The sequence below is a fragment of the Salvelinus alpinus genome, chromosome 2 (assembly GCF_045679555.1).
Source record: "Salvelinus alpinus chromosome 2, SLU_Salpinus.1, whole genome shotgun sequence".
Taxonomy (NCBI): domain Eukaryota; kingdom Metazoa; phylum Chordata; class Actinopteri; order Salmoniformes; family Salmonidae; genus Salvelinus; species Salvelinus alpinus.
This window is the reverse complement of record NC_092087.1, coordinates 20,419,091-20,539,687: the sequence shown is the minus strand read 5'-3', so window position 1 is coordinate 20,539,687 and position 120,597 is coordinate 20,419,091. Positions and strand designations below refer to the sequence as shown.

The 120,597-nt window shown below is 42.5% G+C and overlaps 1 protein-coding gene, 1 long non-coding RNA gene and 1 pseudogene across 2 annotated transcripts; 1 reads left to right on the top strand and 2 right to left on the bottom strand.

Annotated features, from left to right (window-relative positions):
- Positions 1–11,714: 11,714 nt before the first annotated feature.
- Positions 11,715–39,735, bottom strand: rybpb (RING1 and YY1 binding protein b). Its single transcript, XM_071369655.1, has 5 exons — positions 39,318–39,735; positions 38,546–38,671; positions 14,071–14,694; positions 13,862–13,957; positions 11,715–13,528 (listed from the first exon to the last, which is right to left on the bottom strand). The coding sequence occupies exons 1-5, from the start codon at positions 39,458–39,460 to the stop codon at positions 13,279–13,281; spliced, it is 1,239 nt and encodes a 412-aa protein (XP_071225756.1). The 5' UTR covers positions 39,461–39,735; the 3' UTR covers positions 11,715–13,278.
- A 2,178-nt stretch (positions 39,736–41,913) lies between these two features.
- LOC139556102 (protein SHQ1 homolog) lies at positions 41,914–115,567 on the bottom strand (annotated as a pseudogene).
- Positions 115,568–116,489: 922 nt separating this feature from the next.
- On the top strand, positions 116,490–118,461 carry LOC139556098 (uncharacterized). The gene is made up of 2 exons (XR_011671065.1): positions 116,490–116,620; positions 117,133–118,461. It is a non-coding gene; the product is annotated as an uncharacterized lncRNA (long non-coding RNA).
- The last annotated feature ends 2,136 nt before the right edge of the window (positions 118,462–120,597 follow it).

Below are 120,597 nucleotides of genomic sequence, written 5' to 3'. Positions count from 1 at the left end.
TATATTATATGTATATACTGTATTTTATACCATCTATTGCACCTTGCCTATGCCCCTCGGCCATCGCTCATCCATATACTTACATGTACATATCCTCATTCACCCCTTTAGAGTTGTGTGTATTAGGTAGTTGTTGGGGAATTGTTAGATATTACTGCACTGTCGGAACTAGAAGCACGAGCATTTCTCTACACTCGCATTAACATCTGTTAACCATGTGTATGTGACAAATAAAATGTGATTTGATTTGATTTGACTAAATCAATGCACTCCTCAAATTCATCCAAGACTGACTTGAATGGATGGAGTACATGTTAAAACATTCAGAAGGTCTAAAGCCCATCTACCTCATAGGTAGTACCTAAGGTTCAATTTGTAAAGGGTTTGTAATTACCTTATTAACAGTTATTTAATCATTTGTAAATGTATTATAAATCATTAATAAATGGGTTATAACAAATTGGTCCAAATAGTGCGATAGCCAGTCAGTCCTTGCCGAATAGTGAGCCACTATTTACCTATTTCCTACATATTGCAGCTTTAAAAGTATCTTTTCAGCAGTTAAAAATGTTGATAACCCATTTATTAATGGTCAGTGTATTGCCACTTTAAAATAAGGTATCATTTTAGCAGTTATAAATGTTTATAGGTCTGTCACTTTAAAATCAGGAATACTTTTAAAAGTTATTCATGTTGGCAATCATTTCTAGGTGATTTGAGAGTTCACTCAGAGCTTATACTTACAGGTAGTATTGGGTACTCATCACTTCATACATGAGAGAAGATTCAACACTTCACTCAATGAATGGTTCACTCAATGAACACTTCACTCAAAACATTCAATGTTGTGAGAGGATACCTCCTCCTCACCAACGTGATTATGGTTACCATTTCACAACAGAGCGTTCACCATACTTAGACTATCACAGAGAAGTGGTAAGTGTGTGTTGATATAATCTGGTAAGGAGAAATGATGATTGAATAATGTTCTGGATGTAAATTTGGCCAGAGCATCAGGGTTTCAAAGACACATCATGAAAACCAACCTCTTCTGTTCCTGGGACAGAGCAACAATGCATCACACCCAAAAGTGAGAAAATAACTATTGTGTAACTGTGCAACTATTGCAAACAAGGTTGCGTTATGATACATAAGGGTTCGTCTTATAAGTGTTTGTAAGTGCATTTATAAATGGTTAATAACTGGAGGTAAATATTGTCTCACTGACCAATAATTTCACTATTTTGACCAATGCGATATAACCGTTTATGAATGGTTTATAATGCATTTTCAAATGATTAAATAACCATTAATAACGTAATTATAACTCCTTTATAAACCCTTTACAAATGGAACCTTATTGTAAAGTGCTACATAAGCAGACACTTATGTACCAAATGGCAACCAGAGTAAAAATAAAGGTAAAAGGAAACTCATCCTTATCTGTACATTACTGAGCTTTTAACATCATCACCATCATGTCAACAGCTGCAGCTGATGTAGCATTATCACTGTCATCATGATTATCATCATCCATCCTCATCTCTATAAAAATCAAACACATTATCAAATGTAAAAAGTGGATAAATAATCATACTACTCAGGGTGTCATATTGAAAGCTTTTATAAACAATCTCCCAGGCAGGAAGACAAAGAAACACTCATAAATCCCTATGGAAACAGAGGAGTCCATTATCAGTGAGTTGATAAAACAGCACTTCAGTAGCAGCGTTGCCATACGGCGGAGACGTGGAGTAGACGGCTCATCACCATCACAGAGCCCTCTCTCTGCCTCCCTCTTGCTCTCTCTCTCTTGCTCTCTCTCTCTCTCTCTCTCTTTCTGCCTCGCTCTCTCCTCCATCTTTGCCTCTCTCCTCCATCTCTGCTTCTCTCTCTGTCTCCTCTCTCTCTCTGCCTCCTCTCTCTCTCTGCCTCCTCTCTTTCTCTCTGCCTATCTCTCTCTTTTTCTTTCTCTCTGCCTCATTGTATCAGTTGGCATGCTGATGAAATAGAAACTCTCCTCTCTTGAGAGATAATGTGTACGGTCTCTTTCATAATTCAGTCTTGGTGAATGAATAAGGGGTCTACAGTAGAAATTAATCACATCAGTGACTCGTCACCAAACATTTGTCAACGTGCAGAGAATACTATTTAATCGGTGGAGGAAAACACTGAGGCTGCATTGTCGAGAGCTATTGAGAGGTGGAGAATATATGTTGTCTAGTCCTCAGTGGGGATGAGAGGATCATTTGACAACCAAATAGAACAGCAATACAGATTAGGTTGCGTGTGTGCACTAGCCATGCAACCTCTTGTGTAACTAAATACGGGCAAAATATCATTGATTGGAAAACCTAATTGATTATTTTGAATACTTTTAAAACCAGCCTTCAAAGTCTTCTACATTCTTGTAGATCTGAAGAATATGTAAATAACACAAAAGTACCCTCGCTACCCTGGCCTTTTGCCTTTCCTCTGCTGTGATGTGTTGATTCCAGAGGGAATTCTCTTAAGCCTTTGCCCCCCCCTCTCCTCTTCCCTCCTCCTCCTCCCTCTACCCTCCTCCTCCTCATCCCCCCTCCTCCCCCTCCTCCCCCTCCTCATCCCCCCTCCTTCTCCTCATACTCCCCTCCCCCTCTCCCTCCCACTTCTCCTCACCCTCCTCCTCATTCTCCCCCACCTCCTCCTCCTCCTCCCCTCCCTAGATCGCTCATTAGGATTGCTTGGCCGAGCACTCAGAGTTTTGTTTGGATGGCTCCCAAATGGAAACACACATTTGGAGTAGTGCCAGGCTTTCAGCTTCTTACATGATTTGCAGTGTGAATAATGGCTGCTTGTTGGCGAGAGAGGCCCGACATACAGTACAGGGCTGTCACTGGAACCCATCAAAATCCTCCAACAGTGTAACAGAGAAAGTTCTGAGTCAACTCAGGCAGAGTTTAAACATTTTCCTGGTGATGAATACTGTGAAGAAGAATTCCTGATTCTAAGACAAGGCTTTAAAACAGACAATTCATCGCCACCTCCCTAAATGTACACTATCATACATCCAGTAAGAGCGCATTAGCAGTAATACTGAAAAACACCCTGATCACACATGAAAGCATGACCTAGTCCATCCAGCAGTAAGGCAGCTTGGAGAACACAACACAAATCCAAGGCCTGCACAGACGCTTTCTCTCCAGAATGAACCAAGCTCTGTGTGACTACAGTGATTAAGGCTTAAGACTAAATGGATGGTGCATCCACTGCAATTAAGTCCTATTAATTACTAAGTCGGCGATGTTGAGTATTATGCAGGTCACATACATGTATAAGTGAGGTTCAGTGAGTAGGTCAACAATGATTATACACTGCATCAAACAGGCGGTGAGCAGCCATTTGTTCAGTAGTAATTAGCCCCAATGATAGAGCAATGCACTACATTAAGCGAAAGAGGATATAACATGTTCAACCACTTTAACACTGGGAAATTAAGACGATAATAGACAATAAAGGTCAGACAACCTGAATGAAGACAACACAATCTTTTACTTCCTTTGATCACGGTAAGACAGCAGCAGTTTTCAGAGAATTGCACTGGGTAATCATAAATCCAGATTTGGTTCGTAACGAATTAATTTCCACATGACATCAATCAAAAAGGATTCTGTAAAAAGAGACAGTGTGTAGTAAAGCCTTTAGGCTAGCGTTGTGTGAGACTGCTTAGACAGTGACAGAGCCAGGTATCAGGTTGTCGGGCTGTGTAAATGGTCCCAGAGAGCAGGCGAAGCCGAAGCCATGCCCTGAGGTGCAGACAGATGGAGACGTGACTACTATCAGAGGCTGGGTTTCTGACTTCCAGGTACGTCTGCTTTACAAGCCTCTCAAGGCGCCAGAGTTCATCAATAATTTACCGCACGACCGCTCGTGTTAACACTATCCTTAAACACAGTCATTATGTATAAGAAACACACAGACGCACACATGAGCATGGACGGACACGCACACACACACACAGAGATAATGTGAATGTTATGAAATTATCCTCATTATCTCATGTCATCATGAGATAAGGTAGGTATAATAGGACAATAATGGCAGGCAAAGATGATACAATATGGCCAGTGTACAAATGAGGGCAAAAGAGGATTCAAGGCAGAGTCCAGTATCCTAGAAAGTATGGATTGTCTGAAATAAACTCTATACTCCATATCAGTTCAGTTCCTGGCACAAATATGAAGAAAACACAGACATGTTCTTGAACAGAGATTTACAGTCCCAGTTTTGCTCAATAAATCCTTTATCATTGGGCTTTTAATGGGTGTTTTGATCTCAGCAGACAGATGGGAGACAGCGTTAAAATCGTTCTGACTTAACCAATCCATGTAGACGGGCACTATAAGACAATAGCAAAAACTGCAATATAGTTAGTAGTTACGCATCTATCACAAATCATGTCTGCTCTTAATGTGCTACTTGTGTTTTTGTCAACTCATGAGGAACGGGTTGCAATCCATTTTTTCTCACCAGCTCAGCTGTTGCTGCTGGCAAAATAAGGGAAAAGTGTTGAAAAGATAATTGGCAACAGTTATTAGCATCGTTCATCATCATCAACATTCATATGCCTAATGTAAGCTGCAGAGACTTTCTGTCTGGAAATAAGACCACGAAACAAACCACCATCCCTGCCAGTCATGATTAGTCTTGGTCATTAGAGGGGAATTCCTGTCCTCAGACTAGAGATCAGTGTCATATTGACTCCAACCCATCAAACTAAATGGCTATCCTTGCTGATTGCAGTAGATGAATGAGATGTGTGTGTGGTGTGTGTGGCGTGTATTCATAATAAGAAATGCAAAGCTTTTCAGCTGAATATCTCAGTAACTACATTAGGGCCAGCAGAATGTAGCATGTTTGCTGCAGTCTTCTGTTAGATTGAGAAAACCTAATAATGTTCAAGGAAGCAGTGGAGCAAAATTTACTTTGTAAGCATGCGCTCAGTTCAATTTTCTTAAGTGATTTGTCTGTGCACCAAACAACAACATGTATCAAATGGACTATAATCATCTTTTCTGTCAGCTGTTAGAGTTCGAAGGGCATGTCCCACTGGTTGAATCAACTGGTTGAATCAACATTGTTTCCATGTCATTTCAACCAAACAATTCAATGTGATGACGTTGAATCAACATGGAAAACTGATTGGATTTGAAAAAAAGTCATCAACGTCAGGGAATTGCGTCCTTTTTTCACCCAACTTTTTACCTAAATCCAAGGACATGGTGACATGTTTTGTTGATTTCACATTGAATTCACGTTAGTTGACAACTCAACCAAATGTAAATCAAAACTAGACGTTGATCAGTGCCCAGTAGGGTGGGGCTTGTAGAGCTGGGCAGAGTCAACAACCTCTAATGCACTCCAAGCCACTGCAGTTATGAAGGTGTTAACACTCTGCGGTAAAAATAATCCACCAGGAACTGAAAGAAATGCAGCAGAGATTGCACTCAAGAGATTCCGAGGCATGAAGAAACTGTTTATCTCAGCGGGGGTGCTTAACAAGAAGAGTGCTTTGATTTCAGCTCCTGGCTGGTATACGGAGAGGCTCTCAGAGGGGTCTGACTTGTGAGGAGGGAGGGAGTGTGTTGAGTGGGTTGAGAGCTGCAGCTCAGTACAGGGCCTGGCTGTCTGAGGAGATGCAGGTGGCTGTCAGTCATACCCCCGGACCCCCAGGTGGTCCCCTCTCCTGCTACATTACCTGCTTAATACACACTGGTAACCATACTTCCAACCTGCCATACATACACATAGATAACACATGCATTCTGCAAAATGTCAACATCTAGTGGATGAGAATGCTAGAATCATGGGGCAACCTGGGAAACAATGCAAACTTGAAGTAAGATCTGCATAGAGAGTGACAAAGAGGATGGCCTTGCTCAGGGGCAGACTAGGTCAGAAATTCAGCCCAGGCATTTCAGCCACACCAGCCCACATCACCGCTACTTACACACACAGGCAGTAATGCTACTGACAATGCCTTATAAATGGTTTATTACCTTTAAAATAAAGTGTTACCCTGTTTTCTTCTATTTAATTATATGTAGCCTAATATTTAAACACTTATCAAATCAAAGTTTATTTGTCACATGCGCCGAATACAACAGGTGTAGTAGACCTTACAGTGAAATGCTTACTTACAGGCTCTAACCAATAGTGCAAAAAGGTATTAGGTGAACAATAGGTAAGTAAAGACATAAAAACAACAGTAAAAAGACAGTGAAAAAAAACAGTAGCGAGGCTATATACAGTAGCGAGGCTATAAAAGTAGAGAGGCTATATACAGTAGCGAGGCTATAAAAGTAGCGAGGCTACATACAGACACCGTTTAGTCGGGCTGATTGAGGTAGTATGTACATGTAGATATGGTTAAAGTGACTATGCATATATGATGAACAGAGAGTTGCAGTAGCGTAAAAGAGGGGTTGGGTGGGTGGGACACAATGCAGATAGCCCGGTTAGCCAATGTGCAGGAGCACTGGTTGGTTGGCACAATTGAGGTAGTATGTACATGAATGTAAAGTTAAAGTGACTATGCATATATGATAAACACAGAGTAGCAGCAGCGTAAAAGAGGGGTTGGGGGGGGGGCACACAGTGCAAATAGTCTGGGTAGCCATTTGATTACCTGTTCAGGAGTCTTATGGCTTGGGGGTGAAAACAATTGAGAAGCCCTTTTGTCCTAGACTTGGCACTCTGTTACCGCTTGCCATGCGGTAGTAGAGAGAACAGTCTATGACTGGGGTGGCTGGGGTCTTTGACAATTTTTAGGGCCTTCCTCCGACACCGCCTGGTGTAGAGGTCCTGGATGGCAGGCAGCTTAGCCCCAGTGATGTACTGGGCCGTACACACTACCCTCTGTAGTGCCTTGCGGTCGGAGGCCGAGCAATTGTCGTACTAGGCAGTGATGCAATCAGTCAGGATGCTCTCGATGTTGCAGCTGTAGAACCTTCTGAGGATCTCAGGACTCATGCCAAATCTTTTTAGTTTCCTGAGGGGGAATTGGCTTTGTCGTGCCCTCTTCACGACTGTCTTGGTGTGTTTGGACCATTCTAGTTTGTTGTTGATGTGGACACCAAGGAACTTGAAGCTCTCAACCTGCTCCACTACAGCCCCGTCGATAAGAATGGGGGCGTGCTCGGTCCTCCTTTTCCTTTTCCTGTAGTCCACAATCATCTCCTTAGTCTTGGTTATGTTGAGGGATCAAAGTGGGCAGGAGGTAACACTTGAAATGCACTATTTGAAATAGGTAGTTAGGCTGTTATAAGGTATTATATACAGTAAGCCATAGGTCATCTATAAGGCATTTATTCCGTGACTTTCTTCTTTTGCGTAATATATGTGTTTATTCATTCACCACAGCTACATTAAGGAATCGGCCATTTCTCTCTTTCCCTCTCTCTCTGTTTTCTTCTATTGAATTCAATATACAACGTTCTATGTTGGTCAAAAAAACAGTGATGGGCCTTTCAGCGAATGAAATAAGCGGAAGATAGGTGGGACTTTCCAGCCTTCAGTTTAGTGGCTATGTAATGTAATCCGACACTAGACTTACTACAGCTCATAAACTCACTTGCTGGGCTGAAGAGACTGAGATACAAAAGCTAATAAATATTGATAAAACAATGAAAATACACAGTCCCAAAATTGACCTTTATTGTAATCAGTGGTGGGAAAAGTACCCAAACATCTTACTTGATTAAAAAAACTAAAGATACCTTAATAGAAAATGACTGCAAGAAAAATGAAAGTCACCCAGTAAAATACTATTTGAGTAAAAGTCTAAAAGTATTTGGTTTTAAATATACTTAAGTATCAAAAGTAAATGTAATTGCTAAAATATACTTCAGTTTTAAAAGTATAAATAATTTCACATTCCTTATATTATGGAATGATTTTCTTGTCCTACTAAGCATTTGAAATGTAATAGGTACTTTTGGGTGTCAGGGAAAATGTATGGAGTAAAAAGTACATTATTTTCTTTAGGAATACAGTGGAGTAAAATGAAAAGTTGTCAAAAATATAAATAGTAAAGTACAGATACTTAAGTAGTTCTTTAAAGTATTTTTACTTTAACTACTTTCATCACTGATTGTAATACATGATGACTTGTGTTTAGTAAAAAGCACTGTATAGATGTCTAGTAGATACTATTGTCTTACCTATGTGTAATAAATGCCAATCTAAAGACTTGTTAAGCTATATTGCAATGTTCCCCTGAATGCCACTTCCCTAATTAGCATATTCAGCCAAAATATTAGGCCTAACTGGCAGTTACATGATCTGTGTCAGTGTGTGTGAGTGTGTCTTTCTCTGTTTTCTTCCTACTTTGACTGCATCACAGCAGATGATCTATCATTTCTCACAGACACAGACACAGTACTCGGACCAGCAGAATCAGAACTTTTAGCAAATAAGTTGGTTAATTTCACACATTTAGCAGCGTCGGCCTCAAGAGAACCTTTTTGGTATCTCCAACTTTTTCGGCAACACTCAATTTTTTGGGGGGACTGAGCGACTGACAATCAGAGCGGGTTTCACTCTCTTTGATGATATGCGTTTGACTTTGAATGTGAATTTGCACCACCTTATCTCAGCCAATCAGAATACTGGGGCAGGCGATCTTGGCGGGGGGGCGGCCGTTGCCAACTGGTCAGCCATGTACTTAATATAGATTATTGTGACAATAGAGAAATAGCACAAAAGTTTTTTTTTTTTTAAACAGGCTCATGGGCCGCCAGCCGTGTCAATTATCCTTTTTTACATCTAATTTTTGGGGTACATTTTGACCAGCCCACCCTACTAAAAGATGGTCCAGCCATTCTAGCATTTGCCAGAATTGCCAGTCAGCCAATCCGCCCATGGCCTTGCTTTAAGACTAGGCTACCACTGATTATGTTTGGAAGCAGATTAGTGCTTCCACATTTTGCAGATCATGTACAATACTTTGTCTCATATCCACTTAATCAAACTGGTGTTCTACCAATGCTCTGGATTCCCCGTTTAGCTAACACGCTAAACAGACTACACTTTATGTCTTGAGAATCATTAAAATACAATATATTTTCTGCCTAATCTCTACATGATAAATTAGCCATTACTGTACCATCAAAATATTTGGGATTGGAGAACCACCCTGTCACTGGATAGCCCAAAGACTTTACAAGGACTGTACTGAACCACAATAACTACTGCACAATCTGAGACTAGAGCCACAACAGGTGGAATAGGAGAAAGGGCAGCAAGGTTTTATGATTTATGTGTAAAATTCTACTTAGTTGCTCTTTATATTTAGTTGAGAAGCCTGGTCTCAGAGTAGACATAACATAGTAAACTTAAATATGGGACACTCAAATTAGTATGATATGTTATGGTTGGTATGGTTACATAAGACAGATGGTTACTTAAGGCAAAAACTAAAGTAGGTTGGTTGGTCGGAGTGGATGGTTGGGTGTATAACATGAACGTCTAGCAACCAAAAGGTTGCACGTTTGAATCTCGTCAAGGACAACTTTAGCATTTCAGCTAATGAGCAACTTTTCAACTGCTTACTTACTTCTTTTTAGCTATTTTGCAACTACTTAGCATGTTAGCTAAACCTAATCCTAACCCTTGCCTAAACTTAACCCTTTTAGTTAACCCTTCCCCTAACCTTAACCCTTTAACCTAACTCCAAAACGTAACCCTAACCACTAGCCTAGCAAACGTTAACCAGGTAGCTAACGTTAGTCATCTAGCTAGAATTCCTAACACGTTTTGCAAATTCGTAACATATTGTCATCCAGGTTATGAGACAGCAGAGGGCTGCTGCTTCTGCTCTGAGCTCAGCCTCATCCCACTGTCTGAAAGAGCTCCACTGACCTGCTGCTCTGCGAAACAGCCTCTAGGGAGGAAGGTGCTCCCTAGCAGACTTGCCTGGGAACGTCTACGTGTAAGGATCCCCGTGTCTCGTGTCACTGCACTGTCCCTCTCAAACAGCCCCACTCTCACCTCCCTCCCTCCTCATACACTTAGACATCTCAATCAGTGACAGTGCGGGAGACGGTCGTGATGGCTGATCTGTGAATGCAGCCAGATATGACTGATAAAACATGGAAGCTACAGCTCAGGTCACCTTGCTCAATCTGAGGAAGAAACATTTTACAAAAACACCCAAGGAATAGATAACTTTAACAATTTTATTTGTGAAAAACTACACTTAAAATGCATAAATAGACATTTCTATTTGAAGCAGAGGAAATTATAAGATAGCCTATAAGCGTAAAGTCGTGCACATGCCAGGTAACATGTATTATTCAACATTGTATAAGCTAGTAGACAAGAAGCGGTGATCCTGTGAAATTCGCTCCATACATATCCACATTATGGAAGTAATGGCACCATCTCACAGGGTGACCAATGACACATCAGCTAGTAGTAAGAAAGGAAACAGAAAGCAAAAAAATGCATAAATATACTGACCCTACATACTTTTACTGAGCATTAACTTTAAAAGCATTGTACAAGACATTGTAATAGAGGAAAATGAAAAGAGCTTGTATAATACATTTAAATTGGAAATTCACGAGATTAATGTTATAGTCAGTAAACAAGCATTCTATATTTGGGTCTCTGACAAACAAAGCTAAAAAATGTAACCATCTTTACACAGTAAATTAAGGTTACTGGTCGCACACAAGAACACAACTGCTTGCGCGTAAAAGAAACAAAGAAAACTGTTCAGCTTCAATGCCATTATTCTCACGATGGCTCTTGCACAATTATAAATTATACATACAAGCAAAGTTTACAAAATGCCCATTTTTCAATAATTTAACATACAATTAATCAATTATATAATAATGTCACAGAAGTCAGTCAAGTGAATATGGTTGCGGGTAAGGCATGTGAAAGATAGCTTTTTAGGCCAATTTCTTCTAGATTGCATTACAAAGCAAAGAGTTTATATTCTCATTAAAAATTATTGATAACATAATTTTCTTTATATCTCAGCCAGACACCTCAATAATCCTGTTCACATTGCATTTTGCATATCTTCCCTCATTCAGTCGAGACTCCATATCTTTGCAAAAAATGTAGTTTAAATACACATTACATATAATCATACGGCTGAACAGCAAAATGAAACTCATGGAGGAGTCTGAAGTTACAACGTATGCTTATTGGACAAAAAACATTGCTTATTCACACTACACAAATATGATTATATTCTCTACAACTGAAAATAGACAGTAAAGCCTTTACCTCAACACTTGCCCTATAGACTCATGGTCATAGTAAATTAGAAGGGCATGCCCAACTTGCCTGACCTGCTTTAGAGGTCTGTAGGGAGAGATTAAACTGGCCTGCTCAGGCCAATTGGTTCTCTGCAGGGGCAGATACTATACAGTGGAGCGGAGCAGAGCAGAGGCTCAGATCACAGGGTTTTCCATGGCTCCAAAGCTTCTGGAAACACCGCAGAGTTCAATACAGCTCACTGCTTAATGGCTGGTTCTCATTGCCTCTAGTCTAGTGTTCACTGAGCAACTAACTTGTGTTCTCCGAGTAGACACTTGTGATTGAAATAATGGTTAGGTGTTCAATATAGCTCAGAAAACATGTCAAGTTTTGCTGATCCTCAGGTTTATGAAAAAGTTGAGTTGTTAAAAAAGTGGAAAATAATTACACCATTAAAATGGATTATATTAGTCTTTATTTAAAATGTATTTCATTTCACACATTTTATAATTGCATCTCAAATTGTTATTCATTTGTCTATGTATCATGTCATTATGAAATTCCTTTGGTCCTTCAATAAATAAAACTAAGATATCATATACACATTTATTCTTTATACAATTTATTACAGTTAAGAGGAAATTGTTTGTCTATATTTGTCTAAAGGAGAATTAGAACCATTTAATTGGTTATTTAGGTAAGCTGTAACTGCTTTGAAAATTCAAAACAAAATGCAATATTCTATTATATCATCTACTTGCAATGTTTCTGCCTTCATTTGCCTACATATTGGAGTCTTAAATATATCTTATCAGAATAAGTCACTCAAATCAATTCTCAATCTGTCCAGGCATTTGCACAAAATGGACCGGAAAATTACAACTTTGTAAACAGAATTCGAAAAGAAGATTAGTAGGCTAAACGTTAGCTAGGACTTATTACAAGCTGAAGTCCCTTAGCGTCAGCTGGATATTATAAACGGTACAGGGAATCACTATATTACAGTTCAAACTCTGGTCTTAACAGGTGGATCTAAACTTTACCTTTCCTTCAGTCATTACAGAAATAAACCTGTCTCAAAGCAGAGGGTACCAATCAATCCCTCAAATGGCTAACCAATATTGAAGCGACGGAATGCAAAAAACATCAACAACTTTAGTGTTTTTCACAATAGCCTACACTATACAGTTAAGGACAGGAGACACTGACTGTATAAAGATCAATTCTATATCAAACTAAATCATAGACAAAGAAAGCTAGAAGAAAAGGTTTGGGTGTGTTGAGTTTACATCGTAGGATTTTCAAATCAAACAGGTTACCTTTTTATGCTGCACATTGACCTCTACATATCAACCTGAAAGACCAGACAACACAGAGGTCCACACTCTCACTGTAGGAGAGTGATAGTGTGAGAAAGAGTGGACGAGAGAAAGAGCGAGAGAATTTCCGGGTTATTAGTACTTTGTTGTATTTTGTGAACGACAGTCCCAAGTTGGAAACTGTTTCACAGTCTGTCTCTATCTAGCACCATTGTGTGGGTGTATCAAGCCTTGTCCTATCCTACCAGTACAACCATCAAAACTAGTGTCAAAGGGAGCGATAGGTAGCACTACAAAGCGAAGCCTCAACAAAAGAAGTCTAAAAGTATACAGGTGAAACAAGTAATAAATAAGGGTAATAATATTTCAGAGTTGTTAAAATGGTGGTTATTGTGCAGATAATTTCTTTATACAAAAACAAAAATGTTGAATCAGCCGCACATCCACATACAGATATAAAACAATACATTATTCCTGTCAGCCCCACTCTCCCGCATGGGCCATGCACAACGTGTACCCATGGTTAGACGTTAACCATCAGGCAGACGCTGGGGCTGCTCCAATCAGCGAGCTCTCTCAGCATCCAGGGATGGTGATGGAATGGAGGTGGATGCAGGGGGTAGGGCAGCAGTAGGAAGGTGAAATATCTCCCCCTAAGCGATCCCATCCACAGAGTCCTCTCAGAGCACCTGGACTGGAGGGCTCAGAAGGACTCATCGTGCCCCACAGAAAGCTCTCCTTTGGGAGTGGAGGTGCGAGTCGAGCTCTTGTCCATGCTCTCGGAGCCGGAACTCTGATGCTGCTGCTCAGAGCCTGCGCTGGATGTCACGGTGGACGAGGATGTGGAGGAGGAGCGGGTCTTCTCCTTAAAGTCTGTTATGATGACCGTCACGTTCCCCACCGTTATCGCTAGCTGCTGGGCAGTGCTCCGGTCAATATTCTTCAGTTTGGGCCTAGTCAGCAGGGGGAAACACAGGGTTAGAATTACATTGATAAAACTGCCTTACTAAGATACAACCATAGACGTGGCCAGCCCAGTGTGAGTGATTAAACCCAACTGCTCATTCCAACAACGTGAGCAATAACAAGATCAACCAGAAGTAAGAGGGAGAAAGTGAGAGTGGGTGTAGAACATACAAATATAATTTATGAATAACTAGATTTTTTCCAAAATTGGCATTTAAGAATAGCTTGTAGGAGTGGCAATTTAAATCCCATGACAGATTTTCACAATGTCCAACGGCAAGATACTCTCAGTACTAGTAGCAGAAAGAAGTATGACCCACCTGGAGATGTGAGAGTTGTTGGTCTTGGTTGTTGACTTTCCAGATTGTACACTGTGTTTATCACTAGGTGGACTCTGGTGAATGTCTGTCTTGGGTCTGCACAGGCAAGCACAGGAGTTACATTAGTAAAGTTCATGTCTATAGAGAGATGATGCTTAAACAAACAGTGACTCTGTACAGACATGTTATTTCTTTAACTACACACTGACCTGATCTTTTTGATGTTGGGTTTCTTGGTGATGGGCCTGGCTAGGCTGATCTCTTTGATGTTGGGTTTCTTGGTGATGGGCCTGGCTAGGCTGATCTCTTTGATGTTGGGTTTCTTGGTGATGGGCCTGGTTGGGCTGATCTCCTTGAGGCTGTGTTTCTTGGTGATGGGCCTGGTTGGGCTGATCTCCTTGAGGCTGTGTTTCTTGGTGATGGGCCTGGTTGGGCTGATCTCCTTGAGGCTGGGTTTCTTGGTGATGGGCCTGGTTGGGCTGATCTCCTTGAGGCTGGGTTTCTTGGTGATGGGCCTGGTTGGGCTGATCTCTTTCTCCTCTTTCACTTTCTCCTCCTCTTTCTCCTCCTCTGCTTTCACCTCTTTCACTTTCTCTGCTTTGTCATTGTCCGGTGTCTCCTTCCTGCCCTTATCCAGGGGAGGTTCTCCTTCATCTGGCCTCACTCTCTCCGGACGCACTCCCTCATGGTGCTCCCCCTCCCCATCCACCAGATCCCCGTCTGGGTCGTGCTCCCTCTCAGGCCTCTCCTTCCTCTCCTTCTTGGGTGGGGGAGGCGTGGCGTACTGCTGAGCCACCTGCTGGGCCACCAGCTGTGAGTTGATCCTGGGTTTCCTGTAGAAAACAGGGAACAAACAGGGATTAGCAGGCAGCAGCGTCTCTAGGCTGGGCTCACTCAGGGCCAGGGCTGACATGACGACAGCCCCTGACTGACCACATAGCAACACACACACACACACACAGCATCATCTTATAAGGAGTTGGTGGATTGAGCCACAGGCTGGCTGGCTGTAAGTGACAGCTCTTGGTCGGCTGGTCTGGTTGAAGGGTAATCTCATTAGCTCAGTGCTGTAATAAAATGAATGTGGGGGATCACAAGGTGGGACATTTGCAGCCCGTCATTTACGTCCTCTAATCTGATTACTGCAGCGTTGGCCCCATTTGTCAGACTGGGATCCACAGGGACGTGCAGCCGCTCACTCAAGCTGACTAGCTGGTGCACCAACCAGAGCAAGCAGAATGAAGTCACTGTTGCTCTCTGTGGTCTCTCTCACACACACCTATCCTATTCTTTTTGAGCCAAACCATTCACATTCAGCAGGCAAATGCGTCGTAAATCAGAGGGAGACAATTAGTGTCTCCGTGGATGAATACAAAGCTCTAGGATGAAAGGCTCAGTGGAAGCTCATCACTCTTCCACCTGAGAGGTTACAACGGGTGTTTCATGAAAAACAGTTTATTCTCCTAAAACACGAGTCAACTGTAAGGACAGCATATTTTAAGTCCCTACTTAAAATCAGAGCAGGGTCTCAGGGGGCAGAGACAGAAGACCAGAGAGCGACAGACACAGGCTCAAAGACCTGACTCTCGACAGGCCAGAGAATCACAGCTCCGTGAGAAATACCAGCGTAAACCAGACACGTACGCACCGACCCACCCACCCCAGAATGGTGCATGGTTTGCCAGTTACTCGGGAGGCACATCCACCCATGGCAAAGATGGTATAGCCTCCCCCATCGCATCTACTGCATTGGCAGGAAGTCCTCTTTATTGCCTAGCTGTTCAGGGAGTCATGATTAAAGGAACTCTGCAGGTCTGAGGACAGATGGGGACTTCCATAATTTCTGATGCTCCTCTCTAAGCCTCAGACTGAACTGATAAACAAGCTCTGTCTGGCTCATAGAAAATTTAGCCTACCTGTTGACTGCAATACAGATGAGGTACTGACTGAGGCTCTCTCAGAGAGTCTTATCTTTAAAACTTCTTATGGCTGGGATCCCGTTAACGGGATCGATATAACAACAGCCAGTGAAAGTGCAGGGCGCCAAATTCAAGACAGAAATCTCATAATTAAAATTCCTCAGACATACAAGTATTTTACACCATTTTAAAGATAAACTTGTTGTTAATCCCACCACAGTGTCCGATTTCAAAAAGGCTTTACGACGAAAGCACACCATCTGATTATGTTAGGTCAGTACCTAGTCACAGAAAAACACAGCCATTTTTCCAGCCAAAGAGAGGAGTCACAAAAAGCAGAAAGAGATTAAATTAATCACTAACCTTTGATGATCTTCATCAGATGACACTCATAGGACTTCATGTTGCACAATACATGTATGTTTTGTTCGATAAAGTTCATATTTATATCCAAAAATCTTAGTTTACATTGGTGCGTTATGTTCAGTAATGTTTTGCCTCCAAAACATCCGGGGATTTTGCAGAGAGACACACCAATTTACAGAAATACTCATAAAACATTGATAAGATACAAGTATTATACATGGGACTTTAGATAATGCAACCGCTGTGTCAGATTTTTTTTTAACTTACGGAAAAAGCACACCATGCTATAACTTCTTATGGCTGCAGGGGCAGTATTGAGTAGCTTGGATGAAAAGTGCCCAAAGTAAACGGCCTGCTACTCAGTTACTAATATATGCATATTATTATTAGTATTGGATAGAAAACTCTGAAGTTTCTAAAACTGTTTGAATTATGTCTGTGAGTATAACAGAACTCATATGGCAGGCAAAAACCTGAGAAAAAAATCCAAACAGGAAGTGGAAATTCTGAGACTGGTCGAGTTTCAACCAAGATCCCATTGAAATCACAGCGAGATATGAATGAGTTTTCACTTCCTACGGCTTAAGTCGCTCTGGATAAGAGCGTCTGCTAAATGACTTAAATGTAAATGTAAAAATATCAACAACCTGTAGAACTTTGTCTGATCACTCTACTGTGAAGGGGGCCGAAGGAGACAGGAATGAGTCACCACTGCCATGAGGTGAACATTCTTTCACCATGCGCCTTCACATAAGAGGCAGCTCCGTTCCATCGCTCATCTGAAGTCAATGTAATTCTCCGGTTGGAACATTATTCAAGATTTATTTGAACAACATTCTAAAGATTGATTCAATACATCGTTTGACATGTTTCTACTGACTGTTACTGAACTTTTGGACATTTCGTCACGTTTTAGTGAACGCGCTTTGTGACTTTGGAATTGTTTACCAAACGCGCTAACTGGACATAAATAACGGACATTATCGGGGAAAAAAAAAATCAAGCATTTATTGTGGACCTGGGATTCCTGGGAGTGCATTCTGATGAAGATCATCAAAGGGAATATTTATCATGTCATTTCTGGTTTCTGTTGGCTAATTTGACTCTTGTTCTGACCTCCGTCTCAGATTATTGCATGGTTTGCCTTTTCCGTATTTTAAAAAAATTTTTTTTATCTGACACAGAGGTTGCATTAAGGAGAGGTATATCTATAATTCCATGTGTATAACTTGTATTATCATCTACATTTATGATGAGTATTTCTGTTGAAACGATGTGGCTACGCACTATCACTGGATGTTTTTGGAACTAGTGAATGTAACGCGCCAATGTAAACTCAGATTTTTTTTATATAAATATGAACTTTATCAAACAAAACATGCATGTATTGTGTAACATGAAGTCCTATGAGTGTCATCTGATGAAGATCAAAGGTTAGTGATTAATTTTCTCTATTTCGGCTTTTTGTGACTGCTATCTTTGGCTGGAAAAATGGCTGTGCTTATTGTGGTTTGGTGTGACCTAAGATAATCGTTTGTGGTGCTTTCGCTGAAAAGCATATTTGAAATCGGACACTTTGGTGGGATTAACCTCTCTGGGGTAGGTGGGACGCAATCGTCCAGGCAATCGTCCAGGGAAAATACAGAGCGCCATATTCAAATAAAATGATATAAAAATCAAACTTCCATTAAATCACACATGTAAGATACCAAATTAAAGCTACACTTGTTGTGAATCCAGCCTACATGTCAGATTTCAAAAAGGCTTTTCGTCGAAAGCATAAGATGCTATTATCTGATGATAGCACAACAGTAAACAAAGAGAGTAGCATATTTCAACACTGCAGGCACGACACAAAACGCAGAAATAAAAATATAATTCATGCCTTACCTTTGACAAAATTATTTTGTTGGCACTCCAATATGTCCCATAAACATCACAAATGGTCCTTTTGTTCGATTAATTCCGTCGATATATATCCAAAATTTCAATTTATTTGGCGCGTTTCATCCAGAAAAACAGCTTCCAACTTGCGCAACGTCACTACAAAATATATCAATTTACATGTAAACTTTACCAAAACATTTCAAACTACTTTTGTAATACAACGTTAGGTATTTTTAAACGTTAATAATCAATCAATTTGAAGACGGGATGATCTGTGTTCAATACAAAAAGAAAACAAACTGACGCAACTTTTTTGGTAATGTGCCTCTCTCAAACAATTTACTTCAAGTGACCCTCCTTTACGATGGCCGTACTTCTTCATTACACAAAGGAATAACCTCAACCAATTTCCAAAGACTGGTGACATCCAGTGGAAGCGGTAGGAACTGCAAACAAGTCCCTTAGAAATCTGGTGTCCCAATGAAACCTCATTGAAAGACAGTGACCTCAAAAAAATAAATTCAGAATGGTTTGTCCTCGGGGTTTTGCCTGCTACATAAGTTCTGTTATGCTCACAGACATGATTCAAACAGTTTTAGAAACTTCAGTGTTTTCTATCCAAATCTAATAATATGCATATCTTATATTCTTGGGATGAGTAGAAGGAAGTTGAAATTGGGCACGCTATTTATCCAAAAGTGAAAATGCTGCCCCCTACCCCGAAGAAGTTAACAAGATTACCTTTAAAATGGTATAAGAAACATGTATGTCTGAGGAATTTTAATTATGAGATTTCTGTTGTTTTGCATTTGGCGCCCTGCACTTTCACTGGCTGTTGTCATATCATCCCGTTACCGGGATTGCAGCCATAAGAAGATAATCTGAGTACAGCGCTCAGAGCCCAAACAAGCCATACAGATATCCGCCATGTTGCGGAGTCAACAGAAGTCAGAATAGCATTATAAATATTCACTTACCTTTGATGATCTTCATCAGAATGCACTCCCAGGAATCCCAGTTCCACAATAAATGTTTGATTTGTTCCATAAAGTCCATCATTTATGTCCAAATAACTCCAGGGGGTGATGAGGACCAGGGGGTGCTATTTTCACTTTGGGGGAAAATCGTATACAATTTAAACGGCCTCGTACTCAATTCTTGCTCGTACAATATGCATATTATTATTACTATTGGATAGAAAACAGTCTCTAGTTTCTAAAAACGTTTGAATTATTTCTCTAAGTGAAACAGAACTCTTTTTACAGACCATTTCCTATCCGGAAGTGAGATTTCCAAAAGCGAAGTCTCTCTTCAAGACCTTGTCTATAAAAGGGCATGTCACTTATGACTGTAGAAACACGTCATACGCCTTCCCCTGGGTGTCATGCGGAAGTGAGAGCAGAAATGACTTGATTATCTCGTCCTGGGATTGAACACAACCTCTTGGAGTGACAGGAGCGCCATTTATTTTTTTTCCTGGGCGCGAAGTTGGATCTGGGCTCGGCTCCTGGAAAGCCCTCGTTAAAGGTGAATATGTTCTCCAGCTTCGATTTTATTTGATACATGTCACAATATCATCCTAAAGTATGTTTTTTTCAATATAGTTTAATTATATTATTGAAATTTATTCTGGACTTTAGAGGTGATGCGTCGCAAGAATTGGTTCAAGAATGAGAGGTTAGCACCGCACTGCCAGTGTGCTTGCTAATTCAAGAGGGAAATCGTTCTTTCTGGATCCAAATAAAGTCGGTTCTGAACAAAGGACCCCTTGGAGAACATTCTGATGGAAGATCAACAAAGATAAGGACCCAATTTGGGATGCTTTTTCATATATCTGTCGAACTGTGCTATCGCTACCATTTGACTAGAATCAATGCTGCTGTGTGTTAGCTATTGTAGTAAGCTAATATAACGATATAGTGTTTTCGCTGTAAAACACTTCAGAAATCGGAAATATTGGCTATATTCACAAGATATTTGTCTTTCATTAGCTATCCACCATATATTTGTCTGAAATGTTTTATGATGAGTAATTAGGTAGTTGACGTTGGTGTCTGTATTTTCTCTGGCTACTCCCGTGCGATTTCTGACTGTAGCTATGATGGTGGCTATGTTGGTAGCAGTAATGTAAAACTGATTTATAGCTAAAATATGCACATTTTTCGAACAAAACATAGATTTATTGTGTAACATGTTATAGGACTGTCATCTGAGGGAGTTGTTTCTAGGTTAGTTAGGTTGGTTCTAGGTTAGTTAGGTTGGCTTTGTGCATGCTAGCTGCATGCTACCGGTGCTGTGAAAAATGTCTGTCTGTCTTTTGTATTTGGTGGTGAGCTCACATAAATATAGGTGGTGTTTTCGCTGTAAAACATTTTTTTTTTTTTTTTAATCGGGAATATTGGCTATATTCACAAGATCTTTGTCTTTAATTTGCTATACACCATGTATTTTTCAGAAATGTTTTATGATGAGTATTTCGGTATGTCACGTTGGTGTCTGTAATTATTCTGGCTGCTTTCGGTGCAATTTCTGATTGTAGCCGCAATGTAAACTATGATTTATACCTGAAATATGCACATTTTTCGAACAAAACATAGATTTATTGTATAACATGTTATAAGACTGTCATCTGATTAAGTTGTTTCTTGGTTTCTTTGGTTTGTTCTAGGTTAGTTTGGTTGATTTTGATTTTGCTACCTGTGCTGTGAAAAATGTCTGTGCTTTTTTCTATTTGTTGGTGAGCTAACATAAATATATATTGTGTTTTCCCTGTAAAACATTTTAAAAAATCGGACATGTTGGCTGGATTCACAAGATCTGTATCTTTCATTAGCTGTATTGGACTTGTTAATGTGTGAAAGTTAAATATTTCTAAAAAAATATTTTTTGAATTTTGCGCTCTGCCTTTTCAGTGGAATGTGGGAGGAGTTCCGCTAGCGGAACGGGAGAGTGAGACAGGTTAACCGACTTGCCTAGTTTAAGGTTCAATTAAAAAAAGTAAAACATGAGCAGAAACTTGATAACTGAGTGAGGCTGTTCCAGCTGGCGCTGGCCAAGACATATTTTAAACATGGCCCTCAGGTTTGAGATGGTTCATTTTCTGTCTAATTTGGTTGGGTACATTGTTAATGATGAATGGCTGAAGAGGTCTGTCTGTGGAGAGGAGAGTGGTTTTCACAAGGCTGCTGGAGTGGTTTAACTCAGAGTTCGCACGTCCCAGATATCATCTCACATCTCTCTCCACCTCTCTAATTCCCAGTGCTCCCACCATATCCCCACAAACTGTCTATCCCCGTTCTGCAACAGACAGAGAACCCACCCTCTATCCCTCATGGGGGACCAGCCAATAAAAAGGCTATCAATCGCTTATGGCGTCATGACGTAGCGCACCGACACGCTCCAATCAACATGTAGACGGTGATGAATGCTGATGAGCAGGGCCCAGTGGCACCACCCACCACAGCTGCAACGGCTCTGGAACTACAACATGTAGCTAGCCTACTCACTCCACATGCAGAGTCAATGCATGTCACACTCCAGAGAAGAGGGGGATCGACATGCCCGCACCCCCCGAGGAGCCTCGCTTGTACTGTCTGACTAGCACAGGTCACTTTGCAACACGCACTCAAACACACAAAACAATTTGTCTATCTAACTGCAGTACTAACCCCATGAAGTGTCACTGATCAATCACAGGATTTGGCAGGATGCATGCAGCCCAAACACTCGTAAACATGTTCTCAGGTTCCCGTGTCCGACGGGCTCAGAAATCATTTCCTGTGGCAGGCTAAGCTGTTAGCAGAGAGCTGGAGGTAGAAAGTGAGTGTGATTGATTGATAATCTCACGCCTCCTCAGCCCGTCACCCCAGTCCCAGAGATTTGTGTCAGAGGCAGCAGCAGAGCTCAGCTCAGAGAGAGGCAGTAGAAACAGCTCCAATAGTAAAGCTATGATTTAGTGCCAGCTGTAACTCAGCCATGGAGTTGTTGCTGGCATGATAGGAGCGCTGCTCCCAGTTGGCCTGCAACATGGTGCTGTTACTGTACAGTATATTATTTATTTACCAGCTACGTCACCGCTGCTCTGAACACCACCACTCTGTGTCCCATTAACACTGCTTGCTGGCTCCAGATCATGGGCCGGCCACACTCACCTTGCCAACAGATTTAAATACGCACTCCAGCTATATTTACTCTTCCTGTTGAAAAACAATATCCCACGTATAAATAAATCTACAGAAAAAAATGTTTTTTTTAAACAAGTTGAAACTTCATGGTGTAGGCCATTCAAGGATTTGGTCGGATGGTTCCCTCTGATGTCATCAGCCTCCCCCCTTGCTTGCAGGAACAATACAGCACAAAAGAGATAATGACACAAGTGGGGGGTTTATGAGGACACCTTGAGCACCTATTAAGATGTGCCTATGTTAAGTAAAACAGGTGATAAATGAGGTGAAAAGGAGACTGGAGTGTGACTAATACATTTAAATATGCAGGACATCATAGCCAAGGAGTCTGTACCAAGCCACTTCTCACTGAGAAACACCAGATAAGCCTAGATCGAAAACCTTCCTCCTTTTCACACCTCCATAGATAATGATTGACATCGTCTCCTCTCTGACTGACACTTAAATTCTTCTTGATACATGGGTGTGGAGTCTAACTAACACAACACTAAATCCAGGCAGACTGAGAACTATGGTTACACTGCCAGCCACACCCACTATATTGTCCCAATCATAAGAGTTCTGGACTACCCAAGAACTAGTACTGCATGTCAATATTAGCCTCCTACCTAAAGAGCACAGAGAGAGTGGAAGATAGAGACAAATAATATACGGTTGAACAGTGTGACAGATTGACAGAAACAGATGACCACAGGAAAGCCCTCATTAACACGGCTCTTTATTTCGAGTGCTGCGTGTAGGACAGGCAATAACTCCCAGCCAGCAACAGACCAGGAGCATGCAGCAGTGGCAGCTCAAAGAGGGAGGAGACAGACAAAAATGTTTCCTCTACCAAGGACAGCCAACTGCAGTCATAAGACATCAGAATCAAAAACTACAAATTTTCTTATTTAATGTCAGGCTATGTAATAGCCTTTTTCTTAGTCAAGAGTGCTCCATCTGCAAGATAAATTCTCTTGGTATAAAAAGTCGCATTTCCTTCCTTTGTCTACTGTCACAGCCACATTGTGCGCAGGCTTCAGATTCAACATGGTGTGATCCATTGGGCTTCTGTTTGATCAGAACACTTCCCTACACCATGGTAACAGAGCATCAACATCTTGTTCCGCACCAACGTTTACAAGCTGCTGCAGTCGGTGTCAAAAATGTGTAGCATGCCTTGATCACTATGAATAAATAAACCCTCAGCACAGAGATGGACTGGTGGAGCGGAGAGGCAAAGCTGGCTGTTCTGTAATACGTTAAACAAGCTGTGGGACCCAGCTCCCATAAGCCGGTCTATGAACTGCTTAGTGGGGTGGAGCCTGTTGGCTCCAGCCGGTGGTGAATACAGTACAGTACTATACTGTGTACGAGCCTGCAGAGAGCACCTGGAGTGGAGAGAAGCTCCCGGCTGCAGCACTGCCTGCCTGCTAGAGCCAAGGACATTAAACATTAATCCATCCCCTCAAGACACAGGATACTGCTCCCCCCCCAAGGGGGATGCCTCCGCGTGTCCCCCATGCCCCAGGTACTCAGTGAACAAAGTGGGCCCCAGCAGAAACCCCTCCTCCTCCACTACCACAGCCCTCCGTTATGTTCCCTCAGAGAAGAGCACAACACATCTGAGCGTGACATTTTAGTTCCCACGGTGATGTGGGGAGACAACACTATTCGGGACCGCTGACAAGAGGGGGGGGGGGGGGGAATCCATAAATATCATTTACTTTAGGAAAAAAATTATGCAATTTTTCAATGAAGAACGCATTCATGTGTCTAACCTCCTACTGATAGACATTCCCTCCCATGTCTGACCTTCAGGCTACAAACTGCCTCTCATCAGGGTGATTGACAGCCAGTCGTGAAAGCACTAAGCATGTATGAGCTCCCTTCATCAGCGGCTCCATAGCGCATTCCTGTTTATCACTCTCTCTCCCCCTCTGTGGTATCATTCGCTCTCCTTCTCTTTACCTCCATGGTATCACCCACTTCCTCTTCAATCCCATTTTTCTATATGCATCCATTTCTTCCCTGCTATACCTTTTCGGTGCGGTTTCTCTCACTGCGTTTCACTCTTCCGTCCATTGTTATTCCTCATTCGGTTGCTCTCACCCTGCAGAATCTCTCCTCTGTGTTTGTCTCTGTCTGCTGGACCCAGTAACCCTGCTGCTGCCGTCCTTGGTTGGCCTGATTCAAATTAGTTCAACAAGTTATCAAGCAACACTGCTCAGGAATATCTTAGTGTTTCATGTAGTAGACTAAACAACGGGACCAAAACAAAAACAATGCATGCAATTACAGAAACCTAACAGTGCTTAATGCTAGTCAAACACTACAAATTCGCTTTCATGGAAATAACACTGCTCTAGTCTCCTAGTGACTAATTATTCTACACACAGATTGACATGTGACCTATTCAATGTCAATCTTGCCTGAATAAACACAATCCAATATATTTCCTAGATGACACTACTCCTGAGCTGTTCCTCTCCCCTGTCTCGTGTTAAGTGACTGACACCCACAGTTGTGATCCAGAGAGATAGTTGTGGTGGTAAGAAGCATGTGTGAGGGCCTGCCCAGCGCTTCCCTTCCTGGGTAATGATGTGCTCCATTCTGTCATCCCCCAGGACTCTTGGCTGAGTGAACACATCCCCCCTACCCACCCCCACCGCTGTCCATCACACCCAGCAGAACTCACCCCCCTCCTTCCCTTCCTACAGCCTGGACACACACACACTCACTCTCTTAATGTATACAGTGCATTCGGAAAGTATTCAGACATCTTGACCTTTTCCACATTTTGTTACGTTACATCCTTATTCTACAATTGATTAAATTAATAGTTTTTTCTCATCAATCCACACACAATAGCCCATAATGACAAAGCAAAAACAGGTTTAGACATTTTTGCAAATGTATTAAAAAATAAAAATGACATTTACATAAGTATTGAGACCATTTACTTAGTACTTTGTTGAAGCAACTTTGCCAGTAATTACAGCCTCGAGTCTTCTTGGGTAGCACGCTACAAAGCTTGGCACACCTATATTTGGGGAGTTTCTCCCATTCTTCTCTGCAGATCCTCTCAAGCTCTGTCAGGTTGGATGGGGAGTGTTGCTGCATAGCTATGTTCAGGTCTCTGCAGAAATGTTTGATCGGGTTAAAGTCCGGGCTCTGTCTGGGCCACTCAAGGAAACTTCTGAGACGTGCCCCGATGCCACTCCTGCGTTGTCTTGGCTGTGTGGTTAGGGTCAGTGTCTTTCAGCTGCCTTTTGGCAACTCCAAGTGTGCTGTCATGTGCCTTTTACTGAGGAGTGGCTTCTGTCTGGCCACTACCATAAAGGTCTGATTGGTGGAGTGCTGGAAGGTTCTCCCATCTCCACAGAGGAACTCTGTCAGAGTGACCATCGGGTTCTTGGTCAAATCCCCGACCAAGACCCTTCTCCCCCCATTGAGGAGTATGGCTTGGCAGAAGAGTCTAGGAAGAGTCTTGGTGGTTCCAAACTTCTTCAATTTAAGAATGGAGGCCACTGTGTTCTTGGGTACCTTCAATGCTGCAGAAATGTTTCGATCTCATGGCTTGGTTTTTGCTCTGACATGCACTGTTAACTGTTGAACATTATATAGACAGGTGTGTGCGCCTGAGCTCAATTTCAAGTCTCATAGCAAAGGGTCTGAATACATACGTAAATAAGATATGTTTTTATTTTAGAATAAGGTTGTAACTTAACAAATTGTGGAAAAAGTCAAAGGGTCCAAATACTTTCCAAATGCACTGTATAGCCAGTGCATCCCATAGGGCGGCAGGCAATTGGCCAAGAGTCATTCGGATTTGGCCGGTGTAGGCCGTCATTATAAATAAGAATTTGTTCTTAACTGACTTGCCTAGTTAAATAAAGGTTAAATAAATAGCCAACTTATTGTCAGACATTGTGTATTAACTCACATTATCTCAAATCCCATGAAGTAATTAAGTACTTTCAAATGTGCCAATTAACACATTAAGACTAGGACCTACCCACTCATGCTTAAGGTTTAGTGCAGATGTTGATAATGCTGGATAAGCTAAAGCATTACCTCTGAGCGAGTGGGGCTGGTGGTGTGGCGGGGATTGGATATACAAATGGAGTCCGTGCCAGCATGTCCCACTCATGTAATTCCATTATCCCTGACAATGTTTTAATGTGACAGTAGTAAAATCCAGAGATTATAATGACCTTATTGCATCATTTTAACATACAGGCAGGCAGACAAGTGTGTACACACACAGTGTACAAAACATGAACCTTCCTAATATTGAGTTGCACACCTCTTTCGCCATCAGAACAGCCTCAATTTATCGAGGCATGGACTCTACAAGGTGTCGAAAGCGTTCCACAGGGATGCTGGACCATGTTGATTCCAATGCTTCCCACAGTTGTGTCAAATTGGCTGGATGTCCTCTGGTTGGTGGACCATTCTTGATACACACAGGAAACTGTTGAGTGTGAAAAACACAAACCAGTGCGCCTGGTACCTACTACCATACCCTATTCAAAAATGCACATAAATATTTTGTCTAGCCCATTTATCCTCTGAATGGCACACATACACAATCCATGTCTCAAGGCTTAAAAATCCTTCTTTAACCTGTCTTCTCCCCTTTAATTTAATAAGGGATCATAGCTGTCACCTGGATTCAACTGGTCAGTCTGTCAGGGAAAGAGCATGTGTTCTTACACTCAGTGTACAAAACAGTAGATATAGACTGTAAGCTATTATTGCTTTCAAGATGCCCCTACCAAATGGTCAAAGAGGAAAAGTATATAAATATTGAAGTAGGCCTAACAGTCTTGTAATGAAATTAACATCAATTCCTTCTCCATTGTGCGGCTACACTAGTGAGTAAAACATGCATCCCATTCCCTCCACTTAGGTGAAGCCTAATCTTGCAGCGCATTTGTGAACGTGCAAGTTCAGTCTCAGTGCTACTGCAAACCTCACATTAACACTGTCACAGTAAACTTACAAAGACTCACTTACACATATGAACATCACAACGTCGATATGACACATCAACAGGTTGCACTCTGTACATATCTAACAGCTGAGTTAATACAATACCAATCATTTGGATTGGAATAGAAGAATCACCAGCTTGATGCACAACAGCACTGAGCTAAAATTCCTACCTCCTCCTAAACATGTCTGGAATAAAGTGGCAAGCACCAAGCCACAGGGAACGTCCTATCCCCAAAACCACAGACAGCCAAACAGCACGGGTCCCTGATACCAACCATTAATCAAGTTAAAAAGGCCCTGATTGATTCTCCCTGGAGCAGCTCAACCTGCAGCATACACACAGCACAGTCATAAGGAAAACTGATCAAGCAGCAAGGTGTCAAATTCTAGCAGCAGGGTGATTGGTTTCAGGTGCTGGCTACATTTGAATATGACAGCCGGAGCATAATAAATTAGAATTTAGTCAGTGCAAATATTTTTTCTATTTCACGTGTATTAATACACACTTGTATGTGTGTGAAATAGGAAAAATAAGCACCCACAAAATTATTATTATGCTGCAGTCATATTCAAATGTAGCCAACACAAATGTTTTCCTATTTCACACATGTAAAAATGTGTACTAATACACGTGTGAATTGGAAATGTGTATTTTCGCATATCCCAACCCCCCCTGAGACACCCTCGGAGTGGGGTCACACCCAGTGCCTGCCATTATCAACAGCGACCCTGGAGCAATTAGGGTTAAGTGCCTTGCTCAAGGGCACCGACAGATGTTTCACCTTGTCGACTCGGGGATTCAAACAAGCAACTTTTCAGTTATTGGACCAACACTAACAGCTGTGCTACCTGACTCCTCACTGCAGTGTTCACCACCGTAAACCTTTCTCAAATTACTCAAGGTGTACCTCCTCTGGTATAAGAATGCTTGAAACACTTATTCTAACTTCATTAACTTCTTATGGCTGGGGGTAGTATTGAGTAGCTTGGATGAATAAGGTGCCCAGAGTAAACTGCCTGCTACTCAGGCCCAGAAGCTAAGATATGCATATTATTAGTAGATTTGGAAAGAAAACTCTGAAGTTTCTAAAACTGTTTGAATGATGTCTGTGAGTATAACAGAACTCATATGGCAGGCTAAAACCTGAGAAAAAATCCAACCAGGAAGTGGGAAATCTGAGGTTTGTAGGTTTGCCTATCCAATATACAGTGTCTATGGGGTCATATTGCACTTCCTAAGGCTTCCACTAGATGTCAACAGTCTTTAGAACCTTGTTTCAGGCTTCTACTGTGAAGGATGAGGGAATGAGAGCCGTGTCTGGCAGAGTGCCATGAGCTCACTCAGGCGCGCCCCCGTGAGAGGTAGCTGCGTTCCTTTTCGTTTCTAAAGACAAAGGAAATCTCCGGTTGAAACATTATTGAAGATTTGTTAAAAACATCCTAAAGATTGATTCTATACATCGTTTTAAATTTTTCTACGAGCCGTAATGGATTTTTTTTTTTACTTCGTCTGGCCTGCGCGTCGTGAGTTTGGATTTTTTAACTAAACGCGCGAACAAAAGGGAGGTATTTGGACATAAATGATGGACATTATCGAACAAAACAAACATTTATTGTGGAACTGGGATTCCTGGGAGTGCATTCTGATGAAGATCAACGGTAAGTGAATATTTATAATGCTATTTCTGACTTCTGTTGACTCCACAACATGCGGGTAGCTGTATGGCTTGTTTTCGTGTCTGTGCGCCGTACTCAGATTATTTCATGGTGTGCTTTTTCCGTATTTTTGGGGGGAAATTTGACAGCGGTTGCATTAAGGAGAAGTTTATCTAAAGTTCCATGCATAACAATTGTATCTTCTATCAATGTATATTATTAGTATTTCTGTAAATTGATGTCTCTCTGCAAAATCACCGGATGTTTTGGAGACAAAACATTACTGAACATAACGCACCAATGTAAACTAAGATTTTTGGATATAAATATGAACTTTATCGAACAAAACATACATGTATTGTGTAACATGAAGCCCTATGAGTGTCATCTGATTAAGATGAAAGGTTAGTGATTAATTTTATCTCTATTTCTGCTTTTTGTGACTCCTCTCTTTGGCTGGAAAAATGGCTGTGTTTTTCTGTGACTAGGTACTGACCTAACATAATCAGATGGTGTGCTTTCGTCGTAAAGCCTTTTTGAAACGGACACTGTGGTGGGATTAAGAACAAGTTTATCTTTAAAATGGTGTAAAATACTTGTATGTTTGAGGAATTTTAATTATGAGATCTGTTGTTTGAATTTGGTGCCCTGCACTTTCACTGGCTGTTGTCAAGTCGATCCCGTTAACGGGATCTCAGCCGTAAGAAGTTAAAGTCAAATCTCAGGTCAGGTCAAACACACACTGGCTTCTTGCTGGAGAATCAAAGTGAATATGGTGGCAGTGCACAGCTAGATTTAGCCTAGTCGGGCATTATGTTACATTACCATGTGGGATTGGGTCCACAAGTTCAATAGGTTGCTTCCAGCTGCTCGGCTGGTGAGAGAGTTGAGCCTCTCCGTGCATGCAGGTATTGCAAGCATTTTGTTGCTGTTAGAACACATAGCCACAGGACCCAGGGATACCTCACTGGCATCTGGACAAACCCAAGGTGACAGGGGTCCGGATTATAGGCTGCTGCATGGTCTACATACACAGCACACACACTGCAGTGTAACTTATCACTCCTGATGTGATCAAAGTCTCACTGGGCTTTAACCCACTATCAGCAGCCATTAAAATCAATACGTTGACCTACATAATAGTATAGCTGCTACAGGTTGGAGTACATTGAAATACAGACGCATGGAATGCAGATCTGTCAAAAGAGTGACAAGTAGGTGAGCAACAGTGTTGTGTTTGAGACTACCTAAAGCGAGAACGATTCAGGACCAAGACCGAAGCAAATCGAGACCAAGTCATGGCCGAGACCAGAAAAATCAAATTCAAGACCATGATTGTAATTTTCAAATCACCACCATAATGAGTTCAAAATGTCAAGTATTTCTGTGTTCATATTTTCAAACATAGATTTTTGTTGACATTCATAATAGGGGAAAAAAATGCATGCTGAGGGAAAATAGATCCACTCTACAAATTATTACTAACCCAAGCACAGCGGAGAACAATAGGCCTAGCTAGCTAATGTTAGGCTCTGTGTTTTTAACTTGCCACATAAATAGATACGCTAGCCTATTAGCAATGTTATGACTGACTTGTGATCACTGCCCTTGCTAGTTTGATTGAATTAATATTCCCAGCGTTAGTTACCTTTGTCCGTTTTTGTCCAGAAGACTGTCATTGAAACTGAAACAGTGCATCCAGAATAGAAGCAGCAAACAATGTAGCAGGCCAGCTGTGATTTACAATCTGATTGCAATATTTTTTGGACTACTAAGAAAGGTATTGGTGAATTATATTAATCATGCATTGAAGTGCATCCATCTATTCCGCCAACAATGCCCCAGTGAAAGTCATGGAACATTGAGTCAAATATAACCTATTTTTAAAACCTCTTATAAAGTTGGTTTTGTAGCATAAACTGGGATTTATTTTTTGACTGAAATGACTTTCATATCTGCAAAGTAGTTAAAAACGCTGTCAGTTCCACTTTAAAAACTTTAGGCAACTTTGCTAAACATTAAATGCTTTTTCCAATGGGAAGTAATAGTTGTACATTTCGATTGGGAAATACTTAATGGTTGTGCTCCTGCATTGCTTGCCGTTTTAGAATGAGTTTCTGTATAAGCACTAACATCTGCTGATGTAAAATGGGCTTTATAAATACATTTGATTGATTTGAGTTTTTGTATTCTTATGATTGGGACCTACTGGCTTATTATGATATCAGAGTTTATGGATTGTTATTCTTTAACATTATGCTGTATATGACTGCGGTCTTCCCATCAGGCTCTATGCAGGGGTGTAGTGGTGCATACTCTAACTTTGCCTAAAAGTTCCCAAACGTCCCACCCAGCAAAGGAAAGGCACCCTGTGTGAAAAACTCATAAGCCATAGGAAAACATGATTTATCTAACTCTTAAAAAGCACTTTTAAAAAAAAAGGCAAATTGATAGTCTAAGTCCACAACAATGCTTAAACCACATCAATCTGATTGGTTGGGCTTGTCAGGTCCTGGCTTCCTAGTGTTTGTTTACTTTAAATTTAACTAGGCAAGTCAGTTAAGAACAAATTCTTATTTACAATGACGGCCACCCAGGCCCATCCATGTCTACGCCCCTGAAGCAAACAGCGCATGATGACAATTGCGCATCACAAATAACCTACTAACAAACACTTCAGACTAAACTTTTTCAATACCTGGTTTGCATACCCATTGTTTCCTTAGCATTTACTGGTAGATATGAGATGAAACATCTTTCCTACCGGCTACTGATGCCATTCTGTGAGCTGCTCCATGCCAAAACCATTTGAGCGCTGCACACTCTTGCGGCGTGCAGATGGTATTCCGCTGAAACTAGGCTGTATGTGCTGCGCGCCTGTGAACACATTTCACTTGCTTTACAATTGTGTGGGTTACTTCGTGCATCATTTCTACTGTACTACATCAGTGGTCCCCAAACCTTATAGTCCCATACCCCTTCAAACACTCAACCTCCAGCTGCGTACACCCTCTAGCACCAGGGTCAGCGCACTCTCAAATGTTTTTTTGCCATCATTGTAAGCCTGCCACACACACACTATACAATACATTTATTAAAACATAAGAATGAGTTTAAATGAGAAGGGTGTGCTTGAAAGGATGCACATAACTCTAATGTTGGGATGTATTGGAGTCTTAGCCTTAAATCATTTTCCACACACAGTCTGTGCATGTATTTAGTTTATGCTAGTGAGGGCCGAGAATCCACTCTCACATAGGTACGTGGTTGCAAAGGGCATCAGTGTCTTAACAGCGCGATTTGCCAAGGCAAGAAACTCTGAGTGCAGCCCTACCCAGAAATCTGGTAGTAGCTTCTGATTAAATTACATTTTCACAGAACCACTTGTTGCAATTTCGATGAGTCTCTCTTGTTCAGATATCGGTAAAAGGACTGGAGGCAGGGCATGAAAGGGATAACGAATCCAGTTGCTTGTGTCATCCGTTTCGGGAAAGTACCTATGTAATTGCGCACCCAACTCACTCAGGTGCTTTGCTATATCACATTTGACATTGTCCAAAAGCTTGAGTTCATTTGCACACAAAAAAATAATCATACAATGATGGAAAGACCTGTGTTGTCCTTGTTAATGCAGACAGAGGAGAGCTCCAACTTCTTAATCATAGCCTCAATTTTGTCCTGCACATTGAATATAGTTGCTGAGAGTCCCTGTAATCCTAGATTCAGATCATTAATGTGAGAAAAAACATCAGTCGTGTGAGAAACTCGTCATCATGCAAGCGGTCAGACAAGTGAAAATTATGGTCAGTAAAAAAAACGAAGCTCATCTCTCAATTCAAAAAAACGTGTTAATACTTTGCCCCTTGATAACCAGCGCACTTCTGTATGTTGTAAAAGCGTTACATGGTCGCTGCCCATTTCATTGCATAATGCAGAAAATACACAAGAGTTCAGGGGCCTTGCTTTAACAAAGTTAACCATTTTCACTGTAGTGTCCAAAACATATTTCAATCTGTCAGACATTCCCCTTGGCAGCAAGAGCCTCTTGGTGGATGCTGCAGTGTACCCAAGTGGCGTCGGGAGCAACGGCTTGCATGCGCGTTTACCACTCCACTATGTCTCCCAGTCATGGTTTTTGTGCCATCAGTACAGATACCAACACATCTTGACAACCAAATTCCATTTGATGTCACAAAGCTGTCCAGTAAATATCCTCTCATGTTGTCCTGGTTTCCAAAAGAGGAGGTCTTCCTTAATTTACCCCCCATAAACGTAAAACGGACATATACCAGGAGCTGTGCCAGGCCCGCCACGTCTGTTGACTCATCCAGCTGTAACGCATAGAATTCACTGGCTTGTATGCGAAGCAGTAATTGTTTCTAAACATCTCCTGCCATGTCACTGATGCGTCGTGAAACAGTGTTGTTTGATAAAGGCATTGTCTGTATAGTTTTTTGGGGCCTTTTCCCCCAGCATTGTCCCAGCTATATCCGCGGTAGCCTGCCCTAGCCACTCGGTAGCACACCAATAAGACGCTTCTAGCCCCTTCTTATTAAAATGGTATCTGTTGCTTTATATATATATATGCATTTGAAAGTCATTCATTCTAGCAAAATACATTTCCCAGACTTATTTTTCAAACTGGCATGTTTTGTTTCTAAATGTCTACGCAAGAGTGAAGGTTTCATCGAGTTGTAAGATAGTACTTTTGCACATATAACACACTGGCTGAGGAAAGGCACTACTCCCAATTTAAGTGAACCCCAAATCAATGTATCAATCATATTTGCGCCTCTTCGATGGTCCAACGTCCCTGTCTGTTGTTCAGTGCTTTCCCGGGTAAGGGGGCAGTAGCTCTTCGGCTGCATCAGATTCACAACTGTCAGTGTCCATGCTAGCTGGTCTAACAAACGTAGAATTACTGATGCTAGCATTGGATGTGCTCATGGAAGCAGAACAACTTGTGTCGTCGACAGGTGCAGGCGTAGTACCGCTGGTAGTAGCAGTACTACCAGTAGAGCTGGTATCTGTCTCTGGACGCGAGCCTTACTTTTTTAAACGAGACCTCACTGTCCGAGACAAGACCCAAGTACAAATGTATCTGACACCGAGACACTCAATATGTGGTGTCGAGTACTACTACACCGGTAGGCAATGAAGATCTAAACCACATGCTGTTTGAGCAGAAGGAGCTGCCATCAGCCTATGAGTTATCATTTGATCTGGTACCAGATTCATTGTTAATAGCGATGGGGGGAAAAAATGTAATATCTATACAGTTAAGTCAAGATATTATGACAACATATGGCATAATTTTGACAATATCACAATATTATTTGTGCTAGTTGGCTGTACCTGCACCAACTCCAGTATTTTTCTTTCATAGCTTGTTCATCTTATTAAATAGGGAGACAATTTGTTTTCAGCACTTTTCCTTTCCATGACTGATCAAAACAAGTTTTTTTAATGGCTCTCTGTTGTCCCTCTGCAGCAGACATGGTGAGCAACGTGTTTGGACCATCACAATATATATAGAATTGTGAGAATTACAATACATAATGTATCGGCACATAAGTCTTGTGATATCGTATCGTGAGGTCCCTGGCAATTCCCAGCCCTAATTGTTAACACATCAATGGAGAATATATATTAGGTAAATGGGCGAGATGCAGTCAGAGGAGTTCTCATCAGAAACCCCATGTCTAGATGTTCAAGTGTTCTTAATAAACCATATTCTATTGCGGCTGAAAAAGATGGCTTATACTCCCAGTATCCAACTCTGTAAGAAATGGATGGTTGACAAACATTTGCGTCTCCATTGAAATGCATTCGTGAATATCCTTTAGAGCCTCAACTACCTAGAGGCGGCTTCACTTCAACCTCTCTGCCGAGTGTGCCAAGTCTATATAACAAGATACAAAAATCAATACACCTTAAAGCTAGAATCCTAAATTTAAAACAATAAGTTCTCCCCCGCCACATTCAATAAAAGGGCTAAGAGATGGGGCAGGAGAAACCACTCAAATTCATAGAGCTATGGATTCAAGGACTGACCATCCATGATTTCAAATGTATAGTTTTAACCATGTTGACGCTATACAGTATTTGTTTACATTTACGTTGTTAACAAACATTGGAGTAAAACAAGCTTATACAGTGCCTTCAGAAAGTATTCACACCCCTCGACTCTCCCCACATTTTGTTGCATTACAGCCTGAATTTAAAAAAATTGAAAGTTTTGTTTTTTGTTTTACTGGCCTACAACAATACCCCATGCATGTCAAAGTGGAAATATATTTTTCTAAATGTTTACAAAATAATTAAAAATGAAAAGCTGAAACGTCTTAAGTCAATAAGTATTCAACCCCTTCGTTATGGCAAGCCTAAATAAGTTCAGTAGTACAAATTTGCTTAACAGGTCACATGGCCTGACTGTGTGCAATAGAATTTATCATAATTTTTGAATGGCTACCTCATCTCTGTACCCCACACATACAGATAATTGTAAGGTCCTTCTGTCGAGCAGTGAATTTCAAACACAGATTCAACTACAAAGACCAGGGAGGTTTTTCAATCCTTCGCAGAAAATGGCAACTATTCGTAGATGTGTAAAGAAAAAAGCAGACATTCAATATCCCTTTGAGCATGGTGAAGTTATTAATTACACATTGGATGGTGTATCAATACACACAGTCACTACAAAGATAAAGGCATCCTTCCTACTTCAGTTGCCGGAGAGGAAGAAAACCGCTCAGGGATTTCACCATGAGGCCAATGGTGACTTTAAAACATTTACCGAATTCAATGGCTGTGATAGAACACTGAGGATGGATCAACAACATTGTAGTTACTCCACAATACTAACCTAATTGACAGAGTGCATAGTAGTAAAGAATAAATTATTCTAAAACATGCATACTGTTTGCAACAAGGCACTAAAGTAATACTGCAAAATAATAACACATTGTATTCAGGATAAAAAGTTGTGTTTGTGGCAAATTCAATAAAACATATGTACAACTCCATATTTTCAAGCATAGTGGTGGCTGCATAATGTTATGGGTATGCTTGTAATCGTATAGAACTGGGGAGTCTTTCAGGATAATAAATAAATAAATGGAATGGAGCTAAGCACAGACAAAATCCTAGAGGAAAACCTGCTTCAGTCTGCTTTCCACCAGACAATGGGAGATGAAGTCACCTTTCAGCAGGACAATAACCTAAAACAAGGCCAAATCTACACTGGAGTTGCTTACCAAGAAGACAGGGAATGTTCCTGAGTGGCCAAGTTACAGTTTTGACTTAAATATACTTGAACATGTATGGCAAGACCTGAAAATGGTTGTCTAGCAATGATAAAAAATCAATGACATAACAAAGAATTTTGAAAAGAATAAATGGGCAAATGTTGCACAATCCAGGTGTGGAAAGTTCTTAGCCAGAAAGACTCACAGGTGCCAAATGTGCTTCTACAAAGTATTGACTCAGGGGTGTAAATACTTATGTAAATTAGATATTTACGTATTTACAAGAATTTATAAAAACATGTATTCACTTTGTCATTATGGTGTATTGTGTGTAGATCGGAAAAAAAAAATTTGTAATCCATTTTGAATACAGGCTGTAACAAAATGTGGCATAAGTCAAGGGGTATGAATACTTTCTGAAGGCACTGTATTTTGGGTTCTTATGGAATACGACAGCTGAACTAAACGAGGCATTTATAAGTTATATTCTTCAAGAATCAATGGCTATTTATAAGTTAAAGACGAAGGATTCTAGCTTTAAAACAAACAAAATAATGACAATCTGAATGAGTGTGCGCATCCAAGCAAATAAGTCTGCATGCTTTCTTTGAACTCTCGACACCAGCAAAGAAATAGTGTAATTAGTGAGCAGATTATTACGTCATCTTCACACAAAGGCCCCTTCAGGCAAAAGAACTAGCTAGATAAAAGGAGTAAAGACAAACCACCACCACACCCACTCCTAAAGTGTGGATGACTTGGCTGAGAGCAAGCTGCTCTCCCCATGCTCCACTGGATTACATCAAACAGAGAAAAGATGCCCAATTAGTGCTCATTATAAACAAGAGACAGAGTTACAAATAGCAAACAATTGCATCAAAGGTGAACAATTGAGAACAAATGGGGATGTGACAAACCACTTCAGTGATGTCATGCGATTCCATTTAACAAATAAGAGGCAATTGGGCTGCTGCCAAAAGCTCAATAGTAAGGGTTTTTGACATGCTTCTCATCATTTCCTGGCATTAACAACAAAGCATGCTAACCCACATTGTGATATATTACCAGTATCAGCTACAGGCAACAATTTAGTTAGAATAAATAAATCAAAGGAGACAAAACATTTAAAAAATGTAAATACAGTACCCACAACTTTCGATTAGTGGTAAAACCAGTCAGCGTTTTACCAGTGGCAGACTAATGCTGTCAGCAGAGCACTCATTCTAACACAGCTGGAAAGGTGGGGGGACTCTTCTGAAGGCTCACAAATGAGTCATCAATCTCTAGATCTCATCAGGCAGCTGATTAGAAGTGACTGAACTCACACTCTGACAGACAACTTATCGGCAGTATCATTCCCCAGAACACAGGTGGGAGTGGTAAACATGAAATCATGTCAAATTCAGAATGCATATCTTGGTTACATCATCTCAGTTTCCCATAACAGAGGGCCTTCTGACAGCCATGAAATAGGTTTCTAACTTTGACTCCTCAGAGGGGCTCTTTTTGACTCAAACATTGGTTTTGTCTGGGGGGGGGGGGGGGTCGACAACAACAACCATCAGGGGTTTGTACAGCTGTGGTATGCATATGACTGATCAGAAGTATGACAACTAAAGCAAAGGAAAGGACTTCAAATAAGTAATTAACATGTTGTCAATCATATATTATTTATTGCCTTACCTCATGCCATTTGCACACACTGTATATAGACTTTATTTTTTTTCTATTGTGTTATTGACTGTACGCTTGTTTATTCCATGTGTAACTCTGTTGTTGTTTCTGTCGCACTGCTTTGCTTTATCTTGGCCAGGTCGCAGTTGTAAATGAGAACTTGTTCTCAACTAGCCTACCTGGTTAAATAAAGGTACTCATAACACCAATATCCAGCCAAGAAAATACTAATCAAGACATTTACTGCAGTGATATGGTAGATCTATGATAGGTCTCAAGTAGGCAATGTAGTAGTGAGTAACACTAATTGGTTGACAAGAGAAATGCATTAATTTCATAGATCAATCAGAGTACCAACAACGTAACAGTTTCTATGGTATGGTATTCAATTCTACTGGTAGGTGATACATTCTAACAGATATTTAAAGCAGCAGAATTCTTGTTTCAATCCGTTGATTGAAGTCAAATTCAGAGCTTTCCTTGGGAGATGCTCTATTGTAGCAGCTCTACAGCCATTATAAAGTAAGGTCCCTCATCTTCCTCCCACCCCCCTCTGTGCTACCCAGTCAACCGGCAGCACACCTAGCCGACTATATTCAGTCACTAGTATCCATACAATAATGAATTGCATGGCCACCCTGGAACATGTCTACAACAACATCAATCAAAAAGTCCAAACATTAATACAAAAATTGGTAAACGATTAAAGTCGATTTCAATAAATTGCGATGCTTTACAGCAGGAGTAAACAAAATAACCTTACAGACGTACCTTGTCGAGGTGCCCTTCCTCACATCGCAGATGCTGCATTTAAAAGCCTCTGCACTGTTCTTGAAGGTGCAGACGCTACAGTCCCAATATCCGTCGTCAGCACTTGGTTTAGCTTGTCTTTTCGGCCTTAGAAAAAGAGACATGTCAAGTGAGTTTATTACATATCATTTATATGATTAGTTATGACTGTTAGTGGTGATGACATGCAGTACCCCCACCTTTAAATTAGCAAACTTAAACTAATACATAAAAATATTGATTGGTTGTCAGATTATCCATTCGAATTCCTAATAATAGTTAACCAGCGCGAGCTTCTTGAATAAATCCATCACTGGCTAAAATCAAGCGACCTAGATGATTTAGGTTAGCTAGTTAGCTAGCTAGATACAACATTTGGTTGCATCGCTAGTCTGGCTAGCAAGCAGACTAGCTACATATTTTAGCTCGGGGCTAAGCATGTTAGCTAGCAAAACGAATGTCAAATAATGTCCATTCGACATTTAGCTTCGAACGAGTTCTGTTGACACTGAATATCATTTCCTGGAATACCAGGCGTATCCACAGAAATTTTCCCTTTGTCTGAGAGTGTCTGGTAGAGTAGGGAGCGAGAAGCCGCCATAGTGCCTGTGCACTATTCTAGCTCTGGCATACAAACTGAAAAAGGAGAAACACTCCTTGAGAAAGCATCCGAATATCAAACCCAAACGGCACGGAATTCTCGCAAAACAAGTCTAAATCAACACAAAACGGACTGGAGTACACGGTTAAATACCTGGTAGGGCTCTTCTTGTCGCCCATGGTGAGAACGGTCTTCCAAAAGAAGAAAAGGTCTTCAGTAATTATCAGTAATTGTCGTAGGTTGTGAACGGAGGATCCAGATAGAACCGCTGCTAAAGCTGGCAGACAAGATCGCATTCAGCGACTGCTCGAGGTAGGGCAGAGCGACTGAACACCGCGTGACTCCATGACGCCCAATCACCGCATGCCTCGGTTTAAAAGTCTGTTTGGAAATAAGAAAAATGGGTAGCTTGCTAGAATATCCCCATAATATCCTATTTTGCAATTAGATTATGTGGTTTACATAGTCGAAATGTAGAATAATGTCAGCCCAGTGCATTCTCAAGATTCATGAGTGTCATACATTCCTGTGCTACAGCATGAGCTGGGTCGTATGTCATTGTATTTTATGCAGACTCGTACTGAAGATGGTTGTATTTTATGCAGACTCGTACTGAAGATGGTGGTGGAGTTTATATTGGGACACTGCTGCATAGGAAGTTATTCATAACCATCCCCTTTCAATCTAACTGCTGTCTGTGTACTAACCAAATGCAAAAGTAATTGTTGAGTGAAACCGAGCTACTAGGTATTCTTTACCATTCGGCCATCAGATTTGCCACCAATTCTCCTTATAGGACACATCACATCACTGCACTCTATACTCTTCTGTAAACTGGTCATCTCTGTATACCCGTCGCAAAACACACTGGTTGTTGCTTATTTATAAAACCCTCTTAGGCCTTGTGCTGTTGTCTGTGCCCAACAATGTCTGTCCCATGTTTTGTGCTTCTACCATGTTGTGTCGCTACAAAGTTTTTGTCATGTTGTGTTACTACCATGCTGTGTTGTCATGTGCAGCTGCCATGCTATGTTGTTGTCTTAGGTCTCCCTTTATGTATTGTTGTGTTGTCTCTCTTGTCATGATGTATGTTTAGTCTTATATTTTTATTTAAAAATAAATACATTTTAATCCCAGCCCCCATCCCCGCAGGCCTTTTACCTTTTGGTAGGCCATCATTGTAAATAAGAATTTGTTCTTAACTGACTTTGACTAGTTAAATAAAATATCAGATGTAACACACTGTGTAGTGCAGTCCAGTCAATGTAGGTGTGTAGGGCTGCATGGGACAAACACCTGTTCCAATGATTTGCCTACTGTCATTGCATTTAGACGGAAATGTTTCAGTTGTTTCATTCTCTGTGATTGTAGTGTGTCCACTTGACAACATTTGAAAGGACTCAAGATACTAGTGATTGCCTAATGTTTCAGAGATGGAAGGGAGGAATGCTAAGGAATCTCAGATACTCAGTGCTTGACTTGGGCAGGAGCTCACCGGAGCTGAGCACCGGCACCTCACATTTTCTACTGCTTGAGCTCCTGTTTCTCTTATACAATATTAGCTCAAAAGTATTGTGGAGCTCCTGCACCTAAATATAAACAGTACCGGCACCCAAAATGAATACCGGAAACTATTTCAGTCCGAGTCAAGCACTGCAGATACTAAACATTGACCTTGAATTAACATTTGTATTCAGTTACAAGTGTTTGTCTTGCTCTTAATTTCCATCAAAATTCCAGACATCTTGGAGGACCCACTATATAATCTGCCCCTGCTCCTGGATTTAGTGGGCTACTTCATCACGGAATGTGTTGGGGCAAACGTTGCACTCTTTGGAGGCCTCCCTCCCTCCTACCCAGGACAAGGTTCTCTCTGTGGGGGAGATGAAGCGTGAATCATGTAGCCTCATTAGCCTCTCGCTACGGCTCCAGGACCTATTGTGAACCCCTCCCTTCTTCTGTTCACCAAGAGGAGAGAAGAGGAGAGTATATGTACTGCTGCTGCTTCACTCCTGTCACACTGTCACACTGGCTTTGCCGTCTACCCAGTGATTGTGTCCGCTTAGCTCATAGCATGCCGCTGTAATACAGGGTCATCATGGTACTGATAACCTGAATTCAATCAAAACAGCATTAAGTGTTGCCTGGTTGATTCTGTCATTAATTCAAGTGAAAATGTGGCTTTTTGACCATATGGTAACAATAATAATGTGGGTGCTTATATTTGTACTATTTCAAATGTGTTTTTTACATATCCCAACTCCCCCTGAGAGTGGAGTCATGGCCTTCCATTATCAACGGAGACCCTGAAGCAATTAGGGCTAAGTGCCTTCCTCAAGGGCAGGCACATCGACAGATCTTTCACCTTGTGAACTAGCAACCTGTTGGTTACCAACCCAACGTGCTAACCGCTAGGCTACCTGCCACCCCAATAAGGGAGACATTATAAAGAAACAGTGAAAAGAGAATTGAGGGGAGGGGAGGATGAGGAATCATACCAAACAGAGACGAGAAATAGTACCGTGTATTAGGCAATAGTGTGACTCAAAAGTGTGACTGAAACAGCTCTACCCACATCAGTGTTTCAATTCCCTTCACTGAATCTTATTGTTCAGAAAAATCATCTGTTATTTGGCATGTTACTAAACTGTCAACAAACAAAAATGCACCATAGCTCTGACATACATTTCCTTTGACTGAATCTCACATGGTGGCAAATAGACACGGTGGTGAAGTTTTTAAACATTTATTTTTGTATTTCACCTTTATTTAACCAGGTAGGCCAGTTGAGAACAAGTTCTCATTTACAACTGCGACCTGGCCAAGATAAAGCAAAGCAGCGCGACAGAAACAACAACAGAGTTACACATGAAATAAACAAACGTACAGTCAATAACACAATAGGGGGAAAAATCTATATACAGTGTGTGCAAATTAGGGAGGTAAGGCAATAAATAGGCCGTAGTGGCGAAGTAATTACAATTTAGCAATTAAACACTGGAGTTCGGGTTTGATCAGTAAAATGTGTTTAACTCTGAGTGTACTGTAGTGTGATGAGAGACTATTTAGTTTATTCATTTGACCGTTTTAAAAAACAAGCACACATAACTTTAAAAAGCCAAACATGCACATGAGTAAAATCATGGACGATAACACACAAAGTCTGGGACATATTTCCATTGTGGTCCTCTTGAAACAAGATGGCTAGGCAAGATCGAATACGGTATGACAGTATAAAAACAAAGAAGAACATCTGTCTCATCATTGCAGTTACATCACAGGGGTCATTCATATGGGCACAGAAGACATCAAACAGTTTTTTTACTTCATTTACTATATGGATATGTAGGGATTACAGAGGGCTCAATTACATAAAAAGCAGGTGTTCTGCCATGACCACTCACTCATATATTAAACTATACTCACTGAGATTATAGCACCTCAGTAAAACTTTTTATTTTGTTTCTTACATGGTAATTAAGAAAATTATTGGCCTATTGAAAATAAACCACCCTTCTATGAAATCAGGCTTCACCACGTGAACTGGTCGGTTGTTCCAGAGAAATGGTTATCTTAATGAAAAAGCCCTGCCACCAGTTTATTTTTGTCTATTCTTGAAAAAGATGGAAAAAGACAACATCTTGAAGTGGAAACGTATTGCACTTCACACAGCTTCTCTGTTAACAAGTTCCTTCCCTGTGTACTTGTTTTTGGAAAACATTCATAGGACTGAAAATCTGTGGAAAAGAAAAGGGGATGGTTAACTATAGTCACAACTGAATGCATCTTCCGCATTTAACCCAACCCCTCTGAATCAGAGAGGTGCAGGGGGCTGCCTTAATCAATGTCATTGGTACCTGGGGAGCAGTTGTTGTTAAACTACCTTGCTCAACAGCTGATTTTTCCACCTTGCCAGCTCAGGGATTCAAACCAGCAATCTTTCAGTTACTAACCCAATGCTCTTATCCACTAGGCTACCTGTGGATGTAATAGAGAGTGAGGAGGGCAGGTTAAGGTTGAGCCAGGGTGAAAAGACGCACTGGAGCAGACAGAGGACAATAGGCCGTTAAGAGGCAGGTAAGATGGCAGACGAGGACACATCCTCCAGGAACTGGAATAACACAGGAGAGGAAAAAAGCTCATGATTAATCAAGGTTTCTCACAAAGTTCCCTGATGACATTCCAGGAAAAATAAAAGTCTCACATCAGGGAAGAAACTAAACTAAAACAATTCTTTAAAGCTTCCTCTTTGCCACTGCTGCTTGCTTTGAAATACACCCGAGATGCTCTTTAAATGACTCTTCCCTCCAATTAGTCCATCATGTCATTTGTTCCTCATGCTACTGCCTAATTAATTACACAATTATTCATCCTCATCAAAACATCCTCCTCATCATTATCATCTCATTATGAAGTACAAGTCAGGATGCATTATGTCATAAAATGTAGGTTTCCCATGCAGGAGACCAGACCCTCTTGGGTTTGACTGTTCTGCAACTGGTAATGACTGAAAGTAGTTTACTCTACTTGACCTTTCATCCTGTGATTACACCCAATGGTGTTTACCTCCAGTGTTGTTTACTGTGGCTTGTCTCACCATGTGTTTGCTTGAGACATACACTACCGTTCAAAAGTTTGGGGTCACTTAGAAATGTCCTTGTTTTTGAAAGAAAAGCAAATTTTCTGTCCATTAAAATAACATCAAATTTATCAGAAATACAGTGTAGACATTGTTAATGTTGTAAATGACTATTGTAGCTGGAAACGGCAGATTTTTTATGGAATATCTACATAGGCTTACAGAGGCCCATTATCAGCAAGCATCACTCCTGTGTTCCAATGGCACGTTGTGTTAGCTAATCCAAGTTTATCATTTTAAAAGGCTAATTGATCATTAGAAAACCCTTTTGCAATTATGTTAGCACAGCTGAAAACTGTTGTGCTAATTAAAGGGGCGGCAGGTAGCCTAGTGGTTAGTGTGTTGGATACATTCATGTACATACTACCTCAATTGGGCCGACCAACCAGTGCTCCCGCACATTGGCTAACCGGGCTATCTGCATTGCGTCCCACCCACCACCCGCCAACCCCTCTTTTACGCTACTGCAACTCTCTGTTCATCATATATGCATAGTCACTTTAACCATATCTACATGTACATACTACCTCAATCAGCCTGACTAACCGGTGTCTGTATGTAGCCTCGCTACTTTTATAGCCTCGCTACTGTATATAGCCTGTCTTTTTACTGTTGTTTAATTTATTTACCTACCTGTTGTTCACCTAATACTTTTTTTGCACTATTGGTTAGAGCCTGTAAGTAAGCATTTCACTGTAAGGTCTACACCTGTTGTGTTCGGCGCACGTGACAAATAAACGTTGATTTGATTTGATTTGACTAGTAACCGGAAGGTTGCAAGATCAAATCCCCGAGCTGACAAGGTAAAAATCTGTCGTTCTGCCCCTGAACATGGCAGTTAACCCACTGTTCCTAGGCCGTCATTGAAAATAAGAATTTGTTCTTAACTGACTTGTCTAGGTAAATATCTATTTTTTTTTATTAAAAAAAAGCAATAAAACTGGCCTTCTTTAGACTAGTTGTGTATCTGGAGAATCAGCATTTGTGGGTTTAATAACAGGCTCCAAATGGCCAGAAACAAAGAACTTTCTTCTGAAACTCATCAGTCTATTCTTGTTCTGAGAAATTAAGGCTTTTCCATGAGAGAAATTGACAAACTGAAGATCTCATACAATGCTGTGTACTACTCCCTTCACAGAACAGCGCAAACTGTCTCTAACCAGAATAGAAAGAGTGTGAGACCCCGGTGCGCAACTGAGTAACAGGACAAGTACATTAGAGTGTCTAGTTTGAGAAACAGACACCTCACAAGTCCTCAACTGGCAGCTTCATTAAATAGTACCTGCAAAACACCAGTCTAAAGGTCAACAGTGAAGAGGCAACTCTGGGTTGCTGGTCTACTAGGCAGAGTTCCTCTGTCCAGTGTCTGTGTTCTTTTTCCCATCTTAATATTTTATTTTTATTGGCCAGTCTGAGATATGGCTATTCTTTGCAACTCTGCATAGAATCTGCCAGTTGAGGACTTGTGAGGTGTCTGTTTCTCAAACTAGACACTCTAATGTACTTGCCCTGCTCAGTTTTGCACCGGGGCCTCCCACTCCTCTTTCTATTCTGGTTAGAGACCGTTTGTGTTGTTCTGTGATGGGAGTTGTTGTCACGATCGTTGGAAGCATACTCGGACCAACGTGCAGCGTGATCTGGGTTCCACATCTTTTTTATTTAAAGTAAGTGAACCACATAACAAAACAATAAAGAATAAACAAAACGTGATGACAATGGAGTGCTAACATGCAACTACACATAAACAATATCCCATAAAACACAGGTGGAAAAAATGCTACCTAAATATAAATCCCCAATTAAAGACAACGATAGCCAGATGCCTCTAATTGGGAATCATACCAAACACCAACATAGAAAAACTAAACTAGAACCCCACATAGAAAATAATAACTAGAAAACCCCCCAGTCACGCCCTGACCTACTATACCATAGAAAAACAAAGGCTCTCTATGGTCAGGGCGTGACAGTAGTACACAGTGTTGTACGAGATCTTCAGTTTCTTGGCAATTTTTCGCATGGAATAGCGTTCATTTCTCAGAACAAGAATAGACTGATGAGTTTCAATAGAAAGTTCTTTGTTTCTGGCCATTTTGAGCCTGTAATCGAACCCACAAATGCTGATGCTCCAGATACACAACTAGTCTAAAGAAGGCCAGTTTTATTGCTTCTGTAATCAGAACAAAAATTTTCAGCTGCGCTAACATAATTGCAAAAGGGTTTTCTAATGATCAATTAGCCATTTCAAATGATAAACTTGGATTAGCTAACATAACATGCCATTGGAATACAGGAGTGATGTTTGCTGATAATGGGCCTCTGTACGCCTATGTAAATATTCCAGTTACAATAGTAATTTACAACATTAACGTAACAATGTCTACACTGTATTTCTGATCAATTTGATGTTATTTTAAAGGACAAATCATTTTGCTTTTCTATCAAAAACAAGGACATTTCTAAGTGACCCCAAACAGGACTTATTTATGGCTGTCACACAAAATGGAGACCAGACCCACCGACCGACCGACCGACAGACAGACAAATTCCTTCTCCATTTACATCTCCATGCTCGGACAGTGTGGGTGTGGGGAGATTGTAGTGTGGTCAGGACCCTGAGGAGTTGAGGATTGTGTTGAGAGTTGTGTGCGATGTGTTCAAGTGTCATGGGAGGGGGTTAGGGGGTGGTGGCTGAGAACAGTTTCCTCCTCCAACAGAGGAATGTCTCCATGCATGTTCCTGTTTGGAGAGGCAGCTTACAGACCAATATGTTGGCAGGAAACCACATGCTGCTCACACTACACCGATAAGGAGCAGGGGGAGGCTTTGCCAAACCTTCAGGAAGGTAGATTATCCCATGAAATGCTGGCAGCGCTTCAGTCTTTGTGTGTGTGTGTGTGTGTGTGTGTGTGTGTGTGTGTGTGTGTGTGTGTGTGTGTGTGTGTGTGTGTGTGTGTGTGTGTGTGTGTGAGTGAGAGAGAGAGAGAGAATGTGAAAAAAGGATTCTTCAGCTCACTCAGCAGTAGAGAGTTTCAGTGAATTTTGGGAAGACTCCACAAAAGGCAGCAGTACAAAAGGCCTGCAAGCTGAGAATGTGCAACGCAGAGGCACGGCCCAATCTCACGGTTTGTTAACCCAGAAATGGTGAATAAAGAATAAAACAATCATGCATCACTTGTCAATTACCTCCCTGATGATAAAGAATAAGATGGTGATTTCATTTGTGGGTGGTTTGCGTTTCCCAAATTCCCTTATATCAAAGAGATCAAATATTACATCTACTCCATTATCTCAAATTCACTATATCATACAATTAGCATTTTCACAAATAGGTGAGAAATGAGCCAAGAGGGACACATATTTTAGATAGAATAGTCAACCATAGTCAAATGTCAAAACATGAAAATATGTCCAATGCATCTCCGGAGTACAGTATGTGCATCAGGTCGTCGCTGGCTAAGCAGTGGGAGAGAGATTGCAAGGGTTTTCTGCAATGTTCTTATATAGTAATTCCCAGAAGTACACACAATCCACTGGACTATAAATCACCGGCCCTAGGGCGAGGATTCAGCCAAGTATGGATAGTGTTTATAGTGTTTAGACTGGATCCAGCTGTTTGGTCATACACAATGCTGCAGAGATGCAATCAATTTGGCAGATTAGTGCATTGACAGACAGAGCAACATCCAACCAGCAATCAATACATACTTGTTAAGTGTTTACTTAAAGCACTGATACAGTAACCCAGGAACAATTCCCTCCATGGGCTCTCATGTGTTGTATCTTTCACCCCCCTGGGAATGGCTATCTGGCTGTCCTCTGAAACTAAACACTCTCCCCTTCTCACCAACTGCTAAGGGATGTGCCTACCCCAAGTAGGACAGCCAAATCAAGCAATCAGACAAGACATCCATCACTATCTACCAGGGTGGAGTAAATGACCTTGATGCAGTCTTCACACTCAATTTCAGATACCCTTGGGCTCCATTATGGAGAGATTTAAGCAGGGGGAGAGTGGTCAGCCTTCACATTAGATTCCTATGATACTGGACAGAGAGGCTTGAGAGTAAGAGGAGGCGAGGGAAAGAGAAAGGGTAAGGAAGGAAGGGTGCTAGGAAAGGAAGATGGAGATGGAAAGTGGTTATGGGGAGAGATAGAGTTAGAGCTTGGCAGTAATAGGAGGTAGGAATAGGAGAAGGAATGGGGAGATGAGGATGAGGTTCAGAGGATGGACCTCTACCTCTCCTTTAATAGGCTCTATGGATAGAGTGTGAGGAGATCTTTATTCAGCAGAAAAATATTTGATGTGTATGGTTGACTTTGCATGTAGCTTTAACGGGTTGTGAGCTCTAATTGAAAATAATCTCAGGGGTGATTCATCACAAAAGCAGCACAGAAGATTTTGTGTTCTCCAGTAAGTGGGATGCAGTAATTGAAAAAGCATTGTGTCTCCTCTTAACTTCAAAAACTCTTCGCACAAATGACTGTTCACAAACAATAAGACAACAGCATGCTACAGGGTTAAGAATAATTAGGTCATTTCGGTACTTGTGTATGAATAAAAATGTTGGAAATCTTAATAATTGAGCACCTCACAAGCAACCTGCTAGAAATAGTTTTAATTCAGATATAGCCCGTCTTGGAAAATATTTTCATTTTGATCTCCTAAAGATTGAATCCATGTTCCTGCGTGTTACTCTGTTTTACACAATGAAAGGTGTGAGCCGCTGTAGCGTTGCAGTGTGTTGAAGTGCATTGTGGTCTCCTGGGACTTAATTTAGCAGTCAGTGAAACACCACCTACAGCTTTGAGTGGCATCATTGACAAAGGTCACATGTGCTCACTGTGAAATTATCCACACATGAATTTCTCATTGACTTCTTAATACACCTGCATTTACTTGCCTGAGGTGATAGTTTGCCCTTTCCTGTGTGAGAGGAAATTATTCTTGCCACTGTGTGTGTGTGGCTGATACATGATACAATTCACCAGTTGTTGTTCTTACCACTGACTCCTGAGTTTGGAGTCTAGAATTAGACAATGAATACACACTGAAAAAAGTAATTGTCAAATACACCAAACTATGGAGAAGGATAGTGGATATTCAACAGTATATGGATACTGGACCTACTTATGCAATGTCAACCTTTCTTCTAAGGAAAATAAAGCAAGGGCCCAAATCATTCTCCACCCATTTTCATTCCATATATGCACACAATAGCATTACAATGTGAACAGTAAATCTCATTTTGAACAGCGTACCATCACCATTTGGACAGGAGTCAGAAAATGTTTTTTTACACAGCCCAGTGGTCAGAGGAGTCAGGGAGGGTTGTGGCATGTCCAATGGAGTGGGTGTTTTCACAGTAAAACATGTGCCTAGGGCAGGTCATGTGTAATGCATTGATCCATGTGCTGTAAGTGCAGTTGGAAAATCTCATAAACTGATACAATGGCTGCTGCCAAGTGCCTAACCAGATTCATCCAATGAAATCTATGAGCATCAATCAGCTACATTGACAGAGCTCGCCCTTGACTTGATTCATGTCTAATAGATGTTTAATAGATATTCCCACCGCTTGGCAGATGACAATATGACTCGTCTTCTCTCAATATAGTGATTTAAAATCAGTTCTGTTTATGATTAGAGGCTGTCACGATGTGCTCAGTGTTTCACATACTTGTTCAGGCTGACCCTAACGCTGCCAAGCTGAGCATCTCCAAGAATGGGACAGTCAGAGAGCCAGGCCTACAGCAACTTCTGGCACTAAACCCTCTGACAGAGTATCTATCACAGACAAAGACAATCATCCTCTCATGGATTGACTCACTGCAGCCTGCCAAGAGCTGCAATTGTAGCTGTCAGTTGTATTTTAAAATCTTGAACCATTGACAAAAGTAAACCTACATAATGTTAATGCTCTTAACTAAGATCATCTGTTCAGCAGACACACAACTCAGATACATTGTTGTCTGTGTAACAATCTAACAACAGCATGTGACATTTGAGTACCAGTCAAAATTCTTTATACCTGTTTTGTATGCTGCACATTTCCACAAGCTCCATAATGTCTGTACTACGTACAGTAGAAAGTGTCCCTGCGTTACCCCATGCAGCTTGCCTGGGGGGAAGGGAAGGTGTGTCCGTGTTCGGTTGTGGTTCTAATAAATCTGGGAGCGCTGCTAACACTGCACAGATGTGAGGAGGCTGGAGTTTTCCCTGACTTTAAACTGGGAGCCCACAGTCTACCACCACAGGAGATGAATGGTGTGTGGGTGGGCACCTAATTGATTAGTGCATATTAAGGTTACACACTCAGGGATGGGATATATTAGTGTGGAACATACCCCTCAGCCACAGTGCAAATTCCTCCCATTCCCAGCTCAGAGGTTGGACAGGTCTGGTCCCATACAACAAGGACTTGTAGGACTTGTGTCTGTGGTTAAGCTGCAAGGATACAGAGAAGATTCCTCTGCAGAGATCGCAGAGCTGTGGGCTGTGATGCCTGCCACCATCACAGCTCTACCTAGTGCTTACTGCTTAGTCACCACCTCTACCTCTGCCATTGGATCTCAAGCACTGCATACTCTTCTAACAACACAATCACTTCTAACAACACAATCACACCACAATCAGCTGTGCTCAGCTAGACAATGCTGACTGGTGAAAACAGAACAGCTTTTGACCCATATTTCACCCTGATAAAAACAGCTTAAAACATTCAATAGTCCAAGTGAGGAATGCAATCCTCAGACTACCCCCATAAACAAAAAAGAGAATCACCCACAGGCCCATTTAATTATCAACAAGCACTATTGAGTGGCCCATCTAAAGGTCAGTCCCAGCTGGCAATTAGGTTATTGTTGGATTATGTAAGAGCCTGTTCCCCCAGTGGAGCTCTTCCAGCAAACAGAGCAGTTTTATTACCCATTAGTACTCTTTATCTCATCTGACACACTTTCCAGGGCGTGACACAATGTAGGCTCAAACACCATTAGCATACTACATGGGTATTCCATTGCTGTGATGTAAGGAACATTTCATGAACTGCCAATCACACCACAGTAGACAGTACTGTACTCAGATGAACAGAGGTCTGTGCTCTACCACCCAGACTACTTAAAGAGTTGATGTCCCAATCTTTTTTGTCGTTCCTGTCTTTCTTCTAACATGATTATTTGAGAGTTTTATTTTGCCTCAGGTCTAATCCTTTGATGAGCATCAGCAGGCCCCAGACAGTCATGTGACATGCTGTAATGACATGCCACGCTGATGGGAATATGCTGCTCCCTCACACATTTCCTCCCCCCGTCTAAACCTATTTCCCCTCTCTCTCTCTCCGTCTGAACCTTTTCCCACTCTCCCCCTCTCCACGGCTACTGTGTGTCAGCTGGGAGGCTCTCTCTGCATGCCATGCAGATGTAATCTACACCTCTTAGTGCTGTGAGCAGCAATGAATCGCAGAGGGTGGCCTCCTCGGTGACAGGCAGGCTTGGCGTAGCGACACGTAAGGAGATCTGCTTTCATACATGGTGTCCCAGGGGACTGCGGTGATGGCGACTCTTGTGATGCGTACAGGGGTGAAACTGAGAGGCAGCGGAACACTGCAGGCATGTGACCGCCAGACTCATGGCATGGTGCAGAGACAGAGAGGGAGTGAGAGACAGAGGTAGAGACAGTGTGAGATGTCGAGAATTACAGTGAGAGAGGCCAGCAGACAGGGAATGAAAGAGAGAGAGAATGAGCACTCTGAGCACCCCCCCTGTCAGCCACCCTGATTGCCGTCCTGACAGCCCCCCCACACCCACTGAGGACAAACACAAGACACAGATTGTTCTCCTTATGGACTCAAATGGGAAAAACTTTTTCCCAAACACAGTGTGTCTAAACTCTGGTGTCCAAACACCCAGCGCGCCCTAGACCTTCTGTCTGAGGACAAACTAGGCTCACCTAGCCACATAATAATACACACAGGCACAAACGACCTGAGAGCACAGCAGGAAAGGGTGGCCACAGCACTGAAGGGAGTGATTGAAAAAGCTTCTTCTACTTTCCCCAACGCACAAGTGGTTATCTCCACCCTGCTACCACGAAAAGACTTCCACCCTGCTACAATACAGCGGGTAAACGCAAGCATTTCCCGTGACTGTGCCTCAAAACCAAATGTTTTCCTGGCCCACCACTCCACCCTGGACTTGAACAGCCTCTATGACCAGGTCCACCTCTACAAGGCAGCAGTGCCCACCTTTGCCCGGACTCTAAAGGACATCGCTCTCAAACGCAGCCCCAACACTTCACACAGGAGCAACAGATCAATAGACACCCCACCCAGACCAGCGAGACACCCTCCAAGACCTGCAGGACCCCCCCCTGGACCTACACATAGAGGACCCACGCCAAGAGGACTTACATCCAGACCACAGCACCCCCAGACACATCCACACCCCCACCCCAACCAATCAACACCCCCCCACATCAACCATGCCCACACCCCATTTAGGCCCCCTCAGATCAGACCTATGCCACTCCTGCCCACCCCATGCACCCCACCCCCGCAAAGAGGGCATCAACATGGAAGTCACACATACACCCAGGTAGTGAGCGGGCAAACAGGCCCAACCCCCACTCTTACACTCGCCCAAGCCAACGGCATGTACCAGATGCTCAGCAGGCTCTGCTCACACTTACTGGCCTGAGGCCAAACCACGACCAACAACATTGGACACTTTATGGAACAAAAAGCCTTCACTATATCATCCTGGAATATCCAAGGCCTGAGGTCATCTGCCTTCGGCCTAAAGAGCAGGAACCCGGACTTCACCAAAGAAATCGGTAATACAGACATTGTCATCCTGCAAGAAACATGGTATAGAGGAGACGGACTCACTGGTTGCCCTCTAGGTTACAGAGAGCTGGTAGTCCCATCCATCCAGTGTAAACTTGGCAGTAGAAAATCTTAACAGTATATTTGACCTCTCAGCTTCCCTATCAAATCTAAAAATCTCAAATAGAAAACCGAAGAAAATAAACAATGACAAATGGTTTGATGAAGAATGCAAAAATCTAAGAAAGAAATTGAGAAACCTGTCCAACCAAAAACATAGAGACCCGGAAAACCTGAGTCTACGCCTTCACTATGGTGAATCACTAAAACAATACAGAAATACACTACGGAAAAAGAAGGAACAGCATGTCAGAAATCAGCTCAATGTAATTGAAGAATCCATAGACTCTAACCAATTCTGGGAAAATTGGAAAACACTAAACAAACAACAACACGAAGAATTATCTATCCAAAATGGAGATGTATGGGTAAACCACTTCTCCAATCTTTTTGGCTCTATAACAAAGAATAAAGAGCAAAAACATATACATGATCAAATACAAATCCTAGAATCAACTATTAAAGACTACCAGAACCCACTGGATTCTCCAATTACCTTGAATGAGTTACAGGACAAAATAAAAACCCTCCAACCCAAAAAGGCCTGTGGTGTTGATGGTATCCTTAATGAAATGATCAAATATACAGACAACAAATTCCAATTGGCTATACTAAAACTCTTTAACATCGTCCTTAGCTCTGGCATCTTCCCCAATATTTGGAACCAAGGACTGATCACCCCAATCCACAAAAGTGGAGACAAATTTGACCCCAATAACTAACGTGGAATATGCGTCAACAGCAACCTTGGGAAAATACTCTGCATTATCATTAACAGCAGACTCGTACATTTCCTCAATGAAAACAATGTACTGAGCAAATGTCAAATTGGCTTTTTACCAAATTACCGTACAACAGACCACGTATTCACCCTACACACCCTAATTGACAACCAAACAAACCAAAACAAAGGCAAAGTCTTCTCATGCTTTGTTGATTTCAAAAAAGCCTTTGACTCAATTTGGCATGAGGGTCTGCTTTTCAAATTGATGGAAAGTGGTGTTGGGGGTAAAACATACGACATTTTAAAATCCATGTACACAAACAACAAGTGTGCGGTTAAAATTGGCAAAAAACACACACATTTCTTCACACAGGGTCGTGGGGTGAGACAGGGATGCAGCTTAAGCCCCACCCTCTTCAACATATATATCAACGAATTGGCGCGGGCACTAGAACAGTCTGCAGCACCCGGCCTCACCCTACTAGAATCCGAAGTCAAATGTCTACTGTTTGCTGATGATCTGGTGCTTCTGTCCACAACCAAGGAGGGCCTACAGCAGCACCTAGATCTTCTGCACAGATTCTGTCAGACCTGGGCCCTGACAGTAAATCTCAGTAAGACCAAAATAATGGTGTTCCAAAAAAGGTCCAGTCGCCAGGACCACAAATTCCATCTAGACACTGTTGCGCTAGAGCACACAAAAAACTATACATACCTCGGCCTAAACATCAGCGCCACAGGTAACTTCCACAAAGCTGTGAACGATCTGAGAGACAAGGCAAGAAGGGCGTTCTATGCCATCAAAAGGAACATAAATTTCAACATACCAATTAGGATCTGGCTAAAAATACTTGAATCAGTCATAGAGCCCATTGCCCTTTATGGTTGTGAGGTCTGGGGTCCGCTCACCAACCAAGACTTCACAAAATGGGACAAACACCAAATTGAGACTCTGCATGCAGAATTCTGCAAAAATATCCTCTGTGTACAACGTAGAACACCAAATAATACATGCACAGCAGAATTAGGCCGATACCCACTAATTATCAAAATCCAGAAAAGAGCCGTTAAATTCTACAACCACCTAAAAGGAAGCGATTCCCAAACCTTCCATAACAAAGCCATCACCTACAGAGAGATGAACCTGGAGAAGAGTCCCCTAAGCAAGCTGGTCCTAGGGCTCTGTTCACAAACACAAACACACCCCACAGAGCCCCAGGACAACAGCACAATTAGACCCAACCAAATCATGAGAAAACAAAAAGATAATTACTTGACACATTGGAAATAATTAACAAAAAAACAGAGCAAACTAGAATGCTATTTGTCCCTAAACAGAGAGTACACAGTGGCAGAATACCTGACCAATGTGACTGACCCAAACTTAAGGAAAGCTTTGACTATGTACAGACTCAGTGAGCATAGCCTTGCTATTGAGAAAGGCCGCCGTAGGCAGACATGGCTCTCAAGAGAAGACAGGCTATGTGCTCACTGCCCACAAAATGAGGTGGAAACTGAGCTGCACTTCCTAACCTCCTGCCCAATGTATGACCATATTAGAGAGACATATTTCCCTCAGATCACACAGATCCACAAAGAATTCGAAAACAAATCCAATTTTGATAAACTCCCATATCTACTGGGTGAAATTCCACAGTGTGCCATCACAGCAGCAAGATTTGTGACCTGTTGCCACAAGAAAAGGGCAACCAGTGAAGAACAAACACCATTGTAAATACAACCCATATTTATGCTTATTTATTTTCCCTTGTGTACTTTAACCATTTGTACATTGTTACAACACTGTATATATATATAATATGACATTTGTAATGTCTTTATCGTTTTGAAACTTCTGTATGTGTAATGTTTACTGTTAATTTTTATTGTTTATTTCACTTTTGTATATTATCTACCTCACTTGCTTTGGCAATGTTAACACATGTTTCCCATGCCAATAAAGCCCCTTGAATTGAATTGAGAGAGAGAGAGGGAGGGGTGAGAGAAAGTGAGAGACATTGAGAAAGAGCGAGCATAAGAGAAAGAGAGAGAGAGAGCTCATGGGCTCCTGAGTTCTTCTGCAAAAAAAGATTGAATTAGAGTTGGATAAATGTAGATAAACTAGATTTTTTTCGTAAGGACTTGTACAGGATACTAACCTCAACATTAAAACCTTCAATCGAAATCAAAATTCCATACCTGAAACTTTGGTTTTGGACTAAATTACTTGAATGGACTATTACTACTAAGAACTATCAAGAGAAAACTTCTAACAAACCAACACTTTTGCAGAAGAAACACAGCGGAACCTGGAAATACCATCCAACACAAAACTGAGTGAGTAATATTCAGTCTGATGCTACTTCTGAAGCCAAAAAGTAAAAGACAATATCTAGGTAATTTTGTTATATAAAGCTAAGTAAATAAGCATACTAAGCTACCCAGCTGCTATTACAGAACCGACCTGGAGGCACCTTCAATTAGCACCGAAGTGTGAAGTCAGATGTGTGAAAACTCTTGAGCCCAACAATGGCAGGAGAGTTTCACAGGGTAGAAACTCAGAATACTAGACATTGAGGAAATTGAAACAAGTCTGGGACAGAAATGTGCAGGGCATCCTCACGCAGTTTCAGAAGGACCTTTACCAGATCAAAGAGCAAGCACAGCAGGAAAAGAGCTCTCTCTGTGACAACTCCCCCATCCTGAGTCAGTCAGATCACACCTCTTCAAACTGTTCCGCAGACGAGGATAGTCACCCCCAGCACTGAACACACACAGACACCACAACTGCACTGCTCCTCCATAACTGAGGGATACATTCACAGAGCTGGAGAGAGACATTGTGGAGCTCAGAGAGCTAGTCCACACAATCCAGACAGAACATACCCACAAAACAGACCAGCACAACAACACCCCCCCAACAAGACCCGGGGGGCAGAAGGTGGCAATGGACGACAGTCTGAGAGAGCTGGCTGCTCTATGGACTGAGGTGAGAGAACCTAAAGAGGCACACATGGCACTGAAGGACGAGGTCAGGAAGCTGAGGTGTGACAGAGATCAGGACACCCCCAGACAAGCCAGAAGAACAGCCCACCTCAGACCCGGACCACAACGGGACAGACAACAAAGGACCCACCAACCCAACAGACCCCACCCCCTCCTACCAGCTCTCCTGACAACCCCCCCCCTGAGGACACACAAAAGCCAGAGATTGTGCTCCTCATTGACTCAAATGGCCAATACCACGCCAGAACCCACGCCAAGAGGACCTACACCCAGAGCACAGCATCACCAGCCACACCCCAAGCAAACCCTGGCCACACCTTATATAGACCCCCCCATATCAGACTTATGTCCCTTCTGCCCACACCATGCCCCCCGCCCCTGCGACAAGGACCTCAACACGACAGCAGGATATATGCCCAGGGTGTGAGCAGAACAGGCCCAACCCCCGCTATTACACCCACCCAAGCCCCATCCTGCAACCTAAGAGGTATGTATCAGATGCTCAACATGCTCTGCTCACACCTACTGTGATTGTCCTATACCACAAAAAAACACTAGACACTATGGAACACAAAGATTTTACTATCTCATCCTGCAATTTACAAGATCTGAGGTCATCTGCCTTTGGCCTAAAGAGCAGAAACCCAGACTTTATAAAAGAAATTGGAAATACAGACATTGTAATCTTACAAGAAACATGGTATAAAGGAGACGGACCCACTGGTTGCCCTCTAGGTTACAGAGAGCTGGTAGTCCCATCCACCAAACTACCAGGTGTGAAACAGGGAAGAGACTCAAGGGGTATGCTAATTTGGTATAGAGCAGACCTAACCCACTCTATTAAATTAGTCAAAACAGGTACATTTTACATCTGTGTATCCCCCCCAATAGAATCCCAATACTTTAACGATGACTTCAACCCAGAGTCTCTTAGGGGTGTCAGTGGACTGACTGTGAACGCTCTATCAGATCACTGCAAAATCACACTCTACTTGAACAGAGTTATGCTCAATCTTTAGGCAGCAAAGCCAAAATAACTGAATAATATTAAGAAATCCTATAGATGGAAGGAACATAGTGTGGAAATCTACCAAAAAACAATTAGGCAACAACAAACTCAATCCCTTCTAAACAATTTCCTGGACAACAGGTTTCACTGTAATAAGGAAAGTGTAAACCTGGCAGTAGAAAACCTAAACAGTTTATTTAACCTCTCAGCTCAAAAAATTTCAAGTTGACAACCTAAGAAAATGAACAACAATGACAAATGGTTTAATGAAGAATGCAAAAACCCTAGAAAGAAATTTAGAAACCTATCCAACCAAAAACTACAGGACAAAATACAAACCCTCCAACCCAAAAAGGCCTGTGGGGTTGATGGTATCCTAAATTAAATGATTAAATATACAGACCACAAATTCCAATTGGCTATACTTAAACTCTTTAACATCATCCTCAGCTCTGGCATCTTTCCCAATATTTGGAACCAATGACTGATCACCCCAATCCACAAAAGTGGAGACAAATTTGACCCCAGTAACTACAGCAATCTTGGGGAAATCATATGCATTATCATTAACAGCAGACTTGTACATTTCCTCAGCGAAAACAATGTACTGAGCAAATGTCAAATTGGCTTTTTACCAAATTACCGTACGACAGACCACGTATTCACCCTGCACACCCTAATTGACAAACAAACAAACCAAAATAAAGGCAAAGTCTTCTCATGCTTTGTTGATTTCAAAAAAGCTTTTGACTCAATTTGGCATGAGGGTCTGCTATACAAATTGATGGAAAGTGGTTGGGGGAAAAACATGACATCTTCCCCGCGGGCGCTCGAGGGCCGGGCTCCCCAGCATTACGCACTCCTGCCACCATCACTACGCACAACTGCCTTCCCTCGTCACGTGCATCAGCGATTTATTGGACTCAATCACCTGTTTATTACCTCCCCTATATTTGTCAGTTCTCCAGCTCTGTTCCCTGCTGCTGCATTGATTGTCATGTGTCATTGTGTACCCGTGTACCGACGCTGTTCCTGTCTTGTTACATGTCTGTTCCTAACTAAATGTTGACTCCCCGTACCTGCTTCTCGACTCCAGCGTCGGTCCTTACATGACATTATAAAATCCATGTACAAAAACAAGTGTGCGGTTAAAATTGGCAAAAACCACACACATTTCTTTCTACAGGGCCGGGGGTGAGACAGGTATGCAGCTTAAACTCCACCCTCTTCAACATATATATCAACGAATTTGCGAGGGCACTAGAACAGTCTACAGAACCCTACTAGAATCTGAAGTCAAATGTATACTGTTTGCTGATGATCTGGTGCTTCTGTCCCCAACCAAGGAGGCCCTACAGCAGCACCTAGATCTTCTGCACAGATTCTGTCAGACCTGGGCCCTGACAGTAAATCTCAGTAAGACAAAAAGAATGGTGTTCCAAAAAAGGTCTAGTTGCCAGGACCACGAATACAAATTCCACACTATTGCCCTAGACCACACAGAAAAACGATACATACCTCGGCCTAAACATCAGCGCCACAGGTAACTTCCACAAAGCTGTGAACGATCTGAGAGACAAGGCAAGGGCCTTTCTATGCCATCAAAAGGAACATACATTTCAACATACCAATTAGGATCTGGCTAAAAATACTTGAATCAGTTATAGAACCCATTGCCCTTTATGGTTGTGAGGTCTGGGGTCCGCTCACCAACCAAGAATTCACAAAATGGGACAAACACCAAATTGGGACTCTGCATGCAGAATTCTGCAAAAATATCTTCTGTGTACTGTACAATGTAAAATACCAAATAATGCATGCAGAATTAGGCCGATACCCGCTGATTATCAAAATCCAGAAAATAGCCGTTAAATTCTACAACCACCTAAAAGGAAGCGATTCCCAAACCTTCTATAACAAAGCTATCACCTACAGAGAAATTAACCATGAGAAGAGCACCCTAAGCCAGCTGGTCCTGGGGCTCTGTTCACAAACACCCACAGAGCCCCAGGACAGCAACACAATTACACCCAACCAAATCATGAGAAAACAAAAAGATAACTACTTGAATTTACAAAAAAAGAGGAAACTACAATGCTATTTGGCCTAAACAGAGAGTACACATTAGCAGAATACCTGACCACTATGACTGACCCAAAATGAAGGAAATCTTTGATTATGTACAGACTCAGTGAGCATAGCCGTACTATTGAGAAAGGCTGCCGAAGGCAGACCTGGCTCTCAAGAGAAGACAGGCTATGTGCACACTGCCCACAAAATTAAGTGGAAACTGTGCTGTACTTCCTATCCTCCTGCCAAATATTAGAGACACATATTTCCCTCAGATTATACAGACCCACAAAGAATTCAAAAACAAATCCAATTTTGATAAAGTCCCATATTGTAAAGGCAGTCATTGTTGTTCTCCTCCTCAGACGAGGAGGAGCATGGATCGGACCAAGATGCGGATTGGTGATTAATCATACTTTTAATGAAAACAGCAAACAAGACACTACAAAACTGCAAAACAACAAACGTGACTAACCTTCAACCGTCCTGTGTGGCCCAAACACTGACACAGGAACAAACACCCACAAAACCCCAGTGAAACCCTGGCTGCCTTAGTATGACTCTCAATCAGAGACAAACGATACACACCTGTCTCTAATTGAGAATCATACCAGGCCGAACACAAAACCCAACATAGAAATACAAAACATAGACTACCCACCCAACACTCACGCCCTGACCAATAAAGACATACAAAACAAGAGAAAACAGGTCAGGAACGTGACAGAACCCCCCCCTTAAGGTGCGAACTCCGGGCGCACCAGCACAAAGTCTAGGGGAGGGTCTGGGTGGGCGTCTGTCCACGGTGGCGGCTCTGGCGGTGGACGAGGTCCCCACCCCACCATAGTCACTCCCCGCTTCCGTATCCCCCTCCCAATGACCACCCTCCAACTCAACCCACCTAAATAAAGGGGCAGCATCGGGATAAGGGGCAGCAGCTCCGGGATAAGGGGCAGCATCTCCGGGATAAGGGGCAGCAGCTCCGGGATAAGGGGCAGCAGCTCCGGGATAAGGGGCAGCAGCTCCTGACTGTAGGGCAGCTCCTGACTGTAGGGCAGCTCCTGACTGTAGGGCAGCTCCTGACTGTCTGACGGCTCCGGCAGATCCTGTCTGGTTGGCGTCTCTGGCAGATCCTGTCTGGTTGGCGTCTCTGGCAGATCCTGTCTGGTTGGCGTCTCTGGCAGATCCTGTCTGGTTGGCGTCTCTGGCAGATCCTGTCTGGTTGGCGGCCCTGGCAGATCCTGACTGACGACTGGCTCTAGCGGCTCTAGCGGCCTCTGAATGACTATCGGCTCTGACGGCTCGGGACAGATGGGCGGCTCTAATGGCTCGGGACAGACGGATGGCTCAGACGGCACTGGGCAGACGGATGGCTCAGACGGCGCTGGGGAGACGGATGGCTCAGACGGCGCTGGGGAGACGGATGGCTCAGACGGCGCTGGGGAGACGGATGGCTCAGACGGCGCTGGGGAGACGGATGGCTCAGACGGCGCTGGGGAGACGGATGGCTCAGACGGCGCTGGGGAGACGGATGGCTCAGACGGCGCTGGGGAGACGGATGGCTCAGACGGCGCTGGGGAGACGGATGGCTCAGACGGCGCTGGGGAGACGGATGGCTCAGACGGCGCTGGGGAGACGGATGGCTCAGACGGCGCTGGGGAGACGGATGGCTCAGACGGCGCTGGGGAGACGGATGGCTCAGACGGCGCTGGGGAGACGGATGGCTCAGATGGCGCTGGGGAGACGGATGGCTCAGATGGCGCTGGGGAGACGGATGGCTCAGATGGCGCTGGGGAGACGGATGGCTCAGATGGCGCTATGGAGACAGATGGCTCAGATGGCGCTTGGCAGACGGGCAGTTCAGGCGCCGCTGGGCAGACGGGCAGTTCAGGCACTGCTGGGCAGACGGGCCGTTCAGGCACCGCTGGGCAGACGGCAGACTCTGGCCGGCTGAGACGCACTATAGGCCTGGTGCGTGGTACCGGAACTGGAGGTACCGGGCTGAGGGCACGCACCTCAGGGCGAGTGCGGGGAACAGGAACAGGGCACACTGGACTCTCGTGGCGCACTCTAGGCCTGGTGCGTGGTACCGGAACTGGAGGTACCGGGCTGAGGGCACGCACCTCAGGGCGAGTGCGGGGAGAAGGAACAGTGCGTCCAGGGCTCTGGAGACGCACAGGAGGCTTGGTGCGTGGTGCCGGAACTGGAGGCACTGGGCTGGAGACACGCACCATAGGGAGAGTGCGTGGAAGAGGAACAGGGCTCTGGAGATGCACTGGAAGCCTGGTGCGTGGTGTAGGCACTGGTGGTACTGAGCTGGGGTGGGAAGGTGGCGCCGGATATACCGGACCGTGAAGGAGGACACGTGCTCTTGAGCACCGAGCCTCCCCAACCTTACCAGGTTGAATGGTCCCCGTAGCCCTGCCAGTGCGGCGAGGTGGAATAGCCCGCACTGGGCTATGCAGGCGAACCGGGGACACCACCTGTAAGGCTGGTGCCATGTACCAGCCTTACAGCTTCATGGCACTCGGCTCGATGCCCAACCTAGCCCTCCCAGTGCGGCAAGGTGGAATAGCCCGCACTGGGCTAAGCACGCGTACTGGGGACACCGTGCGCTTTACCGCATAACACGGTGTCTGACCAGTACGACGCCCTCTTACTCCACGGCAAGCCCGGGGAGTTGGCTCAGGTATCCAACCCGGCTTCGCCACACTCCCCTTTAGCCCCCCCCCCCCAATAAATTTTTGGGTGAGCCTCTCGGGCTTCCAGCCTCTCATACGTGCTGCCTCCTCAATCCACCGCTCCTGGGCTGTGGCTGCCTTCTTCTCCTCCCGCGAGCGGCGATTCACACCAACCTTAGCCCAGGGTCCTTCTCCGTTGAATATTTGTTCCCAACTCCATTCCTCTTCTCTCCATTGCTTTAGTTCCTTTCCTCCGGCTCCAATCCGCTTGGTCCTGTTGTGGTGGGTGTTTCTGTAAAGGCAGTCATTGTTGTTCTCCTCCTCAGACGAGGAGGAGCATGGATCGGACCAAGATGCAGATTGGTGATTAATCATACTTTTAATGAAAACAGCAAACAAGACACTACAAAACTACAAAACTACAAACGTGACTAACCTTCAACCGTCCTGTGTGGCCCAAACACTGACACAGGAACAAACACCCACATAAACCCCAGTGAAACCTTGGCTGCCTTAGTATGACTCTCAATCAGAGACAAACGATACACACCTGTCTCTAATTGAGAATCATACCAGGCCGAACACAAAACCCAACATAGAAATACAAAACATAGACTACCCACCCAACACTCACGCCCTGACCAATAAAGACATACAAAACAAGAGAAAACAGGTCAGGAACGTGACACATATCTATTGTGTGAAATACCACAGTGTGCAATCACAGCAGCAACATGTGTGATCTGTTGCCCCAAGAAAAGGGCAACCAGTGAAGAACAAACACCTTTGTAAATACAACCTATATTTATGTTTATTTATCTTCCCTTTTGTACTTTAAGTATTTGCACATCATTACAACACTGTATATAGACATAATGACATTTGACATTTCTTTATTCTTTTGGAACTTTTGTGAGTGTAATGTTTACTGTTACTTTTTTATTGTTTATTTCACGTTTGTTTATCTATTACACTTGCTTTGGCAATGTAAACATATGTTTCCCATGCCAAAAAAGCCCCTTAAATTGAAATTGAGAGAGGCTAATAAAAGGGAGAGAGACTGGGAGAGCGAGAGACAGCCTGAGTTTAGAGTGAGGTACTAGAGACACAGCACTCATGTTATACTGAATGTGGATTATTATCAGAGTGAGATAAGCTCTTAGAGACTTACACAGAAAAACTCACAGCTGTAATCGCTGCCAAAGGTGATTCTAACATGTATTGACTCAGGGGTGTGAATAATTATGCAAATTAGATATTTCTGTATTTAATTTTCAGTAAATTAGCAAAAATGTCTAAAAACATGTTTTCACTTTGTCATTATGGGGTATTGTATGTATGTGGGTGTTAATCCATTTTTAATTCAGGCTGTAACACTTTCTGAAGGCACCATATATTTTTTGATACATATTTCACCACTTTTATAGGTACTAAACTACTTCCATATATACAAAACGTTGTGTTCGAGAGAGTCTCATCTGTCCATAGAGGGGTCATATTAGTTTGTTCGGACACTACAGGCGTTCGGACGCTAGACATTTTTGTGAGAAGACTGATTTTCGGAATTTTTTAGACATGGACTCTACTGTAGAGCTGATTTACAGAGTGTGCATGTGTGTAGAATCCGCTATCAACGCCAAAAGCCTGTGTTTAGAGTGTCAAGGGATCTCGTTTGCAGAACGCGTAGGGATACGTGTGTGTGTGGAGAGCCTTTGTTCCTGGTCTGTTAGCTACATGCTCACGTTCGTGAGGCATCATTAGAGTGCAGGCTGGTCTGTGCTGAGCGCAGAGTGTAGGGGAGAACAGACACGGGCACTTCAGAGTGGTCAGAGGTCACACCAGCCACAGAACAAACACAGCTCCTGCTATGCTGGCTGCCTCTGAAGCTGACATGTGACATGACCGCCCGCTCTTGCTCAGTGCTACAGCACAGAGTTTTTGCTTTGAGGGAGAAATATGTGTTGAAACATGTAAGCACCTTTATGATGATTGTAAATCTGGCGCTCGGCTTAAAATTAAGTGATACATCAAGAGCTCTTTAAAAAAAATATATATATATATATATACGGCGCTAGTTCATTTCAGGACTCATAAAAGAAGCACTCTGTTCAATGAAAAATCAGAGAGGAGAAGAGAGAGAACATCGGAACAGCTTTGGTTTGTTGTTTCCACCTCAACACTTACTGGCTCCCCCCAGCAGTATCTCATGCTAAAATATGACAGCTGTTTAAAACTATAAAAACAAATAAAGGATTGTAGTATTTCAGATAAAACACAGTGTCATCACCATTTATAGACTGGCTAAGATAAGGACTGGGAATATCAAAAATAGAAACAAGAGGGATATTATATTCAGTGGGGCAATATTTAAAACACTCCAGGTAGAATGTTAATGACCTATGACCTATCCTGGAGAAAAATAACTTAGCTTGCACCTCCATCTCATGTCTGTTTCTCTGGAACAGCCAGACAAAACATGGTGTTAAAGGAGACTGACAGTGTTGAAGGGGTATAATGATGAGAGAGGAGTGAGATGCTGTGCAAGTGCAAACCCGACGCAAGGCAGAGGTAATTTGCTGCATTAAGCGGCCTGATGAATCACTCCCCACTCTCAATGGAAGAGTGCTAACAGACATTGCTCACACAAATTAGGGTGAATCAGTGAGGCAATGCTGCGGAAGACGAGTGTATGCAGGCCCTGTCAAAACACACACACACACAGGATAGGGGTATCCTGTTTCCAACATTCCATATTAATCAAAATAAGTGCAATAAACATTACTTGTAGAAAGCCAACAGTTCAGTGCTATATCATGGCCTATACTGTATATCAACATTGAAGTATAGCATATTGGTATCACAGTGAAAACCTTGTGAAAGGCTACAGAATGGCTGAGGGACAGACACCTCACTTTCCTGAGGTCACATATGCTCATGTCAGTCATGTCTTGTGGGAATACAAAGCATGACAGAACGAGGTAGTTGACTGGACACCTGACTCCTTTCCTGTGCTCTGAAGCTGGAGCTGCACTTAGTTTCAGCGCCATGCAGCCTGGGGAAACATAATACAGTAGGCCAGGGTCACAAAGGGAGAACGGAGCCGCATGCCTGCCTGCCCACGCCACATAGCACCAAGTGAGCACAAAATAAATTATATTTGCACACCCATTGGAGGAGTCAAGCCCTGGAGACCACCTGATTCATTTCTTCTTGAGGGCTATTCATCTTTTCAAGCACCAGAATCACTTTGCCTCTCAGGAAGGGGAGACAAGATTGAGTTTTATATTAGTATGAACCAAGAGCCGCTGCTCTGTGTGTGGGAGAGAAGGACTGTGACTATACTGTCCTTGCCCCCCTGCCCTCCCATTGAAAAAAAGTGCTTTCTGTCAGGATAATACTTATAAGGTCGATTTCATGTAGGAATATCCACCTTTGCAGTGTGCTTAGTACTGAGGAGCAACAAGGTCTCAGCAAATAAGCTTTAGTAGTGACAGTAAGATGCTTCATCTGTAAGTATCCACCATTGGCAAAACATGTCTTCAGAGACATTTGACCCAAGACATCCATGATACTGTAGATCCTCTGTTCAAGCCCTGTTGACCACATACTCACACAAAGCCAACTCAGTGGCCTTGTGGTTAGAGTGTCTGCCCTGAGGTTGGAGTTCAAATCCTCGGCCGTGTCATACCAAAGACAAAAAATTGGACCCAATATGTCTCTGCTTGGCACTTAGCATTAAGTAGATAGATTGGGGGTAAGGCCCTGCGATAGACTAGCGTCCTGTCCTGGGGATGTAGGCTACTTGTACATTAAGCTGCCTCACACTACAGAAACAGGAGATAGACTCCTGCTCTGATGTGCCATTCTGGTTCGCCCAAGGCTTGTGTAAGGCTACTTACTCGCCAACTACATTCGGGTCTAATCCTATCTATCTTCAGCAGTGATGGATAAGTGGCAGGCAGCTACAGAGGGAAATCTCTGTCATTAGCCCAGAGAAGAGAGTAATTACTGGGGTGTGTTGACCTCTGGGGTCAAAGGGCAAGCACACTGCCACAGAAGGGGAAAGGGGACACCTAGTCAGTCGCACAACTGAATGCATTCAACAAAAATGTATCTTCTGCATTTAACCCCACGGCTGGCTGCCTTAATCGATGTCCAGGTCATCGGCACCTGGGGAGAAGTTGTTGTTGGTTGTTAACTGCCTTGCTCAAGGGCAGAACAGCAGATCTTAACAGCTCAGGGATTCAAACCAGAGATCTTTTGATTACCGAGAAGTAGGCCTAGTAATTAAATCTCTGTCAAAACACAGCATACACATTCAATTAATTAATGCCTTGTATAATTTATAAGACACATGACTTATACTGCCGGGGTAGTCCTTTGAAAAACTCCTGGGTGAACAGTATGAATTTCAGAATAACAATTCATCGAGCTCTGAGAAGGCTGCGGTTATGGGGGACACGCAAGCCACTTTAAGATGAAAAACAGCTATTGTCACTTAATCAATGTGTCACTTAATCAATGTGAAGCCCCAGTGGGGAGAAGCAGCCCGCAGGGCCCCACAGTCCCCAGAATGGAGGTGTCTTTAAAAATGGGCCGTAGTCTCATCCCAGTCACTGTGCATCGGTATGTATGGAGTGGTGGTTTGTCTCTGCCTGCTCTCTGCTCTCCGGCCCTCTGCTTCTCCATCTGTGCGCTGGCTCGGGGAGCTCTTTTCTCTCAAACTAACAGCTACCGTGCTCCGCTCCACACAGAGCCCTCATCCATCTGCCTGACATGTGCTTCCTTGTTTGTTTTCGCTCCACGCCCCCGAGACGCAGGCAGCTGATGGTATTGAGCTGTGTTGACGGCACTCCTCCATTCATGCCAGATGAATCAATCACTCCTCCTGCACGCTGCGGTGAGTCCCTCGTTTAGCCACCAATCTCCTCTTCTCCAATCAATATGGAGTTTCTGCAGGGGCTTACTGTACTGCTGCCTCTACGAGCAAAAATATAAAATCTCTTCCCTGCAAGTCACCCCAGCAGCTAAACGGTACACATGAATGAACAATGACAAGTACTCAATAAGTGCCTTAAAAAGCAAATAAGATCTAACTTTGGACATTTGATTTCAGACAGTAACAATGTGTGAACATATCTGAGTTGAACCCAAAGGTTTCTTAGTGATGACAGGGTACTAACTTTTTTGGGCGGGAAAGACACTGCATACATGAAAACTCAATGTCTCAAGATACATTTTAAAGCAGCAGCTGATATTTCCTGTTGGCGTCTGTTCAGTTTTGTTATCTCCCAACAACCACCACTATCTCTTTCCTTGAGAGGAAATGGCTGTGTGAATTGCATGTGCTAATCTAACAGCCTGCAAACAAAGTGCAACGCAATGACCGCGTCACCTTGAAGACACTTGAGTGATCTGCATAATTAAACACATACGTTGTATTATCAAAATGCTTAGCTTGGTATGAAAAGCCTTCATCAAAGAAACACCTGCACAGAGGCACAAAGTACAGAAGCTTTTTGAAACTCCTCAAGTAAGCTATGACACAACTAAAATGCCATGTATTCAATACAAAAAATGCAACATTTCCATGTTTGATGAAATGTCTGCATGAAGATAGAAAATACAAAATTAAGAATCAAATCAAATCATCAAATCTAATGTTAATGGTCACATACACATGGTTAGCAGATGTTAATGGTCACATACACATGGTTAGCAGATGTTAATGGTCACATACACATGGTTAGCAGATGTTAATGGTCACATACACATGGTTAGCAGATGTTATTGGTCACATACACATGGTTAGCAGATGTTATTGGTCACATACACATGGTTAGCAGATGTTATTGGTCACATACACATGGTTAGCAGATGTTATTGGTCACATACACATGGTTAGCAGATGTTAATGGTCACATACACATGGTTAGCAGATGTTATTGGTCGCATACACATGGTTAGCAGATGTTATTGGTCACATACACATGGTTAGCAGATGTTAATGGTCACATACACATGGTTAGCAGATGTTAATGGTCACATACACATGGTTAGCAGATGTTAATGGTCGCATACACATGGTTAGCAGATGTTATTGGTCGCATACACATGGTTAACAGATGTTAATGGTCACATACACATGGTTAGCAGATGTTAATGGTCACATACACATGGTTAGCAGATGTTAATGGTCACATACACATGGTTAGCAGATGTTATTGGTCACATACACATGGTTAGCAGATGTTATTGGTCACATACACATGGTTAGCAGATGTTATTGGTCACATACACATGGTTAGCAGATGTTATTGGTCACATACACATGGTTAGCAGATGTTAATGGTCACATACACATGGTTAGCAGATGTTATTGGTCGCATACACATGGTTAGCAGATGTTATTGGTCACATACACATGGTTAGCAGATGTTAATGGTCACATACACATGGTTAGCAGATGTTAATGGTCACATACACATGGTTAGCAGATGTTAATGGTCGCATACACATGGTTAGCAGATGTTATTGGTCGCATACACATGGTTAACAGATGTTAATGGTCACATACACATGGTTAGCAGATGTTAATGGTCACATACACATGGTTAGCAGATGTTAATGGTCACATACACATGGTTAGCAGATGTTAATGGTCACATACACATGGTTAGCAGATGTTAATGGTCGCATACACATGGTTAGCAGATGTTATTGGTCGCATACACATGGTTAACAGATGTTAATGGTCACATACACATGGTTAGCAGATGTTAATGGTCACATACACATGGTTAGCAGATGTTTTTGCTCACATACACATGGTTAGCAGATGTTAATGGTCGCATACACATGGTTAGCAGATGTTATTGGTCGCATACACATGGTTAACAGATGTTAATGGTCACATACACATGGTTAGCAGATGTTAATGGTCACATACACATGGTTAGCAGATGTTAATGGTCACATACACATGGTTAGCAGATGTTAATGGTCACATACACATGGTTAGCAGATGTTAATGGTCACATACACATGGTTAGCAGATGTTAATGGTCGCATACACATGGTTAGCAGATGTTATTGGTCGCATACACATGGTTAACAGATGTTAATGGTCACATACACATGGTTAGCAGATGTTAATGGTCACATACACATGGTTAGCAGATGTTTTTGCTCACATACACATGGTTAGCAGATGTTAATGCGAGTGTAGTGAAATGCTTGTGCTTCTGGTTCAGACAGTGCAGTAATATCTAACAAGTAATCGAACAATTCCCCTACAACTGCCTAATACACACAAATCTAAAAAGGTGAATGAGGATATGTACATATAAATATATGGAGGAGCGATGGCCGAGCAGCATAGGCAAGGTGTAATAGATGGTATAATATACAGTATATACATATGATGTAAGTAATGTAAGATATGTAAACATTATTACAGTGTCATTGTTTAAAGTGACTAGTGATCCATTTGTTAAAGTTACCAGTGATTGGGTCTCCATGTAGGCAGCAGCCTCTCTGAGTTAATGATTGCTGTTTAGCAGTTTGATGGCCTTGCGATAGAAGCTGTTCTTCAGTCTCTCGGTCCCAGCTTTAGAGAAGTCATCATCATTGATTGAATGCAAACAAGCTGTCATTCATGTACAGTACATAGAGGTAATTATGGCATATTCTCCGGGACGCCCATCTAATGATCATCATCGATATCATCCTCATCAAGATCATCACCAGTATCTGGTTTGACGATCAGCAGCGGGTTTCTGCAAGGACACTGCTCTAGGAATGTCTCTGTGCGGTTAGTAGCTGTGGCAGTAGCAGTATTGACTGTGACTGTAGCAGGCTGTGAACAGTCTCTCTCCGCCTCTCCCTGTGTTCTGCTCCTGGAATGCCTGCTGCCCATAGGCTGTGCAGAGATCCACAGCCCCTCCTTTGCCCTCTCTCCCAGCTCCTGGATCAGCTTGCTGGGGCTGTCAGCAGCAGAGGGGAGGGCACTGGTTTTCCTCTCGGCTGACATGAGAGCAGCACAGAACTCCTGGGAGAGTAGGGGGGAGGCAAGCTGGAGGAGGCTGGCCTCGGCACACTCTCCTCCTCTTCCCCCCTCTGTCAGCACAGTCACGCTCTTGGGTTCTGTAAGACTCCTCTCTGCTGTGTGACTGGGGAGTTCTACTGGAGCCTTTCTCCTCTTCCTCTACCAGCACCACAGTTTCCAGAACCTCCAGCTCCAGGTCAATTTTCCTTTGGGACATTTTCTGTAGGGGATCAGCCAGAGGGGTCACCTTCCTGGACATGACAAAGAGAGAGAGGACGGGATGAGACAGTCAGGCAAGTACATCAAAGATGGATCAGTTTGTCTTATTCAAATATTTAGAAATCCCAAAACCCCAACTGAAACCATTTGAAGAGCTGCTTTTCCAACACTGAGTTGTGTGTATTATGACTAATGCTGTATGTCTGACTGCATTTCCTACAAAAAACACAGCAACGAGATCTCAATCTACAAATCTAATATCCATTACCCAAATCCCAGCCTCATCTGAATGCTAAGTAGACAGCAATTCACTGAGGCCTGAGCTCAATGAAATATGGAAATAATGTTTAATAATCATGTAGGAAGATGAGTGTGTCTGATATGCAGGTTCTGCCCCCTGAGTCTCCGCCTGAAGGTCTCCCTGCGGGAGGTGATAAGAGAGCGAGGAGGATTACAGAGTTTACAGGACTCCATCCAGCACTGCCATCTCCTTCCCCCCACCCCCACACAGACAGACTGACACAATACAAAAAGCTGCTGCTGCTGGTACTGCATGGAGCTACTGCACTCTGACTTCTGGAGGGATAAGAGTAAGGCATTCTGAAGAATCTGTCAAGACCCATTCTGTATTCCGACAGTGGATTTTTCATCTAGATAGGAGCAGAATGTTTATTTTTCCAGACACCAGAAAAACTGATGAAGACATCTTGTTCTTGTGTTTCAGTAATTCCCATTCTGGTACATCAAAGAGACATTTTTAATATCTCAATGGCCAGCAGGGATTGCTTTTAGTGATGATGTTGGTATTCTGTAAAGAATGCTGCTTGTCATGAGGAGAGACTCCCATTAGCATCTATATTATATACAGGTAACTGCCAAAATAAAGGAAACACCAACAAAGTGTCTTAATAGGGTGTTGGACCACCACAAGCCATAACACCTTCAATGCACCATGGCATAGATATTTCAATTGCCTGGAACTCTAATGGAGGGATGCAGCACCATTCTTCCACAAGAAATGACGTAATTTGGTGTTTTGTTGATGGTGGTGGAAAACACTCAGGCGCCACTCCAGAATCTCCCATAAGTGTTCAATTGGGTTGCGATCTGGTGACAGACGGCCATTGCATATGGTTTACATCATTTTCATGCTCATCAAACCACTTAAGCCCTGTGGATGGGGGAATTGTCATCCTATGGGGTCATAGCCATGGTAGCCAAAATAATGCCCTGCCCTAAGCATTATGGGATGTTAATTGCTTAATTAAATCAGGAACCACACCTGTGTGGAAGCACCTGCTTTCAATATACTTTGTATCCCTGTGTTAGAATTATTTTGGCAGTTATATTGTATATTAAGAGGTACTTCTAATAATAATACAATAAATAATTTATATTCCAAATGTTTTTTGCCATCTATATTCACATTCTATACCAAAGTCAACTTTCCGACTGCAGAATAAAAAGGAGACCAACAAGCTATAGAACACGGCAATAATAAATTCAAGGGTTGGATAGAGTAAACGTGTCAAGTAACCTTGAGAATGGTCAAATAGACACCTGGCACACAACCAGCATTTACTGTGTCAATAAATGTTGGGTCAAAAAAGTCAAATTCAGACTCCTTTGAATAGATAGATGCAAATGTAGAGAGAATGGACTCATCAACTAGCACATTGAAGCATGTTGATATCATGCATCTTCTATCCCAAGGAGAGCATCCACATAACATTGGATTTCTATAAAAGAGTAGTTTTATCCCTAATAAAAGGTCTACTCCAACACCCATAATGTAAAGCCACTGGGGAATTGGGAGTCCCGGGCCTTATACATTATTCTTGAAGCTAAACCAGCGCAGGATGTTGCCAAAACTCAAGTGGCAGCTATTTTTCCACAGTGCAGCCGTGGTGATTAATAGCTGACCTTCTGCGGGTCGGCCTTCTGCAGGTCGATGTCCAGCGGGCCAGCCTCCCGCGGGTCAGCCTCCCGCTCCATTCAGGGCGAGATAAAGGACGAGCCTGCAGTTCTCCACAGCCATTGAGCTCCTTACACCTCAGCCACACTGAGGCCCCTGCTGCCCTCCTCAGCCCAATTAACCCACCGCTGAGAGCCAAGACAGCTCCTTATAACCGCAAAAGCTTAATGATCTTCCACTCCGGGGAGGAAACCATTTACACAGCAAACATTTTTTTTTATTTTTTATTTCACCTTTATTTAACCAGGTAGGCTAGTTGAGAACTAGTTCTCATTTGCAACTGCGACCTGGCCAAGATAAAGCATAGCAGTGTGAACAGACAACACAGAGTTACACATGGAGTAAACAATAAACAAGTCAATAACATGGTAGAAAGAAAGAGAATCTATATACAATGTGTGCAAAAGGCATGAGGTAGGCAATAAATCGAATAATTACAATTTAGCAGATTAACACTGGAGTGATAAATCATCAGATGATCATGTGCAAGAAGAGATACTGGTGTGCAAAAGAGCAGAAAAGTAAATAAATAAAAGCAGTATGGGGGGTGAGGTAGGTAAATTGGGTGGGTAGTTTACAGATGGACTATGTACAGCTGCAGCGATCGGTTAGCTGCTCGGATAGCAGATTTTTAAAGTTGTTGAGGGAGATAAAAGTCTCCAACTTCAGAGATTTTTGCAATTCGTTCCAGTCGCAGGCAGCAGAGAACTGGAAGGAAAGGCGTCCAAATGAGGTTTTAGCTTTAGGGATGATCAGTGAGATACACCTGCTGGAGCGCGTGCTGCGGGTGGGTGTAGCCATCGTGACCAGTGAACTGAGATAAGGCGGCACTTTACCTAGCATAGCCTTGTAGATGACCTGGAGCCAGTGGGTCTGACGACGAACATGTAGCGAGGGCCAGCCGACTAGGGCATACAGGTCGCAGTGGTGGGTCGTATAAGGTGCTTTAGTAGCAAAACGAATGGCACTGTGATAAACTGCATCCAGTTTGCTGAGTAGAGTGTTGGAAGCTATTTTGTAGATGACATCGCCGAAGTCGAGGATCGGTAGGATAGTCAGTTTTACTAGGGTAAGTTTGGCGGCGTGAGTGAAGGAGGCTTTGTTGCGGAATAGAAAGCCGATTCTTGATTTGATTTTGGATTGGAGATGTTTGATATGAGTCTGGAAGGAGAGTTTGCAGTCTAGCCAGACACCTAGGTACTTATAGATGTCCACATATTCTAGGTCGGAACCGTCCTAGAATATGGAGGGATGTGTACTCATTTAGGACCTCGGAAGAGACTGTGTTAACAGATCTTATAGCTAGTGGTGGTGCTATATCAAATTAAACAAAATGTCCATTCAGGAAATGAGTGTAAGAGTATGGAGAAAGAAAGGACAAAGAAAACATGACTGACCCATGACTCAAGTCCTACAAAAAAGACAAGGAATTGATGGAGAACAATTACTCTGACAGTGAGTAACGGATGGTTATGCATGCATATGACCCATAATAACACCCCCACCAGTGTGTGCAGAGAGTCAGACCCCACATGGAGACTGTAGACGATGGGTCTATAAAAGCCCTTCCTGGAGTGGAGCAGGCTGGCTGACTGGTTCTGGCTGGAGAGCCTCCTATAGCACTGCCACTTCAAAGCAGCACCCCCCTCTTTTACCCCCCCTCCTCCTGTGATCTTTTCCCCCTGTGGGAAGTCATTATTGAGTTAACATTGTAGGCTCTGTGCTTGTTTTCTCGCCTCCCTCCCTCACTCTGTGCTGCGGTGGGAAAAGCCCGGCTTGCGGTGAATACAAAGGCTGCTTTTGGAGAGAGGGAATAATGTTGTACACAGTTCAGTCATTACTAAACCACTGTTGTGGGTTGCCCTTATTAACTGAGGAAGGGCGGCTTTTTAAGGTTGGAAAACTTCTGTAGAGAAAAACATTCTTCCATCTATCAGACACAAAAGTTCTTGGATGAGGACGGGAACAGGGTGGTAGGGAGAAGGACAGCTAGACTGAGGCAATTACAGACATGCATTTCTTTCATCGGCCTCATGTTCAATGACGTCATAAAACATTCAACACATGTCCCTACTCAGTCTCCTTAGGCTTGGATTTCCTGACTTCCTGAGTTTGATGGAGTGTGTGAAGGAGAGTGTGAGTAACACTGAAGACCTGTGTCAGAGGCATTATGCTGTATAACGAGGTGTTTGGAGTCCTATCAGTTGGGTTACACAGTCAGTCACTTCCCTCCAGCCATGTGTTGGTACCCTGCTATGCTGCCCACCTTTACCTCCACACTGATCTCATAACATCCCTCTCACAGGACTGTTGACAGTCACTGATCTCACAACACCCCTCTCACAGGACAGTCATCACATTCATAGTAGGGATTGTAATCTTAGAGTGCTGTATAGTAAGGAACTGTATAGAGAGTCAATTAGTTGATGTGCAACATGAAGAGAGTTGGTAGAAGCTAGTTGTAGAGTTTGTTGTTTACCTAACTCCTATTCAAAACGAGGACTCAAGGAGAGGAAGTTCCTTCATACATTATTAGTATACCATTGATGCAACAGCACCGTCAGTGTTTCTCTCTCCCTCTGTGTGTCGGGCTTCCTGTGTAAGTACACAAAAGCTGGACGTCATGCAGAGAGGAAATCTGAAGTACTTATCCCTGTTAGCTGTGAGACAGTCTTGGCTTTGTTTATCCCAGCGGGACACAGAGAGGATCTGCTGTCTCTGTGGTGGGGAGGGCTCAAATCAGACAGACTAGATACAATATCTATCTACTACCTCACAGACAAGGCCCAGGACAGGACAAGCTCCTGACAGAGACATGTCTGTAGTGTAGTTACAGTACATACCCAGAGAGTGACTGTCACACTAGCTGCATCATGGAAAGTAGTACAACCAAAAATCTGCAAAGAGAAAATAAAGCTCACCTGTATTCCATTTCCAACATTTCTACCATTTCATGAAAATAATTGTCAATGCAGCCAAAGCCCTCCAATTAGCTAGCTTCCGAATTTAACAAGAGACACATTTCTAGGAATTTCTCAAGAGCAATTTAACATTTCTAAACTAACCTCCCACTGGGCACCACAGTGTAAATTCTTGCCACTGCTGCAAATTTTAAAACTGACCCAATTATGTACAGTACCAGTCAAAAGTTTGGACACACCTACTCATTCAAGGGTTTTTCTTTATTTTTTAAACTATTTTCTACATTGTAGAATAACGGTGAAGACATAAAAACTATGAAATAACACATATGGAATCATGTAGTAACCAAAAAAGTGTTAAACAAATCAAAATATATTTTACCCTTTGCATTGATGACAGCTTTGCACTCTTGGCATTCTCTCAACCAGCTTCACGAGGTAGTAACCTGGCATGCATTTGAATTAACAGGTGTGCCTTGCCTTAATTTGTGGAATTTCTTTCCTTCTTAATGCATTTGAGCCAATCAGTTGTGTTGTGACAAGGTAAGGGTGGTATACAGAAGATAGCCCTATTTGGTAAAAGACCAAGTCCATATTATGGCGAGAACAGCTCAAATAAGCAAAGAGAAATGACAGTCCATCATTACTTTAAGACATGAAAGTCAGTCAATACGGAAAATTTCAAGAACTTTGAACGTTTCTTCAAGTGCAGTCTCAAAAACCATCAAATGCTATGATGAAACTGGCTCTCATGACCGCCACAGGAAAGGAAGACCCAGAGTTACCTCTGCTGCAAAGGATAAGTTCATTAGAGTTACCAGCCTCAGAAATTGCAGCCCAAATAAACGCTTCACATAGTTCAAGTAACAGATACATCTCAACATCAAATCAAACATTGTCACATGCGCCGAATACAACTAGTTTTTACCGTGAAATGCTTACTTACAAGCCCTTAACCAACAGTGCAGTTCAAGAAGAGTTAACTAAATATTTTCCAAATAGACTTAAGTAAAAAATTATAATAAAAAGTAACACAATAAGAATAACGAGGCCATATACAGGGGGTACCGGTACCGAGTCAGTGTGCGGGGGTACAGGTTAGTTGAGGTAATTTGTACATGTAGGTAGGGGTGAAGCGACTATGCATAGATAATAAACGAGTAGCAGCAGTCTACAAAAGGGAGGGGGCAATGTAAATAGTCCAGTGGCGATTTTATTAATTGTTTAGCAGTCTAATTAATGGCTTCGGGGTAGAAGCTGTTGAGGGGCCTTTTGGTCCTAGACTTGGAGCTCCGCTACCGCTCCCCGTGCGGTAGCAGAGAGAACAGTCTATGACTTGGGTGACTGGAGTCTGACAATTTTATGGGCTTTCCTCTGACATGGCCTATTATATAGGTCCTGGATGGCAGGAAGCTTCGCCCCACGCACTACCCTCTGTAGCGCCTTATGGTCAGATGCCGAGCAGTTGCCATACCAGGCGTTGATGGTGCAGTTGTAGAACCTTTTGAGGATCTGGGGACCCATGCCAAATCTTTTCAGTCTCCTGATGGGGAAAGGGGTTTGTCATGCTTTCTTCACGACTGTCTTGGTGTGTTTGGACCATGATAGTTCATTGGTGATGTGGACACCAAGGAACTTGAAACTCTCAACCCGCTCCACTACAGCCCCGTCGATGTTAATGGGGGCCTGTTCGGCCCGCCTTTTCCTGTAGTCCACGATCAGGTCCTTTGTCTTGCTCACATCCTTTGTCTTGCTCACCACACTGCCAGGAAGTCCAGGATCCAGTTGCAGAGGGAGGTGTTAGTTCCAGAGTCCTTAGCTTAGTGATGAGCTTTGCGGGGCACTATGGTGTTGAACGCTGATCTGTTGTCAATGAACAGCATTCTCATAGAGGTGTTCCTTTTGTCCACATGGGAAAGGGCAGTGTGGAGCGAGATTGAGATTGCGTCATCTGTGGATCTGTTGGGGCGGTATGTGAATTGGAGTGGATCTAGGGTGTCAGGGAGGATGCTGTTGATGTGACCCATGACCAGCCTTTCAAAGCACTTCATGGCTACCGACGTGAGTGCTACGGGACAGTAATCATTTAGGCAGGTTATCTTCTCTTCCTTGGGCACAGGGACTATGGTGGTCTGCTTGAAACATGTAGGTATTACAGACTCGGTTGGGGAGGGGTTGAACATGTCAGTGAAGACACTTGACAGTTGGTCCGCACATGCTTTGAGTACAAGTCCTGGTAATCCGTCTGGCCCAAAAGCTTTGTGAAAGTTGACCTGTTTAAAGGTTTTGTTCACATCGGCTACCGAGAGTGTGATCACAGAGTTATCCAGAACAGCTGGTGCTCTCGTGCATGCTTCAGTGTTGCTTGCCTCGATGCGAGCATAAAAAGGCATTTAGCTCGTCTGGTAGGCTTGAGTCACTGGGCAGCTTGAGTCTGGGTTTCCCTTTGTAGTTCGTAATAGTTTTCAAGCCCTACCACATCAGAGCCGGTGTAGCAGGATTCAATCTTAATCCTGTATTGACGCTTTGCTTGTTTGATGGTTTGTCTGAGGGCATAGCGGGATTTCTTATAAGCGTCTAGATTAGTCTCGCACTCCTTGAAAGAGGCAGCTCTAGCCTTTAGCTCAATATGGATGTTGCCTGTAATCCATGGCTTCTGGTTGGGATATGTACGTAAGGTCACTGTGGGGACAACGTTGTCGATGCACTTATTGATGAACCCGAAGTCTGAGGTGGTGTACTCCTCAATGCCATTGGATGAATCCCGGAACATATTCCAGTCTGTGCTAGCAAAACAGTCCTGTAGTGTAGCATCCGCGTCATCTGACCACTTCCGTATTGAGCGAGTCACTGGTACTTCCTGCTTTAGTTTTTGCTTGTAAGCAGGAATCAGGGGGATATAATTATGGTCAGATTTGCCAAATGGAGGGCGGAGGAGAGCTTTGTATGCATCTCTGTGTGTGGAGAAAAGGTGGTCTTGGATTTTTTCCCCTCTGGTTGCACGTGACATGCTGGTAAAAATTTGGTCAAACGGATTTAAGTTTGCCTGCATTAAAATCTCCGGCCACTGCTTCTGGGTGAGCATTTTCTTCTTTGCTTATGGCCTTATAGAGTTGGTTGAGAGCGTTCTTGGTGCCAGCTTCGTTCTGTGGTGGTAAATAGATGGCTACAAATAATATGGTCTACAGCTCATCATAAGGTACTCTACCTCAGGCGAGCAATACCTTGAGACTTCTTTAATATTAGACATCGTGCACCAGCTGTTATTGACAAATAGACACACACCCACACCCCTCGTCTTACCAGACGTAGCTTCTCTGTCCTGCCGGTGCATGGAAAATCCTGCCAGCTCTATATTATCCATATCGTTGTTCAGCCACGTCTCGGTGAAGCATAAGATATTACAGTTTTTAATGTCCCGTTGGTAGGATAATCTTAATCGTAGGTCATCAATTAAATTTTCCAATGATTGCACATTAGCAAGAACAATGGATGACAGCGGGAGTTTACTCGCTCGCCTACGGATTCTCAGAAGGCAGCCCGATCTGCGGCCCCTTTTCCTGCGTCGTCAAGTAATTTACAGAGATCTGGGCCTGTTCCAGTGAAGGCATGATATATCCTTTTCGTCTGACTCGTTTAAGGAAAAAGTTTCTTCCAGTCCGCGGTGAGTAATCGCTGTTCTGAAGTCATTTTTGGTCAAAAGAGACGATAGCAGCAACATTATGTACAAAATAAGTGTTAAAAAAGAAGTTACACAAAACGCCAAAAAACAAAATAGCACCATTCGTTGGGAGACTGTAAAACGTCAGCCATGTTCCTAGGCACCATCTTGTACAGAGGAGACTACGTGAATCAGGCCTTCATGGTCGAATTGCTGCAAAGAAACCACTACTAAAGGACACCAATAATAAGAAGAGACTTGCTTGGGCCAAGAAACACGAGTAATGGACATTAGACCGGTGGAAATCTGTCCTTTGGTCTGATGAGATCATATTTGAGATTTTTGGTTCCAACAGCCATTTCTTTGTGAGACGCAGAGTAGGTGAACGGATGATCTCCGCATGTGTGGTTCCCACCGTGAATCATGGAGGAGGAAGTGTGATGGTGTGGGGATGCTTTGCTGGTGACACTGTCGTTGATTTACTTAGAATTCAAAGCATACTTAACCAGCATGGCTACCACGGCATTCTGCAGCGAAACGCCATCCCATCTGGTCTGGACTATCATTTGTTTTTCAACAGGACAATGACCCAACAGTGTAAGGCTGTGTAAGGTCTATTTGACCAAGAAGGAGAGTGATGGAGTGATGCATCAGATGACCTGGCCTCCACAATCACCCGACCTCAACCCAATTGAGATGGTTTGGGACGAGTTGGACCGCAGAGTGAAGGAAAAGCAGCCATCAAGTGCTCAACATATGTGGGAACTCTTTCAAGACTGTTGGAAAAGCATTCCTCATGAAGCTGTTTGAGAGAATGCCAAGAGTGTGCAAAGCTGTCAAGGAAAAGGGTGGCTACTTTGAAGAATCTCAAATCTCAAATATATTTTGATTTGTTTAACACTTTTTTGGTTACTACATGATTCCATATGTGTTATTTCATAGTTTTGATGTCTTCACTATTATCCTACAATGTAGAAAATAGTAAAAATAAAGAAAAACCCTTGAATAAGTAGGTGTCCAAACTTTTGACTGGTACTGTATATATATATTTCTGTAGAGACTCGCTGAAAAAAAATCATAGGGAAACCACTGCTGACAACATACAATTACATTCCCCAGGCGTCTGGCCGTGGCTTGACTGGCCCACTGAACCCCCCTTAACCCAGTGGCCTGGGGTGGTCAGTCTGGTTCTTGCAGCAGCTGGTTGTCCCCCAAGGGCCTCCTGGGGCTGTGGAGAAGAGAGCTCTCCTCTGGGCATTGTCATACACACAATGTGTGTAGAGGCTGAATGGACGGCAGCGAGAGAGAGACAAAGACAGAGAGAGAGAGAGAGAGACTAAAGGGAGAGAAAGATCCTCACTTTCTCCTCCTAGACTAGCGAGCCCTTGAGCTAGACACCCACAGGTTGCCATGGTTTTTGCTCTAGGATTTAATTTACCCAATTAATTGATTGTGCGGCAGACAGTGGGTAAAGAGGGGGAGGAATGTGCGAATGCTGAAAGAGCAAGGGGAAGTTAGAGCCCTGCTGATTTAACTGAGGTACAGTAGCACAACACTGATCCTATGGGCTTTGGTAGACTGGCCTCAGTCAATCTACATTGGAATCCTTCCAAGCCTTTTGATGAGAGAACAGATACATAAAATAAGGACTAGGTTTTCATTTCAGTCTAACAACACTGCAGGAGTTGGGCATCAGAGGATCATCAAAACAAACCAGTGAAACAAATGGTAAAGAGGTGCTTTAATTTGTTAGTGGCAGATCATTGGAGGAAATGTTCAATGTATCTGACAATTCAAAGATATGTGAATGAAAGAATGTCCCTCTGTAATATAGAATATGTTGTAAGCAACATTAATTATCCACTTTAAACACCTTTTATCAGGACAAATACGAAATGGTGTTAGAATGATTTTCTCCACCCTGATAGTACTGATCTGAGAGTGGACTGCCCACTTGTTTGTCTGTGTGTGAGTTTGTGGAACGAGAGAGTTTCACTGGTCTAAATCACTGAAGTTTTTATGATACTGTAAATTTGAGGCCGATGTCTCTGCTGTCGGAGGGACTTTAAGAGCATGAACGCATGTGGGACAGCCCAGAGAGACAGACAGTATGAATCAACCCACGGAGCAACGCATTCATTAATCACTATGTCCATCATGAACGGCTGATCGTGTCTGGGAGTCGACTGTGGGGAGGACTGACAAGATACAGGGGATTACAGCTCATCTCATCTTACCACCGGAATCACAGAGAAAGAAAGACAACTCACTTAGCAGGAATGACAAATCCTTCACGGGGGAATATCTAACCGTGAGGAGTAGAACAATGCTTATACAATCTGTCATCAAACCTGTCACTGGGACAAAGGGCTGTCATAACTAACCATATGTGATAACAGAGCGCTGTCTATGGCATGCAAACCACAGCTGGTTGCTGCTCGAGGCCTGCCTGCCTGCCTAAAGAACAGACAGCTCTCCTCTCGCTGCTGCTTTGCATGGCAAGTGGACTGCGCTATTTAATTCCACATTCAGAAAGGAATGAAATGCAGTCTGAGGCACAACAATGTAGAACAGTTATGAAATGTCTACCTGGGAATAGATTGGCAGCAAGACAATGGAATGGAATGCCTGGGCTATGGAGATTTTCGAGCCAGGTGCCCTGAGGCAACCGCTACAACAGGAGGGTTAATACCTCAGTCTGGACTCAGCCACTCTCTGGCTGTCTCTACTCTCACTGTGTCGGTCTCTGCTGACACCACAGCTGAAATGAGCCAGGTCTCAGGGCAGAAAGACAAAAAAGCTTTGCTTTGTTAATTACCTGAAAAATTTTACCGGAAAAGGGAAATGTAACAATTCAATCACAGGTCAATGCGGCAAGCACGAGGACTAATCCATTTAATGATCGATGCAGGGTTGCAACGTGTTGTTAGGTCAAGCTGACATTTAGCGCCGATGCACAGCGGGGGAGAGGAGGAGAGGGAGGCGGATGGGAAAGCACTCAAACGCCTTTCTGTCGTTTCATCTCCTTGACTCTGACTGAGGTGAGACTGATTGAGTTTTCCAGTGACTTGACAGAGCAGCTCCGAGCATACGCTCTGAGAGCTAGCGAGAGAGAGAGAGAGAGCGAGTGCGAGAGAGAGAGAGTGCGAGAGAGCTCAGGACAAAAACTCTCTCTGTACTCTCTTTTCCCCTGTCTGCTGCAGTGTAACAGACAGATCGAAACGGACTCCAACTCTAATCTCCACCATTGATTTATTATTAATTGGCCGTCGAGGTATTTTCTTTTCCAGAGAGAATGGGACTTCGTTGGCAAAATTTGAACCAGAGAAAGCTCCAGTAAACTCCCGGCTGTCTGCATCTGGACGAGGGGCCTACAACGTCAGGAGCACATTTCCCTGTTATTTTACAGACGAGCACACCACTTGGCTAAACCCTCACCAAGAGTAAAACAGAGCTCATTATGGAATGATGTGCTTGTAAAATATGTACAAGGGTGAGGAGAGAGCCGTGCATTCTACATCAATTAAGGAAGAAACTACAAAGATCTTTCTTGAGTTAACATACAAGCACAGATCTTGTACTACACAGTGCACTGTCAATCTGCTTCTTCTCATCCTAGTACTGTCACTGAGAGAGGCCTCAGTCTCAGTATGATCTACTGAGACTCCACTGCAGCACGGAGGGAGACTGTACAGACCACACACTCGCCAACAGCACCTTTGACACAGGAACACGGATACAGGTAGATTGCATCTCACAATAGCTCTGTCCGTCAAGTGGCCGTTCTGTGACAAATGACTAATCCGCATCATGGGAGCTGGGAGCCACTTTCCTTGGCCCTGGGAGGTAATTTTCTTGCTGAGGGAGGGAGGGTGGACTTACTTGACCCTCTGAATAAAGACACAGTAGTCTGTGATGTAGAGGTCATTCAGTAGGTAGGCCGGCTCATTCTCCTGGAAGACTTTGTGAATATCCAACAGGCACTTCAGGACGCATGCTTTCCCTGAACAAGGACAACAGAAAGACTAGAAAAACAGTGTTAATCGATGGCCGTGTGAGGAATGGTAATATATATATATATATATCCTCCTCCCAGAGTGCTAAGAACCTTGGCGTGATCCTGGACAACACCCTGTCGTTCTCAACTAACATCAAGGCGGTGACCCGTTCCTGTAGGTTCATGCTCTACAACATTCGCAGAGTACGACCCTGCCTCACGCAGGAAGCGGCGCAGGTCCTAATCCAGGCACTTGTCATCTCCCGTCTGGATTACTGCAACTCGCTGTTGGCTGGGCTCCCTGCCTGTGCCATTAAACCCCTACAACTCATCCAGAACGCCGCAGCCCGTCTGGTGTTCAACTTTCCCAAGTTCTCTCACGTCACCCCGCTCCTCCGCTCTCTCCACTGGCTTCCAGTTGAAGCTCGCATCCGCTACAAGACCATGGTGCTTGCCTACGGAGCTGTGAGGGGAACGGCACCCCCGTACCTTCAGGCTCTGATCAGGCCCTACACCCAAACAAGGGCACTGCGTTCATCCACCTCTGGCCTGCTCGCCTCCCTACCTCTGAGGAAGTACAGTTCCCGCTCAGCCCAGTCAAAACTGTTCGCTGCTCTGGCACCCCAATGGTGGAACAAACTCCCTCACGACGCCAGGTCAGCGGAGTCAATCACCACCTTCCGGAGACACCTGAAACCCCACCTCTTTAAGGAATACCTAGGATAGGATAAAGTAATCCTTCTAACCCCCCCCCCCCCTTAAAAGAGTTAGATGCACTATTGTAAAGTGGTTGTTCCACTGGATATCATAAGGTGAATGCACCAATTTGTAAGTCGCTCTGGATAAGAGCGTCTGCTAAATGACTTAAATGTAAATGTAAATGTAAAATATATATGTGTGCTTGGACACACCTACTCAAAGGTTTTTGTTTGTTTTTACTATTTTCTACATTGAAGGATAATAGAAGACATCAAAACTAAGAAAGAACACATGGAATCATGTAGTAAGCAAAAAATTAAAACAAATCAAAATATATTTTATATTTGAGATTCTTCAAAGTAGCCACCCTTTGCCTTGATGACAGCTTTGCACACTCTTGGCATTCTCTCAACCTGCTTCATGCGGTAGTCACATGGAATTCATTTCAATTAACAGGTGTGCCTTGTTAAAAGTACATTTTTGGAATTTATTTTTCTTAATGCGTTTAAGCCAATCAGTTGTGTTGTGACAAGGTAAGGGTGGTATACAGAAGATAGCCCTATTTGGTAAAAGACCAAGTCCATATTATGGCAAGAACAGCTCAAATAAGCAAAGAGAAACAACAGTCCATCATTACATTAAGGTCAGTCAATCCAGAAAATTTCAAGAACATTGAAAGTTTCTTTAAGTGCAGTCGCAAAAACCATCAAGCGCTATGATGAAACTGGCTCTCATTAGGACCACCACAGGAAAGGAAGACCCAGAGTTGTCTCTGCTGCAGAGGATAAATTAATTAGAGTTAACTGCACCTCAGATTGCAGCCCAAATAAAATGCTTCAGAGTTCAAGTAACAGACACATCTTAACATCAACTGTTCAGAGGAGACTGTGTGAATCAGGCCTTCATGGTCAAATTGCTGCAAAGAAACCACTACTAAAGGACACCAATAAGAACAAGAGACTTGCTTGGGCCAAGAAACATGAGCAACGGACATCAGACTGGTGGAAATCTGTCCTTTGGTCTGATGAGTGTGGTGGAAATTCTACCCTTAATCAATAATGAGGAAAGGCTAAATGAATAATCAATCAAGGTATTACTTTTATTAAAAGACTTGTTACAACAAGGAGGCTCGTCGCCCCACCCCGCAGGTGGTGGAGTGAGAGCCCACTGAGTGGAATTAACTTCTGGGTTACATACTATGTCAGGATAGGTGCAACTTCAGATATGACGTACAATGGTTCCAAACACTAACCCCACACATCCTGTGCCAGACCTTGGGCCCCAAATACAAATAACTTGTTGTTTTGTTCAGTACTAAGAACTTAGGACATTTGTTGTTACTTTGTTCTCTCCCCTAGTTCAAGGTGGAAACCGTCTCCCCCTAGGAGGTGACTGACACACAGACACTGAGGAGACAAGTGATTGGTTCCCCATTACTCACATCCCTTCACATGGTTTGCAATAAAGACACACAGTTCACATATGGAAACAATGTTTCCTTCTGACCTCCTTTTCCATACTCCTTGCTGATATTCTGCATAGCAACAGGGACATGTGAAAGATAAGACTGACTTCTCCCCTCTCTGGACCCAAGGTTACTGAGGCCCATTTGAGGGAGGAAGGGCAGCTGCCAACACCAGAGTCCGAAAGGAGACATTCTAATAACAGAGTTTCAACAGTTCAATCATATAAGCATATTCTGTAGATAAGACATCTTAATTATATTTGTTACTTAGCTTATATGAGTTAGTTTCTTTAACTATCTCAAGCCCAATGCCTAGGCTTAAAGAAGGATATTTTAGTACACAAACATTAGTAGGGTTAATCTCAGATAATCTCTGCATGTGTGGTTGCCACAGTGAAGCATAGAGAAGGTGTGATGGTGCTTTGCTGGTGACACTGTCGGTAATTTATTTAGAATTCAAGGCACACTTAACCAGCATGGCTACCACAGCATTCTGCAGTGATACAACATCCCATCTGGTTTGCACTTAATGGAACTATAATTTGTTTTTCAACAGGACAATGAGCCAACACACCTCCAGGCTGTGTAAGGGCTATTTGACCAAGAAGGAGATTGATGGAGTGCTGCATCAGATGACCTGGCCTCCACAATCACCCGACCTCAACCCAATTGAGATGGTTTGGGATGAGTTGGACCAAAGAAAAGAAGCCAACAAGTGCTCAGCATATGTGGGAACTCCTTCAAAACTGTTGGAAAAGCATTCCAGGTGAAGCTGGTTGAGAGAATGCCAAGAGTGTGCAAAGCTGTCATCAAGGCAAAGGGTAGCTACTTTGAAGACTAACAAATATATTCATATTTATATTCTTCACTATTATGCTACAAAATAGAAAATAGTAAAAATAAGGAAAAACCCTTGAATGAGTAGGTGTGTCCCAAACTTTTGACTGCTACTGTATATTATTACACAATAGGGGAGTTGCTGGCAGAGACTGTGGTTCCTAAAGGCTTAAAGTCTCATTGTCATTGTTCCACACATCCTTTCTTCAAATTATAGGCTAAACAGGCTACGGGAGATCATGGGACCATTGCAAGTTCATACTATTGCAGACAACTCATGACAGAGTGAGCAATTAATCAACTTTCAGGTCCACTATATCTAGTCCAGAAAGACAACTCAAGTGGGTCTAGATAATCAAAACGGTTCATTTCATAACAGTTTAGGAACTCATTTATTTGGCCTGATTTCCCGCAAAGTGTACCATTACAAAAAGACACACACCTGGAGGGAGCCAAGTTAGATCCTTTACATTCGCTGCCACAAAACTCCTTTCTCAACCCAGGCATATAAATAGCCCCTTGGTGGGACGCAATTGGCTTGTTGCAGAGCACTGAAGTCTAGATACAATCCTCCTGTCCAGCATCCACCTCCAGGATTGGCTCACAGTAACCAGAGACATTCTGTTCTTTTCAAAACAAACAGAACACTCACTCTGAGGAAAACCTTACACAAACATTTTAGTTTTCATTTAGATTATGAGCTGTCTTACAGAGGGAGCAGACAGAGAGAGCTCAGCTTCCAACTCCAGGGCCAGGACACAGAGTACAGAGACACAGCTCTACTCTCCCTGCTCCAAAACTCACGGTTTTACTTTTCTCTCCAGCCTGAAGAGCTAGCCTGGGAGGGAGAGCGCCTGGGAGGGAGAGAGCCGTGTGACACAATAAATCCTGCACTCGTCTGTTTTACACTCTGATGACAAGTTCAGCCAGTTGATCATGTTGGTGGCGAGCCCAGTGGTTGAGCCCTGGAGCGGGTCAGACAGACAGGCAGGCAGGCCCGGGAGGGAGGTGCATGGGCACAGCAACACAGCTGCCACAGGGGCACCCCCCCCTGCCCCCTAACATCCATCATGGCAAAGTGACAAGAGAGCATAGGCAACACACAGCTGCACATACTGTATAAGATAACTGCAGACTTATGGTTTCAACTACTAGTAGGGTCGTGTGCACTTCTACAACAGCATACATAGCCTACTATATGAGCTCATCCTCCAGTGGAGACTCCAACCTTTTCTAGTGCTATATTGAAATAGAGTGACTGCTAAATTTCAGCTAAATGTTAAAAAGCCAAGGGAAAAGGCTCAATTAAAAACATGACAGAGAAATGTGAGTTTAGCTACACTGAGGAACAGCAATTACGGAACATTTCCAGCTCAGTATAGGCTAGCGCGACAGTCAACTCCAGTGGGTCCTTCTGTCAGCTACACGACAGCAGTCGTGCTAAACCCTCGCTACCCAGCTCTCCCTGCCTGGCGGCCCATTGGTTGCAGCCACTTAGCAGGCAGCTGGATGAGTTCCTTGAGAATAAGCGTCCGTGCTGCCAGAAGGACCATCTTTTATTTGTTATTTGGGTTGGGTGGTCGAAATTGACCAAAACCATATATAAATACAAAAATAATGTACACAGCCGGCAGCCCATGGCCATGTTTTTTCTATGACCTTTGCACCTTTTCTCTGTCATAATCATCTACACTGAGTGTACAAAACATTAAGAACATCTGCTCTTTCCATTACTTAGACTGACCAGGTAAATCCAGGTGAAACTTATGATCCCTTATTGATGTCACTTGTTAAATCTGCTTCAATCAGTGTAGATGAAGGGGAGTATAGGGTAGGGGAGGAGGATTTTTAAGCCTCGAGACAATTGAGACCTGGATTGTGTATGTGTGCCATTCAGAGGGTGAATGGGCAAGACTACAGATTTAAGTGCCTTTGAACGGGGTATGGTAGTAGGTGCCAGGCGCACCGGTTGTGTCAAGAACTGCAACGCTACTGGGTTTTTCATGCTCAACAGTTTACCGTGTGTATCAAGAATAGTCCACCACCCAAAGGACATCCAGCCAATTTGACACAACTGTGGGAAGCATTGGAGTCAACATGGTCCAGCATCCCTGTGGGACGCTTTCTACACCTTGTAGAGTCCATAGCCTGACGAATTGAGGCTTTTCTGAGGGCAAAAGGGGGGTGTGGGGGTCCTTAATGTTTTGTACACTCAGTGTATATTGAGGATTTGGCTGGCTAGTGGGCAACGGCCGCCCCACTCCCAAGATGGGTCGGTCCAGTTTCCTGATTGGCTGAGCTGAGGTGGCGCAAATTCACATTACAATTTAAACGCGCATCATCAAAGAGTGTGAGAACCGCTCTGACTCTCTGCCAGTCACTCAGTCAAAACAGAAACAAGGAATGGAGACCAGAAAAGGCTTGATGTGTGAAATGAACCTACTTATTTGCAAAATGTTCTGGCTCTGCTGGTCCATGTACTTTGTCTGTGAGACATGACAGATCAGCTGCTGTGGTGCAGTCGAGGTAGGAAGAAAACAGACGGACACACTCACTAACGCACACTGACACAGATAGGCCTAATATTTTGGTTGTATATTGTATGAAATATAGGCTAATTAGGGAAGGGGGATTTGGGGGAACATTTACACACTAGGCTACTTGCAATATAGCCTAACAAGTAGTGAGATTGGCTTTTATAACACATACAGTAGGTACATACAGTAGGCCATCTACTAGACATTTATACAGTGCTTTTTACTAAACACAAATATTTTTTACTTAACACATGTATTACAATGATGGTCAATTCGGGGACTGTCTGTGTATTTTCATTGTTTGATCAATGTTTAATCGCTTCTGAATCTCAGTCTCTTCAGGGTTTATGAGCTGAAGTAACAAGTGACTTTGGTGTCGGATTACATTACATAGCCACCGCCACTGAAGGCTGGAAAGTCCCGCCTATCTCCAGCTTATTTAATTTGCTGAAAGGTCCATCACTTCTTGGCAGAAAGATATGCATACACGTGCAGAACTGCCAAACTAAGCACAAAGCTGTAAATCCATTCACATAAACTAGTCCTGGCTTCATTCTTTGGCAAACACAGAAGGTTGTATACTAAATTCAATAGAAGAAAACAGAGAGTGAAGGAGAGAGAGACTGACTGTTCCTTAATGTAGCCAATTACTATATTATATAGCCAAACCATTAAGGAACTGTCAGTCTCTCTTTCTCCTTCTCTCTCTATTGAATTATATGTAGCCTAATATTTAAACACTAAGTGGGCAGGAGGGAACACTTGACATGCACTAATTTGAAATATGTAGTTAGGCTGTTATAAGGTATTATATACAGTAAGCCAATGGTCATCTATAAGGCATTTATTCCGTGATTTTGTTCTTTGTCAAATATATGTGTTTATTCTTTTACAACTAGGATGGGTAACACTTTAAGAATCCGTAATAAACCATAAGGCATTTATAAATTGTATGTTCACCATTTATTAATCATTACTCTCACATTAATAAACCATTTACTAATAATTTGTAAGGTCTTTTTGCAGTCCCTAAAGTGAGTCTATTTATATTTTATAAATACTTTATAAATGCTTTGAGTGACCAGTGTAATTTCTCACAGAAGCAAACAACACAGGATATTTAAGGAAATATATATATACAAGTGTGAATAACTAGCTTACTAACATTTACAAATGTGGGAGTAATGATTAATAAATGGTGAGCAAACGGTGTGTAATATATAATACTGAGCCAAAATATCAATCAACTCGCAGGTAGGGGGTTGCTGGGCCCAGCACAGGCAGTGTGGTTCCCTGGTCTTCTGGTCCCAGTGATGATAGGCACAGCAGCACAGACAGCTGCTGCAGTCGTCAAGTATAGTGGACGTAGGGAAAAAACAGAGACCGAGTGAGAGACACACACACATGTTTGTAATAATAATTAACCGTTAGGATAGGGGGGACATGTATGATAGCCAGGCACTTATATTTGCAATATAAGTAGTTAGGCTTTCATAAGGTACTATGAGCCAATGATCATCTTTTAGGCATTTATCGAGTCATCTTTCTTCATTCACAACTAGGATGTTGCTGGGCCCAGCAGAGGTAATGTGATCCCCTGGTCTGTGGGAATGGATGCTAGGCTTAGCAGAGACAGCTCAGAGGTGAGTGTAGTGGAGTTGATGTACTGCCAGTTCCTCAATATGTTGGCTCTATATATAATAGCAATTAACACTTAGGAGTGACAGACAGAGTGACTGACACAGACAGAGTACCAACAGAGGAGAACAAGGAAAAGTAGACAGACAACAGTGACAGACAGACACCGCGCGCAGTGTGGCTGAAATGCCAGGGCTGAATTTTTATCCCAGTCTGCCCTGGCAGAGGGCAGTTCAAATATTTACCCCCAGGATAACAGTTCTTTCAAGGTCTTAACCTGCCGCTCCCCCAAGACATTAATGAGTTTGTTTTCCTAATATCTACCAAAGTTTGCTTTCAAGGCCGTTTAAATTAAGTGCATCACATTAGAGCATACATTTTCATTTGCCTTATCCTGACAAATGAATTAGCTGTGCGCAGTAATGCTGGGAGGAAACGTGTGGCGCCCTCTCAGACGTACACCAGCCAGGCTGCATTACTGGAGTTTTACAGTTCATTAACGTGGGCCCTATTACCCACACTCACTCTCTCGCCTGATGCTGCTGCACGGAAATAAAGACAATTACAAGCCTGAACAAAATGTTGTTGAACTTGCAGAGGGAAACTCATTCAAATGAAGAGACGCATTTGCTGTTGTTGGCCTGCTTAGACTAATATCATCAGTTAGGCTTGGTTGCATTTTCCAGCACAGAAACAACTGGGTATGTGACTGTTTATTAACTAATGTCCAGCGTCAGGAGAGAGAGTGAAACGGTCCATTATAACAGGTGAAGTTGTGTGTTTGTTTCTAGAGAATTAAGGTAGATAGTGTAGTCTAGTACAAGGAGGCTTCCTTCACGGTGACTAAGTGGGATTCTCCCAGTCATCTGATCAACTCATCTCCTTACCTAATGAGGCACGGAAAAATTCTAATCTGGAGCTTAAAATAACCTTTCATTTGCAGACATTGACGAGCGTTCAAATCATCACAAACTGGATCATCTCACCCCACAGACATCCTAAATGTGTTGACACGGCAGAGCCTTCATCTACCTACCTGCGGGGCTTTGATTTAAAGATTACTTTGTGCTGGGCAATATCAAAGTCAACAGTTTGAGTCCATATGGAACAAAAACACACTTTCTGCTTGGAGAGGTTAAATCAGACAGACAACTCTGATGGAGAGGTTTCTTTTACACATATGCTATACTGCAGCACGAATGAGAGGCCTTTCTCTAGATACTTTATTCAGTGCATTGTTTTGAGCAGGAAATATTCTGCTTGTATGCGGGCTGCTCTGCTCTGCTTGTGGTGCTGTGGTGATGTATGAATTTTGGTGCATGTTGGCTGTAAAGCAGTCTTTCTGTCAGTCGCCAAAGCATTGAACAGAGAAGCTGCAGCCCACAGCTACCAGGCAGGCTTTGCCTTCCAACAGAAATGCATTAAACCACAATTTCCCATCAAAACATTGGTCAGAGTAAAGAGAGTGGTACTAAATCAATGCTTTCAAATTAAGCATAACTATGCTGTCACATTAATTGGGGATAGACGAGGCCATATTGAGGGCTTTATTATTTGGGCACGACACTGAGGCCGCCAATACTGCTCTAACCAGCATGCACAAACAGGCCACTAAGGTGTGGAGGTGCCCGGCAGCCTCAGGGCAGGGTTGAGTGGTCACAGAGGGCATCATCTAGTCTAGACTCACCTGACTGGAAGAACCGAGCTGCATCCTGCATGTCTGCAGAGACTAAGGCAAAGTGCCTGTAAAGCAGGTAACAACACCCTCCTCCCGAAGGCCACCAGGACCTTCTGCAATGAGCTGTACGTCTGAAAGAAAACAAACAAAAAAAGACATGCTGCATTTTCATCATGGCCAGACACTAGACATTCAAAAAGGGAAACCTTACAAAAGAAGAGTAAGGGACTTCATCTTAAAAAGTTTGGCTCAGCAGCCACTTTCTTTCCTCCTTCCCTCCAGCACTAAGCAGGCTTGCCCACTCCTAATTGCAGTCTTTGGTAAACTAACGACTTCCCTTTTATAGAGGGGGAAATAGGCAAGGAACTCTTAAACACCTTCTGCAGCCGCAGCCTTTAATTGTTGGTGGTCCTTAATCACTTTTTCAGCTCAAGGCTTTTCTCTGCATCGGTGGACAAAAGAGCTGAGAGAGAACCCTCTGCTTTCCTTTTTCATTCATCCTCTCTGGCTTGTTAAGACTGCGCTCAGAGAGAGAGACTGTCTCCTTGCATGTCATCAGGGCTCATCCCCTCTCCCTCGGGGCTGTTTAGCAGCCTGGCTGTAAATAAGACTCAGCTGCACACCAACCACCAGGAGGCTGTTAACAGCTACGCCAACCCTGTCTGAATGGTTAGGAGGCTGGTTAACAGCTACGCCAACCCTGTCTGAATGGTTAGGAGGCTGGTTAACAGCTACGCCAACCCTGTCTGAATGGTTAGGAGGCTGGTTAACAGCTACGCCAACCCTGTCTGAATGGTTAGGAGGCTGGTTAACAGCTACGCCAACCCTGTCTGAATGGTTAGGAGGCTGGTTAACAGCTACGCCAACCCTGTCTGAATGGTTAGGAGGCTGGTTAACAGCTACGCCAACCCTGTCTGAATGGTTAGGAGGCTGGTTAACAGCTACGCCAACCCTGTCTGAATGGTTAGGAGGCTGGTTAACAGCTACGCCAACCCTGTCTGAATGGTTAGGAGGCTGGTTAACAGCTACGCCACCCTGTCTGAATGGTTAGGGGGCTGGTTAACCCTTTACGCTCGTAGGAATTGTCCTATATGGACAGGGATAAACTGAAATGTTTATTACGGAAGAAATATGAAATGCATAACCATGGTAGCAATTGAAAGAGAACAGTTTGGAGATAATGGGGAAATTGTGAGGACACAACAGTTCACCTGCCGCAGACTGAATCGAAAAGATAACACTTGATTTTATGTGCACTTTACATTTATTGTAATTTGTTGATAACAAAATCTGAAAATACTCTGGATACATTCAGTAACATGATAAGACTATTCCTGAAGAATGTGGATAGGTGCAACATAAGACATAAAAAATTACAACGTTTAAGTGAGAGGTCTAACTGGTGTCTACAAGTGGCCACACACCTCTTCAAAGTGTGCACAGTTCCTAAGAAATTTCAATGTACTTTAATGACTCAAAGAAGTCTTCAACTATAAAGTACTTTTTTGAGCTCTCCTAGCTGTGTCGTTGAGGAACTAGAACAAGCACACTTTTAGTTGCTTAGTTTGGAACAAAACCCTGCATCCCCGTCATCACACAATTACTGTTGTTGTTTACACAATCCAAAAACAGTCCATTATAAATCGCAATCTGGGTCAAGTGGGCATGATTTTAAAGCTTGTTCTATTGCCAGCATGACTAGCTAAGTAATAAAATATGATCTTACAGTGTTAAGCTTTCACAAGGTATTTCAGAGAAACCGATAGTAATTTTGTTGCGGATAGAAAGGAGTCATGAAGTTGACGGAAATAGGCTACAACAATGGTCTGCAATCTTTTCCATTTGGAGTGTCAAGTTATCGTACAAATTTTACTGATCTGCGTGCCAGTTATTATTTTCATATGCACATTTGTGCTACAGATTAATTTCATGTATAATAAAGTCTTCATATCTACAAAATCAATGTCATGTGGTTCATCAAAATTCTATCTAAATGAAAATGTTACAAATCTAAAAGTAACTTCTATTGCCATTGGCAACATGTAAAAATAGCCTACATAGCGGCAACAAATAAAAACCTTGCAGCCCGCCAGTAGAAAATGTATTGATTAAAATAAATATCCTATAAATCACATAGGCTACGCATGGCCTGTCTGCAAAGAACTTGAAATATTGTATCAACTATTAACTTAGTCTGACTGAAGCTTGTGCTAGCAAACTTGCAACATTGTCCAAGATATTCTGGGCCCTCAGAGTTTCCTGTGCCAGTGAGCTCCTGACAGACAGACACAGGTGTAAGCTATTTGCGTAAGGGATAAGAAGTAATCATATAGGCCTTTTTTATGAAGTTTCCACCGGATCAGAGCATGACCTTTTTTTCCAAATTCCCTGCTGAGTGGACTATTGTCATTCTCAATGGATGTAAAAACAGATTTCGTTTACTTGCCGTTTGAGGCGAACACAAAACTACTTTCAGAAGTTACACAGTGATGGAGAGTTAAGACAATCAGAAAAAGTATCCGATCCACAGATGGCCACATTTATAAGCCTACATTTGCGCAAGATTGACAGGAGCGCTCTAAACAAACGGTAATGAATAAATTGACAACTCCTAAATGGAACGAAATTAACCAAAACTTCTCACAAGTACAGGCTAGGTTGTGCGCTCTGCAAAACGTGTCCACTGCTGGATCAAAAAAATCTTGGTCGACCAACAGCCTAACAACCAACCAAACAAACAATCAACCAGTCGACTAAATGGGGTCAGGCCTAAAACAGTTACTAGAGGGTACAAGATACACTGAGTATACAAAACATTAAGAACATCTAATCTTTTCAGGTGATAGACTGACCAGGTGAAAGCTATGATTCCTTATTGATGTAACTTGTTAAATTCACTTCAAATCAGTGTAATTGAAGGGGAGGAAACAGGTTAAATAATTATAAATATTTTTAAGCCTTGAGACATTGTGATTGTGTGTCATTCAGAGGGTGAATGGGCAAGACAAAAGTTTTAAGTGTCTTTGAACAAGGTATGGTAGTAGGTGCCAGGCGCACCGGTTTGTGTCAAGAACAGCAACGCTGTTGGGTTTTACATGCTCAACAGTTTCCCATGTGTATCAAGAATGGTCCACCACCCAAAGGACATCCAGCCAACTTGACACAACTGTGGGAAGCATTGGTGTCAACATGAACCAGTACCCTCTTGAACACTTTTGACACCTTGTAGAGACATTCCCCAATGAATTCAGGCTGTTCTGAGGGCAAAAGGGAGTTCAACTCAATATTAGGGAAGGTGTTCCTAATGTTTGCTATACTCAGTTTATGTTTTGAACTGGCTACCTAGTTAGTCTGTTCTCGATCATATTTTATAGGCTAAGCATACCTGCTGCTGCAATGTCTGTCTCTTCTTGAGCAACAGCTGTCTCGCACACATGCAGGTGATGCGCGCAAACACAGACGTGCTAAAGTGTCATTCCAATCCTGGCTGATATGAAGATTTGTATTTGATTGAACAAATACTTAACTGTGCCTAAAGAAATTACATTAACAGAAATTATTAAATTAATTTCCATTACTTTTCAGACTATATCATTTTCCAAAACTTTTCCAGGCCTGGAAAACACACATTTTTAAATTCCATTACTTTTCCAGGACTTTCATAATCGTAAAAACCCTACAGGAGGGATTGTTGCAACTTCTTGTCGTGCGGTACTAAATTTCAGAACGGCTGTCAGTCAAAACCCATACAGCGCTGTGAAGCACAGAGCCAGAGCTACGAGTGTTAAGGGTTAACGGCTCCACCAACCCTGTCTGTCCGGTTATGAGGCTGGTTAACAGCTAGCAGATGGAGGGAGTGGGGAAAGAGAGAAGGGTGAGAGTTAGACAGGGGGAGGACGAGAATAAAAGGGAAAGACAAAAAAGGGGAAACAGTGAAAAGATTGAGAGAAATGGAGAAAAGAGAGATATAGAAAGGGAGGGGATAGTTAAATACATAGAGAAACGGTAAAAGAGAGAGAGCGATACTAAGGGAGGGGATAGTTAAATAGAGAAATGGGAAAAGAGAGAGATATCTAGAAAGGGAGGGGATAGTTAAATAGAGAGACGGGAAAAGAGACTTGGTAAAGTAGAGGGTTAGAGCGACAGAGCATGAGGATGAGAGTGAGTGACAGAGCGGCTGAGAGACAGACTGGATGAGCGACAGAGCGGATGAGAGATGGGGTCCCGTCAGTCTCTCCCAGGCAGACAGCTCTACTGACGAGGGCTTTCAGGCAGCTGCAGGATGTCATTAGATTACCACTTCCTCCATTATCACCATTATGGCCAAACTGCTATCTCTCAGGCGTCCGATTACCAGCCCTCACTGTCAGGTTCACAGAGAAAGGTTTAAGATGCGCCGCACACACTCGTCCTTCTTCGTCCTCTGGTGCCTTCACACACACGCCATCGATCAGGGAGCAGACAGCCACCTCGCACCCCACTCGTCTGTTTGCCAGTTGGGAAAAAACACCTGGGCTTGTTCACAGCCCCGGGGCACACCCTAATACTCCTACTGTACCTACACTCTGATGCACGCAAGCCACACATGCACACACACAGGTCTAAGAGGAACCAATCTGTCGTCATAGCTTTAACCTGGCCGCCTCTTCTTCTCCTAAAACAATGCGCTACCAGTGTACCAGTAGGAGATGACAATCAGTGGATATATACAGTGCCTTCGGAAAGTACTCAGACCCCTTAACTTTTTTCAAATTTTGTTACGTTATAGCCTTATTCTAAAATGTATAAAAAAAAAATTAAACTCAGCAATCCACACACAATGCCCCATAATGACAAACCGAAAAGTTTTTTTTGAAATTTTAGCAAATGTATTAAAAATAAAAACACTGATATACCTTATTTACATAATTCTTCAGGCTAGGGTCTATTTTTCTCCACTCCCTGTCTGACTGATGTGCCCAAAGTAAACTGACTAAACTGTTACTCAGGCCCAGAAGCCAGGATATGCATATAATTGGTACCATTGGATAGAAAACACTTTGAAGTTTGTATGAATGTTAAAATAATGTATGAGACTATAACACAATTGATATGGCAGGAGAAAATCCTAAGATTTTTTTTTTTTTTGAGAGCCCATGCTCTTTATATGGAAAGCTATGGGGCATTTGCAATTCCATCTCCCAGATTGCAATTCCTATGGCTTCCACTAGATGTCAACAGTCTTTGTTTGTTTCAGGCTTGTTTCTTCCCAAACGAGGAAGAATTTTGAGTTTTAGTACTGGAAGTCAGAGTTGGAAATCAGTCTGTGCACGTGCCACGAAGAGGACACACACCTGCTAATTTTACTTTCCTATTGAACATACTTATTTCCGTATTAAATATTATAGTTTAATTACATTTTAGGGTACCTGAGGATTAAATAGAAACGTATTTTGACTTGTTTTAACCTCTCTTGGGTATGTGAGACGTTAGCGTCCCACCTCTTCAACAGCCAGTGAAACTGCTGGGCGCCAAATTCAAATACAGAAATACTCATTATAAAAATTCAGAAAACAAAACATATTTTACATAGGTTTAAAGATGAACTTCTTGTGAATCCAACCACGGTGTCAGATTTAAAAAAATGCTTTACGGCGAAAGCATACCGTACGATTATTTGAGAACATAGCCCACTAGACAAATCATTACAAACAGTAACCAGCCAAGTAGAAGAGTTACACAAGTCAGAAATAGAGATAAAATTAATCCCTTACCTTTGATGATCTTCATATGGTTGCACTCAGCAGACATTAATTTACTCAATCAATGTCCCTTTTGTTCGATAAAGTCTCTTTATATCCAAAAACCTCAGTTTTGTTCGCGCGTTTTCTTCAGTAATCCACAGGCTCATACGCAGTCAAAACAGGCAAACAAAAAAATCAAAATTGTATCCGTAAAGTTGATATAAACATGTCAAACGATGTTTATATTCAATCCTCAGGTTGTTTTTAGCCTAAATAATCGATAATATTTAAACCGGACAATAACGTCGTCAATTTAAAAGGTAAACAAGAAAGGCACTCTCTCGGTCTCGCGCATGAAAAAGCTCTGTGACACTTTAGGGTCCACTCATTCAGACTGCTCTTACTTCCTCATTTTTCAGAATAAAGCCTGAAACAATTTCTAAAGACTGTTGACATCTAGTGGAAGGCATAGAAACTGCAATTTGAGTCCTAAGTCAATGGATACTGTAATGGCATTGAATAGAAAACTACAAAACCAACAAAAACACTACTTCCTGAATGGATTTTTCTCAGGTTTTCGCCTGCCAAATCAGTTCTGTTATACTCACTGACACTATTTTAACAGTTTTGGAAACTTTAGAGTGTTTTCTATCCAAATCCAAATCAAATCCAGTTATATGCATATAATATCTTCTGGGCCCGAGAAGCAGGCAGTTTAATTTGGGCATGCATTTCATCCAAAATTCCAAATGCTGCCCCCTACCCTAGAGAAGTTAAGAAAGTTTAACGGTAGCTTTTTGGATTCCTTTCTCTGCACGTTGAACGAGTGCATTACTCAAATCGATGGCGCCAACTAAACAGACTTTCAAAAAGTAAGTGTAACGATTCTCTAATTCCTCCTCCTCCTCGGACGAGGAGAGGAGAGAGGGATCTGAAGACCAATGTGCAGCGAGGTATGATGACATAACTGATATTATTTGAATTACGAAACGAACACGAAAACACTTGAAAATTACAAAATAACAAACACGACGTAGACAGACCTGAACATGGAACTTACATACAACATGAAGAACGCACGAACAGGTACACAACTACAAACAAACGCTACAGTCCCGTGTGGCACGAACATACATACAGACACAGGAGACAACCACCCACAACGAACACTGTGAAACAACCTACCTAAATATGACTCTCAATTAGAGGAACGCCAAACACCTGCCTCTAATTGAGAGCCATACCAGGCAACCCTTAAACCAACATAGAAACAGACAACATAGAATGCCCACCCAAACTCACGTCCTGACCAACTAACACATACAACAAACTAACATAAATAGGTCAGGAACGTGACAGTAAGTGACTATTTAATCGCTATTTGTGATTTTATGAAGCCTGTGCTGGTTGAAAAATATTTTGATGTGGGGCGCCATCCTCAAACAATCGCATGGCATGCTTTCGCTGTAAAGCCTATTGTAGATCGTACAATGCAGTTAGATTAACAAGAATTTAAGCTTCTTAAGACACTTGTATGTACCTAGATGTTTAATATCCATAATTTTTATGATGATTTTTTTGAATTGTGCGCCCTCCAATTTCACCAGAAGCTGTCGACAGGTGTCCCGCTGGCGGGACACGATTTGGAAAGGCACACACCTGTCTATATAAGGTCCAACAGTTGACAGTGCATGTCAGAGCAAAAAACAAGGAATTAATTAAGGAATTGTCCGTAGAGCTCCAAGGCAGGATTGTGTCGAGGCACAGATCTGGGAAAGGGTACCAAAACATTTCTGCAGCATTCAAGTTCCCCAAGAACACAGTGGCCTACATCATTCTTAAAAATGGAAGAAGTTTGGAACCACCAAGACTCTTCCGAGAGCTGGCGGCCGGCCAAACTGAGCAATCGGGGGAGAAGGGCCTTGGTCAGGGAGGTGACCAAGAACCCAATGGTCACTCTGACAGAGCTCCTCTGTGGAGATGGGAGAACCTTCCAGAATGACAACCATCTCTGCAGCACTTTATGGTAGAGTGGCCATACGGAAGCCACTCCTCAGTAAAAGGCACATGACAGCCCACTTGGAGTTTGCCAAAAGGCACCTAAAGACTCTCAGACCATGAGAAACAAGATTCTCTGGTCTGATGAAACCAAGATTGAACTCTTTGGCCTGAATGCCAAGCGTCACGTCTGGAGGAAACCTGGCACCATCCCTACGCTGAAGCATGGTGGTGGCAGCATCATGCTGTGTGGGGATGTTTTTCAGCGGCAGGGACTGGGAGACTAGTCAGGATCGAGGCAAAGATGAACGGAGCAAAGTACAGAGAGATCCTTGATGAAAACCTGCTCCAGAGTGCTCAGGACCTCAGACTGGGTCAAAGATTCACATTCAAACAGGACACCGACCCTAAGTACATAGCCAAGACAACGCAGGTGTGGCTTTGGGACAAGTCTCTGAATGTCCCTTTGCAGAGTTAATTTTTCCAAGGTAATGTACAGAACAGAGGCGTTTATCCCTCTTATACCACAGTTGCCAAAGAAAACAATATGAAATCACAAATTTACAGGTAGAAATACTTTGTTGATATTTTCATTTTTATAAGCAAATTCATACTTTCTCTTCTTTTGGTTGATAGAGACACGACCCAGTCGTTTGTTCGATTATGTCTCTGCAAAAACAAATAAATGCTAGTTAGCTAGGTTTTTCCTTGTTGGACCTGCGTTTACAATGTATCCAATTTCAGTTTGTGCGGTTGTTGGTTTAGCTTTCTGTAACTTTGTAGCAGGTACGATCTGCATGTGTAGGCGCATATTATTGCAAGGTGTCCCGATATATTTTCCAACTGTCCCATTATCTGGTTTTAATGTCCATTCTAGAATGCCCTTATAGCCAATCAGAAACAAGTATTAAACAATGCTGTGGTATAATCAATGATAATTACGGACTGCCCCCCTAATACTTACCTCAAGCCAGCAGAGAGTGCCACTGAGTTTTCCAATGTTCCACGGTGATTCAACCTACAGTCATACATTGAGAGATCAATGTCAATGTCAATGTCAAGAGAATCAAGGTGTCAAACAAACGGCATGGATCTACAACACGCGAGGACGCTATGATACCAAGAACAGGCAGGTCCAGGTCACACACTCAGTCTCCAGTGTCCATTATAGATACTTTATTTTAGATGAACACGATCTCTGGAAAAGTATACTTTGTTCCAGAATCTCTATGGAGTATCTGGCCATAACACCCCAGATGTTAATAGAACGTTCATAGATGACTTCACAGGTAGCTGTCTAAAGTATCTGTTCATGGCAGTACTAAGAATTACAGCTCTGGGTCTGACCAAATTATGTACAGTACCAGTCAAAAGTTTGGACACACCTACTCATTCAAGGGTTTTTCCTTTATTTGTTTTACTATTTTCTACATTGTAGAATAATAGTGAAGACATCAAAACTATGAAATAACACATATGCAATCATGTTGTAACCAAAAAAGTATTAAACAAATCAAAATATATTTTAGATTCTTCAAAGTAGCCGCCATCATATATTTTTATACATTGAATGTTAATATTGTGAACCTATGTTATACATTTTTTACCCCCTGTTTCCTCCTGCCCCTATATATAAGACCGTCCACCCCCACCTGTGATATGGATGCCTGATGAAGGGACGAAACGTTATGTCATGACGTGGCCCTCTTTGGGTATAGCGAGTGCCTTCCCCCGCTCTCCCTCTTACACCCAGGTTCTGTTATCTCAGGTCGTAAATTCCTGGAGGAAACTCTCTCCCTCATGCAGTATAGAGAGAGGGTTCACAGTAGAACAAATGAACTTCTTCTACCTCATAGAACTTGAGAACTGAACAATATCCATGTTTTAGAGAATGTGTAAAAGGTCAGTGGAGAATCCAGCTATGACCGGTCCATTTTGTCTAATGTTTGTGACCTCATGAGAGACAATACAGCCACATTACCATAACTCTGTTTATACAAGAGTCTCCGTTATGAGATTTGCATCTAATTATTGTATAAAATGAATGAGTAAATATGAAACTATTTGTGAAATTATGTAATGTGAGAATCCAATTCCCTTTCAAATTTAACTAAGTCATTGGCCCGCCCCATGAGCACAGACATTGATCTGGCGTCATTGGACAGCCCTTTTCTGCTGTTACGAATATAAACCCCACCTGGAGAAGTCCACTCCAGACCAAGCGTACCTCGATTACCAAGAGGGCTAAGGTTTGGAGTAGAGACCATGCATTCCTCGGTTGTTGAATTCCTAACCAAACCACGTGGAACATTGGCTACACTGGTGGAAATGGTTAAACTCTGAGACTATCGATACCGACAGAATAAGAGCAAATCTTCTATACTAATTACTAGTCTGCAGCTAGAATTTGTCGACTGAATGTGAAGTCCGACAACCGCCGAAAGATCTATTCTATAAGAACATTTCTGAATGGGACTCTGAAGTATCCATTCTAACAATGAAAGACTTCATGGGAGAGAGAAGTTCAGATGAACTTTCCAACAGAAAGACGGACGATTCCAACAGAGATCATGACGACACACTGAGCGTAAATATATATATATATATTGATTGCAATTATTCCCGAATGAGTGAGCGTTCATGTGCAAAGGATTAGCATTTCAATTATTATAATTATCAACTGTGTAGTGTCTTTTGTCTTTCGCGCCCTTCTCAGTCCCTTTGTCTACACGTGTCATATCGGTTTAGCCCACTAGGGCACATCCCCTATCATTTCCTTGTAACCATATCTACTTTGTTTGTTTGTTTATGCATTTCTGTGATTATTTAGTTAGTTAGTAAATAAATGATTAAGACAATTGATGTATGGATGATTCATAGTGAAGGCTGGGTTCGTGCAGATAACCAACAATTTACGGCGTTTGGAATGAGACTAACGTGAGGTAAAGAATAATTCATTAATTAGAAGACTAATTGATCAGATATTAAAATATCTGAAAAGCTATATTAGGAAAATTATAACTTTGTAATCTGAAGATTTTCCTTGGTGCCCCGACTTCCTAGTTAATTACATTTACATGATTAGTTTAATCACGTAATAATAATTACAGAGAATTGATTTGATAAAATAACAGTCTTCACTTTAATGATCCCAAAGACACGACAGTTATTATAAATAAATATCACCTTGGAGCATGGGCAGCAGTGTGCAGAATTTCATAGTAGACCTTTACTCTCTTACATCTACCTCCATCTGTGCCGCAAAGGACTGTAGTAGGGGTTAGTGACATTAAGACAACATTGAGCTCTCAAGATCCCTACAGGATATTGGTGTAAGCCCATGTTAAAGCTTTGACATGGTGGAGGATGTAGAGATTTGCCACTCAAGTCCAACTGCAATGTGACGATCTCTTGTCGGTCGTTGACTCACATTGTGCTCTCCCTCTGTAGTGCGCACTTCGTAGCAGTATGCTAGGATGATGTCCACCAGGCTGAGCCACACCTGGACACAGGCCTTCTTGTCCAGGAAGTAGGAACAGTTGGTGAACTTCCTCAGTTGCTCTCTCTCATCATCAGTGAAGGACACTGCTGCAAAACAACAGTCCACACTTACACTCACTGGGTTTTACACAGGCCTAATCATCCTGACCTGTTTTACAAATGCATTCATTTGGAAGCCCATGTCCTGTAGTGTAAGAGGAGAACACTACAATGTTGTCAGTTCATTTGGAGAGAATCAAGTCCCTAATGAGTTTCTTCCTCAGTAACTGATCAAGATACCCTTCGACCAAATTATATTGGTAAAGTTTTATCTGCAACTTTCAGTGCTGAAAACCAAGCTGAAAATCTGCAAGAACAGATTCAAGTCAGCACTTTCTCTGCAGCTTATGGAACAGCTGAAAGCAATCCTTCCCTTTGCCTGTTGAGTGGGGTGCATGTGGGGAGGGGGGACAGCCCCTATGTTGAGCCCCTGATGTGAGAGGGGCGCTGGGTGTGTGGGCTAGCGCGCAGGCATGCAGAGACCCACACACCGCAGCAGCAGTTTCAAATGATCCTCTTGGCTGCACTGGGCTCTTGGCTCTGCTGGGAACTGGATTCCTGCTGCATTACGTCAGGGCTTAGATCCCTGCAGACGGTACCGGAGTCCCTCGCCAGTGCAGCTGCAGCATCTCAGCCTGGCCAAGCAGAGCACACGCACACACACCTCCCCCCCACCACACCTCCCCTACCGCCCGGGAGATCAGCCAGGACCCTGGGGAGAAACTCAGTGCCCCACTGGCCCACATCCAGCTGTCTGCCTCAGTGTAGAAAACAAACACTGACTGGTCCATTTAAATGATCAGGGAAAAGGATAGGGCTGCTGGCAAACAGGTTCCTTTGTCTATTTATTAGAACAGCATTAATACAGTCCAGCATTTATATGCAATAAAAAGTGTATACATCGTCATTCAGTGATATCTAGCCTAAGACTTAAGAGGGCATCAGCGGCTATAATTCCTGTTTTTCCCCCACATGTAACTGAACTAAAGAGTTACGTATTTAAAACAGGATGAATGTGGGATTACTGCTGACCATTAAACTGTCAAATCACAAGCTAACTAGGCCTGCATAATGCAGCCGCAGCGCTCCATCCATCCAAGAGACATCATATGTCCCATTAGATCTTCCATCCAATCTCCACGGCACTCGCTAATCTCAACTTTGATCCTAGCCAATCAAGTGTGAGGGAGGGTGGGGTAAGATGAATGGAGATGAATTTGTGACATAGTTCCTCCAGTCTTCTGAGCAGTCTGCCCCATAGCATGTCCCTAACCCGAAGTCCAGATGGTGTCAGCGACAAGGAGTAAATATGCCTCTGCTAATTTTGCAGGAGGCTGGAAATGACCTCATATACAACTCTACATCACTGAGGAGCTTCTGACGTATGACTTTGGTAGTTCAGAATAATGTGGGGCACACAGTGTCCTCAGAAACTTTAATAAAGCTTATGTCGATTGCCTTATATTCAAACATCATGCCTTGAAATGTAACTGAAAACGCAATTGTTTGAGATTTTAATTTTCTGCAGTGAACCTGCGAGTCAATGCAATGAATATAGTGATGAATCACTAAACCAGCCATAAGAAGTGCTGCAGGTCGAGACAGGGCTGTCATGTCCGATCAGCCCTGGCCACTCAGGTCATTTGGACACAGTGGACAGCTGTGGCCTGTCAGTGCTCTGGCCTCGACACAGGGGAGAGAGAGGGGGCACACAGGCCCAGGGTGGGGGTTTCTACTTCATTAGCACTAGTGTCTACACCCATCTGTCAGCTGACATATACAGGTAACTGTCTCATTACTCAAATGAGGCATTCAAAGTATAATGAAAACAGGTGCTTCCACACAGGTGTGGTTCCTGAGTTAATTAAGCAATTAACATCCCATCATGCTTAGGGTCATGTGTAAAAAATTATTTGGGGCATTATTTTGGATACCATGGCTATGCCCCAATAGGATGACAATGCCCCCATCCACAGGGCAGGAGTGGTCCCTGAATGGTTAGATGAGCATGAAAACAATGTAAACCATATGCCATGGCTGTCTCAGTCACCAGATCTCAACCCAACTGAACACTTTTGGGACAGCGTTTCTCACCACAATCAACAAAACAACAAATTATGGAATTTCTCATGGAAGAATGGTGTCACATTCTTCCAATAGAGTTCCAGACTTGTAGAATCTATGCCAAGGTGCATTGAAGCTGTTCTGGCTTGTTGTGGCCCAACGCCCTATTAAGACAGTATGTTGGTGCTTCCTTTATTTTGGCAGTTACCTGTATATCTTTGTCTTAGGGGAGGTGAGGGAGGGAAAAAAGCTGAATAAGGTCAACATGTGAAAGCATAAGAATTTCGCCTTCCCACATGACATGTGATCAAACATTTAAAATCATAAGCATGCTATCAAGATTTTACTGCAAACAGCAACATTTGCTGACCAACACTCTACTCGACAGGCAGGGGAAGGCTGAGTGCTCTATCTCAGAATGCAGAATGAGAAGAGGGAGTCCACAGAGTTGCAGGGAAATGTAATGTTCTTTAGAGGGCTGGATTCCTCCTGCTTGCCTGCCGCTAATGGGCTGTGTATCAGTGCTGCGTAGCATTGACTGATGGCTGTTGGTCATTATGTGATCTCTCCAGAGCTAGGCAGACAGGGATCCTGGCACTCTCAACCCAACGCACCCTCCTGTCATAATGCTATCTGTTTTTTATCTAAATCCTTTCCCGAGTGTACCGCACGACATCCTGCACAAACATAAGCTGTGGCTACTGGCCATGTGTTTGTTGAGGCGATGGGAGCAGAGGAATTAGTAGGCTGTTAGGAGAGCTGGATGGCACAACTGAATTGTCTCACAGTGGAGCAGTGAGGCTCCATACACCCTTATCGCTCTCATCTGAGAAAGAAGAGAAAACAAACAAACCTGTGGGCCTAGCCAGCCAGCCAGACCTGGATCACACCTTTTAAATGACTCATAGATTTCATATGTCATGGACTGACAGAGAAAAAATAAAGAGAAAGAGGATTTGTGGGGGAGTGAGGCAATGGCGATATATACTATTTGCCAGATTCCCACTCGACCTATGTCACAACTCTCCTTCCCTGGCAATATATACGAGTCTGGATAGAGGGATGGCTGGGAAGAATAGGGCAATTTTGTTGAAATATAAATTAAGGAAAACAGTTGAGTACTGAAATGAGGATCTATTCTAGACAGAATACATTCTATAAACAAAGGCAACCAAATGAACCAATACAACAGGGACACATGTCCAAATTACCTTTAAAGAACCAACTCTGTAGTCTTAATGTCAATCTCATCATCAATCCAGTGAAATGTTATCACCTACTGTGAAACCACAACCTCACAACTGACAGTACCCAGAAAAACTATTTAGAATACTGAATATACAATGTTTAGTACTAACAGTACTAAATACGTATACATTAACATACTTTATCAAGTTAAGTTCCTTCTTTGTTGTCTGTATTTTTACACCACCTGCTGGTGGGAATCTTACTTTGTCTGAGCTGAGCTACAACTATAGGTTACTACATTAATTACAGCATACCACAGATATAAGATCAAATTAATGTAAAGTGTTAGCACCTGATTTGGGGATGAACTATCCCTTTACATGTAGTGCTTTTTGAGGAGAGAGAAAGGATGAGCTCACCTGCCTCTCCCTGCAGGGTGGAGTCTGGGCTCAGACCAGACCACCACGGGCAGAACTTTAGCTGACCCTGGATCATTTCGTCTTCAAACAGGTCAGCACTACAGAGACAAACAGGTCGGTGTCATGACAGATTATAATGTAATAAAACGTATATAATCTGTGCAGTAGTTAAATGTCATATAATTACTAAATTGTGGGGTACTATTCTTTGGATAACTCACAGGTAGGTAATGGTCATGGCAGAATATGGATGTCTCGGCGTCTAGCCTTTCCTGTCTCCTCTCTGATGCTGTGGTCCTATCTGGGTTTCAGACACTGATGACATCACTCAACTCCTCCTGATTGGACAATCCTCCATCAGATTTTCACATGCTGTACTTGATGTAATGTTTTCCTGCTTATATGATCAGGAAGAACTCCTGGCCTTTCTTATGTGAACTATAACAATCACATTCTAAACCTACTAGCAGTGATTCCAAAAGAAACCATTCCACTACTCATTTCTAGTCATTGTCTTCAATAATAAAAAAGTATTATAACATTTTTTTAATAATAATTATTGGCCCATCCACCTCTTCAGAGGACAAAGGTAACTTTCTTTTACATTTTTGTTTTTTTACAGCTATTTTGTTACATATACATTATTCATACAAGCCAATGACCTTACCTGCAGTCCAGTGAACACTCCGGACCTCTGATTCCCAAAGCCATACTTCTGCAGTTCTATCAGCTACTCCTTCGAGGTCTCCATGTCCACCTGCTGCTCAACCTGCCAGTCAAACCCATCTTCATCATCCTCTTCCTCACCTTTCATACTCCCACTGCACGCCTCTGTAATGTAAAGCATCAATGTCTTCCTGAGAAACCAAACCATTCAGCCAAATTGTATTACTAAAATCACCAATGACTAAATCCAGTGGGGTTTTCTGTTCTCAGTCCTTACTCAAGCAGTTTCATTGGGCTTAATTTAAACATCAATAAGGCTTCCAACCACATACTGCTAAATTAATCTAATCTAACAGTATCATCAACCAGGGCACAGTTTTTAGAAAGTTATCTATTGGGATTTCTCCTATTGCATAAGATTAAATGCATAGCATTAGAATTAATAAAACAGGGGTCCCCATTCAAGTCAATGATTCGTCCATTCAATCTATTTCTATGCATTTAATCCTATCCGATAGAAGAAATTCAGATAGATACCTTATGAAAAACTGGGGGCAGGATACTCTTCAACATACCCAGGTCTTCCAACAGAGGCTTGGGTGAGTGGGAGCCATTGGGACCCAGGAGACTGGTCAGCATCTGGAGCCCTTCAAAGTGCTCCCCTGCAGTCTCCTTGGGGAGCACCTGAGACATATCACAGAGAGAACATCAGGGAGCAGGTGAAACAAGTGGCACCAATAGAATGTTAAGCTGTACAAGGTGTATAGATGTAGACAATGTGGAAGCAAATGGGATAGAATTGTCTTCCTCCAAACTGTCCTGAAGTGTCAGATAATATGGCTCTTACATGTACTGTAGTACAATAAATGTTAATGATAAATGCATGATTGAATCTCTGCAGAACAGACACCTAACCATTCTAAAGCAGAGGTTTAGTTCTCTAAAAAGAGCAATTAAAAAAAGAGACACTACACAATCTTTAAATATGTGACCATTCCTTCACGTCTAGCCAAGGAGATCATTTTTAACATTTTAAATAACTCATAAAACTTTCAACACGTTGGAGTATTTATCTTAAAAATGCTTTACGCTAGTTGGCTAATTGCCTTGGCTGTGTGCCCCTAAAGAGGCATCTTAATGATTTCTAATTGCGAGTGCAAACGGGGATACCCATTAGAGAAGGTTTATTAGCAGCAGTTAGTGGCTTATTTAGACAGTTTGTCAAACAGGGCATCGCTGATCGAGGGCCAATGAGGTGTAAGTGTACAAAAGGCTAACACTCCACCAACCCAACATAATTAAGAGATCATTGGAAATGAAACTCATTAAAGAGAGACAGAAGTGTTCCATTCCTAACTGATAAAATTGCTTTGCCACTTACACTAGTAACAAATACTTAGAATCAAAGTAGCCTCACGAGCTGGTAAATAAAATAAATACATGAATTAAAAAAAGGCCAAGTCTCACTAAGTAGACATTCATTATTACATCACTGACAGCTCAAATTGCCCTTCACATCTAATAGTATAGCCAGCGATTAAGCCTGGGTGACTGACTGACTTTAGTAATACTTAAAGAGCACCAGGGATCAATCCCACTGACTGCTATCAGCCCCATGACTCCGGGTCCTGCTAGAGTATCTCTGACTAGCTGTAGTACTAACCGCACACTGTGGAGTCTAGTGAGAAAAGAGAACATCCTCCTAATCACCAGTAAAGCAGATCTGATTACTAGGAGGTCAAACGCACTGACAGGGATAGGGTCACATCGCTTTTTAATGATTGTTAGTTTTCCCCCTATATTCAATTAGCAGCTAAATTGTTTCCAATACTCCCAAAAATATAATCATATATATAATATAATATATCTATATATATACACACACACTGCTCAAAAAAATAAAGGGAACACTTAAACTACACAATGTAACTCCAAGTCAATCACACTTCTGTGAAATCAAACTGTCCACTTAGGAAGCAACACTGATTGACAATACATTTCACATGCTGTTGTGCAAATGGAATAAACAAAAGGTGGAAATTATAGGCAATTAGCAAGACACCCCCAATAAAGGAGTGGTTCTGCAGGTGGTGACCACAGACAACTTCTCAGTTCCTATGCTTCCTGGCTGATGTTTTGGTCACTTTTGAATGCTGGCGATGCTTTCACTCTAGTGGTAGCATGAGACGGAGTCTACAACCCACACAAGTGGCTCAGGTAGTGCAGCTCATCCAGGATGGCACATCAATGCGAGCTGTGGCAAGAAGGTTTGCTGTGTCTGTCAGCGTAGTGTCCAGAGCATGGAGGCGCTACCAGGAGACAGGCCAGTACATCAGGAGACGTGGAGGAGGCCGTAGGAGGGCAACAACCCAGCAGCAGGACCGCTACCTCCGCCTTTGTGCAAGGAGGAGCAGGTGGAGCACTGCCAGAGCCCTGCAAAATGACCTCCAGCAGGCCACAAATGTGCATGTGTCTGCTCAAACGGTCAGAAACAGACTCCATGAGGGTGGTATGAGGGCCCGACGTCCACAGGTGGGGGTTGTGCTTACAGCCCAACACCGTGCAGGACGTTTGGCATTTGCCAGAGAACACCAAAATTGGCAAATTCGCCACTGGCGCCCTGTGCTCTCCACAGATGAAAGCAGGTTCACACTGAGCACATGTGACAGACGTGACAGAGTCTGAAGACGCCGTGGAGAACGTTCTGCTGCCTGCAACATCCTCTAGCATGACCAGTTTGGCGGTGGGTCAGTCATGGTGTGGGGTGGCATTTCTTTGGGGGGCCGCACAGCCCTCCATGTGCTCGCCAGAGGTAGCCTGACTGCCATTAGGTACCGAGATGAGATCCTCAGACCCCTTGTGAGACCATATGCTGGTGCGGTTGGCCCTGGGTTCCTCCTAATGCAAGACAATGCCAGACCTCATGTGGCTGGAGTGTGTCAGCAGTTCCTGCAAGAGGAAGGCATTGATGCTATGGACTGGCCCGCCCGTTCCCCAGACCTGAATCCAATTGAGCACATCTGTGACATCATGTCTCGCTCCATCCACCAACGCCACGTTGCACCACAGACTGTCCAGGAGTTGGAGCACCTCATCAGGAGCATGCCCAGGCGTTGTAGGGAGGTCATACAGGCACGTGGAGGCCACACACACTACTGAGACTCATTTTGACTTGTTTTAAGGACATTACATCAAAGTTGGATCAGCCTGTAGTGTGGTTTTCCATTTTAATTTTGAGTGTGACTCCAAATCCAGACCTCCATGGGTTGATAAATTTTATTTACATTGATCATTTTTGTGTGATTTTGTTGTCAGCACATTCAACTATGTAAAGAAAAAAGTATTTAATAAGAATATTTAATTCATTCAGGTCTAGGATGTGTTATTTTAGTGTTCCCTTTATTTTTTTGAGCAGTGTATATATATATATATATATATTTGGAAACAATTTAGCTGGATCGAGGCAAAGATGAATGGTGCAAAGTACAGAGAGATCCTTGATGAAAACCTGCTCCAGAGCGCTCAGGACCTCAGACTGGGGCGAAGGTTCACCTTCCAACAGGACAACGACCCTAAGCACACAGCCAAGACAACGCAGGAATGTCTACGGAACAAGTCTCTGAATGTCCTTGAGTGGCCCAGCCAGAGCCCGGACTTGAACCCGATCGAAGTCTCTGGAGACCTGAAAATAGCTGTGCAGCGACACCCCCCCCATCCAATCTGACAAAGCTTGAGAGGATCTGCAGAGAAGAATGGGACGAACTCCCCGAATACAGGTATGCCAAGCTTGTAGCGTCATACCCAAGAAGATTTGAGGCAGTAATCGCTGCCAAAGGTGCTTCAACAAAGTACTGAGTAAAGGGTCTGAATACCTACGTAAATGTGTTATGACCGTTTTTTGTTGTTGTAGAAAAGACAATGGAGCTAAATATTTTTATAAGATCATCTTTGAGAACTAACAATCACCAAAATCTAAAATTCCAGAAATGTCATTGGGCCCTCATTTATTTTGTTAAAAATGTTTGAGTCACTCAGATTCCATAAGATCACGGCTTAAGCCATGGCAAAACGTGTAAAATTGCAGGAAATTCGCTTTAAAACTGCCCTTTTTTTTTTATCTCAGCCCTATGGCAATATGTGTATAATTTTGGGATGTGCAGATTTCCCTAGCAAGAAGATTCGATATGTATCTAACTATATACATGGGCTCCGATAAGACTCAGGAACAACACGTTTTAGTTTGAAACGATTCGGTGCGATACGATTTGATGCACTAACATTTGTTGCATAAACACACTCATTTTCCATTTTAAATTAAAATCTGCTGCCGATTGAGCTCATAAACTGTGTCTCTCTGAGCTGGATCTGTCTGAGCTGACTTCTCTGTGTGTGTGTTTCGAAAAACATAATTCCACTTTGACATTATTGGGTATGTGTGTAGGCCAGTGACACAAAATCTTAATTTAATCCATTTTGAAATGAAGGCTATAACACAACAAAAATGGGAGGGGAAATCAAGGGACGTGAATACTTTCTGAAGACATGTACACTCACCAGCCAGTTTATTAGGTACACCCATCTTAGTGTACCCCTGAATTCCTTCGGGGTATGGATTCTACAAGGTGTCGGAAATGTTCCACAGGGATGTTGGGCCATGCTGCTGTGATGGCATCATGCAGTTCCTGTGGATTGGACAGCGGTACACTAATGCTTTGAACAGCCCATTCCATCACATCGCAAAAATTCTATATTGGGTTTGGTCAGCAACAATGTAGCCTAGTGGTTAAGAGCATTGGGCCAGTAACCAAAAGGTCAAATGTCAGCTCAGGGTTCGAATCCCTGAGCTGACTAGGTGAAAGATCGGTCGATGTTCCCTTGAGATAGGCAGTTAACCCTAATTGCTCCTAGAAGTCACTCTGGATAACAGCGTCTGCTAAATTACTAAAATGTCAATGTAAAATGATACGCTGTGGCATTCATGTTGCTCAATTGGTATCAAGAGACCTAACGTGTGCCAGGAAAACATTCCCCACACCATTCCACCACAAGCCTGTACAGTTGACAGCACGCAGGATGGGTCCATGGACTCATGCTGCTTAAACCAAATCAACAGGAACTTGGATTCCTCAGACCAGGCAATGTTTTTCCACTCCTCAATTGTCCAGTGTTGGTGATCGCGTTCCCACTGGAGCCACTTCTTGTTTTTAGCTGACAGGAGTAGTACCCGGTGGATCGCTAATTTATGCGTTCTGAGATGCCGTTCTGCACACCACTGTTGTACTGTGCCGTTATTTGTCAGTTTGTGGCCCGCCTGCTAGCTTGCACGAATCTTGCAATTCTCCTTCAACATCTCTCATCAACGAGCTGTTTTCGCCCACAGGACTTGTTTGTCACACCATTCTCGTTAAACCCTAGACAATGTTGTGGGTAAAAAGCCCAGGAGGGCGGACGTTTCTGAGATATTGGATCCGTCATGCCTGGCACCAACGATCATACCACGCGCAAAGTTGCTTAGGTCACTTGTTTTTCCCATTCTAACATTTAATCAAACAGTAACTGGAAGCATCTATGCCCGGCTGCCTACTTTATATAGCAAGCCACATGACTCACTGTCTGTAGGAGTAATCCATTTTTGTGAACGGGGTGGTGTACCTAATAAAATGTCCAGTAAGTGTATGTAGGCACCTGAGTGGGCATCTACCACCCCACCATCAGATAAGGTGGGCAATGTTTGCTTTTTGATCTGAAATCATCATCACACACAAATGAATGTCATTTTTTGCAGATTGAAAGTGTTAGGGTTGCTATGGGGGAGAGAGAAAAATTAGCCGTTTTATAGCTAATCTCATGCTTTTCTACAAATTTTGCCATGAGGCTGAGAGAAGATTTAGCTGTTTTAGAGCTCAGGGATTCTTGAAAGATGGGACAATCTCAAATATTTATCGTAATATTAACAACATTTGAAATATATATATTTTGATTGACCAAAGTATCAAGGAATCAGCTAATACACATGTAATAAATGGTCCCGTGTAGCTCAGATGGTAGAGCATGGCGCTTGCAACACCAGTGTTGTGGGTTTGATTTCTACGGGAAATATATGCACTCACTACTGTAAGTCGCTCTGGAAAAGAGCGCACACTAAATGACTAAAATAGTAAAGGATCAACCTCTTAATTTGTTAAATTTTTTCATGAAATGCAACTAACTGGATTTATGTAAACTCCGTCAGACACAATAGAAGGCATTTCATTTTTACAATTATTGTCCAACAAGTGTTTAAAGGCCTTGATTGTTTAATTCTAACAGATTATTCAAATATGTAATACAAATCTAAAAATATATTTTTGTTTTATTTTAGGCTATAGCACTATGCTCCAGGGCTAATTTCGTTAGCATTTCGGCATGTTAAAACAACATTTATAAAGCAAACTTAAGTCTAGCACCGCAAATACTTCAATTGTTTGAGGATTGTTTGAGGATGTTGCAGAACAGTGAAATAAATAAAAAATCTCGAATATATATATATTTTAAATTGAAAGGATTTTAAGGGGGTTAGCCATCAGTGACATTTTTGCCTCTAAAATATTAATTTGAAAATCCCCAATAAAAACAGAACAATTCTATCAAGTCTTTCACCACTCTGACGGAGACATAAATGTGACAGTGTTTATGTTTTACCGAGTTGACAAATTTCATTTTTTTTCTTCATCCATGTGGTATACAGTAGCAATTTAGTTTCTCCTCAGTTGCTTTATGACTCTAAAACCATATTAAATGTAACATATTTTAACCAAAATTCGTATTCTATTTTAATCTATCAAGCAGATGGAGTTGACAAGTTTATTGGTTGTGACCATGGTGATTCCAATATTGTTTGTTTAAATCAAAAGCAGAGAACTTCTCAGAATATGAGTGGTCGTTGCACTACAGTACATTTATGGTATAAATGACCCTCCTCATTAATTTAGGATTTTAGACAAATCTGACGCATTAAACCAAAACTCCAGACACATCTCTTCAAAGTTTTGAGAAAAATATTATTTAAATTCACAGAGGGCTATTGCAAGAAACTACATAATGTACTTTTTCAGTTAAAATTGTAAGTCGCTCTGGATAAGAGCGTCTGCTAAATGACTTAAATGTAAAATGTAATATGATTTTTTGGGAGAGTTTGAAATTGGGATCCTTTGCTCCGGACAAGGGCATTTCCAGGCATAGAGTAGACATGGAAATTAATAAAATAGAAAATATTAAGAAAATTCCAAAAACAAACCTTCCCTCATTAAAATTCCCCTAAATGTACATTTTAAGCTCAAATAATACAACAACAAAAAAAAAAATACTACTTTAAAAATCAAGTTTCTCTGTCGGACAAGGACTGTCCCGACTTTCAAGAATCCCTGAGCTAATTTCCTGCTATTCTACACTATTTTCCTCAACTCTGAGATAACGTTTAGCAGTTTTAAATCTAAGTTCCTGTAATTCAAAAAAGTTTTTTCATGGCTTGTGATTTAAAAAAATATATGTTTTTATGGCTTTTGGGAAAATTTACAGAGCTTCCAGATATCCATGAACAAAACAAATATATTTTAGAAACATTACCTTTATCAATGTCAAAGGAGGCTTTTTCCCTCCCATCCTCCACTATTGTTTCCAGGTAAGGTCAGTCTTGATAAGAGATTAAAATGTTAGAAATCTGATATTAGAACTAAACATGAACGTATCCTATCAGCATTTTGACACACTTACAGCATATCATGGTGCATTTAATTACTATATACAGTGGACCTAATACTTTTTTTTAAATCCTTGAATTAAGTGACTTCAATACTGGCAGCACATAACTTTAACTGATGGTCAGTCACTCACCTGAGAAAGTAAGGCTCGGCGTAGAATTTGAAATAATCTCCATCGATGTAGAGATCGAACTCTGATGTTCTACTGCAGGGCACATGGAGGTTAGGATAAGGAAAGCTGGGTCCTGGCTTAACTCAAACGCTGAAGTCATCATAATGAGCAGAACACCCACAGGTATATGGACGTACAGAAGTCTCAGAGAGCTGTAGAAACAGTGGGGGAGTTAAATTAGCACACAAGATATTATACACATTTCACAATGTTTAGCACTGCTTGACATCATACTACTCTTGTCCTGTGGCCACTTATTTCTTCTTATATCCTGGAATTGGGGACTCACAGAGCTTCAATACTTTTGTACCAGCAACCAGTAACACACGCCAGGGTCTGGTTATCCTTATCATTTATTTTAAAATGTTCACGGCTTTAGCCACAGGTTGCGCACCTCTCTGTATCTGGTTCTCCCTCTTAGTGGGTGTTGTCATTGTTTATTGGAAATGTTCATGTTTGTGTTATAGCCTATTGTGTAGTGTGTTAAGTATTAATCATTATGTGAAATGTGAATTAGTGCTATTGCTAATGAACAATTTACCTGTTTAAAAGGTGTGAATAGTTTATGCCAGGTTAGGGCAGGTCTATTTGGATGCCTGTGTTCCTCATTCTAGGTCTTGGAGTCTGACAGCTGCTTGTCAAAGTAACATACGAGTTACTAGCTCTTTTTTATTCTATTGACGCTGGCTGCTTTTACACAGGCAGCTCAATTCACGGCTGTTTTTTGTTATGCCTTTTTTTACTCTAGTAATTTTGGCTAAGTAGCTAAGTTTATTATTTTGTCATCAACTTTGTCAAGTATCATCATCTGTATATTCCGTAAATAATCTTTGGCTCCAGTCATCACCTGAACTATCATACCTATTTTTGCACCTGATCTATTGATTCACCCGAGCCTCCTAAATAGGCTGCCGGGTCCTCTTTAAGTCACTACTGGGCTGGAACAAAACCTGTGCTCCAGGCCTATGAATCCACAAGACCACGTTTGAAAAGTGGCAAACACCTCCATCGTGTGGTCGGTTTTGTAGCAGAGTGTGATGTTTACGTTCCACGTGCCAATGTGTCAGTTGCCTACAATGACCGTAGGTTAAATTACATAACGTTACAAAGATCAAATTGAACTGTTACAGTAGCACCCTGCTAAATATTTCAAATACATTTCAAATGAATGGCCAAAGACTGATTTAAATTGTGTAGAGGTAAGATTACAAGTATATTTGCGACTGGGTAAGCTAGCTGCCTAGCGTTATGTTTATTAAAACTGATGCTAGCTAACGTTAGTAGCTAACTAAGTTAGCTAATTTAGCCAATTGAATTTCTGTCCAGATAAAATTAAAGCCTGTAGCTTTTAACAGTAACGTTAAAGTTACTCAAACGATAGCGATGTAGGCGGTTTACATGTATTAACAATTAAGTCACTTGCGGTAATTTCGTGTTCTTTTTTTAATGAGCCTCATAAGAAATTAAGCCTATGTCAGAATCCGAGAGTGAAATACTACACTAGTCTCTACTTAACATTTAGGCTCAACATTCCGGTGTTGTGTCTCCTGACCGCTCCTGTCTCAGCCTCCAGTATTTATGCTGCAGTAGTTTATGTGTCGGGGGGCTAGGGTCAGTTGGTTACCTGGAGTACTTCTCCTGTCTTATCCAGTGTCCTGTGTGAATTTAAGTATGCTCTCTATAATTCTCTCGTTCTCTCTTTCTCTCTGAGAACCTGAGCCCTAGGACCATAAGTCAGGACTACCGGGCATGATGACACCTTGCTGTCCCCAGTCCGCCTGGCCTTGCTGCTATTCCAGTTTCAACTGTTCTGCCTGCGGTTACGGAACCCCTACCTGTCCCAGACCTGCTGTTTTCAACTCTTAATGATCGGCTATGAAAAGCCAACTGAGATTTATTCCTGATTTATTATTTGACCATGCTTGTCATTTATGAACATTTTGAAAATCTTGGCTCTCTCTAATTTTCTCCTTCTCTCTTTCTTTCTCTCGGAGGACCTGAGCCCTAGGACCATACGTCGGGACTACCGGCCGTGGTGACTCCTTGCTGTCCCCAGTCCGCCTGGCCTTGCTGCTATTCCAGTTTCAACTGTTCTGCCTGCGGTTATGGAACCCCTACCTGTCCCAGACCTGCTGTTTTCAACTCTTAATGATCGGCTATGAAAAGCCAACTGAGATTTATTCCTGATTATTATTTGACCATGCTTGTCATTTATGAACATTTTGAAAATCTTGGCTCTCTCTAATTTTCTCCTTCTCTCTTTCTTTCTCTCGGAGGACCTGGGCCCTAGGACCATGCGTCGGGACTGCCGCCCGTGGTGACTCCTTGCTGTCCCCAGTCCGCCTGGCCTTGCTGCTATTCCAGTTTCAGCTGTTCTGCCTGCGGTTATGGAACCGCCACCTGTCCCAGACCTGTTGTTTTTCAACTCTTGATGATCGGCTATGAAAAGCCAACTGAAAATTATTCATGATTATTATTTGACCATGCTTGTCACTTATGAACATTTTTGAACATCTTGGCATAGTTCTGTTATAATCTCCACCCGGCACAGCCAGAAGAGGACTGGCCACCCCTCATAGCCTGGTTCCTCTCTAGGTTTCTTCCTAGGTTTTGGCCTTTCTAGGGAGTTTTTCCTAGCCACCGTGCTTCTACACCTGCATTACTAGCTGTTTGGGGTTTTAGGCTGGGTGTCTGTACAGCACTTCGAGATATTAGCTGATGTACGAAGGGCTATATAAAATAAAATTGATTGATTGATTGATTGTGCCGAAAAGCTCACCCCTGCCAGAATCCGCCCGCCCTTAACGTGAACGCGCACGTACTCAAATCTTCGTTGATGCGACTTGCTTGAACGCGCACGCACTCAATTCTTCATTGCTGCGACTTGCTTTCTAGTTGAGAGTTCTGATCATGTTCGGCTGCGTTTCATTTTATTTTTATGTCGGTTTGATAGCGGGGGAGGCATGAGCAATGTCCGAAGTTTTCGGTTTGGCTATTTGTTTCATGTGTATTCATTTATAAATAAATCTCTTTGCCAAAATGCGTCATCTCTCCAATGTCTTATTCGACTAGTAGTTGTTCTGAAATGTTTATTGCTTGCCTACATTTGTTTCCCTCTATGTTGAATATAACACACATGAATTAATCATTTCGGTTGCCTATCCTGACGTGAAGTATGTTCTATATAAAGTATTTGGGGGGGGGGGTATTTTCTTGCCTAACAAAATCCCCCCCTATCTTGGGACTGCAAGGCCTGGCACACTTCTGAATAATTTTGGTAGCTTATGTTGGCCAGTAGTGTGTACCACAGAAAGTATTTGACTCTAGCCACAAAATTAAGGAAATTAGGGGGGGGGGGGGGGTGTTGGAGGATTTCAGCAAGGCCATTTTCTTGCCTGCCAAAATCCCCCCCCCCCCTATCTTGGGACCGCAAGGCCTGACACACTTCAGAATTATTTTTGGTGACCTATCATGCCCTCTGTGTGCCACAGGATGTATTTTTAAGAATGTAGGTACAGCAGTAATTAATAACAATAATAATAACAGTAATAAATAAATAGTACTCTGTGCAACAAAGAAAGTTCAAATATATAAGTCTACATGTGTGCATATCCATAATCACAGTAAACTTATAATAGAAAATAAAATGTATAATACAATAAACAAAACTATGACTGAATGTGCCTCCATGAAGAATACTCTCCCCCAAAAGGTCCTTTCACCCTCAATATGTAATGATGGGGCGGTGAGTCGGAAGCAGGTGAAACTTTTTAATAAACCAACAAAACCAAGCACACACCACTTACACAAAGCAGCACACCGATAAACAAGAACAATACCAACTGGTGAGTGAACCTGGGAGAGTGACATATAAAAGGGAGGAAATTATGAAGGTAATGGAGTGCAGGTGTGAATCATAATGATTCATAATGATTCACAGGTGCGCGTAATGATGAGTGCCAGGTGTGCGTAATGATGAATCCCAGGACCGGTGGTTAGTACTCTAGCGACGTCGTACACCGGAGCAGGAGCAGACTTGACACAATAGGACACCCCCATCAACATTAAAAGACAATAATGATAATAATAATAGAAATTAAAATAAAATAAATGATATATATACACATACATAATACATATACATAAACATATTCACAGGACACTCAACATATCTCTTTTCCTACATCAGATATGCAGGTGACATTTCCACCTGGATGACAGCACATAATCAGCAAGACGGAGATGCTCTTCATCCGAGGGAATGCCTGCCCATTCTCAGATATTAGATAATCCGAGATGATCAAGTCATTTACATTCCAGCCCTTGTCAGCTCCAGATTTGACTACTTCAACTCACACCCTGCTGGAATCCCTGCATTCTCAGATTCCCCTCTGTTATTAATCTCTATATTGTAATCAAAGGGTTTCCAAATGCTGTACTCTTATTAACATATATGTTCTGATCATTCCTGAGAGAGAAGGGGTGTAATATCTCCAGATGGGTGTGTGGTACCCTTCCTCACCCATGCCAAAAAGATGTTACTTCTTGTGGGGTCTTTGCCTTGAAAGTAAGTATGAGAGTATAAGTAATGTACAATTAAACTACTGAAAGTATACTGACTAAAAGGAAAAACAGAACTGTCAAATTATATTATAGCTGTGTCGTTGTATACTTGTTAATTAGAATCTTAAGTGTAACAATTTTGTTGGGGAAAACTGAAATCCACATCAAATTTTTTCCCCCAGTTTGCTGAATGTGTTCTGAAGGAGGAATTGATTGTCTTTTCAAATACGGACAAAGATGTTAACATCATGAGAGAAGAAATAGCAGTCACTCTCCTCCAAAACAGTGGCATGTTCAATTTCTAATTTAATATAATTGTAGATAAAATGTATATGGATCTTTCAAGGTTATCTTTGATCCACATTCTGACTAGATGGCCACTAAAATACATGTATTTAAATAAAATAATGTATTTAAATAATTCTGTTACAAGAAACCTATACTGTTCCCTGTTCGCTCAGAAAAATACATGTAAAGATGTATAGACTACTTGACATTATGTTTTGCTAGATGACCTGAGCCAACTGTGCCACTTCTGTGGGGAGATGGACAATAATGAGGAAGACACTAACTGGGTAATTGCTTGTTCACTTCAAAAGGCACATTTTTACAA

What these genes read in the sequence shown, in the direction of transcription:
- rybpb (XM_071369655.1), bottom strand. Translation starts at nt 39,460, where the DNA reads ATGCGATCTTGTCTGCCAGCTTTAGCAGCGGTTCTATCTGGATCCTCC. An exon ending in AGGAAGGGCACCTCGACAAG is followed by an intron (nt 14,695 to 38,545) that starts GTACGTCTGTAA and finishes TGTTTTCTACAG; the next exon opens with GAAACCCAGGATCAACTCAC. An exon ending in AACAACTCTCACATCTCCAG is followed by an intron (nt 13,529 to 13,861) that starts GTGGGTCATACT and finishes CCTGCTGACTAG; the next exon opens with GCCCAAACTGAAGAATATTG.